This window comes from Felis catus, chromosome B2, assembly GCF_018350175.1.
Source record: "Felis catus isolate Fca126 chromosome B2, F.catus_Fca126_mat1.0, whole genome shotgun sequence".
Lineage (NCBI taxonomy): Eukaryota > Metazoa > Chordata > Mammalia > Carnivora > Felidae > Felis > Felis catus.
Window position 1 is genome coordinate 46,790,020 of NC_058372.1, and position 144,179 is coordinate 46,934,198.

General features: G+C 36.2%; 1 pseudogene; it reads left to right on the forward strand.

The window, feature by feature from the left end:
• Positions 1-67,084: 67,084 nt before the first annotated feature.
• LOC101092363 lies at positions 67,085-115,613 on the forward strand (annotated as a pseudogene).
• Positions 115,614-144,179: the final 28,566 nt, after the last annotated feature.

Consider the following 144,179-nt stretch of genomic DNA (forward strand, 5'->3'; position numbering starts at 1 on the left):
AAAATAACTTTAGAAAAGACCAAAAAATTCCTGAAAGAAAAACTATTCCCATATTATAACCAGAATAAGATAGTATTACTTTTAGCCTACTCTATCCTGATCAGACCTCACCTCAAACATTGTGTTAAGGGCGTGATGCACCGAGGAATATTCTAAAATTTGATTTTGTTTCTACTTAAATTTGAAAGACCTCCTATGTCTAGAATGTTCTGTGGGTTTCTTAATCCAATTTGAGATTTCTCCCATTTACTAGAAGTCCAGATTCAACTGTATCTTCTGGGATTATAGGATTAGTAAGCAGAACCAGGAATGAAATACCACGGGTTTAAATGCACGATGGGAAGATGTTTACTCATGTGTTAGATCAATATTAAATACCTGTTAGGCAGAAGTCTGCAGAACAATGTTGAGAAGGGACACGCTGTGGTAATGAAATGTGAAGTAAAACTTTTTTACGTAAGACCCTCCATAAACAGATGGATATCATGATGTGGATATTGGAAAAACAATGAAGCTAGAGTAAAAAGTATGTCTCCTGGTCAATACAGTATCATATTGCACAAGCCATCGATACTGTTTTTCCCTATGTAAAATAGGTAATAACTTGCCCCCTTGAGTTGTTGAGACTAAGATAAGAATATGCATGTGAATCATTTTAGTGATTTAATAAGTAGTAAAGTCACAAAAGATAGGGAAGGTAAAAATATTTTTTATGAATGTCACTGCTCCCTTTGAAAGAAAGTAACTCCTCTGATTAACAATGGCAAGCTTAGAAACTAAAACTTGTTTGAAAATTTAACAAAGCAGCAGGTACTGAGAAGTTTCCACACTATATTATTTTAACCATTGACTATTTTATACCCAGGAACAATTTTCTATATTATATATATATACACATATATATATGTATATATGTGTATATATATATTATATTATTATATTATTTTTTATTTAAGAGAAGATCTCACCATAGAAAAAAATCTCTATTATTTTCCCCCTTTGGGAATTTTCATTAATCCACAATTTATCCATGGTTACATTTTTTCTATTTTAAAAAATAAAAAGTACATAAATTCCATCAACTTAAGAAACTAAATTCAGAATTCAGATATTGTCTTTCCTTAATTCTTTTACTCAAACCATTGATTTTAGAGTGCTTTTGTTTTTAACTGTTGAGCAATTTTTGCAAACATGTTACCAGATCAGTCAATGCATAGCTCAGAGCACAGAGAAGCCTTGTTACAGTAAATGTCAGACCATTCCCTGGCATCCACAGAGGAACCTGAACAGTCCTCATCAGTCACAGGGGACAATTTCTAAGAAGAGGATGAGTCTCAAAGCAATACCATAAGCAAATGCCAATTGCCTAGCCTCAACAAGGCAGGGTCTTGTCACATTTTGAAAATTGCCTAGAGACGTGGCTTTTACAACAGGCCCAAAAGACAAATCACTTACATCTTCATATTTATTCCCTAAACCTCCATTATATGACCCAGGTAAGGTATTTGGGGCATGGCATTCAAAAGCTAAATGAAAAAAAAAAAAAAAAAAAAAAAGAAAAAGAAAAAAACATAAGAAAATATTCTAACAAATGTCCAGAATAAGAGCTGTCTTCATAGTAAGGTTGTCTATGAACTCAGCCACAAAAACCAAAGGCTTAACAAGAATTTGCAAAGTAGTAAGTTGATTACAGAATATCCTGTCAGCTTATATAGGAAAAAAATAATATCCAGAGAGATTTTAATAATTTATTCAAAAATCAAAATCTCAAGAGATCTCAATCATTAATCAGTCTTTCCATTTTTTTTATGTAAAGATAATTATAAATTATCCAGTAAATTTGTAGTTTAATTTTAACATTCTGAATTCCTTAGGTGAAAATTCTTTTAAACTCTATTTCTAGGATAATGTTTACATGATTTGGACTCACCTGAATATGCCATGCTAAAAAGATCAAACTTGGACCATTGAGACAGAAACTCTAATATTCTACCCCAAAGTCCTTGACACTTAGTTTCAGTTTCCTCGTCCATAAAAATAACATAAAAATCCCTACTTTCAGACATAATTTTGAGGCCTGCAATAATATATGTAAAGACATTTTGATCAGTGCTGGATACACTGCAAGTAATGAACAGGTGGTATTTTCCCATTTTTTTTTACTCTGATGATATAATCAGAGATTTCTGTCAATAATTCTATTATAAAGTGTAACACTACTGCAGAGTATTAGAAAAATATAAATGGCCAACAGAAGTCCTGTAAACTAAGAAGAAAATTTAGCAAATGAAATTCAACGTAGAAAATGTTTTTTTTCTGGAACTGAGATATGAGTAGCAGGGAAATAAAATTTGGCTTTCCCATGTAAGAACTCATACAACATCTCTAAAAGCTTCTTTATCAGTAAAATGGCAATTCTTTTTTTTAAATGGCAATTCTTTATTGGTAATTCATTGTTGGTAAAATGCTAATAATAATATTTAATTCTGAGGGCTGTCATCAATCTGAAATGAGAAATATGAAAGTCTTTGTTAGTTGGATATTACTATTGGGTATGATTATGTTAATTATACCCCCAATGTTTTAAATTGCATAGTAATTGGAATTTAGGTAAAGTAGAATGAACTTCCACATTTTATATATCTGGGCTTCATAGAAATTTTCTTTAATTCACTCCATTTTTGGGAGGTTTTGTAGAACTAGAATATAAGGGGAATATTAATATGTTTTAGAAGACCATACTTTATTGTATATTCCTGTAGTTCTTTACGAAAAAATATAATTCGAAATGAAGAAAAAAGTAAGTGCACTTGTGTATCTCTGCAATCTATTTCACACTCTTAAGATGTGTAGCAGATGGTCTTTTCCAAAAAAACCCACAACATTTCCATCTCATATGTTTCTTTACAATGTGACTTTGACCCAGCCCTATCAAAATGGGGAAGTAGGGCCCTATCTTCTTGAATCGGAGCAGTCTTGTAGCTACCTTGAGTAAGGTGGAAATGATAATGTGATTTATGAAACTAGGTCCTAAAAGGAAAGTGGCCTCTTCTTTGTCCACTTTATCTTGGAATCATAACCCCTATGGGCTCTCCAGAGGCTACCATACTGTGAGGAAGCCACATACACTGTATGAGTGTCCTGGTCAGCATTCTATCCTTTGAGTCATCCTATCCTTGCCAGACATGTGAGTGAGCCTTCAGATCATCTTATCATCTAGCTGCTGAATAAGCCCCACCTTCAGGTCTCCCAAATGGAGATCCTCATCACTGTAGAGCAGGAATGGGCAAACTTTGGTTTGCTCTGTTTGATTCTTCTTGCCTCAGAATCTGTGAGCCTGACAAAAAAAGCTGTCTCAAACTGCTAATTTTTGGTTACTTTGTTATGCAGCAAGAGTAACTGGAACAGGATATTTAAACATCCTAATATTCTCCTAATGAATGTAATACAAATGTACTCCTAAATTTATTAATAGAACACAAATGACTTTTACATCAGTAAGAGCTAGGTTAGGAATATATGATAACTTACTGACTAGGTTATGAGTTGTTAAAACAAATTAGAAAAAGGAATTCTGAAGAAACCTAGCAAGACAAATTTGAATAACCAAATTTAAGTGCCGTCTCTGGATACATTCAAGGAATATTTTATTAGTAAAAGAATAAATTCAGTTAGCTCTAATATCCTCTCCCAAGTCTGTATTCCTCTGAGTGTTAGAGGAAGTATGTCACTGATGTGTGATATGCACCAGGAATGGGGTATAACACCAAGTTTCACTGAGTGGATTAAGACCAGAAGTGTAAGATTTCCAAAACTTCCATTTATGCTGTGTCCTCAGGTATCTCAGCATGTGCCTGCTGGATAATGTATAGAAGGGATTTCTTTAGGTAAGTATTTTATCCTATAGACAGGAATTGAGCTATGATTCAGATATTGCAATAAGGGAGGATCACAGATAAAAACATCCCAGAAACTTCACATGGGAATTGCTAGCTCAATTTTATTTTGAAACTAATGAAATTTGTGTTTCTGATCCACAGCAGAAGAAAATTGCTTTAGTTGATGTGCATTTATTCTTTTATTCAATACTTATCCTTATTGCTACTTTCTTCCAAAATATAAGTGAAATAGTTTCTTTTATTAAGCCTTTACATTGTTTCTATTTTCACATTATAAGGCATGTTGCAAAAAATAATATTTTAATTATTTATTAGTGTAATTATTGGGAGGGCAATACTGGGTGTAAGCTTAATTTTTTTAATTCTACCAATTTAAATATTAATTCTCAATGCTGCAAATAAATTCTGATTTATTTTTAGGGTCAAAAGCTAGTTAGAAATAGATCCCTCTGCTCTGTATGCCAATGTCTACCACTTATGCTAGGTCTTGAGAGATTCAGGATTCATAAGTATTTATAGAATATAAACCCAAAGTTCCTACAGTCCAACCCAAAATACTGTGACCCTTCTCCCTTCTCTAATGAATGATTATATAGTGCAAACAAATATGGAATACTCATTTCTATATATTAAATCAAGGCCACAGGAATTCTTTAAGACTCTTCAATTCTATCTAACTGGGTGCTTGAAGCTTTAACTGAAACTTTAATAACTGTTAAATTACATGAGAAAGAATAATTTATATATATTATATATTATACATACTATATATTAGCAAATAAAGCTAAAAATTCAGTGTAAAGATAGATACTTTTATTAACCAAAATTCTCTATATTCAAAATAAAATAGTACATATTTAAGAAGAAAAAGAAGAAAAGGAGGAAAGTGGGGAGAAGGAGAGAGGAAGAAGAAAAAGGAGGAGGAGAAGGAAGGGGCAGGGAGGGGAATGCTAACAACAGCAATAGCAGCAACTTCTTTTCTTACCATCTGCTAGGAACTTTTCTAATCACCTACTGTTTCTTCTACACAACAGCCCTGTGAGTTAAGTGTTGTGACTACCTGTGTTTCTCAGAAGAGGAAACTGAGGGGCAGATAAGTTAATTTGTAAAGGTCACCCAGTTAGTAAGTAATGTGGCCTGATTTGATATTCAATAGTCAAATTTGAGACATTACATATCATGTGACACTGCCTCATGGAGGGAAAAAAAATGTAAACTAACGAACCTGGAAAGTTAGTTTAAAAAATGAGTTTGGTATGCAGAAATAGGTTGCATTTTATACACTAATAGTGAAGCAACAGAAAGATAAGTCAAGAAAACAATCCCACTGACAATTGAACCAAAAAGAATAAAATATCTGGGAATAAAGCTAACAAGAAGGTAAAAGATCTGTACTTTGAAAACTATAAAACAATGATGAAAAAAATTGAAGAAAACATGAATAAATGGAAATATATTCCATGCTTATGGATTGGAACAACAAATATTTTTTAAACAGCATACTACCCAAAGCAATCTACCAATTAATGCAGTTTTTTAAAAATTTTTTTAACTTTATTTTTGAGAGAAAGAGACAGAGCGTGAGTGGGGGAGGGGCAGAGAGAGGGAGACACAGAACGGGAAGCAGGCTCCAGGCTCTGAGCACAGAGCCCAATGAGGGGCTCGAACTCACTAGCCATGAGATCATGACCTGAGGTGAGGCCGGACGCTTAAACGACTGAACCACCCAGGCGCCTCCCCCAATTAATGCACTCTTTAACAGAATACCAACAACATTTTTCACAGAACAGGAACAAATAATATGAAAACTTTGTATGGAACCACAAAATATCCTGGCTAGCCAAAACAATCCTGAGAAGGAAGAACAAATTGAGGTATGATAATACCAGATTTTAAGATGTACTACAAAGCTATAGTAATAAAAACAGTATGGTGCTGGCACAAATATATATCAATGGAACAGAATATAAAGTCCAGAAATAAATGTGCATTTATACAGCCAATTAACTTACAACAAAGGAGACAACAATATACAATGGGCCACAGTCTCTTTGATAAATGGTGCTGGGAAAAGCAGACTGTTAAATGCAAAAGAATAAAACTGGACTACCTTATTAAACCATAAAATAAGTTAAAAATGAATTTAAGACCTCAATGTGGACTTAAAACCATAAAACTCCTAGAAGAAAACATAAGCAACAATTTCACTGACATCAACCATAGAATTATTTGTCTAGATATGTCTCCTCAGGCAAGGGAAACAAAAGTAAAATAAACTATTAGGACTATACCAAAATAAAAAGTTTTTGCACAGTAAAGGAAACCATTAATACAAAAAAAAAGGTAACCTACTGAGTGGAAAAAATATATTTGCAAATGATCTACCCAATAAGGGGTTAATAACTAATATACATATATTTTTAAAAAGTATACAACTTAATACTACTACTACTACTCATCCAATTTAAAAATGGGCAGAAGACCTGAAAAGATATTTTTTCCAAAGAATACATATAAGAGACCAAACAGATGCTCTTCACTAATCATCAGGGAAATGTAAATCAAAACCATAATGAAATGTCACCTTATATCTGTCAAAATGGCTGGAATCAAAAAGGTAAGGTAAGAAATAAAAAGTGTTGGTGAGAATGCAGAGAAAAACAAACTCTCATGCACTGTTGGTGGGAAGGCAGTCTAGTATAGTCACTGTGAAAAACAGTATGGTGGTTCCTCAAAAAATTAAAAATAGAATTACCACATGGTTCAGTAATTCCACTACTGAGTATTTACCCAAAGAAAACAACAACACTAATTCAAAGGGATACATGCACTGCATTGTTTATAGTAGCATTATTTACAATAGCCAAGATAGGGAAGCAATCCAAGTGTCCATTGACAGATGAATGGATAAAGAAGGTGTGGTACATATGTCTACTTATATATGTGTATATGTGTGTGTGTATGTATATACATATATACACAATATTATATTCATTTCAGGTGTACAATACAATGCTTCAACATTTCTATATGATACTCAGTGCTCATTACAATAAGTGTATTTTAATCCTCTTTATCCATTTCACCCATCCCCCTAGCTACCTCCCATTTGGCAACCACCAATTTGTTTTCTGTATTTAAGAGTCTGGTTGTGTGTACACACACACACACACAGGAATATTACTAAGCCATAAATAAGAATGAAATATTGACATTTGCAACCACATATATGGACCTACAATGTATTATGCTAAGTAAAATAAGTCAGAGAAATACAAATACTATATGATTTCCCTCATACACAGAGTTTAACACATAGAAAAAAAAGAAACAAACAAACAAACAAAAAACAGACTCTTAAATACAGAGAACAAATTGGTAGTTGCCAAAGGGGAGGTGGGTGGGGAGATGGGTGAAATGGATAAAAAGGATTAAGAGTACACTTATTGTAATGAGCATGGAGTAATGTACAGAAATGTTGAAGGATTGTATTATAACCTGAAATGAATATAACATTGTATGTTAATTATACTTCAATAAAAATGTAAATAACAAAATAGAGGGAAAATCAGTTTAGTTATTCAGTTGGAATTGATATTTATTGAGCAAATTAAATCTTAAAGCCCCAAGGCATTCAATGATGTGATGAATTTAGTTCTATCCATTTAGAATATACTAATTATTTGTCATCTTTTTAACAAACCAAAGACATAGTCACTCAAATCCCCTTTTGTGTTCTGTGCCTCAAAGAATCCTCATTGCAAAAGATTGCAGGATCTTTTGAATCAGTTTCCTGATTTCTCTCTGTGTCTCTCAAAATTAACAAACATTTAAAAAATAAAAATAAAAACAAAATTAAAAAAACAGAAATTTTAGGAAGTTCAAGGAAGTGTGCAAACTCTTAACTAAATTGATCAAAGGAAAACGGAAGATTCAAATTATTAAAATCAAGAATATAACTCTTGATAATTCAGCAGTCCCACTACATACCCTACAGCCCTATAGTGTGTCTCAGGGTGCTCAAAGGCCCATTCCCATTGGACACATCTAACCCACAAACAATTCAAGCTCTATATTTGTAAAATTTAACTGTTGCCTCCTGATTGTACCATTTTCAAGCACTAATGTAAGTTTTAATACAGCTTAGAAGGGGCACATGTTATACAAATAGCAAGTCAATTTAAAAATTTTCAGTGGAATAGTTAAAAAATGGTGTCAGAGTAGAAGGACCCTAGGCTCATGTTGTCCCACAAATATAACTAGATAACTATCAAATCAACCTAAATACCCAGAAAATGACCTAAAACTGGCAGAACAAATTGCACAACTAAAGGTAGAAAAGAGGCACATCAAAGAAGGTAGGAAGTATAGAGACATGTCTTGGGAGAGAAATTGATTATGGCCATTGCAGTGGGAAGAAAGGAGTGTTGGTTGGGAGAAGGGTAAGAGACAGATTAACACACGGGGGAGTGCATGCGGAAAATGAATTCCCATAGTAATTGGCTTATAAGTGAGAGGTGCCAGATTTGATGAATTCTGGCAACTAGCAGGGCTTAAAGCATGTCGTTTTCAAGGTCACTAGGCTTGGCTGAGACAGAGTCCTGAGGGCATCATGCTGCTCTTGGAGAGAAGGCAGAAAAAGATCTCGTGGACACACAACACAGAAAAAGTGATCTGAAGAACACCTGGGGCACACAGTGGGAAGATAATTTGCTCATCTCAGAGTGCATTACAGAGAGGTAACATTCACAGACAGACTCTTCCACGAACAGACTGGCATCATTTCTCTCTCCCACTCCTCAGAAAAAGCATTGTGGCAACTAGTGTAGCACTGACTAACTTGCTTACACTAAACCCTGCCCCCTCAGCCTCTGGGGGAACTGTCCCTCTGAGTCACAAGTGCCTCAGTACCAGCATGAGAGGCTCCCTCCCCCAGAAAACTGACCCAAATTCCTGTTCACACTGCATCTGCTGACACAGGATTTTTGCAGACTCTTGGTTCCAGCAGCAGTGGTGACGGTCTCATTTCACAAACAGACCAGAGCACACCTAATTAAAACAAGCCACTTTTAGGTCAGGGACCAAACACTGCCCACAATAGGCAATGAGAGCCTCTTCATATTAATGGCCTGAAAGATAAATGGCCAAGACAAAACAGCAGAGCACAAGCAGCACATTGGAGAAACGGATGGAAGCGCCAGCACCTGGGAAATAGGGGGATACCATATGGCAGGGCACTACAGGACCTCTTCTTCATAAGACCATTACCTTCAGGAATAGGAGAAGCAGCTGACTTGTCACACACACACACACACACACACACACACACACACACACAGGAACAGAGACACAGACAAAATTGGAAGACACAGAAATTTATCCCTAATGAAAGAACAGGAAAAGGCCATGGACAGAGACCTAAATGAAACAAATATAAACAACATGCCTGATAGGGAATTTAAAATGGAGATCATAGAGATACTCACTAGACTTGAGAAAAGAATGGAAGACATGAATGAGACCCTTAACACAGAGATAAGGAATAAGAGCAGAGATAAACAGTATAATATACAAAATGGGAAACATGCTTAATAGAATGAACAGCAGGCTAGAAGAAGCAGTGGAATGAATTAGTGACCTAAAAGACAGAAATGCAATTAGCTGAACAAGAGAAAAGAATTATGCAAAAAGAGAATAACCTTAGGGAACTCAGTTACTCCATTCAACATAATAACATTCATATTGTAGGAGTCTCGGAAGAAGAAAGAGAAAAAGAGGCAAAAAATATATATTTAAAGAAATAATAGCTGAAAACTTCCCTAAATTGGGAAAGGAAACAGAGATACCCATATCAAGGAAGGCACAGAGAACTCCCATCAAAATCAACAAAAGCAGATACACAGCAAGAAACATTGTAATTAAAATGGCATAACATAGTATTAAAAAATTAAAGCAGGAAGACAAAAGAAGACAGCTACTTACAAGGGAAAACCCATAAGGCTAGGAGGGATTTTTTCAGCAAAAACGTTGCAAGCTAGAGGGGAGTGGCATGATACATTCAAAGTGCTGAATGACAAAAATCTGCAGCCAAGAATATTCTATCCAGCAAAGTTATCATTGACAATAGAAGGAGAGATAGTTTACCGGGTAAGCAAAACTAAAGGAGTTCATGACCACTAAACCAGCCCTGCAAGACATAGTAAAAGGGACTCTTTAAATGGAAAGAAAAGACTAAAAGTGACAGTATGAAGGCAGTAAAAGCAAAAGAAAAATTAATATTTCTATTAAAAAAATCAGTCAAGGAACTGAGAAAATAAATGTAAAATAAAACATTTACCTAAAACATGAGAAGGATAAAAGTAAGAATGAGTTCAAACTTAAATGATCATCAACTTCTATTATATGCAGAAGAGGTTATATGCAAATCTAATGGTGACCATATATAAAAAGACACTAATAAATATGCAAGAATAAAGAGAAGGAAATCCAAACATATCACTAAAGAAAACCAGCAAACCATGAAAGAAAGGAAGGATCAGGAAAAATATTCAGAAACAGTCACAAAACAAATAATAAAATGACAATAAATACATATCTATCAATAATTACTTTGAAGTAAATGGACTAAATGATCCAATCAAAAGACACAAGGTGATAAGAATAGATTAAAAAAACAAGATCCGTCTATATGCTGCCTACAAGAGACTCATTTTAGACCTAAAGACACCTGCAGATTGAAAGTGAGGGGACAACAAAACATCTACCATGCAAATGGATGTCAAAAAAAACTTGGAGTAACAATACTTACATTGGACAAAACAGACTTGAAAACAGTGTAACGAGACAAAAAAGACATTATATAATAATAAAGGAGACAATCCAACAAGAAGATATAATGATTGTAAATATTTATGCACCCAACATGAGAGCACTCAAATACATAAAGCAACTAGTAATAAACATAATGTAACTAATTGATAGTAATATATTAATAGTAGGTGACTTTAATGCTGTACCTGTATCAATAGACAGATCATCTAAATAGATTTTACAAGTAAGCAATAGCTTTGAATTATACATTAGAACAGAGGATTTAACAGATATATTCAGAACATTCCCTTTTAAAACAGCAGAATATACATCCTTTTCAAGTCCACATGGGATATTCTTCGGAATAGATCACACATTAGGCAAAAAAAACCAGCCTCAACAAATTTAAGAAGATCAAAATCATAACATGCATCTTTTCTGACCACAATTCTATGAAACTAGAAGTCAACCACAAGAAAAAATCTGGAGAGACCACAAACACATGGAATTAATTAATATGCTACTAAACATTGAATGGGTTGACCAGGAAATAAAAAAAGATAAAAAGCACACAGAAGCAAATGAAAATGAAAACACAATGGTTCAAAACTCTTGGGATGCAGACAAGGGAGTTCTAAAAGGGAAGTTCATAGCAATGTAGGCCTGCTTCAAGAAGGAAGAAAATTTTCAAATAATCTAAACTTACACTTAAGGATCTAGAAAAAGAACAACAAATGAATACTAAAGCCAGTAGAGAGAGAGAGAGAGAGAGACAGAGACAGAGACAGAGACAGAGAAATACTAAATACTAGAGCAGAAATAAGTGATATAGAAACCAAAAACACAATTTAACATATCAATTAAAACATTAACTGGTTCTTTGAAAAAATTAATAAAATTGATAAATCTAGCCAGACATATAAAATAAAAACCAAAAACGAGAAAGAACTCAAATAAAATTACAAATGAGAGAGGAGAAAAAACACCACCACAGAAATAAAATTATAAGGGAATATTAAGAAAAACTATGTCCACAAATTGGACAACTTAGAACAGATGGATAAATTCCTAGAAACATAAACTACCAAAACTAAAATGAGAATAGTAAATTTGAACAGATCAATTATCAGCAAGGAAATTGAATCAGTAAACAAATCAAATAACTCCCAACAAACAAAAGTCAAGTACAATATGGCTTCACTGGTAAATTCTACTAAACATTTAAAGATGAATTGATACCTATTCTCCTCAAACTATTCCTAAAAATAGAAAAAGAAAAACTCCCAAGCTCATTCTACAAAACCAGCATTACCCTGCTACAAAAGCCAGATAAAGACACCACTAAAAAAGACAACTATAGGCCAATATGCCTTATGAACACAGATGCAAAAATCTTCAAGAAAATGTTAGCAAACAAAATCCAACAATACGTTAAAAAATGATTCACATAATCAAGTGAGATTTATTCCTGGGTTGAAAGCGTGGTTCACTATTCACAAATTAATCAACATGACACATAACATCAATAAAACAAAGGATAAGAACCATACTATTATTTCAATAGATGCAGAAAAAACATTTGAGAAAGTACAACATCCATTGATGACAAAATCATTAACAAATAGGGTTAGAGAGTATATAATTCCACATAATAAAGCCCACATATAAAAAACTCACAGATAACATCATCCATAATGGGGAAAAAACAGAGTTTTTCCCCTAATGTCAGGAATAAGGTAAGAATGTTCACTCTCACTACTTTTATTCAACATAATACTGGAAATCTAGAAATGAGATAACAACAAAAAAAGTCTCCAAATTGGTAAGGAGGAACTAAAACTTTCACTATTTTCAGACGACATGATACTATATATAGAAAACCTAAAAGACTCCACCAAAAAAATTGACATAACTGATCAAATTCAGTAAAGTTGCAGGATACAAAACCAATGTACAGAAATCTGTTGCATATCTATACACCAATAATAAAGCAGCATAAAGAGAGCTTAAGAAAATAATCCCCCTTATAATGTCACCCAAAACAATAAGATACCTAGGAATAAATGTAGTCAAAGGTGAAAGACCTGTTCTCTGAAAACTATAAAACACTGATTAAAAAAAAAATTGAAGACAACACAAAGAAATGGAAAGACATTTCATGGTCATGAATTGGAACAAATATTGTTAAAATGTCTATACTACCCAAATAAACCTACAGTTTTAATGCAATCTAATAGCATTAAATACCAAGAGCATTTTTCAAAGAAATAGAACAAGCAACTCTATTATTTGTATGGAATCACAAAAGACTCTGGATAGCCAAAGCAACCTTGGAAAGGAAAGGAAAAGAAAAGAAAAGCTGGATGCATCACAATTCTGGACTTTTTATTACAAAGCTATAATAATCAAAACTGTATGGTATTGGCATAAAAAACAGACACATAGGTCAATAGAACAAATAGAAAACCCAGAGAGAAACCCACAATCATATGGTCAATTAATCTTTGACAAAGCAGGAAAGAATATGCAATGGGAAAAAGACAGTGTCTTCAACAAATGGTGTTGGGAAAACTGGACAGCTAAATGCAAAAGAATTAAATTGGACCAGTTTCTTATACCATATGAAAAAATAAATTCAAAATGGATTAAAGACCTAAATGTGAGACCTGAAACAATAAAAATTTTAGAAGAGAATTTAGGCAGCAATTTCTTTGACATTAGCCAAAGCAACATTTTTCTAGTTATTTCTCATGAGGCAAGGGAAATAAAAGCAAAAATAAACTATTGGGACTACAAAAAAATAAAGCTTCTGCACAGCAAGAGAAGCAATAACACTAAAAGGCAACCTAGAGGAGAGGAGAGATATTTGAAAATGACATAGCCAATAAAAGGTTGGTCTGCAAGATATATAAAGAAGTTATGAAACTCAAGATCCAAAAACAAATAATCCAATTGAAAAATAGGCAGAAGACATGAACAGACATTTCTCCACAGAAGACATACCAATGGCCAACAGACACACAAGATGTTCATAGTCACCTACAGAGAAATGGAAATCAAAACTACCATGAGGTATTACCTCACATCTGTCAAAATGGCTAAAATCAAAAACATAAAATTCTTGTCAAACTCAACACCCAAAAAAATAAATAAATAGTCCAGTGAAGAAATGGGCAAAAGACATGAACAGACACTTTTCCAGCGAAGATATCCAGATTGCCAACAGAAACATGAAAAGATGCTCAATATCACTCATCTTCAGGGAAATTCAAATCAAAACCATTGTGAGATACCACCCCACACCTGTCAGATAGGGTAAAATTAACAACTCAGGAAACAACAGATGTTGGCAAGGATGCAAAGTAAGGGCAACACTTTTACACTGTTAGTAGGAATGCAAACTGGTGTAGCCATCTGGAAAACAGTATGGATGTTCCTTAAAAAATTTTAAATAAAGCTACCCTACAATTGTGTTTATCCAAAAGGTACAAAAATGCTGATTCAAAGGGGCACTTGTGTCCGAATGTTTATAACAGCACTATCAACAATAGCCAAATTATGGAAAGAGGCCAAATGTCCATTGACTGACAAATGGATAAAGAAGATGTAGTGTGTGTGTATACATATATACATATGTATATATATATATATATATGTATTGTGTGTGTATATACATATATACATATATATATACATATGTATATATGTATACACACACACACAATGGAATATTACTTGACAATCAAAAATGAAATCTTGCCAGTTGCAGGTAAGATCATTTGACATACATATGCAAAAGAATGAATTTAGATCCCTATCTCATAAAATTAACTCAAAATTTATCTTGTACCTAAATGTATGAGTTAAAGCCATAAAACCCTAAGAAGAAAATGTAAAGTCTCTTATGGTTTACCTCTCTCTCAGTTTTTATATTATTTTTCCTTCCCTTACCATATGTTCATCCATTGTGTTTCTCAAATTCCACATATAAGTAAAGTCATATGATATCTGTCTTTCTCTGACTTAACCATAAGAGATTCTTAAATACAGAGAACTGAGAGTTACTAGAGGAGAGTCGGGTGGTGGGTCGAGGGATGGGCTAAATGGGTGATGGACATTAAAGAGGGCATTTTTTGGGATTGAGCACTGGGTGTCAAATGTAAGAGATGAATCAATGGGTTCTACTCCTAAAGCCAAGACTACACTGTATGTTAAGTAATTTAAATTTAAATTAAAAAGAAGAACACGACTACAATGGAGACGAAGGAGGAGACGAAGGAGGAGACGAAGGAGGAGACGAAGGAGGAGACGAAGGAGGAGACGAAGGAGGAGACGAAGGAGGAGACGAAGGAGGAGACGAAGGAGGAGACGAAGGAGGAGACGAAGGAGGAGACGAAGGAGGAGACGAAGGAGGAGACGAAGGAGGAGACGAAGGAGGAGACGAAGGAGGAGACGAAGGAGGAGACGAAGAAGTAAATCTCCATGACCTTGGATTAAGCAAGGTGTTATTAGCTGTAACACTAGAAACACAAGTGTCAAATATATACATACACACACACACACACACACACACACACACACACACACACACACACACATATATTGGACTTTATCAAAACTAAAACCTTTTATGCTCTAAGCACCGATCGAGAAAGTGAAAAGACAACTCATAGAATTGAAGTACTTGCAAATTATATGTCTGATAAGGCTCTATTATCCAGAATATAAAAAATTCCCACAACTCAGTAATCAAAATACAACTCAAGGAAATAATGGGTGAATGACTCAAATAGGCATCTCTCCAAAAACGATAGAGAAGTGGTCAAAAAGCACATGAGAAGATATTTAAAAATAGCATTATCCTTTAGGGAAATGCAAATCAAAACCACAGTGTGATACTACTTTACACCCACTAGAATGGCAAAAATCATAAAAAGAGATAATAAAACATCTTGGGGAGAATGTGTAGAAGTTGGAACACTTATAAATTGGTGGTAGATATGTAAAACAGGGCAACTACACTGGAAAACATTTCAGTAATTTTTCAAAATATTAAATATAAAGCTAACATTTTACCTGCTGATTCCACCCCTTGGTATATATAGTCAAGAGAAATAAAAATATGTCTATACTTAAACTTGCATAATAATGTTCATTGCCACATTATTTACAATTACCAAAAAGTGGAAATAACTTAAATGTCCATCAACTGAAAAATAAATGAAATGTGGCATATCCATACATGGAATATCGTTTGGCAAGAATGAAATACTAATATACATGCCATATCATGGATGAACCTTGAAAGCATTATGCTAAGTGAAGAAAGCTAGTCACAAACAACTGTATATGATTCCATTTACATGAAATGCTCAGAATAGACAAATTCATAGAGAAAGGAAACTGATAAATGGTTGCCAGTGATGAAGGAGAAGGGAAATGAAGAGTAACTGCTAACCACTATAGGTTTCTTTAGGAGATGATGAAAATGTTTTAAAAAATCAATACTTGTGATGGTTTTTAAACCCTATGAATTACTAAAGAAAGCCATGAATTATGCACTTCAAAAAGTAATATTTATGTATGCAATTTATATCTCAAATGTCATTAAAAAAAGAAAAAGAAAAGTCATGCTAAAATCACTTCAAGAAGGGGGTTCTGCTTCAAGCTGGCAACTTGCTGTATTGAACAGACCAAACCTACACCCAATAGAACAATCCCTCCTGAAGAAGAACTAAAGGCTGACTGAACAGCTACTAAACAAGAAAGGATAGAGAAAACAGCAAGAAATACATAGACAGGGTAATAAAGAGAACCCCCACCACCAATGCTGTGAATGGCAGTGGGAAGAATGGTACTGTGGACCTGGGAACAGATCCCTCTGTCCTTGAGCACAAGAAAAAAAGCTATGGCTTAAAAGACCAACTAGCATATAAAAGAGACAACACTAAAATGCTCCCAAGTGGACGAAGAGCTGCAAAAAAGCTCTCTAGGTCAGAGGGACTTGGAGAACAATACCTTAAAAGCCTAGAATAGAATGGGGCCCAGACACCATAATGGTGGATCCCACCTTTTCAGTGAGCTTGTGACTTCAGAGAGCTCAGGTCCATAAGCCCACACCAGCCCCAGCTGCATTGGGGCACAGAAAAATAAGCCAAAGTTTAAAAGAGCATAGCAGCCAAAGTTTAAAATGTCCTAGAGAACATGGGGATATTCTCTCTCCCTCCACCTTAAAAGCCCAAGACCTGAGCTGGATTGGGCTCACAAGGAACTTATGAACTCACAGCACAGGGTCCATAAGCCCATCCAGCCATCCTGTGGTGCTGGTAACAGAAAATAAGCTGTGGTTTTGTGTTGTTATTGTTGTTGTTGTTGTTATTTAATTATTTTTTTATTTTTAAATTTTGTCTTGCCTTTTTCTTTTTGGTTTTTTTTTTCATTTTTTTTCTTTTTTACTTTTCCTTTTTTCTTTTATTATTTTCTTTCTTCCTTTTTTAATTTATTATTCTTTATATTAAAAGCCATGGTTTAAAAGAGTAACTAGTATACACAGCCACATCTGCAGCTAGCCACCAAAAGTCACAAAGCATACACAGCCTGCATAGGGGATACCAAACACAAGATTACTCCTTTAACTTTAGAAGAAGCCATTTTGCTTAACCCACAAAAACAAAAAGAAAAAGTCAAGCAAAATGAGAAAACAAAGAAATATGCTCCAAAAGAAAGGACAAGAAAAAAAGCCTCACACACACACACAAAAATGAAACAAATAAGCAATATGGCTGATAAAGAATTTAAACTAATGTTCATAAAGATATTCACTGGACTGGAGAAAAGACTGGGAAAATTCAGTGAGACCCTCAATAAAAAGTTAGAAAATATTAAAAAGAACTTGTCAGAATGGAAGAATGCAACAACTGAAATAAACATACTAGAGGGAATCAACAAATTAGAAGATAAAGAACATATCAGTGACCTGGAAGTCATGGTGATGGAAAGTACACAAGCTGAACAGCAAACAGAGAAAATTTTCAAGATGATGATAGATTAAGAGATCTCTTGAAGAGTATCAAGGAAACAAACATTTGCATTATAGAGGTCCCAGAAGAAGAGAGAGATAAACATATAGAAAACTTATTTGAAGAAATAATACCTGAAAACTTCATAACCTGGGAAGGGAAAGAGACATCCAAGTCCAAGAAGCAAAGAGGTCCAAACCAGATGAACTCAAGGAGGCTCACAGCGTGGCACATTAGACTTACACTGTTATAATGTTAAAATACAGAATCTTAAAAGCAATAAGAGCAAAACAAAAAGGTACCTACATAAGAAAGTTTACAAGGCTGTCAGCTGATTTTTCAGCAGAAAATTTGCAAATAAGAAGGGAATAGCATGATATATTCAAAGTGCTGAAAGGAAAAAAACCTACAATCAAGAATACCCTACCTGGCAAGGCTATTCAAATTTGAAGGAGTGAACCCAAAGCTATCTACACACTCAATGCAATCCCAATCAAAATTGCACCAGCATTCTCCTCAAAACTAGAACAAGCAATCCTAAAATTCATATGGAACCACAAAAGGCCCGGAATAGCCAAAGTAATTTTGAAGAAGAGACCAAAGCAGGAGGCATCACAATCCCAGACTCTAGCCTCTACTACAAAGCTGTCATCATCAAAACAGCATGGTATTGGCACAAAAACAGACACATAGACCAATGGAATAGAATAGAAACCCCAGAACTATACCCACAAAAGTATGGCCAACTCATCTTTGACAAAGCAGGAAAGAACATCCAATGGAAAAAAGACAGCCTCTTTAACAAATGGTGCTGGGAGAACTGGACAACAACATGCAGAAGGTTGAAACTAGACCACGTTCTCACACCATTCACAAAAATAAACTCAAAATGGATAAAGGACCTGAATGTGAGACAGGAAACCATCCAAACCTTAGAGGAGAAAGCAGGAAAAGACCTCTCTGACCTCACCCGTAGCAATCTCTTACTCAACACATCCCCAAAGGCAAGGGAATTAAAAGCAAAAATGAACTACTGGGACCTAATGAAGATAAAAAGCTTCTGCACAGCAAAGGAAACAACCAACAAAACTAAAAGGCAACCAACGGAATGGGAAAAGATATTTGCAAATGACATATCGGACAAAGGGCTAGTATCCAAAATCTATAAAGAGCTCACCAAACTCCACACCCGAAAAACAAACAACCCAGTGAAGAAATGGGCAGAAACCATGAATAGACACTTCTCTAAAGAAGACATCCGGATGGCCAACAGGCACATGAAAAGATGCTCAACGTCGCTCCTCATCAGGGAAATACAAATCAAAACCACACTCAGATATCACCTCACGCCAGTCAGAGTGGCCAAAATGAACAAATCAGGAGACTATAGATGCTGGCGAGGATGTGGAGAACTGGGAACACTCTTGCACTGTTGGTGGGAATGCAAATTGGTGCAGCCGCTCTGGAAAGCAGTGTGGAGGTTCCTCAGAAAATTAAAAATAGACCTACCCTATGATCCAGCAATAGCACTGCTAGGAATTTACCCAAGAGATACAGGAATACTGATGCATAGGGGCACTTGTACCCCAATGTTTATAGCAGCACTCTCAACAATAGCCAAATTATGGAAAGAGCCTAAATGTCCATCAACTGATGAATGGATAAAAAAATTGTGGTTCATACACACAATGGAGTACTACGTGGCAATGAGAAATAATGAAATATGGCCCTTCATAGCAACGTGGATGGAACTGGAGAGTGTGATGCTAAGTGAAATAAGCCATACAGAGAAAGACAGATACCATATGGTTTCACTCTTATGTGGATCCTGAGAAACTTAACAGAAACCCATGGGGGAGGGGAAGGAAAAAAAAAAAAAGAGGAAGAGAGCCAAAGCATAAGAGACTCTTAAAAACTGAGAACAAACTGAGGGTTGTTGGGGGGTGGGAGGGAGGAGAGGGTGGGTGATGGGTATTGAGGAGGGCACCTTTTGGGATGAGCACTGGGTGTTGTATGGAAACCAATTTGACAATAAACTTCATATATTGAAAAAAAATTTTTGAAGGAGTGATAAAGAGTTTTCCCAACAAACAAAAGATTAAAAAAATTATATCACCACAAAACCTTACAAGAAATTTAAAGGGGCTTCTTTAAGTAGAAAAGAAATGGCCATAATTAGACATAAGAAAAATATGAATAAGAAGATGTAAAACATGACAACGTATACATAAAATGTGGAGAAGGGAGTTGTAAGGGAAGTAGAGGATAAAAAAGAAAGATTTTTTTTGTGGTTTTAATTATTTTTATTCTTTTGTTTTGTTTTGTTTCAGAATGTGTTTGAACTTAAATGACCATCGCATTAACATGTACTGCTATTTACTTAGGATGTTATATATGAAATTCAATGTAACCACAAACACAAAATCTATGATAGCTATAGAAAAAATAAACAGAAAGAAAGCCAACCATACAACAGTATAAATACACATTGATCACAAAGAAAGAAAGCAAGGGAAGAAAGGAACAAAAAATAACTACAAAACAAGAAACAAATTTTAAAAATGGCAATACTATCAATAATTACTTTAAATGTAAATACCCTAAATGCTCCAATCAAAAGACACAGAGTAGAAGAATGAATAAAAAAACAAGACCCAACTATATGTTGCCAACAACATAGAGATGGAAAGTGAAGAGATGGAAAAACATTCACCATGCAAATGGAAGCTAAAAACAACAATAACAACAACTTGGGTAGCTATAATTATGTGAGACAAAATAGACTTTAAAACAAAGACTGTAAGAAGAGACAAACAAGGACAATACATAATGGTAAAAGGATCAATCCAACAGAGTATATTACAATTGAAATATCTCTATACCCAGCAATGGAACACCTACATATATAAAGAAAACATTAACAGACATAAAGAGAGAAAGTGTCAGTAATACAATAATAGTAGGTGACTTAACACTCCACTTACATCAACAGATAGATCATCCAGACAGAAAATCAATAAGGAAACAATATCTTTGAATGACACATTGAGCCAGATAGGCATAACAGATATATAGAGAACATTACATCGAAAAATAATAGAATACACCTTCTTTTCAAGTGTACATAAAACATTCCCAGAACAGATCACATATTATTAGGGCATAAAACAATCCTCAATACATTTAAGAATATCAAAATAATACATCTTTCCTGACCACAATGGTATGAAACAAGAAATAAATCAAAAGAAAAAACAAAAACAGAAAAAAAAAAGTGGAGAATAAACATGATACTAAACAACCTATAGCTCAATGAAGCAAAGAAAAAAATACATGAGACAAATGAAAATGGAAACACAATGGTCCAAAATGTGTGGGACACCAAAAAGTAATCAAAGAAGGAAGTATATAGCAATACAGGTTTACCTCAAGAAATAAGAAAAAAACTCAAACAATCTAACTTTACACCTAGAGGAATTAGGAAAAGAAGAATAAACAAAGCCCAAGGTGAGTGGAAGAAAGTAAAAAGATAAAGGTCAGAGAAGAGAAAAAAAAGATGTAGAAACAGAGAAACTAAAGAAAATCAATTAAACCATGAAACCAAGAGCTGGTTCTTTGATAAAATAAACCAAATTAACATACCCTCAGTTAGACCCATCAAAAAAAAAAAAAAAAAAAGAAGAGAGAGAGAGAGAAAGACCCAAATAAGTAAAATCAGAAACAAGAGAGAAGTAACAACTGATACCACAGGAATACCAACAGTTATAGAATACTATGAAAAGTGATATGCCAAAGCAAAAAACAAAAACAAAAAACAAACAAAAAAAATGGACCATCTAGAAGAAATGCATAAATTCCTAGAAACATACAGCCTTCCAAAGCTGAACCAAAAAGAAATAGAAAATACAAAACAGACCAATTACAAGTAACAAAATTGAATCCGTAATCTAAAAGCTACCAAAAAACAAAAGATCTGGACCAGATGGATTCACAAGTGAATTTTACCAGACATTTAAAGAAGAGTTAATACCTATTCTCCCTAAACCATTTCAAAAACATAGAAGAGGAAGGAAATCTTCCAAATACATTTTATAAGGCCAATGTTATTCTGATACCAAAACCAGACAAAGATACAATGAAAAAAAAAAAACTACAGGACAATATCCCTGATGATATACATGCAAATTCCTCAACAAAATATTAGCAAACCACATACGAAGATACATTAAAAAGATCACACCATGATCAGGTGAGATTTATTCCCAGGATGCAAGAATGGTTCAATATTTGCAAATCAATCAACATCATACACCACATCAACCAATGAAGGATTAAAACCATACTATTATCTCAACAGAGGTAGAAAAAAAGCATTTGACAAAATTCAACATCCATTCATGACAAAAACTGTCAACAAAATGGGGATATAGCTCAACATAATTAGAGGAAATATACCTCAACATAATAAAGCTCATATATGAAAATCTCACTACTATCATCATCCTCAATGGTGCAAAATTGAGAGCTTTCCCTGTAAGGTCGGGAATAAGACAAGGATGTCCACTCTCACCACTAGGTGAGAGGAAGTCCTAGCCACAGCAATCAGAAAACAAAGTAAGAGGCATCCATATTGGTAAAGAACAAGTGAAATTGTCATCATTTACAGATGACATGATACTATACATAGAAAAAAACTACTAGAAGTAATAAATTCATTAAAGAGGTAGGATACAAAATTAATACTTAGAAATTGATAGCATTTTTATACACTAACAATGAGGTCACACATAGAGAAATTTAAAAAACACAATTCACAGTTCACAATTGCATCAAAAAAGAATACAATACCTAGGAATAAACTCAACCAAAGAAATAAAAGACCTTTCCTCTGAAAACTATAACACTGATAAAAGAGATTGAAGATGACTATATGGAATATGGGGAAAGATATTTCATTCTCAGGGATTTGAAGAACTAGTATTTCAAAATGTCCATATTACCCAAAGGATTCTACAGATTCAATGCAATCCCCATCAAAATACCAACAGTATTTTTCACAAGACTAGAACAAATAATACTAAAATTTTTATGGAATCAGCAAAAACCGCAAATATCCAAAGCACTGCTGAGAAAGAGGAACAAAGCTGGAAGTATCACAATCCTAGACTTCAAGATATACTATAAGTTTGCAGTAATCCAAACAGTATAGCACTAGCACAAAAATAGACAGATCAGTGAAACAGAATAGATGCTCCAGAAACAAACTCACATTTACATGGTTATTTAATCTATGATAAAAGAGGTAAGAATATACAACGGGGAAAAGATGGTCTTTTCAATAAATGGTGTTGGGAAAACTAGGTAGCTACATGTGAAAGATCACTTTCTAACACTACTAACAAAAATAAATTCAAAATGGATTAAAATGGATTAAAAGTGTGAGAATGCTGAAACCATAAAAATCCTAGATGAGAATACAGTCTTTGTCTGACATCTGCCATAGCAAAATTATTCTAGATATATCTCCAAAGGCAAGACAAACAAAGAAAAAAAAAACAGAAAACAAACAAACAAACCACCACCACCACCACCACCACCAACAACAACAACAACAACAACAACACTATTGGGACTACATTAAAATAAAAAGCTTCTACACAGCAAAGGAAAAAAATAGCAAAACTAAAAGACAACCTCCTGAATGGGAGAAGGTATTTACAAACAATATATCCAATAAGGGGCTGATATACAAAATATATAAAGAACTTTTACAACTCAGCACAAAACAAACAAGCAAGCAATCCATTAAAAAGAACTTTTACAACTCAGCACAAAACAAACAAGCAAGCAATCCATTAAAAATAATGGGCAGAAGACTTGAATAGACATTTTTCCAAAGAAAACATATAGATGGGCAACAGACACATGAAAAGATACTCAACCTCACTAATCATTAGGGAAATGCAAGTCAAAACCACAATGAGATATCACCTCACACCTGTCAGAATGGCTAAAATCAAAACAAGAAACAATAAATGTGGAGAAAAAGGAAACTTCATATACTGTTGGTGAGAATGTAAATTGATACAGCCATAGTGGAAAAAAATCATGGAGGCTCCTCAAAAATTGAAAATAGAAATACCGTATAATCCAATAATTCCACTGTTAAGTATTTACCCAGGGAAACTGAAAACACTAACTCAAAAAGACACATGCACCCCTAAGTTTATTGCAGCATTATTTATAATAGCCAAGACATGGAAGCAACCTAAGTGTCCTTCAACACATGAATGGACAAGTTGTGACATATATTTATCACATATATATATATTTATCACACATATATATGGTATATGATATAAGATCACCTATATGTATAGATAAATCACATATGTATATGATATATAGATAGGTAGATACATAGATAACATATATATATATATATATATATATATATATATATATATATATATATATATATTGCAGCATTATTTACAATAGCCAAAATATGGAAGCAACCTAAGTGTCCTTCAATAGATGAATGGACAAGAAGGTTGTCCATTATATATATATATGTTGTCCAATATATATATAATATATATATATATATATATAATAGAATACTACACAGCCAGAAAAAGGGATGAGATTATGCATTTAAGACAAGATGGATGGACCTAGAGGGTATTACGCTAAGTGAGATAAGTCAGACTGAGAAAGACAAATGCCATATGATTCTATTCATATGTGGAATCAAAAAAAAAAAATGAGTAAACAAACAATAAGCTGAATCATAACTAAGAATACAGAGAACAAACTGATGGTTGCCAGAGGCTGGGGCAGTAGAAGGTTGGGCAAAATGGGTAAAAGGAAGAGGGAAATACAGCCCTCCAGTTATGGAATAAGTAAGTCACGGGAATAAAAAGCAGAGCATAAGAAATACAGTCAGTGACACTATAATAGTGATTTAATGGAACACATGGTATCTACACTTGTGGTGAACATAGCATAAGGTATAAACTTGTCAAATCACTAAGTTGTATACTTGAAACTAATGTAGCATTGTGTGTTAACTATACCCAAAAAAATTGAGAATAAAACATTAGATAAAATCACAAGTTAAAGTAAATGACAATCTGTGAAATTCAATCTTACCACAGAAAATAATGATTGTCCTTAATATATAAATAACTTCTAAATTTATAGAAAAGTTAACAACTCAATAGGACATTCCAATGAAAAAGGCAAAATTCCAATTGAGTTATGAATAGATTAAGTTTACAGTAGTTCTCTCCCTTTTAGTATTGCTTAATTAGCTTTCAACTTTCTAAAGCAATAATTTCTTCCTTCTCTTTGAAATATATTATTTTTACGTTTCTTTTTTTTTTCTTTTTAAAGTTTATTTACCTATTTTTTTTTGAGACAGAGACAGAGCATGAGCGGGGGAGGATCAGAGAGAGAGGGAATCTGAAACAGGCTCCAAGCTCTGAGCTGTCAGTCCACAGTCCAACGCAGGGCTCAAACTCACTGAGCTCTGAGATCATACCTGAGCCAAAGTCGGACACTCAACCGACTGAGCCACCCAGGCACCTCTATTTTTACGTTTCTAATTTCTCTTATATAGTTTTGATGGAATTAGCAGCAGTTGGCCCGACTATGCTCTATTTTTGCACATCATTCACTGATGTATCTAAAACCTCATTTTAGAATGGGGACATAAGGTCCTCAACTTTGGAACTTTGGGGATTTAGCTCAAATTTCCAAATAGAAAATGCCCCAGAGTGCATCAAATTATATACACTTATATCAGAGGATAAACAGTGGATTCTGACACCAACCTCCTATTTTTCCCCTAAAAATCTCCTGAAAATCTTTAGTCAGTATGATTAAGAAAACAGAATTTCTGTTGCTTTACTTTTTCCCCTTGAATTCCTAACAATAACTAAGGACATTACTATTTAATTACTTCAGGTCAAATATTATTTGGCTTATATTTATTGACTACAGAGTACAGAAAAACAAATTTTTAAACATCAAACAAAATATCAACAGTACACCTCTGCTCTAACTATGCCTAAGTATAAACAAGGCTGAAGTATCACAAGACAATAGGCGTATCAACAAGTGCCATACTTTTGCTTCTAGGCTCCAATGCAAATTTACTCTCCAATCTTGACTGGTCAGTTCACTGTGCCCTCCCTTTCTCTTCTGTGATGGAGTCCCCTCCACCCTTTAGGACCGAGGTGGGGAGTTCTGGACATCTCTTTCATTACTTTGTGGTTGTACCACAGCTCTTTTCAGAGTTATAGTCAAGAGCAAGATGAAGAAAAAAAATGTGAAGGCAATTTTAAAAGGGAATGCAGCACTGTATAATTGTAAAACATCATCAGTGTTCTTTTAGTCGGAAGGACAAATAAGAAATCGGTTAGGTCACAGGGACGTGACATGGACCTTTCTTCCTGTCACTTAGCGTTTCAGGGCAAAAAGAACCCAAAAGTGCTTTCTGATTTTGTTAATTTTACAATATAAACATGATGAATAAAACACTTTTAAAGACCTTAGAGGATGCTTTCTAATAACCTCATAAGAAGGTTTATGATAAGGTCATATTTACAGATGTCTTCTCATCTATATGATCAGTAAATGCTCATTTCACTAGCTCAGGATTGGGTTACACTGACAAAAAACAAATCCATTAATAACTTAGGTTCCAATACTTTATTTTTCCTGAAACTCCTATGAACATGCAGAACATAGATCCAATAAAAATAAGCTTGTTTTTTTATAGTCTTGCTTTTGTACTCTCACTCCTCGTGAAAAACGCAGTGGTCAAAGGTCTAAATGAATGGATAGGAGTTGGGAAGGGATTCTGGCTGCACAATGAAAACATTTCCAGGTGGAAAATTATTGTGGCAGATGACTTTTATGCATCTTTCAGTTTCAGTATGACTCTAAATATTGAGGTATTTTGGGGGAAGGGGAACAGAAATATTTGCATGAAAACTAAAATGACCTAGTCACGAGTAAATTTCCACAAGAGTAATAATATTTTCATTTTGACATCATTGCACAATGCAAATATTTTTTAACATTAAAATCAGGAAAAGATAAATTTTCACTAGACATACGTTTATAGAGGAACAGTTTAGGAAAATAATTAGGAATTACTTTTGCTCTTACAACTCAAACACAATGGATTTTCCTAGATAACAAAGATTGAGAACCTGAAAATAAGCACAGTATCCTATATTTTTGATCTTTAAGACAATACAGCTGATCAAAAAACAATTCTTTCTGGGGCCATGGTATAGACAAAATGGGTTAAGAAAATCAAAAGGTACAAACTTCTAGTTGCATAGCATGGTGACTACAGTTAATAATACTATATTACATATTTGAAAGTTGCTAAGAGAGTAGACCTTAAAAGAAAAACACATCACAGGAAAAAAGATTTTGTAACTATGTGTAGTGATGAATGTTAACTACACTTATTGTTGTGATTGCTTTGCATATATCAAATATTGAATAATTATATTGTACACCTGTAACTAATATGTTATATGTCAATTATACTCCAATAAAAACTAAGCAATTCAAAAATGAATATAATAATTTCTGTTCCTCATGAAGTGTGTTCAAATTTGTACATAAATGGGAGAAACATTTTTAGAAGGCCTGAGACAATTCTCAACATTGAGATTGGAAGGCTCTTTTTCCAGTGTCTATATTTGCCTGGCAACAGTTCCAGTAGGACTTAAACATTTCTGGCAGAGGATGTTGGACAGAGGAAGGGAAAGGAATTCAGTATCTGTATAATAACCTCTGAAATGGGAAAATGTTATGGATTTATTATATAACTTAAAAATACAAAAAAAAATAAGATATAAGAGAAATCTCAGAATGATTAAAGAGTGAGTCATGTGACAAAAGGATACTTTTTCTACCCTGATTTAGAGGGGTAGGAAGATGACAAGTATTTCTTAAACAAGGAAATATGACTAGAATTGAAAGAGGATCGCTCCTGATTGAAAAGATGTCCACATGAATTTTAATCATCAAGATGCTCAGGCCATTCATTTCTCAAAAAATTTAAGAGCACACATTAAACTGCAGTTACTTCTAGGATGCTAATATGTCCATACTATACTCTTATTTAAAACCGGTAGTCATAGAAATAATGTTCATGCTGTTATTTCTACCTGAAGATTTTAGTATACCTGAGTTTATCCTAGAGAAATCCTATTAACATTCTGACCCGCCTTGATTTTGATTAGTTTAAGATATTTCAAGATCATTATCTATGAAGGGTTATCTGGTTAGGAAATAAGGAAGACAGACATTTGTCAAATTACCCCAAACGGATTTTCTCTCTAGATCATCAGTTTCTTTACTGCTGGGAGTTGTTAGTGCACATACAGCAGCTATAAAATACAGTGTGCCCCACCCTCCCAAATTTTGGCCAGTCTCTGAAAAATAACTTTGAAACTATCACAATAAGCTTTGAGATTCACAAGGTCAAGTATTTATCTAATGTTAAGGGTTGAATTGTGTTTTCCCCAAATATGTTGAATTCCTACCCCCCACTCCCAGTATTTGTGAATGTGGACTTACTTTGAAACAGGATCTTTGCAGATGACCAAGTTAACATGAGTTCATTAAGGTAGATCCTAATCCAATATGACTGTGTCTTCATAAAAAGAGGAACTCTGGACACAGAAAGAGACCCACAGAGCGAGCATGCCATGTGAAGAATGGAGCAGAGACCAGGGTGATATACCTACAAACCAAGGAACCCAAAGGTTGCAAGCAAACTGCCATTGCCAAATTGTGGGAAATATAGTAAACAGAGTAAGGAGGAGCAGAGTGGGCCATCTCCAAGTGTGCCTCAGTGGCATAAGGATTATTTTAGGCTGATTATTTTCAAGAAACAGTAGACGAAGAAACAGCACTGAAAACCGAGAGGTTGCCCTTTCCTAAGTGACATTTACATTTATAAGGGAATCTCCTTTCGTAAAGGTGTCTCTTTTCCTGTACCAAGAAGGGGATGACTCAATCCCTAGAAATTTATCTGTGAAGAAGGCAACAACCAAATCTTTATAACAACCAAATCCTCCTTTACTATGCTTTACCTGAAAACTCCCATAACTGGCTCCCCCCTCCCCAACATCTTCTTTTGCCTTTAACTGGAGATGTTATTTAAGGTGGTGGTTTGGCCATTTTGGAAGAGTTAGTTGGTTTTCCTGGGTCTTTCCCGTGTATACAGTAGGTATATATGTCATTAAATTTATGTTTGTTTTTCTCCTGTTAATCTGTATTTTTATTACAAGAGTATCTCATCCAAGAACCTTAGAAGGGTACAGATAAAATTATTATTTCCCTTCCACAAAAGAAACATGGTAAATGACACAATGAGTTATAATAAAAAATATATAGGCTATTGGAAACTCCACAGGTCCAAAAGCCCTGTTTTCAACAGATAAATTATAAGACAAAGAAAAGAGATGGATGGGAAACCTACACATTAATGAGACTTAAAAGACATATCAAATACAAAAATGGGAAAAATCATAGTATCCAGGAAGAGACATTTGTGTGATAAAACTTTAAAGAAACAAATGAAATTGACTGGCATACAGGTCAGCATAGTATAGGCTTTATGCCATTCAGCTTGGGAAAGTTTCCATAGGAACACTTTACTTTCAGACAGTGGGGGAAACCTGCAATTATTTTAGGAGGATAAAAAGAATGGTGGGGCGCCTGGGTGGTTCAGTCGGTTGGGCCTCCGACTTCGGCCAAGGGCATGATCTCAAGGTTTGTGAGTTGAGCCCCACATTGGGCTCTGTGCTGACAGCTCAGAGCCTGGAGCCTGCTTCAGATTCTGTCTCCCTCTCTCTGCCTCTTCCCCACTCACACTCTGTCTCTCTCTGTCTGAAAAATAAATAAACGTTAAAAAATTTTAAGCAAAAAAGAATGGTATGATTAAGATGGGGCATGAAGAGGAATCGGGGAGGCTGGTAAAAGTAAATTTCTTGACTTGGGTGGTGGTTATGAGAGATCTTATTTTAAAATAATTAAGCTATAAATTAGTTCTGAGTCATTTTATCTATATTTTATTGTACAATAAAATTTTTAAAAATAAAATTCAGGGGCGCCTGGGTGGCGCAGTCGGTTAAGCATCCGACTTCAGCTCAGGTCACGATCTCGCGGTCCGTGAGTTCGAGCCCCGCGTCAGGCTCTGGGCTGATGGCTCAGAGCCTGGAGCCTGTTTCCGGTTCTGTGTCTCCCTCTCTCTCTGCCCCTCCCCCGTTCATGCTCTGTCTCTCTCTGTCCCAGAAATAAATAAACGTTGAAAAAAAATTTTAAAAAAAAATAAAATAAAATAAAATTCATATTTCTCCCTGTCATGTCCACAGAGAAAAAAAATTATAGGAATGCTGGACTATTTCTCTGTCCAAACCAACTTCAAATTTTAGAGTTGTAAAGCAACCAATGAGATCCACAGGGTTAAAAGGTATGTGCAGTGTCACATAGATGGATAAGAGCAGATATAAATTTCCTTTCTTCTCATTTCAGTGCTTTCCTGCCTCCCTTCGAGGTCTTCTCATCACTGCCTCACCTGGATGAGCAAGGAAAGGCTTTCTGCGGGCTAAGTGAGATTTGTGAAAATGCCTCCAAGTTCAGGGAATCCTGCTGGGCAGCCAAATGCTGAGGCCAGTCACCCACCACTGATCACACTGGCATACTGAGAAACCAGAGGGATATTCTAATAGTTCCAGGGCTCAGCTTCACTTCACAGAGTAATAGAAGATGAGCAGCTGTTTTAATCTATGGAATCTCCGAAGCAAGACCATATTATTTGTGTAAAATGGCAACTTCGCTGAGAAAGCTATTTCCACAGGTCAGTGGGGGAAAGGAAGCATTTAAGTAGTTGTCAGGGAAAACGTGGGAGGGAAATAATGCTAGTAAACACTAGATAGTTTCAGTTTAGGAACATTTAAACTTTTATTTTTACCTTTTTATTGAGGTTTTGGTAAATTACTTATACCAACACCCCAAGATAATTATTTGAATTACCTTCTCGAATTCAAAGTTTTCAAAATCTTGAGTATTTTCCAAATTCATATGCAGATGATCAATTTGCATCTACCTTTTCTAAACACCCGCCCTGTGTATTGTTAGCAACTTTCCTATCCCTTCTGTTTCAATATCAAGATTAGTACATGATATCTACACTGCTAACCCCTAAATGTCCATTCTGAGACTGAGAATGATGAGGCTTCCCTATCAATGCATAAACATTTAGGATGACAGAACTTTGTGTTGTATTGTCCATTATAATATATTCTTAGAAATTAAAAGGTACTCTATAAATTGTACTGATTTTAGTACATAGGTCAAAGTAGAGAAAAACTCAGGAAAAACTAATATTTGAACAATAGCCCTTTTTTTTGAGTCAGTTCCTGGGGTTCTGGTAAGTTTCTGAGGCTATATTTAAAATACGAACTTAATGGCATAATTGTTGCCACCAGAAGGTACAAGGGCCCTGCTCCTCCCTGCCATCAATTATCCCCTCTAGTTAGAATGACTTACCCAATAGACATCAATAACTTTGGCCAGGATCCTAATTCTCATCTCCAACTAGTGCCTTTATTTCTAAATAAAACTTGCCTTTCCTACTCCAAAAGGCTTCATTTCTGTCCAGTGAATAAACATGTTCATTTCTTTGGTATTATCTTTAATCTCTTTTATCTCTTTCCTTCCAAACCTTGCTTAATTAAATGTTTTCTGTGGTTGAGGTGCCCGGGGTGGCCCAGTCGGTTGAGTGTCTGACTTCAGCTCAGGTCATGATCTCATAGTCCGTGGGTCTAAGCCCCATGTTGGCCTCTGTGATGACAGCTCAGAGCCTGGAGCCTGCCTCACATTCTGTGTCTCTCTGTCTGCCCCTCTCCCCCTTACGCATACATGCTCTCTTTCTCTCAAAAATAAATAAACATTTTAAAAAATGTTTTATGTGGTCTATTTAATGCCTCATATTCATTTAACATTCCTGTTACTGCTAAGTCCAAACTTTCAGTAACTTCCACTTAGACTTTTGCAAGAGTTTTCTCATAGATTCCTGCCTCGTTCTGGCATGAACACCCCAGGTGTTTCCAAACCATTCTTTACAGACACCCCAGATGGTCTTAAAATGTTACAATGTTGGAATTCGTAGAAGAGACCATAGCAGTAAGCACCCAGAATCTGCTTTCCCACATAGACAACAATTGCACTGGCAGAATATGTCTGATGTAACCATTTCACAACTTTCAGGGGAAGGCTTGGACAGTAAATTGCTAATTACTTTTGGTCAATTTCAGCTTCTCCCATAGTAGCAGCTACTATCGGCCCACTCTAGTCCGTAGCAGGCAGCTGTGCACTTGATCATGGAGCAAACTCTATGAAGTTTGTGGGAGCCAAGGTGGGCAAAATGACCCTATCCTCCAAATATCCAGGATCTGTGCTCTGGTGTTTATTGCTACTTCTGATAGCAAAGTTGTTGCACCTGACCCACTTATTACAAATCCCTTACTATCTGGCTGAGAGACATACAAGTGATTTAAAGGGCCAGCACCCCCTTTTTTTACTCCTTTTATTTTTCCCTTTTGGGAACCAGACTTCAAAGACGAGGAGATTAAAAAACAAAGAACAACAACAACAACAACAACAAAAACCTGCATATACTGGGGAAGTAAGAGTGACAACAGATACCCAGGGGAAGGCTTAGAAAAGACTGTAAGTTTATACCTTAGGCAGATTGTAGGGACAAAGATAGCCTACAACAATCAATCAAAAACAATAAACATAAACAGTAAAAAAAAAAAAAAAAAAAACTAGCAAGCCCTGGGAAAAGAGTAGAATTTGATATCTAGCCCTTCCCTAGTTATGGTTACCAGTGGGGGATGTGCGTGAGACCCAAGAATCTCTTCCTATCAGGCTTATCTTATCCTGGGAAGCCAGTAAAGTAATCTTATCAACCCCACAAGCCCCAGAGGTTCCCAGAAGCTGGCCCTGGCTGGAGAGGTTAGATGCCCTAAACACAAGCAGTCATGTATTTGTAGACCATATATTTAAGAGAACCACAAGAGATGTAAAAAGAAACTTTTTCCTTCTTAGAGTAACTCTTTCGAAGAAACTAAAACATGGGGCACCTGGATGGCTCAGTTGGTTAAGTGTCTGACTTCAGCTCAGGTCATGGTCATGATCTCAAGGCTGGTGAGTTCAAGCCTCCCATCAGGCTCTGTGCTGACAGCTCAGAGCCTGGAGCCTGCTTTCGATTCTTTGTCTCCCTCTCTCTCTCTCTCTCTGCCCCTCCCCTGCTTGCTTGCTCGCTCGTGCGCTCTCTCTCTCTCTCTCTCTCTCTCTCTCTCACAAAAATAAACAAACATTAGAGAAACTAACACTTAATAAAACAGGCCCAGAAGCACCTAACTCAGTAACTACAATTAATGGGTAGTTTTCTTACCCAAAACATTAGTAGATTGAACTGGAATACTTCTTTAGTTTGTGGTGATCAAGTATATCTTTAAGCATCTACGGAAAAGTAGGAGTCCTTTTACCCAGGAAATGATATGTTTCACATATTCATTTAATTTCACACCATTTAATTTCAGGGGGTTTACCTGAACTGGCTTAAGGTTGTCTTTCTTCTCTGACATAAAAAAAAAAAAAGAAAATTCTATCCCATTATTAGTGGTGATATTCCAAGGTTTTCCATGATGGCAGGAGTTCTACCCCTGACAATGTAAATTAATTAGGATTTAGAGTTGCTCAGATTGTAAGATTTATCTATAAAAAGCAATGAGGCTCTAGAAAATTGACCAATATGATTCACTCCTCTCCTCAGTGATTCACCAAACTTTTCAATGGTAAGTAGAAATAGCAGTTCAAAGTACATGAGGAACTGTGAAGACAATGCCAAAAGAGAAAAACAGAATATAATCTGACTACAAGCTAAGGACATTAAGGCCATGTTTTCCCAGCAAAATAAATGAGATTTAATGTACACTTATTTAGACAATACACCACCACCAAACAGACACAAACCCACCAGGCAGTATGAAAGCAAACGTCACTAATGAAGGTCAGGAAAAAAAAAAAAAAAGGATGAAATTACTCAAATTATTCATTTTTTTTAAAGTAAATAACAGCTGTTCTTGATGTTATGGAAGATAAAATAAATATACAGGAAGATAGATCCATCACTAATTCTGACAATAAAAGAATGTAAAAAGGACATAAAAATGCAAATGCAATCTACCAACGGAAGATAGCTTATCATAGAGACAAAATCCTAATGCCGGTGGGTTAGATTTTATAGACAATGCCTGCAAACTCAATTAAGGATTCTTGTTACAAAGTAGCTTTAAAGGAAGATTGGGCAAAAAAAGATATGCTGTTGTTTAAAACAAAATGGTAAATGAGTCAGGATATAAGAAGCTCTGAAGAAAGGCAGTGATTGAAAATGATGCTAAGCCCTTGACCACACGTTATAAAAGTGTTCTTGGTAATGAGTAAAGATCAGGAAGTCTATTTAAAAAGAGCCAAACAGGGGTGCCTGGGTGGCTCAGTCGGTGAAGCATCCAACTTTGGCTCAAGTCATGATCTCACGGTCCATGAGTTGGAGGCACGTATCGGGCTCTGTGCTGACAGCTTGGAGCCTGGAACCTGCTTTGGATTCTGTGACTCCCTCTCTCTCTGCCCTTTCCCTACTTGTGCTCTCTCACTCTCTTTAGCTCAAAAATAAGTAAACACTAAAACACAAAAAAATCCAAAACAACCAATGCAGAACTACGTTTAAATATGACTTCGAAAGGTAAAGGTAAGATATAAGGGAAATTTTCAACTTTACAAAAATGTTTATTTTAAGAGAGAGAGCATGCATGGGGAGAGGGAGGGAGGGAAGGAGGGAGGGAGAGAGAGAGAGAGAGAGAGAGAGAGAATCCAAAGCTGTCAGCACAGAGCCCAATGTGGGGCTCAAACTCACAAACTGTGAATATCATGACCTGAACCGAAATCAAGCATCCGAAATCAAGAGTCAGACACTTAACCAACTGAGCTATCCTGATGACCCAGAAATTTTCAACTTTTATAGGCCATGCTCCTGGCTCCTAGAGAAGCTATGCTTAAACTTTTACCAAGGTCAGAATGACTTCACCAAACTTCAAAGCATGGCCTCTATTTCTGCCCCGAGCACACATGGTACATCTGCTTCATTAGCAAATAACTTAAAAAAAATATTTCAAAGTAAAGTTGAGGAGTAAAAACCTCCTTAAGTTCCATTCCCATACCTCCAAAGCCTGCAACCTTGCACACACTAAAAGCATAAGATAAAGCTTATAATTTTCTGGAATACCCTTCCTCATGATGATTTGTAACTCTTGATGTAACTGAAAATATATAACCCTATATTAAGCCTTCCCTCTCCAGGACACTCCTTCTTTGTGAAGATTGTGTATCTGGGGCAGCTGTCCTCACCTGGGCTCAAATAAAACTCTTCCTTTTTTTTTTTTAAAGACATTCCTAAAAGATTTGTTCATTTTGCATCAACAGATACACAGTTACTGCTAATGAAACATAATCCATCAATAAATGAATGTTGTAGAATGAATGTAGAATGAAGAAACATCATCAATAAATAAATGAATGTTTGTAGAATGAAGGAACATAAAGAAAGAATTGTTTAATAAAAAGTGGGAAAATTTTCCTGGTTGTCAACACCGTACTACACAGAGGTATCACGTTAACCTTCTCAGCACAATATCTATGCTTAGTGTACTATTGGGCTTTAATGTGTCCTCGATAATTCAGTGAGTTAATGGTTGACTGAAAGAGCCACACAAGTGGCTATGGCCTGTGCTCTCACAGAGCTCACCTTCTTGGCATTGGAGCATTTAATCCAACACGTTGATGGATTCATTTGCACAAAGTCATTCCCATTGCTTATCTCTTCCAATACTGTGCTTATTTGGGAATCACAACTCTGAGCAGTTCAGTGGGGCTTTTTGCTTTTAAGCTGACAGTGTTTCTATCCAAGTATCTCAGAATACTTAGAGCCATACATATTGTATAAGCCTTAGTGAAGAAACATCCATTGTTAAACAGTCTTGCTTCATGGGTAAAATGTGGTCTTAGATGCGGTCTACCCTTGCATCTGGGGATGTGCCTACATGCCAGGCAGAATCAGCACCAATATCAGAGAAACAGTTATCTGAAATATTTTAATTATTAGTTTCCTGAAAACTTTTTTGGTGTGTGATCAACCAATTTACTTGAACAGGGATGCCCTGTTTGTCCATTGTCTTTTGTCCAGAAATAGGACCATCTGTATGATTCTGACACCCATCTTCCCACACTGAAAATCACTGACTTACATAATGGCTAGAATCCCCTTCCATGAAATTTGGGTTAAGAAGGCAGCTATCCTGAAAATCAATTTAACATTGCTTTTCTTAATAACAAAGTTATAAAGGTTCATGAAGGGAATATTAATAAAATTTCAGGGAGGAAAAAGTAATGTTTATATCTAAATGTATTCAAATAATATCTAAATGTTTACATCTAAAACACCTCCGAGAGCATTTAAAAAATATTCTTTTCCAGGGGCGCCTGGGTGGCGCAGTCGGTTAAGCGTCCGACTTCAGCCAGGTCACGATCTTGCGGTCCGTGAGTTTGAGCCCCGCGTCGGGCTCTGGGCTGATGGCTCAGAGCCTGGAGCCTGTTTCCGATTCTGTGTCTCCCTCTCTCTCTGCCCCTCCCCCGTTCATGCTCTGTCTCTCTCTGTCCCAAAAATAAATAAACGTTGAAAAAAAAAATTAAAAAAAAAATATTCTTTTCCAGAAAAAAAAAAAAAGCCCGGTCTTATTCATGGCTGATCATGAATAGCTTTAGAGCCAATAAGATGATGCCAACATTTTTAAAGGTATTGCTAAGATCATCAGATCAGTGAGAACAAAAATAGGAATCAAAGCTCTATCTCCTTATAATGATGTGTAGCACATGAAACTATGTTGTCACCTCTCATTTTCAATGCTTCTCTGGCTTTTGACTTTATTATTATTGTTGTCATCATAATTGTTTCCTCTTGCTGATGCAAGTCTCCAATTGTAAAGGGGCATAAGAAGTAGTGGTAGCGTTAGAGTCAACAAAAATTTTACTTGTGCTCTTGAGTGATACCATTTTTATAGGTTCTAAATCCTTTTCTTTCAGGTAAAAGAAAAAGAAATACATAAGTAATTCATGGTTTTCATCTGGAACCAGTTTGCTGATACGGAATTGTCATAGTAACAACGATAAAATGAAATTCTGCTGTTTCAGGAGCCAGCTTTAAGAACTTTTACAGAGCTGGCATTCCTCTGGAATGTTCAGGAAGCCTCCACAGGCTGTCTCCAGGTGATCACCAGCCTCCTGGTTGGCCCATGGCATCTACCATTTTACTTGTTCTGATCCAGATGTTAGCTTTGTGGAGACCTGACCAACAAGTTGGCACACCTACATTATTCTCACAATCCTTTTCTCTCTGTGGTTCAAAACAAGTCCTGCCAGCCCTCCCTTCTGCATCTTAATTTATTTACTTTTTTGAGGAAGAGCAAATATCATCAACGTCTATTCATAAAAGTAGCTGAGAGAGCCATGTTGGATAGATGACTCCAATCTTATAAAAGTACTAATAATGTGGCTCTTTTAGTCATTTCTGAAGAATCCTCTCCTGAGGACTCCAAATGATTCAGAGAGAGCTTGGTTGGCCAAGTAATCTCATTCACACACAGTACTCAATATTCAATATTGGTCCTTCTCTAGGCCAAACCTTGGCCTAAACCATAAGGCAGATAGCATCAACAGAGCTTACAGTTCCCATGCTGGCTCGGAAAAATTTCTTTCCAGAATTCCCTCAAAAAATAAATGATTAGGGGAACAACACTGAAAGCTTGACTGTGGGTATCCCTACACTTACAGTGAGTATGGACTGATCCTTTACTCCAGTGTACTTCGATATATTTGTTTCAACCCATTTACCCCTTTTGTCTGCAGTCAAAATGGAAATAACACTTAAATGAGTACATCATCTAGCACTCCTCTAGGTCTTTAGATTATATTCACAGTATAATTCTAGCTACATCAAACCAAATGAACGTATAAAAGAGGAAAAACAGAATCCTGGTCCCTTTCTAAATACTGATCTTCCAAACATAAAAGAATTATAAACAACAAGCCCAATTTCTGAGAAAAATATACCTTTTCATTTCCGACAAACATTAATATGAATAGAATTCAGACGCCCGCAAACCTTTGGATAACTAATCCACAAATTTGCTAAATAATCCCTGACTTGTGTAAAATGGAGTGAGGACAAATACTCCTCTGGAAAGGCCAGGAAACATCCTTTACTTCCAGACAACTTAAGTATCAGAAAACACTGATATCATTTAGCAGTGTGTGATAGGCAGCCTCTAACTGTTTCATCTCTGTAGTGGACTTGACACTTGAGATGTCACATCTATCATTGGACATCTCCAAATAAAACACACAGTTCTTTAAGTAACAACCTGACAAGAAAAAAAGACAAAACACAATTTTAAGCTTATGACCCAATTCTTCTCTGCCCTTAAGTGTCCATTATTGTACGAGAACTTCCCTTCACCTGTCATATAAACAGGATCATGTTTCTCGAGACCAAACGTTTTAGAAAAGCTGTAGGAGAGCCCTCCTTCCTTCCTATTCTTAACTTTACCCTCCCTCCAGTCCTCTTCCCTTTCCTCCTTTCCATTTTGTCTGTCTTGTATCAGAATGAACACATAAACAAATTATGCCAGGGGCACCTGGGTGGCTCAGTTGGTTAAGCGCCTGACTCTTGGTTTCTGCTCAGGTCAAGCTCCCATGATTCCGGAGTTCAAGCCCCATGCTGGGCTCTTAGCTGACAGCACAGAGCCTCCTTGGGATCTTCTCTTTCCCTCTCTCTGCCCCTCCCCTGCTCATGTGCACTCTCTTTCTCTCTCAAAATAAATAAGCAAACCTTAAAAAATTATTTTAAAAATTATGCCAAAGATGACCAGATTGCATAACTGAAATTGCCCAGAAAGAGAAAGAAGGAAAAAATAGATCGGGGCCTGGTTCTGAGTGAGGAGTAAACACACGTTGCTCCTGCCTCTCCAGCTGAATGCGGCTCTGAAACCTGGAGAGAAAGTCGGGAACAGCTATGTGAAGACTGAACAGTGTAAATTCTGGCAGGTGGGTCGGTGAAGAAGAGCAGATTTCTAAGTACAGAACCCCGGGACCAGTGGCATGCTTGCCATTTTTATTTATCTTTCCTCCAGAATCCTGAGGCTTCCACTCCACACAGGCTAAAACCTAACGTGGGCATCAGGATCGAAGGAGAGCCTCAAGAGCAGCACTGCAGTTCTGGCTTAAGGAGCAGGAAAGGGATCCCCTGACCCTCAGAGAGCGAGGAGGACTCTCTCATTTGTTCTTCTTTCCCCCACACTTTGGTGCCCCGGCGCCCAAGCAGCTTTGGCAGCAGAGGCATCAGTGACAGCGGCAGCAACCAGGGCCCCGCAGAAAGAGGAGAGCTCCTGGCTCATGGCAACTGCAGTCCCAGCAGGGTGGGGTAAGACCACATAACTTTCTCTTTTCTGATAAACGCTTACCCCCTCTCCCCCATCATGCATTTTTCCTACCTCTGGAGGAAAAGGCATTTCACACGAGTGAGTTCTGAGTCCAAACACAGCACTGCGAACGGGGTCTTCCAGGGACCCAATGGGGAGGTCAAATAATGATAACTCTGAGAATGAGGCATTGAGCAAGCTGCCTTGCTTTGGTTCTGCTCCTTCCAGTGGCTTCCAGGCTGCTAGTTGTCACCACAGATGTTGGCTATTTGTTTTTGAGGCTACTGAAAACACTGGAACTAAGGATGGAACTAAGCTACTGAAACCACCACCGTGCTCCCTCTTTCTATCCTGATTCAATCATTATTCTTCAATAAATGCTCCCTGGACTGCAGTAAGCCTTTGGCAGACTTCTGAAATCCCGATAAAGTCGAATCTATGATCATTTTTGCAAGATGTTTTTGTGCTTCTATGGAGAGGAGAATTTCTAGATGTCCGTATTCAACCGTGTTTACTAACATCACATAAAGATTTAGCTCTTCTATGTAACTTAATTTTATTTACTATCATTTAGTCTTTTTCTCCCCTTCCTCCTTCTGCGCTTTCCTAACTTCCATTTCATGGATTCAAATCCGTTCTAATAGCTTAACAGTTACACGTGATTTTTTTTTCTTCTAGAGGTTACCCCTAACTTAAGAATCCACCACGAGCTGTTTTTTCTGCCCATTTTCTGAAAGTTTCAAATGTTTCTCACAAAAATGCTACTAACACAAATATATTCAGCTATTCTTGACATCTTGCCAGCTGACTGTAGAGTATAAACTTCCCAAGTTGCTCCCTCATACAACAGTTTCCCCCACCCCCAAATTTATCTGTGCGGGATACCTTCCTAGACCCCCCCAGTGGGTGCTTAAAAACATGGAGACTACTGAACACTATATATATTATGTTTTTTCCTATACTTACATACTTAGGATAAAATTTAATTCATACATTAGGCACAGTAAGAGATTAACAACAACAAAATAGAATAAGTATAACGATAGGCCGTACTAGAAGTTATGTGAATGGGGTCTTTCTCTCTCTCTCTCTCTCTCTCTCCTCCTGTCAAAATCTTATTGGACTATACTCACCTTTCTTGTGATGCTGTGGGAAGATAAAATGCCCACGTGATGAGGTGAATGAGGTGGGCGCTGTAATGGAGTGTAGGGCTGCTATTGGCCCTCTGACCATGCAACAGAAGGAGGATCCTGTACTTCTAGAGAGCTGTTGACCCTGGGAAACCACGGAAAGAGAAACGGAAGCTGGGGATAAAGGGAGATTACGGTAATAGTGCTCACCTGGTGAGGCTCTAACACTGACCTTTAATCAGGACTGGGTCTGTGTCTACACCTGGGTCTCAGAAGGTTCTGGCCTCTGCAGCCCACCTCTTTATCATTATTTCGCACCACTTTCTTGTTTCACTCATGGCACTGAACCACATTAGTCTTCCAATTTGATGGCCAAGAACACTTAGTTTTTTACTCCCACATGGCCTATGCACTTTTGGTTCCCCTGCTTCAATACCTTCTCCAGTCCCACTGTTACCTCTTTAAAAAGTTGTTACCTGATTCAGTACTGAGCTCTGACAGTACTCTGCAGATGGAAGGAATTTCCCTACTCATTACACTTAGAAAATAGCACCATTTAAACCATAGATGTTCCTGCAGATGACACTGCTCTCTAGTTTACTCAACTATATCCTGTATGAAATAGCCTATTTCATGGTTACTTGGCTTTGGGGATTATTGTTATCAACTTCAGATTTTCAATAAGATTTTGTTTAAAATTAAAATAATCTCTTTCATTTGTTCTGAGTTACCAAGTTGAATGTCCAGTCATAGACTACACCTGATATTAGCTTCCTGTAATTGAAATGAACATTTTCTCCCTTAGAATTTTGACAAATTAAGGCATGTATCCTATTAGGATACTACTTGCTTTAGAGGTTCAAAGATTATAGCTTCTTTTCTTCTATTCATTTTCTAAATTTGTTTCTGAAGTTAGGGAGGGCGAAAAACACAGCTCCCTGGTATATTTTTTCTCTTGGTCAATGCACACAAACAATAATTAACCTGGAGAGGAGATATATAGCCCCATCCAGAGAATATAACTCTTTCTATATATCAGGGGAAATATAAATCCTTCATTATTTAGCGTTGTCTGTTTTCCTAACAGCCTGAAAACATTAATTTTAAATGCTAATGGGAATTACTAGAATGCTCCTAGATACAGAATACATTCCAAATTCAATCTTAACAGCTGTAGGCAATCATCACACTGAATTACCTGAAGGGATATGGAAAGAGGGCAGATGCTGGTCAATTTTCATAACCTAATTGCAGCAGGGCGCTTGGTATAGATAGGATAGCAAAGTTTTTATTAGGCTGGAAAAGAACTAACATTTAGGGGACTTCAAGCAGTTCTTGCCTACCAAGGGAGAAAACTAAAATTTGCCTTTGGGAAAGACACTTCTGTTCTGAGAGGGCCCTTTTAGTAACACAAGTACTTCCTCATTATTTTGGGGAAACCTTCATATACGGTGGAGAAACCCAAATATAGATGCTCCAAAATGAACTTAATACTATGAAGAGCTTTGACAGAATCAATGTATTACAGATTTGTTTTGATAATTTCCAATTGCCTACAATTTTTTCTTGTTCTTGATAGGTTCTATGAATCTTATCCAAAATAATTACTCACTGGAGATGGGGACTACAGATACTGAAAGAAGTATGTAAAAAGGCATTTCCTTGGCTTGACTCTGAAGATTCTGATTGCAATGCTGTCATCTAAGGCTGAGGAGCCTAGATTTGTAAACGGCATCACAGTGATTATTCTGTCTGGGTCATTGGGAACTCACAGGGATGGATGACCAGCTTTGGATTTCTCAGAGAAAGTAAAAGTGTTTTTGCTGTCAGTCATTCTCAGAAAAGTTTAATTATGAGGCAGAAAATAAGGTAAACATTGGACTAAGGAAGAAAATAATTCCCTTTTCCCATTGCTGGTTCTCTTAGGTATAGAGACGTGAGAGGCACTCTTGATTGTTAGAATGTGCTTCAGCTGAAGGCAAATCAAGAACAGAAAGGGAGGTGAACTCTTAAAGAACTCCAAGGTCAGGTTTGACCAAGAGGGACTTAACATTCTTCTTAACCTGATTAAACTTCAGACTTCTCCCAGATTCTAGGTCTCTCTCTCTCTTTTTTTAGAACATTTACTTTAGAAAACTCATAATTTTATATTCTTTCTCTGCCCCCTTGAGATGTTTCAAAAGCCTCTTAGTTATTTTATGTCCCAGGACTGTCTTTCTCAAGGACCTGAGAACCATCCCTTTGAAATATTGCCAATCAAGAAAAATAGCCCCCTTTTACTCCAGTGTGGTGTGTGGGCGGGTAAGGACCTAACCTCTTTGGATGCCTTGCTCCAAGTTTTAAAACTACTGTCTGTCAGAGGCACCTGGCGGTCTCAATTGGTGAAGCATGCAACTCTTGATCTTGGGGTTGTGAGTTTGAGCCCCATGTTGGGTGTAGAGATTACTTAAAAAAAAATAAAATCTTTAAAAAAAAAAACCTACCTCTGTCATGAAGATAAGAGAAAGTTTACTTTCCCTTTCAGTAAGGCCAATCAGCAAATGCAGATGTCCTGTGGCGCCCCCTCCTCCAGCTCTGAAACTCTCCAATCTTGCTATTTGTTTCTGTAGCGTTGAGCTCAAATTGAGTAAATTCTTCCTTAACTGCTGAACTATGTCCAGGGCAATTTTGTTTTGACACGTTTGATCCTTTGGAATGCAAGGATGATACTACCTCATAGTGTGTATAATTTACTGTAACGTTTAGTATTTGCTTTTACAGGGACTGGATCTTATTTTATTTTTTTTTTTAATTTTTTTTTCAACGTTTATTTATTTTTGGAACAGAGAGAGACAGAGCATGAACGGGGGAGGGGCAGAGAGAGAGGGAGACACAGAATGGGAAACAGGCTCCAGGCTCTGAGCCATCAGCCCAGAGCCCGACGCGGGGCTCGAACTCACCGACCGCGAGATCGTGACCTGGCTGAAGTCGGACGCTTAACCGACTGCGCCACCCAGGCGCCCCTGGATCTTATTTTAAACCAACAGAGTGGTGACATTGTTGACATTCATTTAGTCTATATGTGTCTCTAAAGTGCTGCTGACACTACAGACTCAGATCCACCTTGCACTCGGTTTTGCTAAAATATTTAGGAATTTTGTATAAAAAGTACCTTGGGCTCTGAAAAGCACTTTCGTGAAACCACTTCTTCAAATGTTTGCTTACCTAGCAAATATAAAATCATAATCTTCTCTCAAAAGTCTTGACCCCAGAACGGAAACTTTTAGGTTGATGGAAATGTTGGGTGTCTGGACAGTATGGTTTCATGGCTGTTTACATTCCTCAAACTCACTGAACTGGACAACTAAGACAGGTGAGTTTTATTGTATGTAAATTAAACTTTGAAGACGTAGAAAACATAATTTTAAAATAATAAAAAGCTATAAACACAACAACAAAACAATTGGGTCCTATTGTGTTTCTTCAGTTCTCTTTCCTAAGCTATTTTATAGACACAATCAGAACAAAACCAGTTGTCACTGCTCTCCAAAAATACTTTAGCCAGTTGATAAACAACTAATTTATAAGAATTTCCATTTTTTTATCTATCGCAATTCTGCCTGTGAAATATAAAATAGCCATCAGAGAAGATGATATTTAATTGGAAAATATACATTTCTCATTTTTATTTGGCCCTCTATGATAAGAAACCATGATGATATATAATAATGCTGTTTCATTGGTTTCTCTAGCAAAGCAGTGGTAAATCTGCATCACTTTTTCAGTGTCTTCCTGATTTCATATTTGGTAAATTACACGAATGTTTGAAAAGGCAGGGGATAAAAAAGGTGCTTACTCAGTGCCCAAACCACCTTCTATTCAAAATTAACAAAATGGATATTCCCATTTTTCAGTGTTGTTCTTTCTCTGTCTCAGTTTTAGCAAACACTTTTTCTGTCACTATTTTTACCTCCGTTTCTTTGTATCCTTTAATTTATAACTGAGGGAAGTATCTTATTAAAGTCCCTATTTAAGAGCCTTAGTAGAAAAAAGAGAGGGCGGCAAAAAAAATAGGGAAGTCCCTATTTAAGAGCCTTAGTGGAAAAAAGAGAGGGAGTTCTATAGACAACAAACTGAGGGTTGCTACAAGAGAGGTGGATGGGTTGGGCTAAATTGGTGATAGGTGTTAAAAAGGGTACTTGTTATGATGAGCACTGGGTATTTTATGTAAGTGATGAATCACTAAATTCTACACCTGAACCGATGTTACACTATATGGTGAGTAGAATTTAAATAATTTTTTTAAGAGCCTTAGTGGATTTTCTGCTTTTTGCTAATTTATATGGCACATGTCTAGGTAAATCATGCCTAAAATTTTCTTAGTTACGTCCTTTACTTTGACCACAATTGTCAATAAAAACCCCAAACCCCAAGCGAAGAAAAGACTCATCCTCCATTTTCTTTCTGCATCTCCCGGATGCTCCATCTGTACCTGCTTTCACTATATCTTCAGTAAACCCTGCTCTCACTTTCTGCTGTCTCATTTTGATTTCTACTCTGCATGAAGCCAAGGACCTTCTTGACTGGTCCTGCGGGACCCCATCTGGGTCATCGGACCTAGCCTTCTGGCATCAGTAATACCCATGTTTTCCGACACTCACTGGGGGATCTTGGAGTGTATCCTCTACAGATAAGGGGTAGAGAGCTAGTCAGTACCCATAGCTTAGCAATGTTTATATTTTTAAGTAGCATAAGTAGATATCAATTACTATATTAGCTGCTAATTGCACTTGGTGCCCCTAGAGATGACTATTGGTCATATAGAAGCCCAGTAGATTTCAATGTCAGGGTCACTCAAACAAATACTTAAAAATGCCCCAGGCTTCCTGCCTCTTCCTCACTCATCTTTCTCGACTCCACTTTCTTCCTTCCCTCCTGTCATTCCATTCTTCCTTTTTCTCTTTTACAATTTCTCTTTAAACAAACATTTTGTCCAGAGCATTTCATCTCCAGTTTATTTTCTTCTTCTTTTCCATTCATGGTATCTTTTTTACATTTCCTTATATAATTTTTTTATGCTGGATCTTATTTCCTTCCTGCCTTCTTTGAACACTTACTAATACTTTTCAGGTACTTATGGCTACAAAGAAAAATAAAACATGGCTTTTTCTCTTAACAAGGTCACAGTACACTTTCCTTTCTCTATGCTTTTATGGAAAGGAGAATTTATCAAGTTTAGAGTGGGGGAAAAAGGCAAGCCCATGGGCAGCAAGTGTGAGCTGACCTTTTAGTGCATAAAGCAGTAATTAGTCCCAGGAATACCTTATAATGATCACTCTTTTTCAAGAGGTTAAGCATTGTGTATTTCTTCAAAGAAATAAGTTCCATGTTGAAAATACAAGTAAATCAGTGTAGAGTATAACAGATAACTTACTGCCTGCTCTGTTCTTAACTTTTACAAGAGTAGAATAAGATCTCCTTAAGATGACCTGTTTTTCATTAAAATCACTAAGCAAATAAATTGAACTATTTCTACCCTGCACGGAAGAAATAATTAAGTTACTAGATGTAGCCTTGAGCAAAAGGACAAGTGTTAAATTGCCCTGGTTCTCTGGCTATTTTCAGCACAACAGAGGGTACCAGGGTAAATAAAAACCCAGTAGGTGGTTAAAGTTCATCAAGGAGAAATCCTCCTCACAGTAACTTGACTAATTTATCATTTTTCTAGTAATAAAACACTTTGTTAGCCTCTCACATTCAACACTCACTAAGCTCCAATGTATCTTCCTCTCCAATTTCTTATGTTTCTATTCCCTTTCCTTCATTCTTATTAATGTTCTCTCTAAATTCTTTATCTTCATGACCTCAACCCTCTGTACAATCTTTTGCATTACTGTCAAAGCTATAGTCCTAAATATGTTGAAATATTTCATTCTAAACACCAAAACTTAAATGACTAGTTGGTGTATGAAGGTCAAACTCCTTATAATATCTACATACTACTTCCTCAATTCCCCAAATGTTTATTGATTATTGTAATAACTATCACCCATTGTGCCAGGCCAAAGCAATACAATAGCAAGCAAAAATAAACACAATGGCACTTTCAGGCTAATGTAGGAAACACATATGAATCAAATAGTTGAAAAAATTAGGTTCATCTAAGATAAAGTGCTATGGGAGTTTTTAACAGGGAAATCAGGCCTAATCAGGAAGATTGTCCTAAAGCTGTGGTGCTTGATCTGAGAGCTTAGAGTATGAGTTACTCAAGGGCAGAAAGGAAGAAAGAAATTTCCTGGCTGGAAGAGCCATCAGACTGTAATGCACACTAGACAAAGTCCCCCTTCAGCCCAGCCAGAGCTCTGAAGCAAAGATAGCTTGTTAGAGAAGTCCTGCATTGAGAGTAATGGCCCTCTCACCACCTTCTTGCTCATCATTAGCCAGAGGCTGCCCCAAGAAGAGTGTAACCATGGCCTGGAAGCTAAAGCAGACCAGATGTTAACAGCTGAGGCTCTCATGTTCCTAATCGCTGGGCAGGGAGGTCTTCCCTGAAGAGGGATCTGAGCAATGCTTCCCCCTATCTACTACAATCCCCAATAACATACAATGCCAGAGAGCAGGAACAACATCTTAATAGCGTAATAGGTGCCTGTATAAACAGAAACAAAGGTTTAAACCACTTAAAAAAAATCCACTGTGTTGGTAACTGACAAGAATTCAAGTCTGAACCTGGATCTACATGATGCCAAAGTCCACCATCTTTTCACTGCTTAAATTTCCATATCATCTGAGCACCTACTTGGTGCCAAGCTCTGTCCTAGACGCCAGCCAGGGGGTGGGAGGTGGTGGATAGAGAATAAAACAGACAAAAATCCTGAGACGTGAAGCTAAACATCCAGTCCCTCAAGATACTAAAATAACTTGCAGATACCAACCAACCATTGGCAGACATTCAGAGTCTCCGAAGAATAACAAATAGTGTAAGTAGAAGTTTAAGGTATTAAATATTCCCGTTTTCATGGGGGGGGGAATAAATGTAGTTAGATAAGCGTGACTTCTTTTCATGAAATATTCTAGAATGCATTTTAAAACAGACAGCTAAAAATGCAAAAGATAATAATCATTAAGTAATAATAAGATTTCACCAAGAATAAATTAGTTCTAGCTTATCTGCTTCCTATTGGTATAGGAAAAAAATAGGCAGTAGGGTCTTCTCTTAAAAAAATGTTAGAAGAGGACAGTTTTCTTAACTTTTGAAGAGTAGAAGTTGAGTATCAGCTGAAAAATAATATAGTGAATTAGGTTTACAGCTGGTGGTACCACTGTTCCCCAAGATATATATATTTAAGAAAAAGTGTCTCTGCCTAGCAGAAGACTTCATGTAACAGGCTAAAAAATGTTGTTTCTGATCTTGTTCAATATCCTTATCCAAGTATAGTGAGTATGGAGGCGCCTGTGTAGCTCAGTCGGTTAAGTGTCCAAATCTTGATTTTGGCTCAGGTCATGATCTCATGGTTGTGAGATCGAGCCCCGAGTGAGGTTCCACACTGGGAATGGAGCCTGCTTAAGATTCTCTTTTTCCCTCTCCTTATCCCCCTCCGTTGCTCACATTCACTCTCTCTCTCTCTCAGACACACAAAAAAAATTACATATATGTGTGTGTGTGTGTGTGTGTGTATATACACACACACACACATATATATATAATGAGTATAAGTTATGCTCACTACATAAACACCGAGTGGCACAGAGGCGGGAGGAATGACCAACCCATTAGGGAATAAAATAAAACCTCAAAACACTCAATATATTGGAATAATAAGCCCAATTGCAGGGAGTTAATAAGTTTTCACATGGCTGCAAAAAGAAAATCAGGTTTCTTAATTCAGAATGGATAATGTCTGGTTTGGCAAAATTCTTGTGGAAAAAAAATTGCTTAAAAAATTTAGTTGACCACAAGTATAAGCTGAGGTGAGTCTATAATGTAAGTGCTAAGACACCGTGTCCAAAGCTATGTTATTAAAACTACCATTGGCTCTGGGTCAGTGAGACAGGAATATTGAGTGCAAAGGGAAGAGCAAGATGCCTGAAAAGTTAGAATCCTACCCTTTCACAGACAAGGGAGAGAGTGCTCTCCCTAGATGCCTATATTTTAAAGAGATGACACTCAGCTCCCTGAACAACACATTCCTGAGTTGTAAAACTTGCAACATTTTAAAAACAAAGATGTACAATGGGGCGCCTGGGTGGCTCAGTCGGGTAAGCATCCAACTTTGGCTCAGGTCATGATCTCATGGTTCATGGGTTCAAGCTCCACGTTGGGCTCAGTGCTGGCAGCTCAGAGCCTGGAACCTGCTTCAGATTCTGTGTCTCCCTCTTTCTCTGCTCCTACCCCATTTGCACTCTGTCTCTCTCTGTCTCAAAAATAAAGAAACACTAAAAATTTTTTTTTCAAAAAAAAAGATGTGCATATAACTCAAAGGGACAGAGAAAAATTTTACAATTACAAATTTACAAAAGAAAATATTCTAAGAAAAGAGAGAAGGAACATCTCTTCCTGTATTCTTAGCAGGAAGAATTAAGCCTCATTTTTTATCCTTATTTATCCTTAAAGTTGGTTGGGAATTTATATATACACTTTCATGTAATTTTTCCCCTTTCATATTGTTCTCCTCTTTTTTTTTTTTTAATTTCTGTAGGAAAAGTGGTTTATCACTAACTCACCTCTTAAATTCTTTCAAATTTTTTTTCCGATTTTTGTTTGTTTAATGAGGCTAGAGGAAGGCAAGGGCCTTTTCGCATAATATCCTGCTTTGAGGTAGGTAGGGGAACCTCACCTCTCACTCCGCTCACCCATTCCTCTGGGACCTAGAGCATTGCCTCCACAAGGAGTTGTTCTCCTTTGCCTGGGTGGCTACAGGCAGTGCGAAGGTGTGGTGTTCATAGGACTATTTGGTGATGGAGGTGGCAACAGTACACTGTTGCAGACCTGGCTCCACGGGTGACATGCTAGCTTGATGCCATTGTTTCCTTCCCCATGACATTAAGTGGGACAGAAGCAGCAACCCAGTGGTGGTGAGTGTGAAAATAGCCATTGCTGGGAGCACTGGACCCTCTCTTAGGTCTGGGGTAAGTTTTCTGAGAGCTGTGTAGGTTGGATTTCTTTGGGTGGAAAAAAAAAAAAAGCTTCAATGTTGACTCAACATTTACCCTTACTAAATTCAGAGCTTTCTCAGTAGATACAAAGAAACTGATTTTTATTTCCTCATCAAGGGAAATTTCAGGGATTTACTTTCCTGCAATGATTAAACAAACAGGGAAGTAACAGAGGTAGGTTGAATATTGGAAAAACAAAAACAAAAACAAAAAACTATGTATTGACATCAACATCTGAATTTTAACAAAAATCTCTTCAAATAACTTCTCTTTTTTTGGTTCAAGGAACAGCATAAAAAGACAATAAAAGTACCGCTTAGAGAATGCTTTCTCTTTATTAAGGATTGTATCTAGGTTTCTCTAAAATATATGATCTCATTAAACCCGTAGAATAACTCTGTGGAAGAAATGTTATTATTTCCCTTTTAAGGGTGAGGAAATTTAACTTTAAAGGACTTGAGCAATATGGCCAATACAAACAGTAATTGTGGAGGTCGGAGTCAAACTGAAAATTTTCTGTCTATATTACCTACTATGTTAATTACCGTCAGGAAATCTTGCTTTGGATAAAAAATAATCCACAATGGAGTGAGTGACAGGTATAAATCATTCAAATGCTTAAAAGGAATTCATACTCCTTTTCTACAATTAAAAAAAAAGTGTTCGAATCAACTTTTAATGGTTTATTCTGTTTTCGTGTAGGTCAATCACCTTTTGTGGGCAAAAGCAGCTCCTCTGGAAACCACCCACGGTTATGTGAAGACTCTGCTTCACTTGTCAGGAGAACAGGTTCCCGCTGTGCTGACATGGGCATGCACATTCTGATTACCTCAAATCTCCGTGACTGGCTCTTGGAAAAGTGACGAAAATAGGCAAGATCTCATTTTTCCGCCCTAGCTGAATCACCTGGAAAGCTTTTACAAAATACTATGCTGGGACCCACTCCAAATCAATAATATCAGAAAATGTGGGTATGGATTGTAGGCATCACTATTTTTAAAAATCTCTTCAGCTTTTGCTATTTAGCAGCCAACATTGAGAATTTTAGATAACATAAATAAATAGCTGCATGATGGATGAGGTCTTTTTTAGTACTCACAATGTGTAATTCCACGAACAGCTCAACTACCTCTTGTACTATTTCATTTGTCAGGATAAATTTACTGAGTGCTTATTATGAACCTGACAGTGTACCAAACAGGGAAGATGTAAAGATCAACTTGCCCTGGTCACCAGGATAACTCACATTCCAGAAGAAATGTATGGCTATCTATTAGTATCGTAGCAGAGGAAAAAATTTTACTCTACATTTCTGGATTCTTTGGCTATAGTTTAAATTGACCTTAAAAAAAGTCTGTAGTTTAAATTGACCTAAAACAAATTAAAAGAGAAAAACAGGGGCGCCTGGGCGGCTCAGTTGTTAAGCATCTGACTTTGGATCAGGTCACGATCTCACAGTTTATGAGTTCGTGCCCTGCATCGGGCTCTGTGCTGACAGCTTGGAGCCTGTAGCCTGCTTCAGATTCTGTGTCTCCCTCTCTCTCTGCCCCTCCCTGCTTGCACTCTCTCTCTCTCTCTTTCTTTCAAAAATAAACATTAAAAAAAATCTTTTTAAGAGAAAAACAAATTTAATTACAGACATATGAGGGCCCCATAACACTCTGGGTCCCATAGACAGTCAAGCAATTGAGGCTTATCTGCCATCATCCTGAGGTGGAGGTCTGAGACTTCAAAGAGGGGGAATAAAATTCATAGGATGATGGGAAAAGCAAATGTTTGGTAAACAAATGTTTACCATACCATGGAAAGACAGTGGGACATACAAAAGAATTAGATCTCTTGGCCTTGTGGAGCCCTGACTTACAACACCTAGCCTATAAACTTTGTAATTATCTCTAGTGATAGTTTCTTCCTGGACCAAGCCCTCTACTTAAATCTTTTTAGGCCCTGAAGGAGGGAGGTAAAAGTTCTTCCTGAGTCTTTTGGGCCTTGGTTGACTTCATCTCAAAGTAATCCACATGTCAAAGTGGCACATTTTAGGGCCATCTGCCCCGAACCTCATCAGTATGGTTGGCCCTTGAAAAACACGGGAGTTAGTGGTGCCATAACTTTTTGACTCCTCGGACTCAACTACAGGTAGCCTACTGTTGACCAGAAGTCTTACCAATAATATAAACAGTCAGTTAACACATATTTTGTATGTAATGGTGTATTCTTGTAAGAATACCTAATTGTTTTCTTAATTTTTTCACTATTTCTAGGCTATGCAGCTCCTCTGCAAGGTTTTTTTTTCAAGTTGTCACAAATCTCCCAAAAGTTTTCCAGTATATTTATTGGAAAAAAAGTCTGCATATAAGTGGACCCATGTTCAAATATGTGTTGTTCAAGGGTGAACTATATACTGGGTAAATCCTATGATTGCTCATTTTTCACTGGACTGTATCAGATAAGACCCTGGAGGTCCTCACATCTAGATATCCACTTTAAATAATTGTTCTGCTGTCTACAGACAGCATTCTTTCTTCATATCTTTTCACATTGATTTTTTTAAACTAAATTAAATTAAAAAAATTTTTTTTAATGTTTGTTTATTTTTGACAGAGTGAAAGCAGTGGAGGGGCAGAGAGAGAGGGAGACACAGAATCCAAAGCAGGCTCCAGGCTCTGAGCTGTCAACACAGAGCACAACATGGGGCTTGAACCCCAGAACCAGGAGATCATGACCTAAACCCAAGTTGGATGTTTAACCCACTGAGACACCCAGGTGCCCCTAAACTAAATTAATTTAGCAATTTACTTTTCTGCATTTGGATGAGTGATAAATTAACATTTTTTTAAAAAATAGCGATAATAATGTAAAAAATAACCACAAATTCTGCTTGAATTGGCAGGTATTTAGAGGTCATCTGATCCAGTTTTCCCACCAATGAACACATTAGTAAAGTGATTTGTCCAAGGTCATACTTATGGCTTGTTATTGTTATTGACAGAGCCTAGCTGTTCTGATGTCAGTTCAGTGATAATTCCATTCCATTCATCGTTCAGGACATTCAGGCAGGTAATAGATCTTTTGCTTAACTATCAGAAAATGTGGAATGGTGAGTTCTTTTTTTTTTATTTTTTTTAATGTTTTTTTTCAACGTTTTTTATTTATTTTTGGGACAGAGAGAGACAGAGCATGAATGGGGGAGGGGCAGAGAGAGAGGGAGACACAGAATCAGAAACAGGCTCCAGGCTCTGAGCCATCAGCCCAGAGCCTGACGCGGGGCTCGAGCTCACAGACAGCGAGATTGTGACCTGGCTGAAGTCGGACGCTTAACCGACTGCGCCACCCAGGCGCCCCTGGAATGGTGAGTTCTGTTTGCTTGATGGCAACCATCATACTCTTTGTCTTAATCATAATAAATATAAGACAATTCAGCATTGTTTGAAAAGCCACTTCTTTGCAGACATTCATTTGACCTTGAGTATTCAGTCCCTATAATTTTAAATACAGTAACACTTTAAATAAAGGAGGAAATATTACAGATGATTGTCTTTTCCGATGGGTTTTTTGTTATGCATTTTATCTCACTAAATTGGTAATGAAAATTCTCTTTTTATTCAAATATATATTGAAGAGTGATTTGTTATTATGAATAAATGTTATAAATATGAACACTATTCTTTTGCAAAAATGTCTTTTTTCCAACTTTATTGAGATACAATTGTCATATTACATTGTGTAAGTTTAAAGTGTACAATAGGTTGATTTGATATACTCAATATATTGAGAAATGATTAACATAATAGCATTAATTAACATCTCCATCACCTCATAGAATTACCATTTGTTTTTTGTGGTGGGAACACATAAGATGTACTCTCTTAGCCACTTTAAAGTGTGCACTACAGTATCGTTAACTATAGACACCATGTAGGACATTACATCCCCAAGATTTATTTATCTTCTAACTGGAAGCTTATACCTTTTGAGCATCTTCACCCATTAACATTTTTGATATGATAAAATTATAGAAATAGAGAACAGATTAGTTGTTGACAGGGTTAAAGAATGGGGTGGGAGCAAGAGGGAAGTAGATATGTTTATAAAAGGGCAACCTGAGAGATCCTTATGATGGAAATGTTCTGTATCTTAACTGTATCAATGTAATATCCTGGTTGTGACGTTCAAGTATAACTTTGCAAGATATTACCATTGCAGGAAGCTGGGTAAAGTGCCTATCATTTCTTACAATTCCATGTAAAATTATAATTATTAAATACACACACACACACACACATATATTTTTGTTTTAAGTGAGAAGTTCCTCTAAGAAAACAAAAATAAAAACTACTTGCACCTTCTCATGTTATCTACACAATTTCTCAAATCACTAATAAAATTCCAGTAAGACATATGCAGCCATAGAAAACTCATATGAAATACATTGGGACCAAGAGTAGTTAGATGGATAAGCAGGAATGAAGAAGGTGGCAATAGCTCCAAGTTACAAAGCATAGATCAAATAATCCCATCGACATAACCAGTGAACTGTTACGATGACTAGGAGGCCAATACAGCACTCAGTGACCCAGTCCGGATACTGCAACCTTGACTAATGCAAAGCAATGTTCTTTTTTCTTTTGAATCGATTTCTTTTGAAATCACAAATATAAATGATTCTGTTACTCGAAGTTGGCACAAAATAAATTTACACAGTATGAGGAATCAATTGAATTTAGTATTAGTGTTTTGTAAAATTAAGTATATGTAGGAAAACAAATTTTGTGACTATTGTCATGATTTTTGTTTGTTTTATCTGAGTTTATGTTGCTAAAGGCACTTAGGAGAAGTAGGCATGTGGGACTCAATGCTACTCAATTTAGACTAGTGAAGTTTGCAATTAATTTAGTTCTAACTAGTTAAGTTAGAAGAATTTGACTAGTTAAGTTTGCAATGTTTAAATTCTTAAGAGATTTATCTTTATAAGACATTATTTTTTTAACTATATAAGAGTATTAAATATTTAGAGGAATAACTTAATATATACTTTAAGTTAACTACATTAAATATCAAAGCAAACATAAAAATTCAAAAGCCCTTTGGATGGTTAAGATTTCAGAAATATGGCTAAGCCAAGGCCAGCACTCCTACTTGCTAAGGGATCAATTCTAAGATTCTGGGGAACTCCTTTAAGGACTAACGATCTCACACAAAATCAATAATTTGTAATTCTTCAAGTACTAGCAGTTCAGAACCAGCACAGCACCTGGCATGAAGCAACTGCTCAATAAATGTTGGTAGAGTGACTTATTTTTTCTGTATTATAGTCATATAATGTAGCTGAACTCCTTATTCTGAACGAGAATTTACAAATGCGATTTCTGGAAAAGGTATCATTGCCATGAATGGCCATGCTAGGACTATTATACATTTGCAATCCCCTAAGTGGTAGTGAGATCAATAGTTACCCTTGTGACAAAAATGTAAAAGAGAAAACAATCAGCTTCATTCTGATATTGCCCAGTTGAACTGCAGTCCTGCAGTATTGTTAATCTAATACGATAATTAACTTTGAGCAGGGCCTCCCATGCTGGTAATTGGGAGTGAGTAAGCTCATCGCACAGCTATGCATGAGTCTAGGCAACTCCTAGAAGCGTTCACTGCACAAATTGCAGAGACAAGAGAGACTGAACCCTCAGCGGGAGGTTGGAGGTAAGAAAAAGGATCCAGAAAAAAAAGTATGAAAATTTTAAAAAGGAGTTTAGACCTGAGCCAAATAAAGTAAGTAATGTGAGACTATAACTGTTTATGCCCTCACTCTCGTCTAAAACGTAGATGTGCATTGGAAAAGACTCAATGTCTGAAGGAAAGAGACAAAGATGAAATTATTGTGAATTTGTGCACATCTTCCTCTTAAATTGGAAGTGCTAACTTTTAACATGCTTGGAGTTGTTCTGGGGGCAGAATCCAAGAGTAAAGTCTTCTGAAGCCTTCAACCGCCTCACCCCCTAAATTTATATTTTCTGGCAAAGGACAGCAAAATTTACATGAAATAAATCTGGAGGAACTGGAAGAGAAGCTTTCTGTCTTCTGGCAGCTAGAAGATAAATTCTAGCTTATTTACCTTGCATTATGAGACAGTTACAGATGTATTACAGCTCTTCTCAATCACTTAGTTACGAGCTTATTAACTTTCCTAACAGCTGTAGTCATATCTCACTATTTGAGAGAGGCGATGTGTTAGTGATTAAATGACTTAATAAACAATCTGTCACTTTTCATGTTTCATAAACCTGAGCACATTTACGAAGGACAAGGAGGTAGATTCCTTAACGCGTTTGATATAAAGCTTGTGAGGGTTAGGAAAGGATAATTTCAGGGTATCTCAGATGCCTTTCCTGATTTACATTTAATCTCTGAGAAAGCAGAAAAAAATTAGACCCATCTAGAAAATAGGTCCCATATTTGCTATTGAGCAACAAGACAAACAAGAAGTCAGATACATTCATATTCATATCACATATACACACGCATGTGCACATATTATTTAAAGTTCTAGAAGTGCGAAAGTGATCATTTTTAGCCAAGAGGAAACTGGCTAGCCCCAACTGTTCAAATCCCAGCTTTGCCATGTTATTTGCTACCTGTGACCCTGGGCAGGTTACTGTGATTCTGTTTTCTTCTCCACATGATATGGGTGGTAATAGTACTTACCTCTTAGACTTGTTGGGAAGTCATTAAAATTATTTTAAAATACTTGGAAAAGAATACTTAGAACCGGAATTTAGAAAGCACACAACAAGTAGTAAAAAGTTGTTTTCTTTTTTTTTTTCTAATCAAAGGTGAGACCAAAATTAACTTTGTTAGGCAAACCAACCCATAAGTAAATTTACTATTAATTTGTGTCCATTGGGGAGATGATTTATTTGGAGTGTCCTTGGTGCCATTTTGCTATGTCTCTTCAGTGGACGAATTAGGGCAAGAAGGAGAACTGAATCTGCTCTAATAGCAGGGAATTAGTAGAGGAGTCTACTTCCCTGCCCCAGAATATCCCGGTGGTATAAAGTTAAGAGGAAAAATGATTTTCTGCTTTCATACTGTTTGTAAATTAAAGTTCCTTACAAATCTGTTAATTTTGCTGCAACATTTTTAACGGTAAAAGGGCGGGGTGGGGAGGGGGAATCTTTGTGAGCAGGAGTTCTCGCTTCCTTCCTTCCACAGCTGAACTTAGTTCATACAGAATAGCTGAAAGAGTAAGTCCTTGAATTATGAGAGCGACTTGCACTTAAAGGACATTTTCTTTCCTGCAGCATGATAGCAATTTTAAATCTGGCTTCAATGAATATATCATAGAATCTCAAGGGTGTAAATTAAGCTGATTGTTAGTTTGAATATGAAAAAATACAAAAGCATTAATCATATGGACTACTTCCCAAAAACTCTGCAACTGAGTTATGAAAGCTCTACTGGATCTCCTTGTGTTGTTGCCATTTTTCACCCAGTGTGTGGTCAGTACATCACTTGAAGCACAAAATTCTTCACCCTGTTCATTGCAGAGTCTGCGACATGAATGCCAATGTAGGAAAAAAAGAATCTAAATAACACCGCAAAGTGTCACGTTGCACAAAACCTTGAAGAGTGTAAAACTAAATCTTGAGAGTCTGATTATAAGAGAAGATGCCTGTTTTTTAAAGTCAGCTTAAGATCATCATGTTTTTTGCATTCACCTACATTTGACAGAATTCCTGATAAATCTTTCACTCATTTCTCTATTGCTTACTTGTATGTATGTATGTTTTAGAAAGAGCATGTGAGCAGAGAGAGGCAGAGGGAGGGAGGGAGAGAGAGAGAGAGAGAGAGAAAGAGAATCTCAAGCAGGCTCCATATCAGTCCCACAACCCTGGGATCATGACCTGAGCGAAAATCAAGTATCAGTCACTCAACCTATTGAGCCATCCAGCGGCCCCACTTAGTTGTTATTTTTCAAGATCCAAGCTATTTTACGAAACACAAATCTTACATACTTCCTCAGACCCCCTCGGTGATGGCAGCCTCCCTGACACTGGCTCACCACTGATGCTGCCATGTTGAATAGAGTATGTTGTGATCCTCTCAGTCCTCCTGGGGCCAACGAGTTCCAAATCTGATGCAACTCCCCATCACAAGAAAGGACTTGATAGTCTGAGTGTCTACAAAAATAGCCAAATGATGCATCACAGAATATACGGGAGTTCCCTGCCACTATGGTTAAACTTCGACTTACGGGAAGCAAAAAAGTTAGTGAGGCAACTAAGTTCTTTCTCCTTCCTCCGTCCAATAGACACCCAAAGTCATAGTCTTTGTCACTGATAAGATTTCTCCTGGTCATCCTCCAGAGAAGCCCCGTGTCCAGCAATGCTCTTGCTAAGAAGCTGCTATGTCTCTGTGCAGGGGGCCATGAAGTGGTAGCTGGTGTGGCCATGCATTCCTGTGGCTTCCCCTCTTTCATTGCCTCACTCATTTTTCCTCACCTATGCTGCACTGGGCTGGGTTTCGCCTTTGACCTTGCTGCATTATTACTTTTATCATTGCCTCAGGCTCTCTTATCTAGGCAATGACAGTTATATTTTTCTTGTATTTCAAGATAGGGAGACTGATCACTTTACTCTTTTTATCTTCCTGCAGAAAATTGTTACTTTTGGGGATTAAGAACCCTAGCATTCTAAATTAAAGTGTGCTGAAATATTGTTATGAGCAATAAGAGCAAATAACTTGATGGTGAAAAAAGGAAAACATAATTAATGTCTACTTTCACCCTATTGGGAGACCAAGATAATTCAGAGCAGAGCAATGCACCTACTTATAAATACTCTTAGCAGGAAAGAAAAATACAATTTCTTTAACAAGGCCCATGACTTTTACTTTTTCCAAGAAACATTAGAAGAGGCTGGCCCCTGGGAGTCAGAAGGATGGTTGTTAAGGCAAGCATAATTAGGCATAGTGCATAGAATCGACTCAGGAAAGGCTGAAATAAAACATGTGGCTCTAAAGGAGAGCAAAGACTTTTTACAAAAGATAATAAACCCTATTTCCTGGTTGAGCTCAGGCTCGTAAACCTTCACGAGTTTGTTAGTTTTTTTGTTTATGTGTTTGTTTTTGTTTATCTCTGGTTTGTTTCTTGGGAAAGGAATGTGATGGGATTTGCAACCCTCCATCCTAGACTCCACTCCTTGGAGCAAGGAGGAGATTCTCTACGTGCTCCTTCACCTCCTACCCCCTCATCTCAACAGAAAGGACTTATAACATGGCAGCCCAACAATTACCTTTTAAAGTATCTCAAATCTATTATTTAAAACTTTTTTACTATTTGTTTATTTTTGAGGGAGAGACAGAGAGAGTGAGAGGGGGAAAGGACAGAGAGGAGAGACACAGAATCTGAAGCACGCTCCAGGTTCTGGGCTGTCAGCACAGAGCCTGAACCGTGAGATCATGGCCTGGGCTGAAGTCAGATGCTTAACCGACGGAGCCACTGAGGCGCCTCTAAAATATATTCCTCTAAATAAAAAAACTAAGTATACCTTGACCGCCAACTCTCATTTTTAACTGCACACAAACTGTAATGAATCTCACAGAAGAGCATGAGGAAAACCCCTCTGATTTTCAGGTCCGCTGTTGTATTTGTATTTATCTAACAGGCAGTGATTCGACTTTAGATAAGAAATGGGCTTGAAGGATGGGAGAATATGCCACCCCAAAATATGCCACTTTGGAATAAGGATTATTTTGAGCTAAAGGCACTTAAAACTCAGCAGATACAAAAAGGCTGTTCTAATTTCCCTCTTCTTCCTAAAAGCAGGAGATTAAAAAGTCCCATGTGAAAGGCACCCTCTCCGTACCGAGAGGATAGGAACATTCTTTGATGGTGAGTCAAAGCTGAGAGAATTCTGTACAGATTTTGTTAAAACAATTCGTATCTGCCTTTGGCCTCCCCATTTATTTTAGTCACCTTTTCACAATTGTCTGTCTTTGTTAAACGTAGTATAACAAAGGTGTCCCTACTCCTTTGGGTCCTCATTTCCTTGTGAGGGCACCTGTGTCGGGTAAAATTTACATACATTTATAAGCTTTTCTCCTTGTTAATCTGTCTTATGTCTGTGAATTCCTGGGCCCAGCTGAAACACCCTAAGAAGGGCGGGGTAAAATTGTGCCTCCCCTACAGACTCCACATCCCTTTACCTTCTCCACAGCATGTTTTGACTCCTCCTCTGCTATTGCTTGGGGCAGAATCAGGGGCAACAGATGCTACTGTGAGCAATTGGAGTCCCGGCAGCTGATCTGCATAGAGGAGGAGGTAATCAGCTGACACATGATGCAGCAATCAACTAAATGTTCTTTTCCAATTCTGCGTGGGCTGTTTAAGACTAAGGATTATTTCATGGTTCCAGACTGACTAGAGAAACAACAGTGATGTAAAAGGAGATAGTTTATGTTTTCACGTAAAAACGAAAAGTGTTTATGACCCCCCTAAATGATAAATACACAGTCTTCATTCTACTGTTGCAGCTGATACTTTTCCTTTTGAAAATTTGTCTTACTGTAGCTTTAGAAAGACTCTTCTCCCCTGTGTGTTTCTCCTTTGTTTGCATTCATTTCACCCAGTAAATACTAATTTTCTCTAGGATTCTAAACTCAACCCTGTTTAAATAATGTAGATGAAGAGCCTGGCATAATGTCTATAGGCCATAAATAAGGTCTTTCCTTCCTTTCTCTTCAGACTCCCCCTCTCACCCTTTGTGGCCTTATTCACCACCAGCAATTCAATGCCCATCTCCAGCAGGAGCCTGCAAATCTGTCTCCAATCCTGAAACCTCTACAAAGGCCCAGGTCCATGTAGATAAATGTTTTCAGTCACTTCCTCAAATTTTTCAGTCATTTCAAAGTCAACTTCCACCGAACTGAAAATTTTTGTCACCACTCTCTAAAAATGTTTCCCTCTCCTATGCTTCCTATAGCTGTCTAAACTATCATAATTATTTGCTGCTAACACTGAAAATATTTTTATCCTCTTAGAGTTTCTCATTTCATCTTTCTTCTATTTTCCCTGCTCCTAGTCTATTCTACTCCCCATAATTTCTCACTAGGACAATGGCACCTAACACTTGTCCCTGCTTCCTGTGTCCTTCAACACCAGTATATCCAACCCTGTGCATCAGAATTATATTTTTATAATTCTTTCCATATCATTGTACACATCTTCTCTGAAGTCATCTACAGCTCTAGCTTATTGCCAGTTGCACCAGATCTCTATTTGCTGTTCTTGATATATCCATGTTGCAGCACCATTGTTGATACAATTTCTTCTGCCTGAAATTCTACCCTTCTGACTTGATAAAATCCATATCACCCTTTAAACCTTAACTCAAATTTCTTCTTTTCACTGAAACTCGCTTTGCTCAGGCATGTTTCACCCCTGCTTTCTCTCTATTCCTGTAGGAATTCATCAAACTTTTTAAAGATTTTAACAAATGTGTATGATTAATGGGTGTACTTCAGTCTTTCTTCAATTCATCAACAGCTTGAGGTTTGCAATTACAACCTTTACTATACCATATCATTGGCCTATTTATATATACAAATTTCCCTTTCCTGTATATGTCTGCTTCTTGAGAAAAGGGGTGAAATCCTTGACACCTTCTTATACTCTGTGTCTACCACCAGTATCTTGCTTATAGAAAGTCCTGAAAATATTGTTTCTCAATAAGCTTCATTGCACAAGAATTCAAATTAGTCAGTTTGAACTTTTGTGTGAGTATCTCACTTATTTTTTGATAACTCCTCTTTATTGCTTAATTGCATATCCGTCACTACTGACACTTGGGAAAAGGACCCAGCCTTTCCAGTTCACATGAGATACAACTGAAAATGATGAATATTGGGGGAAAAGAGGAGTTAAGATGGCAGAGCAGCATGGAGACCCTCAGCTTATCTCATCCCTGAAACGCAGCTAGATCAGCACCAAAACATTTTTCACACCTAGGAGATTGCTATGAGGATGAATACAACGATCTTCATAACTTGAGCCACAGAACTCAGCAGGGACACAGTGTGGAGGGGTGAACTGGGGGAGAGAGAAGCTGTGGAGGGTAGGAACCTGTTTTTGTGGAGAGGACAAAGAAAGGGGGAGAGTGCAGTGCATTGGGAGAGTGCAGGAGAAACATTCCCCCAAAAGTAGCTGGAAAGAAAGAGGGAGAAAGAATGAAAACACTCGCAGGGAAATGAACAAGAAATCTGTTTCTCAAAACCACTGCCAGGAAGAAAGGTATCCTTCAACACCAGCAGGATTAATACAAACAGTGGATTGCAGAGTCTGAAGTTTTGGAGCTCAAGTGCCTGGTGCTGGTGAGGAAGCAGAGTGAATCCCCAGAAGCAGGCAGCAGGGTCTGAGGGGTCCGTGTGCCACATGCAAGAAGCAGTTCCCTTGTTTGGCAGTGGTTCCCCTGCTTGGAGAACATTTGGTAGAGCCCATATGGCCTCCCAACAGGCAAAGTCCCAGCAGATCCCAGAGACCAGCCTCGGTTGCTGATATTGGGACCAAGATGCCACAATGTGGTGAAACCTGGCCTTGGCTGTGTGTTGTGATTCGCCATGATCTCTGAAGCTCTGCCACTGCATGGTCACATGAACGTTTTCCAGGGCAAGTTCAGCGAGACTCCCCTCCAGAGAGTCAGCATGGGTCTGAGCCATACGGGTCTCCGAAGCTTGAGGTTTTGAAACACAGCCCCATCTGAGGTAAAACTGGAGGGAGGTGCTGCCAGGCAGGCCGATGGCTTGGACACCGACAGGGTAGAGGCGGGGAGTGGATGGAGGCCTGAGACAAAGGAGGGGTGCTTGATCGCGAGTTGGTCAGAGCACAAAATACCTGTGGCAGAGATTAGGGAACTGAGTGAAGCCATTACCACCTCTTCCCCACACGCTCAGGTGTACCACACTGATCCACCCCTGTAACCTAAGCAGTGCCACAAGGTGGACAATGGAGCCATTACATCAAGCCCCACCCAACTGCACCCTCCAAGGACATCCCCTAGAAGACCAACACGAGTCCCTCCACCTGCTTAGTAGACAGACTATAGAGTGCTTCCTAGTTTGAGTTCTAGGTGAAAGTGGTTATAACGTCATCCAGCTTTCATTCTGTTTGCTGGTTCATCTATTCTTTTTGTCTTTCTTTTCTTTTTCTTACATAAAGAAAGAGAAAATTTTATTTTTATTTTCTTTTTTTAATATTTTATTTTTTCATTATTTTTTACTTTACTTTTAAAATGTTTTTATTCTACTTCATTTTCTTTATTCTATTCTATTCTATTTTATTATATATTTTTTTATTGTTTTAACCTTTTTCTTTATTTTCTTTCCCTTTTTTCTCCATTCCATCAAGCTTCTTTCAACAAGCAGACCAAAACACAACTAGGATCCAGCTTCCTTTATTTGATTTTTGCTTTTTTAAAAATTTTTTTAATTTTAATTTTTAATTTTATTATTTTTTTCCTTCTCCAAAATGACAAAACAAAGGAATTCACCCCAAAATAAAGAATAGGAAGAAATGACAGCCAGGGCTTAATCAACACAGATATAAGCAAGATGTCTGAACTAAACTTTAGAACCATGATAATAAGAATACTTGCCAGAATTGAAAAAAGCATAGACTCTCTTTGTGCAGAATAAGAAAAAAAAAAAAAAAAAAAAAAAAGAAGTAAAATCTTGTCAGGATGAGATTAAAAATGTTATAACTGAGATGCAATCTCGAATGGATGCCATGACAGCAAGGCAGTAAATCAGCAATGTAGAAGACAAAATTATGGGGAATAATGAAGCAGAAAAAAAGAGGGAAACTAATGCAAAAGAGCATGATACAAGACTTAGAGAACTCAGTGACTTATTAAAAAGGAATACCATCCGAATCATAAAAGTCCCAGGAGATGAAGAGAGACAAAAAGGGCAGAGGGTCTATATGAGCAAATTATAAGAGAAAACTTTCTGGGGAAGGACACTTTCTGGGGAAGGAACTTTCTGGGGAAGAATCATAGATAACTCCCATCAGATCCAACAAAAAATGGCCATCAGCAAGGCATATCATAGTCAATTCACAAAATACACAGGCAAGAATTATGAAAGTAGCAAAGGAAAAAAAGCCCTTAACCTATAAGGAACACAGAAGAGGTTCTCAGCAGATCTATCCATAGAAAATTGGCAGGCCAGAAAGCAGTGGCAGCATATATTCAACGTGCTGAATCAGAAAAATATACAGCCAAAAATTCTTTATCCAGCAAGGCTGTCATTGAAAATAGAAGGAGAGGTGAAGAGTTTCCTAGACAAAAACTAAAGGAGTTCATGACCACTAAACCAGCCCTACAAGAAATTCTAAGGGAGACCCTTTGAGTGGAGAAAAGACAAAACGAAACAAAAAAGACCAAAAGCAACAAAAACTAGAAAGGACCAGAGAACATCACCAGAAACACCAGCTCAACAGGCAACACAATGGTGCTAAATTCATATCTTTTAGTATTCACTCTAAATGTCAATGTACTAAACACTCCAATCAAAAGACACAGGGTATCAGAATGCAAAAGAAAACATACCCATCTATATGCTGCTTACCAGAGACCCATTTTAGACCTAAAGACACATGCAGATTGAAAGTAAAGGGATGGAGAATCATCGATAATGCTAATGGATGGCAAAAGAAAGCTGGAGTTACTATACTCATATTAGACAAACTAGATTTTAAAATAAAGACTGAAACAAGAGATGAAGAAGGGCATAATATCATAATTAAAAGATCTATCCACCAAGAAGATCTAACAATTGGAAATATTTATGTCCCCAACATGAAACACCCAAATATATGAATTAATCACAAACATAAAAAAACTCATTGATAGGGGCGCCTGGGTGGCGCAGTCGGTTAAGCGTCCGACTTCAGCCAGGTCACGATCTCGTGGTCCGTGAGTTCGAGCCCCGCGTCGGGCTCTGGGCTGATGGCTCAGAGCCTGGAGCCTGCTTCCAGTTCTGTGTCTCCCTCTCTCTCTGCCCCTCCCCCGTTCATGCTCTGTCTCTCTCTGTCCCAAAAATAAATAAACGTTGAAAAAAAAATTAAAAAAAAAAAACTCATTGATAATAACATAATAGTAGATGATTTCAACACCCCACTTACAACAATGAACAGATCATCTAAACAGAAGATCAACAAGGAAACAATGACTCTGAATGACACACTGGACTGGATGGACCTAACGGATATATTTAGAACATTTCATCCTAAAGTAGCAGAATACACATTCTTTCCAAGTGCACATGGAACATTCTCCAGAATAGATCATATACTGGGGCACAAATCAGCCTTCAACAAGTACAAAAAGCTCAAGATCATACCATACATATTTTCAGACCACAACACCATGAAACTCAAAATCAACCACAAGAAAAATATTTGGAAAGACAATGAATACTTGGAGAGAGTAAAGAACATGCTAGTAAAGAATGAATGGGAGGGCACCTGGGTGGCTCAGTCTGTTAAGCATCTGACTCCAGCTTAGCTCATGATCTCATGGATCATGGATTCAAGCTCCAGATGGGGCTCTGTGCTGACAGCTCAAAGCCTGGAGCCTGCTTCGGATTCTGTGTCTCCTTCTCTTTCTGCCCCTCCCCTGCTCGTGCTCTATCTCTATCTCTCAACATTAAATAATTGTTAATTTTTTTTTTAAAGAATTAATGGGTTAACCAAGAAATTAAAGAGGAATATTGATGGAAAATACTGGTAAAATTAATTAAATGATTATTTTCTCTTAATTAGAAGATAGGGTAAAATGCTTTCTTGAGATGATTTCCTCTTTTATTTTTTTATTTGATGAACTAGAGTAAAACCTCACAGTTAAAATGTTATCTATTTGCTTACTTACTTGATTTTATTAGTTTCTTTTAATATGCCAAATACAACACATAGTGTTTCTTATTGGCAGGTTATAGCATGCAAAGTCAAATAAGACATTGCCTCTACCCCCAAGATATTTATAGGCTAGTGCAGACTAGATGTGTAAATAATTAACAACAAAAGCCAAATTAATCAAGTGATAAATAGAGGTATAGGCAGTGCTGTGAAAGAACAAAATAGGAACAATTAGTTTATACTGAGACCAAGAGTGATGTCACCAAGATAGTGGCATAGGTTGTTTCTGACCTAACTCCCTCACAAGAACAACTAACAGCTACTCAAGAACAAACCACCCCAAGAGAATCCTAGAATACATGGAGGAGGCTGAAGTATCCCTGTACCACAGAGAGGAAAACACCATTAGAAGGGTAAGAGAAGTGGCTACAAATTGACCTCATTGCCCCTCTCCCCAGCCAGCAGAGTACCACGTGGAGAGGTCTCCCCCGAGCCTTTGGTTCCTCTAGTGGGAAAAGAAAACCCTGAGTGGACAACCAGAATCCCCACCACCACCAGCATTTTGTATTGCTTTGCAAGAACCCATACTCTGATCCCACACCTTTGAAATTTCAGGGGAATCTGTGGGGCTCAGCCACAGGGAATTTGACTGTGATGGAGAAGGGGAAAGGGCTTGAAGACTGACTTCATACCAGCAATACTCAGGTAGTAATACCAACCATCAGCTTTGCTCACCTGCAAAACAAAGTTAGGAGCACACATTGACCAAGGAACACAGGTGGGTACAGATCTGCCTGATGCAGATCCTCAAATAAGGAGTTTTTCTGGCAATAGAGCCTGGGTTTTCATGCCTGAGAAAGGAACTGAATCACAGCCCCACCTGTTCTGTAGAGTATCTTCTGGCCACATGTGACCAGAAGGGTTAGAGACAAATCTTGGAAGCTGTGAGGCCCAGGGGCACTTGAGCCAAGAGGTGGGCAAGAAAGACTGATCACCTGCAGAGCAAAGCCAGAATCAGGTACAGAGTGTTCCCATGCTATGCACAGGCCAGGGATGATTTATAGCCAAGGCTGAGGGTAGCTTCCAACTCCTCCTAACTGGAGAGACTGCTTGGGAATATGAGAGTAGCCAGAAGTGACTTTCCTCCCCCTGCACAGGCAAAAGAGCTAAGATAATAGCCTCAACCACTGTGGAGATTGTGTTCTGGCCCCATCTGACTAGAAGAGCTGGTAAAAACACCTGGAAGCTGAGCTGCTGATATGTGAGCTAAGAGGGGATAGAGCTAACCACTTCCAGAGCAAAGCCAGTGGCCCTGTTTGGTCAGGGAACTTGGAGGGCAAGTCAGCTTGAGTTAAGACAACAAAGAGCTTTACCAGCTCTAGAGCTGCTTCTGCCGAACCAAAGTAGGGAATTTAATTCATAGTCCCACTCATTGTTGAATACAGCCTTCAGCCTGCTCAACCAAGAAACCTAACCAGAGCATGTGAGAAGCTGCATAGCCCTTTCAACAACCCTAAGTAAAGTAGCACATGAACAGAGAGCACAGCCCATGGCTTCCTCCTTCTATGGAGCAAAACTAGTGGCCTCACCTGACCAGGTAATTTACCATTCTGATTTGGGTCCTCAAACAACAAACGGTATAGGTTCTGGGTCGCATCCAGCTGCCCTGCCAGGGCAGGGATACTAAGTCACAGCCCCATCTACTACTGAATATAGTACCTAATCCCAACCACCTAGCAAACCTGACCAGAGAATCCAGGCAACTGTGAAGCCCATCCTTCAGCCTCCTTGAGTAGGGAACCAAGCTAGCAGTCCCATCCAACTATTTCAGCCAGTGCCACACTCTCTCATCCCCTACCCTCAGAGCTTGAACAGTTGCCTCACCCAAAATCGGACCATAATGGCAGGCCCCACCTACCCAAGGACATTACCAGTAGACACACCCAGAAACTAATAGATGACTGGTGAAAAGCTATCTCTGCCAAAGGAAATCTGTAAAGTCTGGAACAGGAGCCCAATTATTCAAATATGCAGGTACAAATGTAAGGATTATGAAAATCAGGTAAATATGACACCAAAAGTATAATAATATGTTATTAGGTACACAATACTTTTTTAAGTTTTTTAATTTATTTATTTTAGAGAGAGAGAGAAAGTGTGTGCAAGCAGGGGAGGGGCAAAGACAGAGGGCAACAGAGGAGGATCTGAAGCGACTCTGTGAGGAGAGCAGAGAACCCAATGTGGGCCTCAAACTCATGAATCATGAGATCATGACCTGAGCCAAAGGCAGATGCTTAACTAAGTGAGCCACCCAGGTGCCCCCACAATCTTTTTTAAGTCATGTAAATTTTAATAGTAATAACATAGAATATGAGTGAGAAGAAATACAAGTGCAAATTTTATGAATTCTATTGAACTTAAGTTGTTATCAGTTTAAATAAGATATTATAAATTTAAGACATTTTGTGTAAGCCTCATGGTTAACACAAGGGGAAAATCCTGTAGTTATTACACAAAAGAAGATGATAAAGAAGTCAAAGCATGCTAATGCGAAAAAACATCAACACAAAAAAAGACAGCAGGGTAAGAAACAATGAACAATGGATCTACAAAACAGCCAGAAAACAATTAACAATATAGCAATAATAAGTCCTTAACCTATCAGTAAATACTTTAAAAATAAAAGTATTAAATTATTCAGTTGAAAGAGAATAGCTGAATGGATTAAAGAAAAAAAAAAAAAAAAAAAACGCCAAGATCCAATAATATGCTGCCTACAAGAGATTTAGTTAGTCCTTAAAGATACACATAGGCTGAGAGCTAAGGAATGAAAAAAGATATTTTAAGCAAATGGTAACCAAAAGAAGCAGGAGTAGCTATACTTACATCGGATAAAATAGACTTTAAATAAAAAATGGTAAAAGGATACAAAGGTCACCATATAATAATAACTGGGTCAATACATAAAGAAGATATAACAATTGTAAATATTTATGTCCTCAACATTGAGGCACCTAAATATATAAATCAAAAATTAATAGCGCTAAAAGGAGAAATAAACCGTAATAAAATAACAGTTGAGGTCTTTACTCATTCTCAATAACAGATAGATCATGCAGACAGAGAATCAATAATGAAACAGTGGTTTTGAACAACACTTTAGACCAAAGGGACCTAACAGACATATATAGAACATCCTATCCAACAACAGCAGAATACATATTCTTCTCAAGCATATATGGAACAATTTTTTTTAGGATAAACTATGCCTTAGGCCGCAAAACAAGCCTTAGCAAATTCAAGAAGATTTAAATCATATCAAATATCTTTTCTAACCACAATGACATGAAACTATTAAAACAAGAGGAAAGTTGGAAAATTCATGAAACGAAACACATGGAAATGAAACAACACTCTTCTAAACAATTAATGGATCAAAGAAGAAATTAAATTTGGGGGTAAATTTCTGGAAAGTTTTTAATGAAAATGGAAACACAACATACCAGCACTTGTAGGATGCAGCAAAATCAGTTCTTAAGATGGGAGTTCATAGTGACAAACACCTACATAAAAATCAAGATCTCAAATAAACAACCTAAGCCTACACCTTAAAGAACTAGGAGGAAAAAAAAAGACACAGAGAGAACAAACTGAGCCCAAAGTTAGCAGGAGAAAGTAAATACAGAAAAACAATAGAAAAGATGAACCAAACTATGATTTGATTCTTTGAAAAAATAAGTGACAAATCTTCATTAGAAAACTCAAGGAAACAAGAGAAAGAACCCAAATCAACAAAATTATAAATGAAAAAGTTGATATTAGAACTAGTAACACAAAAATTCAAAGGATTGTAAGAGACCTATGAACAATTTTATGCCAACAAACTGAACAACCTGGAAAAAAAAAATTCTTTTTAATCTTAAAAACAATTTACTAAAACTGAATCAGGAAGAAATAGAAAATATCAATAGACCACTTACTAGTAAAAAGATTGAATCAGTAATAAAAAATCTCCCAGGGGTGCCTGGATGACTCAGTCAGTTAGTCATCCGACTTCAGCTCAGGTCATGATCTTGCAGTCTGTTAGTTTGAACCCTGCGTCCAGCTCTGTGCTGACAGCTCAGAGCCTGGAGCCTGCTTTGGATTCTGTGTCTCCCTCTCTCTCTGCCCCTCCCCTACTCATGTTCTGTCTTTCTCTCTCAGAAATAAATAAAAACAATTTTTAAAAATCTCCCAAAGAAGGAAAGCTCAGGGCCAGATGGCTTTACAGGTGAATTTTACCAAAAATGTAAAGAAGAATTAACACCAATCTTTCTCAAAGTCTTACCAAAAAATTAAGAGGAAGGAGTACTACCAAACTCATTTTAGGAAGTCAATATTATCCTGATCCCAAAACTAGATGGACACTACCAAAAACAAAAATAAAAAAAACAAACAAACAAAAAATTATAGACCAATATCCTGATGAATATAGATATAAAAATTCTCAACAAAATACTGACAAATTCAATTCAACAGCACATTAAAAAATTATTCATCATGATCAGGTGGAATTTATCCCTGGGATGCAAGAATGGTTCAACATTTGCAAATCAATCAATGTAATATATTACATTAATAGAATGAGAGAAGAAAATCATTTAATAATCACAATAAATACAGAAAAAAAAACATTTGGCTAAATTCAACATCTGTTCACAGTTTAAAAAAAAAAATTTAAGAAATTAGGCATAGAATAAATATACCTCAACATAATAGATGCCATATACGGAAAACCCACAATTAACATCATACTCAATGGTGAAAGGTTGAAAGCTTTTCATATAAGATCAGGAACAAGATAGGGATCTCCATTCTCACTATGTGTGTTCAATATAGTACTAGAAGTCCAAGCCAAAGCAATCAGGCAAGAAAAATAAATAAAAGATATCAGAATTGTAAAGGAAGAAGTAAAATTGTCTCTATTTGAAAATGACATAATTTTATATATAGAAAATCCTGAAGACTCAACCAAAAAACTGTATATCTAATCAATAAAGTCAGCAAAGTTGCAGGATAAAAAATTAACATACAAAATCAGTAGCATTTCTATACACTAACAAGAAATTTTCTAAAAGAAATAATGAAATTGATCCCATTTACAAGAGTATAAAAAACAATAAAATACTTAGAAATAAATCTAAGGAGACATTGATGAAAGAAATCAAAGAAGACACAAGTAAATCAAAGAAGGTATCCTATGTTCCCAGATTAGAAGAATTGCTGTTTTTAAAATAATAATATAACAGCCATCTACAGATTTAATAAAATTCCTATAAGGATTCCAGTTATATTTTTTACAGATGTAAAACACTTCTAAAATTTATATGGATCCACAAAAGACCCTGAAAAATCAAACAAATCCTGAGAAAGAAGAACAAAGTATGAGGCATCACACTTCTTTATTCCAAGGTATACCATAAGGCCATAGTCAGAAAAACAGTATGGTACTGGCATAATAACAGATAAATATATCAATGAACAGGATTGAGAGCCCAGAAATAAATCCAAGAATATACAGTTAACCAATATCTGACAAGGGAGATACAAATATTTAATGGAGGAAGGTCACTTCAATAAATGGTGCTGGCATAATTGGATCACATGTAGAAGAATGAAACGGACCCATATCTTACTCCACTCAAAAAAATTAATTCCAAATGGATTAAAATGTACTCCAAATGGATTATAAAATTAACTCCAAATGGATTAAAATATAAGACAAGAAACCATAACTAGAAGAAAACATAAGAATAAAGCATGGTAATTGTTTTTTAGATATGACCCCTAAAGTACAAGCAACAAAATAAAAATCAATGAGACCAGGGGTGCCTGGGTGGCTCAGTCGGTTAAGCGTCTGATTTTGGCTCAGGTTATGATCTCACAGTTCGTGGGTTCAAACCCTGTGTCAGGCTCTGTGTTGACAGCTGAGAGCCTGGAGCCTACTGAGATCCTGTGTCTCTCTCTCTCTCTGCCCCTCCCCAGCTCGCACTCTCTCTCTCTCTCTCTCTGTCTCTGTCTCTCTCTCTCTCTCAAAAATAAACACTAAAAAAAAATTAAATAAATAAACAAATGCGACCATATTGAACTAAAAATCTTCACACAAAAGAAACAATCAACAAAGCATAAAGACAACCTATTGAATAGGAAAAAAATATTTGCAAACCATATATCTGGTAATGGATTAACATCAAAACAATATAAACAACTCACATGACTCAATAACAAAGAAACAAATAATCCAATTTAAAAAATGGGCAAAAGACCTGAAGATATTTCTCCAAAGAAGATACATGAAAGGCAAAGAAGTACATGAAAAGATGTTCAACATCATTTGTCATGAGGGAACTGCAAATTAAAACCACAGTGAGATGTAACCTCGCATCTGTAAAATGGCCATCATCAAAAAGACAGGAGATAACAAATAGTGTTATGTGTGAATGTAGAAAAAAGGAAACCTCATACATTGTTGGTAGAACTGTAAATTGGTACAGCCACCATGGGAAACAGTATAGAGGACCCTCAAAAAATTTAAAAAAGATCTACCATATGATCCAACAGTTCCGTTTCTGGGAATATATCCAAAGAAAACCACAACACCAATTCAGGAAGATATCTGTGGCCCCATATGCATAGCACAATTATTTACAATAGCCAAGACATGTAAACAACCCAAGTGTCCATAGATGGATGAATGAATAAAGAAGTGTGGTATATATATACAATGGAATACAATTCAGTCACAAAAAAATTAGGAAATATTACTGTTTGGGACAACATGGATCAACTTAAAGGCATTATGCTAAGTGAAATGAGTCAGACAAAGACAAACACTGTGTGATTTCATTTATATGTAGAATCCAAAAAGAAAAAAAGAAAAAGAAAAGAAGAAGAACCAAACAAACAAACTCATAGAAAAAGAGATCAGACTTGTGGTTACCAGAGGTGGAGAGTGTGGGGAGGGGCAATTGGAGGCAGGGGCTCAAAGATACAAACTCCCAGTCATGAGATCTACAAACACTTTAGATGTACTGTACCACATGATGACTACAGCTAACACTGCTGTATGATATACAGGAAAGTTCCTAAGAGAATAAACCTTGGGGCACCTGGATGGTTCAATCAGTTAAGCATCTGACTCTTGATTTCAGCTCAGGTCATGATCTCATGGTTTCTGGGTTTGAGCCCTGAGTTGGGCTCTGTGCTGACAGCACAGAGCCTGTTTGGATTCTGTCTCTGTCTCTCTCTCTCTCTTCCTCTCTCTCTCTCAAAATAAACTTAAAAAAAAAAAAGAGAGAGAGTGTGTAAATCCTAAGAGTTCTCATCAAAAGGAGAAAACGTTTTTCCATTTTTTTCTTTCTTTTCTTTTTATTGTATCTGTGTGAGAAAATAAGTGTTAACTGAACCTATTGTGGTAATCATTTCACAATATATGTAAATCAAACCATCGTGCTATATACCTTAAACTTATACAGTATTGTATGTCAATTATTTCTCAATAAAACTGGAAGAAAAAAAAAGAATATATTTCATGGAGGAGTTGGCCATTTAAAGGACATTTAGCAAATTCAGCCTTGATTCTTGGCCCATTTGTAACAATGATTAACTCACCTTGGATACCCTTATTGCAATTGCCTCAAACAGTAACTTGTTTATTTCTGTTCCATCTATTCTGTTTTGTCATAGAATAATAGGACCTTACACATTATGTTTACTTGTTATTTGTTGTTTAACCATTACAGAGTTAGGTACTATTAAATGCGACTTAACAGAATGTGTAGAACTTTCAAGTTAATTACCTGTAACAATGCTATTAATCTAGCATTTCTGAACTCAGGATTATTTGCAATAGCTGATTAGATAATTTCAAAAAGTACTGCGGACTTCACTGATTATTTTTTATGAAAAAAATGTCATTTTTCTTAATTAATCTCTTCGAGACTAAAAAGGATAGTTGTTTTAGGGTGCCTGGATGGCTCAGTCAGTTGAGCATCCGACTTCAGCTCAAGTCATGATCTCCCGGTTCGTGAGTTCAAGCCCCGCATCGGGCTCTGTGTTGACAACTCAGAGTCTGAAGCCTGCTTCAGAATCTGTGACTCCCTCTCTCTCTGTCCCTCTCCCGCTCATGCTGTGTCTCTGTCTCTCAAAAAATAAATAAATGTTAAAAAACAATTTTTAGAAAAGATAGTTGTTTTGAGGTACTTAAATTTACCTTAAGTAAATATTACATTTTATCAATCTATAAGTAAAAATTAGTTTGCATAAACAGCTATTCATTTATTGATTATAATTGGAATATTAATTAATCCACCTCTTTTGTAAACTACTTAAATTTGTTATCCTTAAAAAAAAGGCAGTGAAAAAAAGAACTTCTCTAATACTGACTTCTAAGGCAAAAAAAAAAAAAAAATAGCCAAATTACTTTATTTTGTATTTTATGTTATCAGTATAAGCATAATAGAAAGTTTTAAAATGTCTCAAATTATTTGCAACCTTTTTCTGCATTCCTGACCCTGTTCCAATTTCCACAATATAATTTACAATCCTTTTTCCTACAACAATGGACATAAGGAATCTCATTCCTAGAATAAATTTATTCTTAGGATAAATTAAAATCTAGGAATGTATCAATCCAAAGCAGACTCCTACAAACTGGAAAGAGTAATCATTTTTGTGGAATAGTGGGGAGAATAATAAAAATATGTGCTGCTCTTTAAGTGTGTTCAGTTATAAATTCCTTTCCTAAGCCTCTGAAATTTTAAAGACATTCTATGCATCATTAAGGTATTTATGTCAAGGAAAGGTAAATGATTAAAGAAACATCCTAGACAACATCCTCCACAAGGAATATCAAACAGACATAACGATTATTAAAGTATTAACTACTCATTAGTGGCAGTGCTGATTAATGGAATGGTTATTTGAATCTTAATAATTCTGTGTTGTTGAGCAAGATATGCTAAGTCTCTGCCTCATGCTTTATGTTTTCTTAAGCATAAGTCACGCACACAATGCCTCCAAGAAAGCTTCAAAGAACATAGCACTTTGTACAGGCTTTCTAGAAGAGAGCTGTGACTAATTAGTGATCATGCCATTGAATAATAACAATTTTTATAATTTTTTTTGCTTCTACATACACTATGTATTATTTAATCCACTTTATAAGCTTTCAACAGCCTGGGATAGAAAAGAAGAAAAGGCACAGCTTATGAATCATTTCCTATACCTTAGATTAGTCCTTTATACTGCTATTCACCCTACTGAGAGCTACTGTTAGCTGAAGGAGAAGACATTAGAACAAAAGTGCTCTCTGTTTTTCCTCTTACTTTTTTTCATGGACAAGCAAGAATCAGGGAATATAGGGAATTTTATACTGCTTTCAAAAGAAGGAAGGTAAAATCTGCAGTTTCACTGTTAATAAGAAAACTTCTTGGTAACTTCTATGGGACCTGTTTCTACGTCACTGAGACAAGTATGTCTGGGTCTGATGATGATGGCCAACATTTATTCAATGTTAACGCTATGTAGACATTGTGCTATATGCTTATACATGCACTCTTATTTGCCCCCTCATAAGTTCCACATAAAGTAGACACAATTATTACTCTCATTTTAACCTATTTCACTGAAGGCATAATATCCAAATTATAGCCAAGAAAGAAGGGTAAAAGGACATAGGGAAAAGAGGTTTCATGGGGGGTTTTTGTTTGATTTTTGACAGGCTTTGGATTTTACTCAGAAAGGATGCCTTCTCCAGGGACTTTTGCCAATAGTCCAGCCAAAGTCATATGGCCCCGAAACTGTAAAGGAGCCTGAGATATCAAATATTAGTTTCTATCCTTGATAACAGAGAAATGCCAGGAAACAGGATTTGTGGCAGTGTTAGAGAATAAGCCAACCCACAGAATCTGACACATTTAAAAAAGAAAGTAAGGGCACCCGGGTGGCTCAGTCAGTTGAGCATCCGACTTCATCTCAGGTCACCATCTCGCAGCCCATGGGTTTGAGCCCTGCATTCTGTGCTGACAGCTTGGAGCCTGGAGCCTGCTTTGGCTTCAGTGTCTCCTTCTCTCTCTGCCCCTCACCAGCTCACACTCTGTCTCTCTCTCTCAAAAATAAACATAAAAAAAAAAGAAAGTAAACTTCAGGTACATTAAATAACTGAATTTAAATAAGATAAAATTTGTAAAAAAAGTTAAGAAGAATATACATCTATCAGGACCAGGGGAGACATTCTTATACAAGACTGGAAAATTATACATAACAGAATAAAAAAACCTTATTTAATAATATAATTTTAGTTACCAAAAAAAAACCCCACAAACAGAGTTAATAAACAGAACATTCAGAAAATGACTGTGATATAGCTGGCAAACACAGACACATATACAAACACATGCACCCAACACACATACTCAACACAAATAGTCCTTACAAATACACAAGAGAGATATAAAGTGCAAATGAGTAAATGGGCAAAGATATTGTTGGCATAATTCATAGGAGTAAATTGAAAGAGAAAAATAACATAAAAGAATCTTCAACCTCTTCAGTCATAAGTAAAATGCAAATTAGATTAATAAGAAAATATCACTTCTTATTTATTAGAACTGCAAACATTTTCGAAAAAGAGAGAGATATATGTCCTATGATGAGAAGCCCAGCAAAAGGATATTCTTTTCCCAGTGGTGGAAATGTCAAGTTTTATATCCTTTTCAGAAACCAATCTGGCAGCATCTTTTAAAATCTGAAATACACACTTGACCTTAGAAATGGCATTCCTAGGAACCTAATAAAAATAAAAGCATTACTATGTAAGGATATAACTAAAGATTATTAATTGCAATATTATTTATAATGCCAAAAACTGGGGGAAAAGTTTAATATCAATCAATAGAAACAGGGTTGGCTAAATTATGTTATCTTTATGTTTTAGAATACTATGTAGCCCACTATAAAAAATTTAAATTTTACCAATTGACTTAAAGCATTTTCATAACTTTCTGAGTGAAAAAAAAAATGTGCAGAAAAAAAACATACATGATCATCCCATTTGGGACAATAATAACATATTTCTGCATAGATAGACTTTTGTATGTGTGCACATATATATGCTTATATACAATTACATAAACGTGAAGAAAATATGTAAGAAGAAATGCTGGTGTAAACATATGTTACAGGGTTGAAGAGTGATTTAGGTGAAGCATGGGAGAAGATAGAGAACTTAACCAAGTAAAAAAGAAAGAGAAAAATACCACTAATAATAACTATATAACAGCAGATATGATCTGCTGCTAAGTGTGCATTCATGTAAAATTATATTTATTTAAATATACATATATATGAATACATTTATGTCAAAAAATTAAAATAGTAACATGATATAGAATAAGGGTTGTGACCATGCCTATAATGTCATATGCGGTTCTAGGCAAATATAGAAGACATTAAGAAAAGAAAAGAGTTTTGTAAAAAATATTTAATGTAATTAAAATATACACAAACCTAAAATAGAAAAGTCAAAACAATGTGGAAGCAAGAATCTTCTACATACATTACCTCACTAGCAAGATAGTGTTTTTTTTTTAATTTACCATATTACAACAAATGGCCTGTTGCTATTGTATATTCTGTATATGGCATGGTTATGTCTACAAATATGAAACATCTGGAACAAATCCGAGAAATCCAAACATCAGAAGTGTTTTCAGGTGCTTATATAGACATCATCACGTTGATAAGACAGCCAGATGATGACCAAATTTTTCAAACTTTATCAAGGTATTTATTGTTTTATAGATACAACATTTGTTCTATTTATTAAAATTATAAGTCTATGTCAAAGTGTGTGTAAATTAATAATGGAAACCATTATTTTTTTCCTAAAAATCCTAAATCCTAAATCCTTTTCCTAAAAGAAAAGAAAGAAAAGAAAAAAAGATAAGAAAAAAGAAAAGAAGAGAATCATGAAACAAAAATGACAACTGAAATCATCAAGGAGTATTTGTTGTTTTATAGATACAACATTTGTTCTATTTATTAAAATTATAAGCCTATGTTAAAGTGTGTGTAAATTAATAATGGAAACCATGATTTTTTCCTACACCTCAAATTAATTAATTAATTAATTAATTAATTTAAAAAGATAAGAAAAAAGGAAAGAAAAGCAGAGAATCGTGGAACAAAAATGACAACTGAAATCATTAGGGAGTGCAGGACCTTCAATTCTTCTAGGATTTTAGGAAAATGAGGATTAAGATGGACTAGTTTCCTCCTTTTCTGCTCAACAAATTCTACCCTCCTTTTCCCTCATATTTAAAAGGTGGTTTTCCCACCCACTTCAGAGAGAAAATACTAATTTGTGGACTGAAACTCCTCAACTTCCTATTTCTGTGCCTATAAACTTAAACCCATTTCCATGCCTTCCTCCTTTCCTCCCTCTACAGCTAAGACTTTGCCCCAAACTCTGGAATTCCACGCACACCCCTCCTTCTCGGAAAATGCCTTCTATGCATCGTCCCTCCTTGTCCTTTGGCATCTTCAACTTACCCCTCTTTAGGCTGTTTGTTGTTTTTTTAATTAGGCCTTACCTATATATCATTTTTTTTAATGTTTATTTTTGAGAAAGCACCAGCGGGGTTGGAGGCGGGGTGGCGCAGAGGATGTGAAGAGTGTTCTGCGTTGTGCTGATAGCAGAGCCGGATGTGGAGCTCAAACCCATGAACCATGAGATCATGACCTGAGCGGAAGTAGGATGCTCAACAGACTGAGTGCCCTAAATCTTTTTTTTTTTTTAATCCAAATCTGGGTTAGAAAATGTACCAAATGAGCCTGTCACATTTTACATATCTGAAGACAAGAAAATTATCAAAAACTACTGAGGACTTGTCAAAATGACTCACCAATTTTAAGAGGTTTGCAGTGTCCAAACGTGGTATAGTTTAAGCATCAGTGAGAATAATAGCTACGGTGGGTGGAAACTTGTGAAGCCACTTAAAATTCTTGCATTCATAATAACCATTTTTGAAAAAAATTAAAAATGCCCAGGTATTCTTTGAAGGATGTCAGATAATTAACTCAGAATTTTGAAACTGGTCAATAAACGAAACTAATCACTGTCCATACAAATTATACCTCAGAGTAACCAAATAGTTAATGAGTAAAAGTCTCATTTACAGACTTATTCCAGCTAATGAATGACAAGGTAATATCACATTTTGCAACTCTTAATAAATTAATAGACCCAGGCAAGGGTTCTCAAAGGCTGCTGATTTCACAATAAAAAACACAACGGGACATTTTGTGCCTCCAGATGAAAGAACAAACTGCAACATGTGAAGCAGTCTTCAAAAAATAATTGAACTACAAGAGGATCAAGACTCCAGTTCTAAGTACCAATTTAAAGAAAATGTGGAGCATAGAAAACATATTACATAGCACAATTCAGCAACTAGCAACATCCAAACCATGAAACATTATGCAGGACAAATGGTCCATTTGCTCAAAAAAATCAATAAGAAGAAGGGGTGCGGGAGAAGAAGCCTACAGTTTAAAAGAGATATGGGAGGATTCCTCTCAGTGCTCCAAAGGAAGACACATCCTCTTTCCAATTGGAAGTCTCCTGCCCATTGGTGGTGGGTCTGCAGGGCTGGCCAAAGTATAGACCCTGGCCTCGTTCTGGTCCATGATGGCAATGGAAGAAGACCTCACCTCCTCCACAGACACACCAAATCCACACCTATTTATACAGCAATTCCTCCTGAAGAAGAACTGAGGGCTGACTTAATAGCTTCTGTATAACAAAAGATAAAGAGACCACGTAGAGGGGTGCCTGGGTGATTCAGTGGGTTAAGCGTCTGACTCTTGATTTCCCAGGGTTGTGGGATCAAGCCCCACATCGGGCTCTGCGCTGAGGGTGGAGCCTGCTTAGGAATCTCTCTCCCATTGCCCCTCTCCCCTGCTTGTGCTTGCTCTCTCTCTCTCCAAAATTTAAAAAAAAAAAAAAAACAATAAAAATTTTTTAAAAAGAGACCACGTAGAGAATGACGAGCAAGACAAAGACATGATAATGAAAAGAATCCTCACCTCTGATCCTGTGAACTGCAGTGGGGAGGGATAGTACTAAGGGACTATGAGCGGATTCATCTGTCCTAAGGGAGAGAAAAAACCCCTGTGATTTAAAAGGGCAACTAGTGGGGTGCCTAGGTGGCTCAGTTGGTTAAGCGTGAGACTTCGGCTCAGGTCATGATCTCTTGTTTTGTGAGTACGAGTCCTGCATCAGGCTCTGTGCTGACAGCTCAGAGCCTGGAGCCAGCTTTGGATTCTGTGTCTCCCTCTCTCTCTGCCCCTCCCCCACTCACACACTGTCTCCCCCTCAAAAAAAAAAAACATTAAAAAATTTTTAAAAAACAAAGAAAATCCTAAATACTCCACCCAAGAACTATTAGAACTGATAAATAAATTCAGTAAGGTTGCAGAATACAAAATTAGTACCCAGAAATCAGTTGCATTTCTATACACTAATAACAAAGTAACAGAAAGAGAAATTAAGAAACCAATTCCATTTATAAGTCACCAAAAAGAATAGAATAACTAGGAATAAAATTAACAAGGAGGTGAAAGACATGTACTCTGAAAACTCTAAAACATTGATAAAATTAATTGAAGACAACACAAACAAATGGAAAGGTATTCTATATTCATGGACTAGAGTCACTGATATTGTTAAAATGTTCATACTACCCAAAGCAATCTACAGATTCAATGCACTCTCTATCAAAATGCCACCAGCATTTTTCTCATAGCTGGAACAAATAATACTAGAATTTGTATGGAACCACAAAAGACCATGAATAGCCAAAGACATCCTTAGAAAGAAGAACAAAACTGGAGGTATCACAATCCCATATTCAAGATATACTATAAACCTATAGTAATCAAAACAGTATGGTACTGTCACACAAATTAACACAGAAATAAATGAAACAAAATAGAAAGCCCAGGTATAAACCCACATTTGTATGATCACTTAATCTACAACAAAAGAGGCAAGAATATACTATAGGAAAAGGCAGTCTCTTTTTTAAGATGTAGATATTTTTACTTTTTATTTTCTTAATTTTTTTATTTAAATTCCAGTTAGTTAACATAAAGGGTAATATTAATTCCAGGTGTTCAATAAGTGATTCAACACTTCCATATACCACCTGGTGCTCATCACAAGTGTACTCCTTCATCCCCATCACCTATTTCACCCCTCCCCTTGCTCACCTCCCTCCTGGTAAACATCAGTTTCTTCCCTTTAGTTAAGAGTCTGTTTCTTGGTTTGCCTGTCTCTCTTTCTTTTTTTTGTTTGCCATTTGCTCATTTGTTATTTTTTCTTAAATTCCCCCATATGAATGAAATAATATGGTATTTGTTTTTCTCTGACTGACTTGTTTTGCTTAGGATAATACTCTGTAGCTCCATCCATGTCATTGCAAATGGCAAGATCTTATTCCTTTTGATGGCTGAATAAAATTCTATAGTATATATAACCACATCTTTCTTATCTATTCATTAGTCAGCTATTTCCATAATTTGGATATTGTAGATAATACTGCTATAAACATTGGGGTGCATGTATCCTTTTAAATGAGTATTTTTGTATTCTTGGGTAAATACCTGGTAGTACGATTGCTGAATAGTGGGGTACTCTTATTTTTAACTTTTTGAGGAACTTCCATACTGTTTTCCAGAGTGGCTGCAACGGTCTTTTCAAAGTGTCCTCAGAAAACTGGACAGATACATGCAAAAAAGTGGAACTGGAAAACTTTCCTACACTGTACACACACACACACACACACACACACACACACACTAGAAGAAAAGATAGCCAGTGGTTTCTTTGACAATGGGCCTAAAGCACCATTTTCCTACATATGTCTTCTGCGTCAAGGGAAACAAAAACAAAACTAAACTACTGGGACTACACCAAAATAAAAAGCTTTTACAGCATGAAGGAAACCATCAACAAAACAAAAAGGCAACCTGCTGAATGGGAGAAGATATTTGAAAATGATATATCTGATAAATGATTAACATCAAAAGTATATAAAGAACTTATATAACTCAACACCAAAAAATAAAATAAAATAAAAATAAACTGATTAAAAAATGGGCAGAGGCACTGAATAGACATCTCTCTAAAGAAGACATTCAGATGGCCAACAGACACATGAAAAGATACTCAACATCACTAATCATCTGGGAAATGCAAATCAAAACCACAATGAGATATCACCTAACACCTGTCAGAATAGCTAGAACAAAAAGACAAATAAAAAGTGTTGGTGAGGGTGTGGAGAAAAAAAAACCCTGTTGGTGGGAATGCAAATTGGTGCAACCACCATGGAAAACAGTATGGAGCTTCCCCCCAAAATTAAAAATAGAAATACCATATGATCCAGTAATTCCTCTACTGGGTATTTATTCCAAGAAAACAAAAACATTAATTCAAAATGACATATACACCCCTATGTTTATTGCGGCATTATTTACAATAGCCAATATATGGAAGCAGTCTAAGTGCCCATGGATAGACTAAATGGCCAAAGAAGATGTGGCGCACACACACACACACACACACACACACACACACACACACAGTGGAATATTACTCAGCCATAAGAAGGATGAGATCTTGCAATCTGTGACAACATAGATAGACCTAGAGGGTATTATACCAAGTGAAATAGTCAGAAAGAGAAAGACAAATACCATACGATTTCACTTATATGTGAAACCAAAAAAAATAATAATAAACCTATAAACAGAACACGCTAATGGTTGCCAGAGGGAGGGCAGGTGGATGAATGGACAAAATCAGTGGAGGAGGGTGGGAGACACAGTCTTCTAGTTATGGAATAAATAAGTCATGGGGATAAAAGGTACAGCATAGGCAAACAGTCAATTGGACTATAATAACACTGCGTGGTAACTACACTTGCAGTGAGCATAGCATAATGACTTGTCAAGTCACTATGTGGTACACCTGAAACTAATGTAACATTGCTTGTCAATTATGCTTTAATAGTAAATAAATACATAAATACGTAAATAAATACGTCAGACAAAAGACATTATTAAAGGGTGATTCCGGGACTTAGCTCCACTGTGTGTATGGGAAGTTCCTTCACACCAACAATTCTCCACGACACCAGCTGGATGTCCTACAATTTATCTCAATCCTGACACTGTCTGGAGGTGATGTCAAACTCCACAGGTTAAGGGGTAGTCCCACAAGACTGCCTCCACGCCTCTCCCCACAGCCACCACTTGAGACACCAGTCGCAAGCCCAGGTTATCCTGTGCTTCTGACCAACTAGCTATACATTGGAGGTTTCAGGGGCTCCCTTCCTGGCTTTCATTAATTTGTGAGAGTGACTCATAGAACTCAGGGAAACACCTAAATTTACCAGTTTATTAGAGAATATGACAGAGGATACAGATGAAAACAGCCAAATGAAGAGATTCACAGGATAAGATATGTGGGAAGGGGCGGAGAGTTTCCATGGCTTCTCTCAGTTCCTTGTTGTCCTGTGTCCCATTATGAAACTACAAATCATCTGTGGTAGAAACCCCTCTGTCACCACATTCTTCAGGCTTTGGTTACTTTCATATATGCCGATTTAAACCTCAGATTTATAAAAGTTACCAGGTTACCACCCAGATGCACAGTATCAGCATTCATGATGTAAGAATAGCTCTACGATGTATCGTGATCAGAGATAATCATTCAGTTACTGAATTGTAAATAATTCTTGGGATGGCTTCTTGACTTTAAGTCCACTGAATAAAACTATAAAATTGTACTCTGTGTTACCAGGCACTAGGATAGGGTACTGAAAATTGTGCATGCAGACACGTGACACGAGCCCCTTTGCACACAATTCATAGTTACGCAGTCTCCGTAAACACTTATGTTCACATGCACTATGTGTATGGCAATAGATCGTCTGTGTTCAGACAAAAGTAAAAGAACAGTTTTCTCAAGTTGTTTTTTGGAGAAATTTATGAAAATCCGGCTGTATATATTTGACATAAAAAAAAATGGGGCGCCTGGGTGGCGCAGTCGGTTAAGCGTCCGACTTCAGCCAGGTCACGATCTCGAGCTCCGTGAGTTTGAGTCCCGCGTCAGGCTCTGGGCTGATGGCTCAGAGCCTGGAGCCTGTTTCCGATTCTGTGTCTCCCTCTCTCTCTGCCCCTCCCCCGTTCATGCTCTGTCTCTCTCTGTCCCAAAAATAAATAAACGTTGAAAAAAAAATTTAAAAAAAAAATTTCCATTTAGAGCCAAAATAATAAGAAAAATTAATCTGTATATTCCTCAGTTCCATTGAGTATACCTCTCCTTTATTTATACCTCTGCATTTCCTTCTGAGCTTCTCTGCTTGTTAAAATTCAGCTTCGTTGTAAAATAAAAGACCATTTTGTGATTCTAAACAACACTCAGTAAATACCACCAGTGTAGCATTGGGAATCTCCATACTTCTACTTGTTCACTAACTAGAAGCTTCCTGAATCCTCTATTACTGTCATTTTATGGAAGCTTCCTCACATAACCATGATCAAGTATTAACTTCATTTTGAGCCCCTTTCCCCTCTCTGGAGGATGGAAGGGTAGACTGAAAATTCCAAGCTTCTAATCATGGTTTGGTCTTTCTGGTGACAAACCCTCATCCAGGAGCCATTCAGGAGCTCACCCAGTCACCTCAACAGAACAAAAGGTGATCCTAGTATTTCCTTATCACTTAGGAAATTATACGGGCTTTAGGAGCCCTGTGCTAGGAAAGAGAGACAGGACAAACTTATAGTTTGTATTATCTCACAATAATCAATGACAATGTAAAGGCTCTATTTCAATCCAAAATTAAACAAATAAATGGTAAAATGAATTACAGAATAATTGAAGCAATTTGAACACTGAATGGATATTTAGCAATACTAAGTAATTACTATCAATTTTTAGGTAGTACAATCATATTGTGATTAATTTAAACAGCAGATAACTTTTGAGGGACATAGACTACATTACATGTTAATGAAATTACACAGTGTTTAGGATTTGCTTAAAAATACTGCAGATGAGGGGTGCCTTGGTGGTGCAGTCGGTTAAATGTCTGACTCCTGATCTAGGCTCAGGTCATGATCTCAAAGTGTGTGAGTTTGAGCCCCGCATCAGGATCTGCAATGATGGCGTAGAGCCTGCTTGGGACTCTGTCTCTTCTCTCTGCCCCTCCCCCACTTGTGCTTGCTCTCTCTCTCTCTCTCTCTCTCTCTCAAAATAAATAAATAAATAAACTTTTAAAAAAATTAAAAAGATAATTCAGACAAAGGGCACCTGGGTGGCTCAGTTAGTTCAACTCTTGATTTCAGCCTCTGTGCTGACAGTGTGGAGCCTGCCCCACCCCCATTCACACCCACTCTGTCTCTCAAAATAAATAAATAAACTTAAAAATAATAATGCAGATGAAGGAGCAATTGGTTTAAGTATAATTGAAGCAATATCAGAAAATGATATTGTTTAAGCTGAGTGATGATTACATGGGAGTTTGATATTTATGTACTTTTGTATATAATTGAAATTTTCCATATTATCTTTTTAAAAAATCTTACTTTGATTTTCCCTAACATCTCCCACGAATAGCTTCCCTCTCACATTTCTGTCACAACAAAATGACTAAGTTATCCAGACTAATACTACTATTCCCCTACCTTCATTCCGTCTCCTTTCAACTTTTCACCCCCTGGCTTTCACTCTTACTACCACACTTGATCTGTACTTTCTAATCTTAGAAAAGACCTGCATACACTTAATTTCATTGACTCCCTTTTAGTCCTTATTATGTTTAACTTTTTATCTCATCTACTCCTTTTATTCCTTCCCTTCCTTGCCGACATTTTCCAATCTTGGCTCTGTAACATTTTATTCTCTTGGCTTTTTGCCTATAGTTCAGGCTGTTTTTGCCACATCTATCCGTGGACTCCTGGCCTAGATGGGGCCATCTCTCTGTACTCTGTATGAACAATGGAGAGTTTTTAAACCATATACTTTTACCACTTCCGATCAGTCTTTGAAATCAGAATCTCACCCCCAGGCATTATAATACATCATCCTCTGTTATTAAAACGTTTTCCTAATCCTCCCCACTCATCCCTCTTTTCTTAAGGGCTCCAACATACTGTACAGGTCTTACTTATTTTTCAAGACTTTCTTTCTACAGGGACTCTCCCCTTCTCTAAACTAAATGAAGCCTTTATGCTCTCTGCATATAAGAGAATAGACTTCCTCTAATTATTATTAGACTCATCAGACACTGTTTGCTTGCTTATTAAATTATCTTTTTCTCCAAAAGATTAAGGTCTCTAAAAGCAGAGATCTTCCACCTCTTATTTGTTGTGGTATTCTGAGCTCCTAGCAGTACCTGGCTCAGCATAGAACCCCCAAATATGTGTTAAATAACATGTTTGATTCACTACTTGTTGGCCTGAAATGACTTTCACTGTGTGTGTATTTCACTCTTTGTTCCAGTACCCATGGAAAATTATTTGTACTTGCACCCAAAACTCCTGGATCAAACACAGTAAGAGCTTCAAAGAAAAATCACAAATTTATTTTAAAAATAAATTCGGTCAGTGTTTCAAATTGCAAGCATCCTTCTATACATTAGTGGATATTGAAGTCAATTTAGAATATTTTTAATGAAATAGAAAAGAAAATATCAAGGTGTGTTGCAGAGTAAGTATTTATTGTTATTTTATTTTTTATTTTAAAAAATTTAATGTTTACATTCTGAGAGAGAGAGAGAGAGAGAGAGAGAGAGAGAGAGACAGAGAGAGAGAGAGAACGATCCGGGGAGAGGCAGAAAGTGAGGGAGACACAGAATCTGAAGCAGCTTCAGGTTCTGAGCTGTCAGCACAGAGCTCGAACCCACAGATCATGAGATCATGACCTGAGACGAAGTTGGACCCTCAACCCACTGAGCCACCCAGGCACCCCTACTGTTATTTTTAAAAATTAAATATACACATATATGAATATGTGTGTGTTACCTGCATGTGTGTGTACACTGAGTTAAGATGTAAAGTGTATCTTTTGTTTTCTGCAAGTCTCAAAACAGTGTGAAAGCCATCCACTTAGGATACATGCAACAAGAACAATAACGTAAGAATGATTTCTTAGCTAGCAGGCTTACTCCCAATGATTACAAGTAACCTCTGCAGAAGCAGGCAATCCCTTCTGGATATGGAGTTTAATAAGAGCAATAGTGTCGAAAGTAACCTAATGGAAATGGGTGGCACCCGTGGTTAAGACTCACCAAGGAGGATTTAGCACCCAATTTCCTTAAAAGCACTTTGACGCTAAAGAGATGCATCTCTTACTTCAGGCCAAATTAACCATAGAGGAGACCCATTCACTAGACTCTGTCAAAATGCCAGAGAGGATTTCTATCTTGGACACATTTTTCAGAACTTTTCCAGGAAGGAATTTATGTACTGCTAAGATTTCCAAGTGTGTCAAATTTATCTTCCCCATTTATTACCACATCTTAGTCCCATCTTCCTGTAATTCAACCCTCATTTCTTCCCCTCCCAAGCTCTACTTCTATCTACAGACTTATTGATCCATTACCCTTTCTCTTTCCCAGTCCCATAATTCTTTGTTACTATGACTTTCAATTCTGACATCATTCTCTCACTGTTGTATATAATTATTTTAGAGTCCTCTTTCTGGGGTACCAGTCAAACATTAAGTGACACTGAAGGACAGGTGGAGAGAAGAAAGGACACAAAATTAAGTGCCTTGCCCATAGTAACTTTTTACTAAGGTTGTCTCTTAATTATTTTTAAGAATGCAAAATGGCGGGGGAGTGGATGAAATGGCTGAAGAGGATTAAGAGGTACAAACTTTCAGTTATAAAATAAATGTCACAGAGATGAGAAGTGCAGGATAGGGAATAAAGTTAATAATATCATAATAACTTTGTAGAATGACAAATGGTAACTACACTTATCATGGTGGCACCAAGTAACGAATATGAATGTCCAATCACTTTGTTGTACACCTGAAACTGATATAACATTGTATGTCAACTATGCTTCGGTGATAATTTTTTAAAAGAATACAAAAGAATTACAAATGGTACTTAATTGCAAAGTACTCGTATAGTTACAAAGGTGTGGCAGGGAGACTGGCTGAGTGGGGAGACAGGTGAGAGAATGTAGGTTCAAGTTTTTCTTTAGGTTGCATTTATTAAGCCTATGTGCCTTCCTTACCTGGTCCATTCAAACAAGCATTTTGTTGAAAAGAGAAAATGATGATTGATAAAGACATACTTTGATGGTAACTGTCCAAGGAAAAAAAAGATATGGGGCAAACGTGTAGCACATCTTGTAACTTGAGAAAGTAGCTGGCAATGACCTGTTTAGAATGCCTCCTTGTTACTTCCTTGAGGCTCCGTTTCAGACCTCTACTTGACATCATTTGAACACCTTCCAATGTCCAGGAGAGGCTGAGCTGAATTCTTTTTTTGAGGTTTTTTTCGGTAAGCTGAATATAGAAAATAATTTAACCTCAGCTTATTCACACATTTAATAATTTAGTACAGAAACCAAATTGTCAATGTTTGGAGAACTTCTAATTCAGAAATCAAAGTCAGAATACCACATTTTATAGCCAACAGTTATAAAACCCATGATATAGGTAAGAATTGCTTTTAGGTAAACTAATTAAAAAGAAATGAGAGTAGCCCTCATTCTATAGGTTTTCATAGTATGGATTTTCATGACATATACTTGAAATCTATCAGTGAAGTAAACATATTAGAAACACACTTATGATGAAATCACCATTTTGTTTTGCAAAAAGAAGTAATTTCCTTGCCATCACATGCTATTTATAAATAGTTTTTCTTTATGCACCCAGTCATTAAATGCTTTTGCTTTGCTGGCTTCTGACCCTGAAAATTTTTCTGGTATTAAAACAAATTGACGGTTTCATTTTGTTAGTGAAATGAGTTTTTACTAGAGTGCCTTTCTCTTTCAAGTTTCTGCTTGTCAAAGTCTCAATTTCCTTGGAGCTTAGCAGACATCCTTCTGATATTATATATTGATTCCTAGCCAAAGAAAGTACAAGAGAGTAAAATCACAAAGGATGGATGCCACAAAGAATTAGTTCAGCATTTCAAGAAACAGAAACACATATGACATACTGTGTAATCACTGCCAGTGAGGTTGCTAAATAATCTTTATTTTGTATCCTTAATGACATCCTTGATTTATACTTTTGATTTTGATTAATAATTAATTAATAATTTCTACTGCAGACATTATCATCTTTTAAAATTAATGATATAAAAGTTATCATTAGTATTTTCATTAATATCTAATAAAGAATGCATTCATGTATGTAACATGGTATAAGGCTTCCTTGTGGAACTTTTGGTCTCTAAAATTTCCAAGCATTCCAGACACATATATTACAATCAGAAACAAGGGTTATATGTCAATTTATGGGATGAAAAGTATCTTCTTTGCCCTTCATGACACACAGAAGCAATAGTGTTGACTCTTGTGGATGGATGCTCATTGCAAAAGTTCTAACGGAGTGTCTAGAATGAGGATCGTGAAAGCATCAGACTCTAATCAGCTTTGCCGCTAAATGGCTCTGGGCCTTCAGGCAAAACAATACCTGGATGTTGATTTACTCATCTGTGAATAGTGAGAATTGGGCTCCTTGACTTATAAGGTTTCTTCCAGCTCTGAAAGCTGTGATTCTGAGTCAAATTTTTTCCCCTCATTAGCAGTTTAAAAAAATGTGTGTTGCCTTTCTTTTTCACTATAGTCAATGGTAAAACAAAGGTATTTATTTTACAATTGACTGAAGAGGACATAGCATAGAGCCTTACCAAAATAACTGTAGAATTCTTATGAAAATTAGAGAAGAAAAAGACCATTTTTGACATTTTGTACATGATTATTTTTTCTATTCTTTTATCCACATGCAGAATTTACAATGTGGAATTTGACTTGGATATGTTTTGTTGTGCTTTGATGCCCCAGACTATCTACATGAAGCATATGACTTGAATATAAGGCTCAGACATTGTACTGGTTACTCTCTGCACTGAAACAAATAATATACTTCCTGAACAAACATACTCTACTGCCTTATATGTTAAAAGTTCCTAAAGGGGTTCCCAGGTGGCTAAGTTGGTTAAGCGTCCCACTTTGGCTCAGGTCATGATCTCACAGTTCACGGGTTTGAGCCCCCCATTGGGCTCTGTACTTACAGCTCAGAGCCTAGAGAGGAGCCTCCTTCAGATTCTGTGTCTCCTTCTCTCTCTGCCCCTTCCCCACTCATGCTCTCTCTCTCTCTCTCAAAATTAAACATTAAAACTTAAAAAAAAAGAGAAAAATAAAGTTTTTTCTTAGAGTCTTTATAGTAACAATGCAATCAAGAATGACTGTTTTTTTTCAACATATAGAATGATGAGCTCTTTTGATAAGATTGAACTTAAAATTTCCAATTTAAGTTTTATCTGACATGTTAATGAAAATCATGTCTGGATTTTTCTGTATTAATTGGAAAAATGATAGACGATATTTCAACAATATAAAATATTTTCAACTTAAGTAGGTACTTAATAGGTAGGTACTATTAATGTGTAAAGCATTGTCAAATAGTGAAAACTTTACATACTCCTGCTCTATTTCCACGTTTTTCAGGGTACACAACTTTCTGATTTAATAAGAAATCATAGAATGATTTTTTAAAAACATTTTAAATGTCAAACTCAATAACTCGTATACAAAATCCAATTTTTTCACTTCAGTGATGACAACACGAATACAAATTGACTAAATGTGTGCATGCACTGACTGATAACCTTGCTACAACAGCATTTGGCTGATGGTAACTGTTAGATGTATCCTGATTTTAGAAATGTTCGAATATCATCATCATATTATTTTTTTTTAATTTATTCATTTTTGAGAAACAGAGAAAGACAGCACAGAGCCTGACATGGGACTCAAACTCACGAACCATGAGATCATGACCTGAGCTGAAATTGGACGCTTAACCCACTGAGCCACCCAGGCTCCCCTCAAATATCACCATCTTAGAATCAATGAATTGTGGTCTGTATTTATAAAATATTCCTGCATAGAGGCATCACAATCCCAGACTTTAGCCTCTACTACAAAGCTGTCATCAACAAGACAGCATGGTATTGGCACAAAAACAGACACATAGACCAATGGTATGGAATAGAAACCCCAGAACTAGACCCACAAACATATGGCCAACTCATCTTTGACAAAGCAGGAAAGAACATCCAATGGAAAAAAGACAGTCTCTTTAACAAATGGTGCTGGGAGAACCGGACAGCAACATGCAGAAGGTTGAAACTAGACCACTTTCTCACACCATTCACAAAAATAAACTCAAAATGGATAAAGGACCTGAATGTGAGACAGGAAACCATCCAAACCTTAGAGGAGAAAGCAGGAAAAGACCTCTCTGACCTCAGCCGTAGCAATCTCTTACTCGACACATCCCTAAAGGCAAGGGAATTAAAAGCAAAAGTGAATTCCTGGGACCTTATGAAGATAAAAACCTTCTGCACAGCAAAGGAAACAACCAACAAAACGAAAAGGCAACCAACGGAATGGGAAAAGATATTTGCAAATGACATATCGGACAAAGGGCTAGTATCCAAAATCTATAAAGAGCTCACCAAACTCCACATCCGAAAAACAAATAACCCAGTGAAGAAATGGGCAGAAAACATGAATAGACACTTCTCTAAAGAAGACATCCGGATGGCCAACAGGCACATGAAAAGATGTTCAGCGTCGCTCCTTATCAGGGAAATACAAATCAAAACCACACTCAGGTATACCTCACGCCAGTCAGAGTGGCCAAAATGAACAAATCAGGAGACTATAGATGCTGGAGAGGATGTGGAGAAACGGGAACCCTCTTGCACTGTTGGTGGGAATGCATACTGGTGCAGCCGCTCTGGAAAACAGTGTGGAGGTTCCTCAGAAAATTAAAAATAGACCTACCCTATGACCCAGCAATAGCACTGCTAGGAATTTACCCAAGGGATACAGGAGTACTGATGCATAGGGGCACTTGTACCCCAATGTTCATAGCCCTCTCAACAATAGCCAAATTATGGAAAGAGCCTAAATGTCCATCAACTGATGAATGGATAAAGAAATTGTGGTTTATATACACAATGGAATACTACGTGGCAATGAGAAAAAATGAAATATGGCCTTTTGTAGCAACGTGGATGGAACTGGAGAGTGTGATGCTAAGTGAAATAAGCCATACAGAGAAAGACAGATACCATATGGTTTCACTCTTATGTGGATCCTGAGAAACTTAACAGGAACCCATGGGGGAGGGGGAGGAAAAAAGAAAAAAAAAAAAAAGAGGTTAGAGTGGGAGAGAGCCAAAGCATAAGAGACTGTTAAAAACTGAGAACAAACTGAGGGTTGATGGGGGGTGGGAGGGAGGAGAGGGTGAGTGATGGGTATTGAGGAGGGCACCTTTTGGGATGAGCACTGGGTGTTGTATGGAAACCAATCTGACAATAAATTTCATATATTAAAAATAAATAAATAAATAAAATAAAATATTCCTGCATAATACTAATTTGAATAAAAGAAAAGCCACTAATTCACTATCCATCAATTGTAGCATAGTATTAATATTGCATATGCACTTTCAAATTTTGTCAAAAGCAAAAATTCTATCCTGCACTCTAGATAAATTTTTTTATATATACAGTTGGATATACCTACTCAGAACTTATTCAAGCACCTCAAATTGAAAGTGGCCCATACTGAACTTCCTTCCTTTCACATCACCTCTCTTCATGTATCTTACAACTTGGTTAGTAATAGTACCATTTGCACAGGTGCTTCTGTTAGAAACTTTGGAAACAACTGTTTATAACCTTTCACCTTTATTCTCAACATTTGAAGACTTGAGTACCAAGATTTAAATATTCTATTACCAAATAAATCTTTGTGGCTCCACCTTTCAGCCTATCCTCAAAGTCATTGCATTAATTCATTTTATGTGAAGGCTTATGGGATTTGTTTTTTTTTAATGTTTATTTTATTTTTTAGAGAGAGCAAAAGCAGGGGAGGGGCAGAGAGAGAAGGGTACAGAGGATCTGAAGCAGGCTCCATGCTGACAGCTGAGGAGCCCAATGTGGGCCTCAAACTCCCAAACCCCAAGATCATGACCGGAGCCAACCAAAGTCGGGAGCTTAACCAACTGAGCCATCATGGCACCCTTGGGATTGCTGTATTACCCAGTTTTAAGACAGATTTTCCACACATTGATGCATTTAAAATGTGTGAAAATGTGTGCATGTAATGCGGTTTTCTCCCCTTCATCCAGGAAGCTGTAATTAAAATAGTAATGCATTTTACAATAAGTCTTAGAACCAAATAAACATGATTGTGATGGTTGATCTTATGTGTCAATTTGACTGGGCTAAGTGATGCTCAGAATACTGATAAAACATTATCCCTATAGTGTCTGTGAAGGTGTTTCCAGAGAGATAAGCATTTGCATCAGTGAATGGAATAAAGCAGGTGGCCCTCTCTGGGTTGTGTAGGCTTTGTCCAATCCACTGAGGGTAAGAATAGAAAAACAAGGCAAAGGAAGAGTGAATTTACTCCCTCTTTGTTTGAGCTGAGACATCCATCTTCTGCTTTCAGAAACATGATAAAAGGCAAAACTGAAGAAAATAAAGGTTTAACTTCAGTAAGTATGTATGTGCTAAATGAAATCACATCTAATGACCTAACATAAACACCCCAATTTTTTTTTCAGTTTTACCTCTTATCCTTGCACAATAATTTTTATCTCATTTAATATCCTTAAACTTAAATTCTATCATTTATGGTTATTTATACCATCATTCCTGCTTTTTTGTTCTTTATCTGGACTGGGTATCCTCTTATCCATCCTGTTAGTTTTAACATTTAAAACTAAAGGCACTTTGGGGCGCCTGGGTGGCGCAGTCGGTTAAGCGTCCGACTTCAGCCAGGTCACGATCTCGCGGTCCGTGAGTTCGAGCCCCACGTCAGGCTCTGGGCTGATGGCTCAGAGCCTGGAGCCTGTTTCTGATTCTGTGTCTCCCTCTCTCTCTGCCCCTCCCCTGTTCATGCTCTGTCTCTCTCTGTCCCAAAAAATAAATAAACGTTGAAAAAAAAATTTTTTTAAATAAAACTAAAGGCACTTTGTTTTCAGTGTGTGTGTGTGTGTGTGTGTGCGCTCGCACGCTTTGTTTGAACAGCTTAGATTAGTGCTTTTCTTTTTAACCCAATATAAAAACCCCTTTTTCACATTGGTTGTAATAATACCCATATGTGATGTATTCTTTCCATTTTTATTATTTGCTATTTCACTTATATAACTTTCTAATCAGAAACTGATGGCTTTAATATTTTATAAACAAGATACCTACTATTTTCCATATTTAGAATCACTGTTTTCTCCACAAAGGTACAGATTCTCCCCAGTCTTGTTTTTTTCCCAATAAGATTATATTTTTAGAATATTTTATTCCACTTTCTCTCTTCCTTTGCCCCAGTCCCGGCTAAGACTTCTGGAACACTTTTACTTCCCACCCACATCCCTCACATTCCCAAGTCTTTCTGAGACAATTTAGTACTTACTAGAAATTTTCTCATGTGTTTAAACAGCTCTTAATTGGCATTCATATTACAGACCCCAGGTAAGTTTATTATTATCTACAAATTACCTATGTCACCAGGCTCATTTCCCAAGATTATTTACTTTTTCTTTATCTCCCCCTACTTCGCTACCTCTATTTATTCATTTATTTATGTAGTCATTTCACAGGTGTTCTCTGCACATGGAAAATGCAAATAATACAGTCTCAGATTCCTTGAACATCTCTAATGTTTGTCTTTCTTCTAGAATGGGTGAATGATATTTTTGCCAAGTCAAGGACTTCTGTCCTTTTGTTTCAGCAATCTGCTGGTTTGTTCCAGTATTTTAGGTTCTGGCAGTGCAAATAAGGTGTGCAGTACCATCAGATATTTTTCTCTACACAAAAGTTTGTAATTTTTTTATCTTGAAATGTATGAATTTTCTCTTCATTATAGGAATTCATGCTCAGATATACAATTCATGTGTCAGGCTATGTTCAGATTCACATATTATTTTTTATCGTCCAGAATGGAAATTGGTAAAACTTTAATTTTACACTCAGATCTTTTTGCAATTAGGGAAGTTTCTTTCCCTCTAATTGTTTAATTATTGTCCCTCCTTTCAATCTGGATCACTTATTTTACTCATATTGAGTCTCCTAAAGTGATCTCTCAAGTACTTTATCTTTTTATTTATGATTTCTTTCCCTTTCTCTTTCAATGCTCTGTTAGGAGCTCTGTTGCACATGAACTTCTCACAAGTGGTTATCTCCTATGATTTACTGAATGTTATATTTTAAAAATCATGATTTTGGAACCCCAAACTCTCTTATTTTACATTACACTTGGTTCTTCTTGTGTGATTTTATTTTTCTTTTTACTTTCATTCCTCCTTCCCAGGACAGATTTTATTTGACTGTTCTTATATTCCAAGCATTTCTCTTTTTGAAAGACGAATCAGTTTTGATGGTGATTGTTTTCTCTGTGTGCCAGTTGGGTTTATATCTGATAGCTGGGATATCATTAATAAAAAGAATCCTGCAGTGGAGAAAGACAATACACTGCCTAATTTTGTGCACTATTACTCTACCTGCAGCCTGTCTGCTTTTAAGTGTCCCACACTCCTCAGACTTGTCAGGAAAGACTCATCCCACTTGCTCAGTTTCTCACTAGCTATTTGTGCCTCAGGGCAATGGACACTCATGTCTAGGTCATTATCAAACAACTTCCCTTCCCTTTCTCCCCCACTACATACATCCAAATCACAAGAACTTCCTATGATTAAACTTGCTGGTCTGTGCCTTTAGACTTTGTATCTGTCTCCAATCAATTTTTCAGCACACAGGAGCTGTTCAACAGAGAAAAGGAAACCCATCTAAAAAATAGAAGCCAGACGTTCCCTCTAGCTCCTGGGCTCACGAGAGGCAAGGTGCTTGGCATTGAAGGTAGAAGGAAAGAGTTCCTGTTCAGATTGCTATTCCAGTTATTAATCACTGGAAATTAAAAAACCCAAAGCCCAACGTAATAGGATTCTTTCGAAAACATTGTAGGCCTCTTATGTATCAAATTGTCATTCATACCATTAGGCAAAAATCACATCCCCATTTCTTTCTAAGACATGTTCTTCTATATCTAGGCTGTATGTGTGGCCATTGTGAGGAAATGCCCCTAACATTCTTCAGAAGCACAATAAGGCATGCCCTAAATACAATTAGTGGCTCTATTATTTACCTGGAGGTGCAAACTTACACATTTCTGAGGACCTAGCAAAAAATATTATAGGTATACTTCATATTTTGATCTCTGCCCTGAGGCCATTTCTTTTTGAGAACATTTGCTGTTTGAAAAAAACAAACTGTTCTGGGACTTCTCTATTTCCTCTAGGTTCTATTTGAAAACTAAATATTTCTTTTTTAATCCATCTGGCTCATCTCATATTCTCTCCTAGACAGTTGGCACTTTTAGCATCCTATCTGGAAAGCTCTTCAGCAAGAGCCTGAGATCATTAGATAATATTTTCTATTTCCCATGGTACTGCAGGCAAGACTTTCACTGTTTTGCCAGAATGCAAATTTTCTCCAGCCTAAAATAATAGTTTTCTCACTGTCCTTCAAATTTTCACCAACCTTCTCAACTCCCTTCTAGCTTTCTCTAATCATCACCTTGTGGCTTTTCCAGATTTTTCTGTCACTGGTCCCCAAACCAATGCCACGCATGTTAGTTTTGGGTTAGAGCAGCATTCCACTTTATGGCAGCATCCCAAATTCTGTTCCAGTTATCTATGCTTTATAACAAATTATTCCAAACTTAGCTGCTTAAATCAGAAGCAAATCTTTTTTTTAATCTCACAAATCTTTGATTTGGCGGAACTCAGTTGAGGAGGATTTGTCTACGCTGCCTGTAATATGGCCAGGCTGACTGCAAATGGCGGGGGGCTAGAGCAACTTGGTGCTTCCTGGGAATCTCTCTGATCATGTGGTCTCATGGCCTCTCCATGGGGTCTCTCTACATGCTCTTTCTATTCTGCCACTTAGAGTGGTTTAACTCCCTCCATGGCTGCTCAGAGCCCTAAGAACAGCTATTTCAAGGGACCAAGCAGAATGCTACAAGTCCTTTTAGGAAGTATGCTTTGTGACCCATGGCCAGCACTAATTCAACGAGAAAATGGGACTCCACAGGGGCATAAACACCGAGATACAGGATTATTGGGAGAGAGGGTCAACCTACAGGCTAACCACCACAATCAGCTTCCTGCTCTTACACCCCACCCACAAGTCTCTAATTTAACAGTTATTACATAGTATTGTAAACATCCACTACTTTATTTCTTCTTTTATGCCAATAAGCTTTAGAGAGACTGTGCCTTTTTTTTTAAGTACCTTTAGGTGATCATAGTCACAGTTTACATTTATTATTCAGGTATAACTATTTAGGGCCATTTTCAAGGGTCTCATTTTGGTGAGGAAATATTTGGTCACCCATCTTGTTGCTATTATATCTCTAGCATCTCAAACAGTATCTGGGACATACTTGGTAAAAAAAAAATAGATGTCTGTTGAAATACTTATATACTTATATCTGACATTTGAAATAATAAGTAGTATGTTATAATTGCAGCTTTAAAGCAAGAGGTATTATGCTTTTTTGTGAAAGAATTACTCTAATGTCCTATTTGAGGATACTAATTGCTCACTCTTAAAAGTCACATCAATCTGCATATCTGATGAGTAGGGTCACAATGTACTAAAATAGTTAGCTTTTCACTTATAGCATTCAAAAAGCGTTGACTTAAAGTTTCCTAAATGCACATGGATATTTTCTATTTTTCAACACACTTCCTCAAGTCACTTACTTTTTTTTTTTTTCTATTGACCTTTGTTAGCTCATCCTTGCATCTTCCCCTAATTTAGAGAATACAGGATCAAACACAAGAGTCAAGAATTTCTAATGACATATTCTCAATTGCCCTTTAATACACCCATAACAAATGATCTTTTTAGAAATAAGTGCTTCACAAATAGAACAGAAATGGTCTGATCTATTTTTGATGACATTTCCATTTTCTTATGCATTCCTTAAAGAAAAAGGGGAAGGAGGTAAACTTCAAAGAGCAAAAAGAGAAACAAGGTCACCTTTAAGATTCTGTCCCATATATGTCTCCAACGGCAGGAGTTCCTAGTTTGTATCTGGCTTCCAAGTACACACTGGTATACAAATTTTAATGTATTTCCTGGTTATCATCCCTGCCATGGTGTCTTGGATGTAGTCACCAGTCAATGAGTATTTATTAAATAATTGTCTAATCTCATCTGCCATCATTTTACCAAGACTCTAAAATAAATGTTGCTTGTAAAGTTCTCACATTCTCACTGTGCCCTAATTATTCATCCACACCAGCAATGGTATTTATTTGTAATAGTTTTGCCCTTCCTGACAGTGCTATGAAGCACAGACAAGAATCCAAACAGCTAGAGTTTATAAGGCAAACAATGAAACAAGGTCTACCTGCTTTATTAATGTTTAATGTGGCTAGACTTAAGGACAATTTAACAAATTAAAACCACTATCTTGCCTAATACAATGCCTCTACAGCAGTATTTTTTTCCAAATGTTTCCCCGTACGTTGTTCTGCCATGGTTCACTGTTTTGTTTTGTTTTTTTTTTAATTTTTTTAATGTTTATTTATTTTTGACAGAGAGACAGAGCATGAGCAGGGGAGGGGCAGAGAGAGAGGGAGACACAGAATCTGAAGAAGGCTCCAGGCTCTGAACTGACAGCACAGAGCCAGATGCGGGGCTCGAACTCACAGACCGTGAGATCATGACCTGAGCCAAAGTAGGACGCTCAGCCGACTGAGCCACCCAGGTGCCCCCCAAGGTTCACTGTTAATAAGACTTCACTGCTGATCATACCACTTCCCCAAGTACAGAAGTAATGCAACAAAAGCAGTGATTCAAACTTCAGATTAAAGAAATAAGTGTTTCAATTCCAGTTAGAATACAGAAAGTTGCCAAATAGCATTGCTCTTACCATAAAAACCAGAAACATCATGAAATCTTTTTAAAACGTGATTTTTATTAAAGTCATTGATGAGAATGGTAAGCAGAGAAGAGATGAACTTTTGTTTCTGGAGTTAATTCCTTGTCTGGATATTAGCATTTAAGAAGGTTAGAAGACTTTACTGGAACACAGAAAAATGAGCTGATTTTTTTTTAATGTGATAGAGCTAGAGACTAGTATGCTAAGTAAAATAAGCCAGTCAGAGAGAGACAAATACCATATGATTTCACTTATATGTGGAATTTAAGAAACAAATGATCACAGGGGGAAAAAAGAAAGAGAAAAGCAAACCAAAAATAGACTCTTAACTCTAGAGAACAAACTGATGGTTACCAGGGAGAAATAGGTGATGGGAATTAAAAAGGGCACTTGTGATGAGCACCGGGTGTCGTATGTAAGTGTTGAAATACTATATTTTGTACCTGAAACTAATATTACACTGTATTAAATAACTGGAATTTAAATAAAAACTTAAAAACAGTGTGGATTGACATAATAATTAAAGTTGAAGAAGCCCTAAACACAAGGCTTATTCTCCTCAATCAACAATCCCTGCCTCCCATAGGATTTTTTTTTTTTTGAGAGGTCAAGATCATGGGAAACAGAACTGGACTCAAAAACAGACAAATTTTTTTTCCCTACAATGCTAAGGATACAAAGCATTGCTGGGAGAAAGGTCCCAATCTCATCCTAAAGACTTTTAATGTTAGAGGTGAACCAAACTAAGTAAGGGTGTAACCCAAGTCCAACACAGTTCAATCCCAATTTGCTCAAAGAGATCACCCTTTATCCTGGGACATCTGACATTTAAAACAGTGAGTACTTTCTGGAAAAAAGCAATATGCATTTCTATCTCTAATGATACCTTATCTACAATATTTGGCATAAAATCTAAAAAAATACAAAATATATGAAGCAAAATATGTTCCCTATCTTCAGGACTAAAACCATCAAGGGAAGCAGACAAACAAATGACCCAAGTGTCCAAAACAGCAGATAAGGACTTTAAAATCTTTTGTATGTTAAAAGATTTAGAAAAAGACAAAATGCAGAAGGAGTGAGAGTATTTATAAAAATAAATATAAACTCTAACAAGGAACCAAATGGAAATTGTAGAACTGAGAAATATATAATATTTGAAATTAAGAATTTATTGGATAGACTTTATGGTAGAATGCCCATAGACGAATAAAGGATCACTGAATCAGACCCCTGTTTGAAATTATCAATATCTAGTAATCAGAATCCAGAGAGAAAGAAGAAATGGCCACAGGAGATAATGGCTGCAAGTTTTTACAAAATTCATGACAGTCATCAACCATGTGTTCAAGAATCAAGCAGGATGAATACAAAGATAATGAGAGCAAGGCATAATCATAGTTAAGCTGCTGAAAATAAAATAAAATTGGAAAACCTTAAACGTAACCAGGAAAACCAGGCATATTATATTTATGAGAAAAAAAATTAGATGTCTATTTCTCATCACACATAATTGACATAAGAAGCTAATTGATTGACAGCTCTGGAAAGTGGGGGAAAAACAAAACAAAACCCTGCAACCTATAATTCTATGTCCACTAAAACTGTCTTTCACAAATAACTGTGAAATAGTCACTTTCAAACAAACGAAAGCTCAGACCTGAACTACAAGAAATTAGCAGCAGACCTGCACTACAAGAAATATTAATATATATTGTAAGTAAATTATATTCCAATAGAATAAAGGTATTTGGGGCAATGATCGGAATTATAGGATTTTAAGATTCTTATGTAGTTAATGAAATGATATAATGGTAATTAAGTTAGTCTGTCATAAATTAAGTCTACATATTGTTATCTATAGTTTAACCACTACAAAAAAAAAACACAGAGGCATAGCTAAAAAACCAATAAAAAATAAAAAGAAACACTAATAAATATTTTACAAGTTTTTTAAAAGGCAAGAGAGACAAAACAAACAACATTTAAATAGAGAACAAGCAGCAAGAAGGTATACTTTTTTTAAACAAAAAAATTTAATGTTCATACATTTTGGGGGAGAGAGAGAAAGAAAGACAAAGCACAAGTTGGGGAGGAGCAGAGAGAGACACAGAATCTGAGCAGGCTCCAGGCTCTGAGCTGTCAGCACAGAGCCCTGTGTGGGGCTTGAACCCACAAACTGCAAAATCATGACCTGAGGCTAAGTCCAACCCTTAACCAACTGAGCCACCCAGATGCCCCCAAGAAGGTATATTTAATATTGAAACAAAATTAGATGTTGGCCCTTTGATAACTTGGTACTCAGCTAAATATTTCCATCAAACCCTTGCAAAACAGACAATGATACTTTAGAAATATGATTTCAACACAAGTGATTGGAACTGATTGTAGGCAGTGACTAAAGTAACACTGAACATATAGCTATCTGATTCAACTTCTTGTTCAGTACTTATATAATCTGCAGGATGAGAAAGAAACACAGATGCTTTCCACTCCTTAACCTAAGAATAATAAACAAATCACACAATAATATATAATACCTATACAACATATATACAACATGTAATCACTTTAAATACAAGATAGATGATAGATAGATAGATAGATAGATAGATAGATAGATAGATATGTTATATATGTACACACATATATGTACTTTGGTGGAATATATTTCAGTGTGTCTGATAAGGACTGATGCTATGTGCTGTAAAAATAATTCTTTTGATTTCTATAGGAGGTTATATTTCTTGGATTTTTTAAGTTTATAGAGCTATGTCTTTACTATGAATCTTGAATTTGTCCACATTAACAATGATAATTATTTTACTTCAGTAGGTAATCAATGATCCACTAACTCTGGAAGTTAAAGTAAAAGAAAAAGACTATGAAGAAATTGATATAGGGAAGTAGATATTTTCATTTCAAACCAGTTATAGCCTCTAAAATCGAAGTTTTAGTGCTTATTTGCCTCATGGATGAGGTTATTTATTCATAGAAAGTCATTATATCATTAATTCTAACCCAGCAGAAGCCCATTGACAGTTCACTACTGATAACTTCGTCTTCCTATTTAAAATCCACCTATTTTTTTAGCCCATGCCTATTAAGTTTCCTATTCCTTGAATTTAAATCAATCATTTTTCTTCTATATTTAATCATCTCATACCCACAAAAATGATTCTTCATAGAAGTGGTATACTAAAAGAGTTTTCCATTATAATAGAATTTATTTTTTCCTTTTCATAAACATGTTCCAGAGGGAGTCTTCTAAGCAGTCTGATCTCTTCTATGGAAATGAGAAATAAATTTGAATTATGAAGAGCAATCAATAAAAAAGATTTTTAAAAAGTATAACATGATATGCTAAAAAAGAGAAATGAAATTGTATAAAATGCTCAATTAAAGTCACAAGAGGAAGAAAAAGAGCAGAAGACAAAAACAGGCAAAAAGAACAAGAGCAACAACAAGAACAAAGGTAACAGAAAACAGTAACGAATATGGTAGATATTAATCCAACCATATCAATAATCTCTTTGAATGTCAATGGTCTAAATGCACTAATTAAAAGACAGATTGTCAGATTGCATCAGAAAACACCACCAGCCATATATGTCTATGAGAAAACCATTCTGAATATAAAGACACATATACATTAAAAGTAAATGGATGAAGAAAATATACCATGCTAACACTAATCAAAATAAAGCAGGAGTAGATATATGAATTTCAGACACAGATGACTTCAAAGTAAAGAAATTATCAGGGATAAGGGAGATATTTACATAATCAAGGAGCAAATTCTGGAAGAAGACATAACAATTCTTAATATGTATGTATCTAACAATACAGCATCAAATTACATAAAACAAAAACTAATAGAACTAAATTCCATTATGTCAGCAAGATAAAAAAAGAAAAAAATCACGATTGTATCAATAGATGCAGAAAATGCATTTGACAAAATCCAACACTTATTCACAAAGAAACTCTTAGTAAGCTAGGACTAACGGGTACTTTTCTCAACTTGATAAAGACTATGCAGAGAAAATTTACAGCTAACCTTATACTTAACGATGAGAAATTCAAAGCTTTCCTACTAAGATCAGGTAAAAGGTAAGGCTGTCCCTCTTACCTGCCTTTTTCAACATCAAACTGGAAGTCCTTTCTTAAGCAATAATTCAAGGAAGAAAATAATATATATACAGATTGAGGAAGAATATGTAAAACTGTCTTTGTTCACAGATGATGTAATTTTCTATATAGCAAATCTGAAAGAATTGACAAAAGAACTCCTGAAACTAAGAAGCATTACAGCAAAATTGCAGGATACAAGGTTATTGCACAAAAGTATATTGCTTTCCTTGGCACAAAAACAGACACTCAGATCAATGGAACTGAATAGAGGACCCAGAAACGGACCCAATTAATCTTTGACAAAGCAGGAAAAAATATCCAATGGAATAAAGACAGTCTCTTCAGCAAGTGGTGCTGGGAAAACTGGACAGCGACATGCAGAAAACTGAACCTGGACCACTTTCTTACACCACACACAAAAGTAAACTCAAAATGGATAAAAGACCTAAATGTAAGACAGGAAGCCATCAAAATCCTTGAGGAGAAAGCAGGTAAAAACCTCTTTGATCTTGGCTGCAGCAACTTCTTACTCAATATGTCTCCAGAGGCAAGGGAAACAAAAACAAAAATGAACTACTGGGACCTCATCAAAATAAAAAGCTTCTGCACAGCAAAGGAAACAGTCAGTAAAACTAAAAGTCAACTGACAGAATGGGAGAAGATATTTGAAAACAACACATCAGATAAAGGGTTAGTATCCAAAATCTATAAAGAACTTCTCAAACTCAACACACACAAAAAAAACTAATCCAGTGAAGAAATGGGCAAAAGACATATATAGACACTTCTCCAAAGAAGATATCCAGATGGCCAACCAACACATGAAAAAATGCTCGACATCACTCATAATCAGGGAAATACAAATCAAAACCACAATGAGATACCACCTCACACCTATCAGAATGGCAAACAGTAACAACTCAGGCAACAACAGATGTTGGCGAGGATGTGGAGAAAGAAGATATATCTTGCATTGCTGGTGGGAATGCAAGCTGGTGCAGCCGCTCTGGAAAACAGTATGGAGGTTTCTCAAAAAATTAAAAATAGAAGTACCCTATGACCCAGCAATTGCGCTACTAGGTATTTATCCAAGGGATATAGGTATGCTGTTTCAAAGGGACACATGCATCCCAATGTTTACAGCAGCACTATCAACAATAGCCAAAGTATGGAAAGAGCCCAAATGTCCATCGATGGATGAATGGATAAAGAAGATGTGGTATATATATATATATACAATGAGTATTATTCGGCAATCAAAAAGAATGAAATTTTGCCATTTGCAACTACATGGGTGGAACTGGAGGGTATTATGCTAAGCGAAGTTAGTCAGTCAGAGAAAGACAAATATCATATGACTTCACTCATATGAGGACTTTAAGATACAGAACAGATGAACACAAGGGAAGAGAAGCAAAAATAATATAAAAACAGCGGGGCAAAACATAAGAGACTCTTAAATATGGAGAAAAACAGAGGTTTTTGTGAGAGGGGGGATGGGCTAAATGGGTCAGGGGCATTAAGGAATCTACTCTGAAATCATTGTTGCACTATATGCTAACTAATTTGGATGTAAATTTAAAAATAAATAAATAAATAAATAATTTTTAAAAAAAAGAAATAAAAAAGGGCTTATCTGATCCCATGGACATTAAAGAATAAAAAAAAAAACTATATTGCTTTCCTATAGACCAATAAGAAACAAGTGGAACCTACAATTAAAAACACAATGTCATTTACATTAGCACCTCAAAAATGAAATACTTAGTTACAAATCTAACAAAATATGTATAAGTCCTATCAGAGGAAAAACTACAAAACTCAATGAATGAAATCAAAGAATAAAATAAATGGAGGTGTGCCTGGGTGGCTCAGTTTGTTGAGTGTCCAACTTCGGCTCAGGTCATGATCTCATGGCTCATCAGTTTGAGCTCCATGTTGAGTTCTGTGCTGACACCGCAGAGCCTGGAGCCTGCTTCAGATTCTGTGTCTCCGTCTCTCTCTCTGCCCCTCCCCTTCTCATGCTCTCTCTCTCTCTCCCAAAAATAAACATTAAATTTTTTTTAAATAAATGGAGAAATATTCTACATGCATGGATAAGGAAGACTCAATATTGTCAAGATGTCAGTTTTTCCTAACTTGATCTATAAATTCTGTGAAATCCCAGGTCCCAGCAATTAGCTGATGGATATAGACAAACTGACTCTAAAGATTATATTGGATAAGCAAAAGACTCAGATGGCCAACGCAATACTAAAAGAGAAGGACAGAGGACTGCCACTACCTGTATTCACGACTTAATATAAAGCTACATTAATCAAGAGAATGTGGTATTAGTGAAAGAATAGACAAATAGATCAATGGTAAAGAATATAAAGCCCAGAAATAGACCACCATAAATATAACCAACTGATCTTGACAAAGGAGCAAAGGCAATGCACTGCAGCAAAGATCATCTTTTCAAAAGATGATACTGGAACAACTGGACATCCACATGCAAAACAATGAATCTAGGCACAGACCTTATACTCTTCATATAAAGAAACTCAGAATGGACTGGAGAGCTAAAGTTAAAATGCAAAACTATAAAAATCCTAGCAGATAACATACGAGAAAACCTAGATGACCTTGGAGTTTTTAAGTAAAACACCTAAAAATATGATCCACGAAAGAAATAATTGATAAGCTAGACTTTATTAAAATTAAAAACTTCTCTGTGAAAGACAATACCAGGAGAACTATAAGACAAGCCATAGAGTAGGAGAAAATGTTCCAAAAGACATACCTGATAAAGTCTTGTCATCCAAAATATACAAAGAACTCTCAAACTCAACAATAAGAAAACATGCAACCCAATTACAAAATGGGTGAAAGATCTTAACAGACATATCACCCAAGAAGATATACAGATGGAAAAAAAAACATTTAAAAAGATACACAACATCATATATCATCAATGAAAGTCAAATTAAAACAATAATAAAATACCACTACACACCTATTAGAATAGCCAAAATCCAGAACACTGGCAACACCAAATGCAGGTGAGGATGTGAAGGAACAGGAACTGTCATTCTTTGCTAGTGGGAATAAAAAATGTCGCAGACACTTTGGAAGACAGTTTGGCAGTTTCTTACAAAACTAAACATAATCTTATCATATTATCCTTCAATTGTGCTTCTTGTTATTTACTCAAAACATTTGAAAACCCATCTACACAAAAACCCATACATGGTTATACACAGCAGCTTTATTGTAATTGCCAAAACTTGGAGAAAAAAAAGATGTCCTTATAAGTAGGCAAATAGATAAACTATGGTGTATCCAGATAATGGAATATTATTCAGTGCTAAGAAATGAGCTATCAAGCCCTGAAAAGACATGGACGAAACTTAACTGCATATTACTAGGTGAAAGAAGTCAATCTGAAAAGACTACATCTTGTATGGTCCAAATTATATAAAATTCTTGAAAGAGAAAAACTGAAAACAGTAAAAAAGATCAGTGATTTCCAGGGGTGTGGTAGGAAGGGGGGCAGGGATAAATAGGCAGGGCACAGAGGATTGTTAAGGCAGTGAAAATACTCTGTATAGTATTATAATGATGGGTATAAATCATTATACTGTTGTCCAAAGGCAGCGAATGTACAACACCAAGAATGAACCCTAAGGTAAACCTATGGGCTTTGGGCAATTATGTTTCAATATGTTCATTTTTAGTTTAGAGAAAGAAACAAATAACCACCATTTTGATGAGTGATTTTGATAATAGGGGAGATGATGCATGCATAGGGCCGTGGATATATATGGGAAATCTCTGTGCCTGCCTCTCAATTTTGTTGCAAATCCAAAACTGCCCTAAAAATAGTCTATTAAAAATTAAATTATGAAAAATTAATAACAAGCAATTTTAATCATATCTTTGAAATATTTTGTTTTAAAAGTCTTTCAAGATTTCAGATCTAAATTAATGTTTAGTTGACAATTTCAAGCAGTGGTGAATGTTCTAAAAAAGAGAGAGTTAGAAAAAGGGCAGAGAGGCTAAATACCATAGCACAGTCTCTGTGAACACACAATATGTCTTAATTTTCATCATTTGTTTCTGCTCATTCTTTGTCCTGCTGTAGATAATATGTTTTTGCATTTTAACAGGTTATTCTCATGATGTTGTCATATAAATGCAAATTTCTTCATTTTTGCTAAAAATGATGTCATCCTTGGGGCAATGTTAACTTAAACCTTTATTTTTGACTGTGGATTGATTGCTCCAGCTGGTATCCAGCTGAAATAGGCAAACTGATAGCCCTGGAGACTCCAGAAAGAAATAGACAAGTACAAAGAAGATTGTAGAAGGAAAAAAGATAAGAAAACAGATAAAAGGTATAAAGATAAGTCAGAAATTAATATAATTAGCTAACTTACAGAATATAGGTGGTAATATGGTAGAAAAATCAGTGCAACTAAAATGGGGTAGAAAGAATGGCTCTGAGGTTTCCTCTGGGTATAATTCTGACTTTTAGTAACACAGTAAAGTTTGACATATACATGATATACACACATTTTGTAAATAATTAAAATTATCCAGAATGTGGGAAAGCACAAAATGAGGTACAAGCAGTAATAAAGCAAACTTACTGTATTACAAATGCCTAACAAAGCCACACAAAACTGTGTGGGGAAGAAAAGAACTAATCTGTTAACTCAGTAAAACATTATTTGCATTATTTGACTGTAAGCTAACAGGCTAAGACAAAATGAACTACATACAAATATTCTACTCTATACTCACAAGAGTATAATTAGTAATTAGAAAATTAGGATTTTTGTCATTATGAAATTAGGATTATTCACCTTCAAATGAATGTGAATAATGAGACGCAGTTTTCTTATTGTAAGAGAAAGGAATTATAAATATGAATTGAGGAAGGCTAGAAGGAACCCTTGGGTGCTGGACTTAACCAGATGAATCAGTATGTACTAACAATTCTTAACAAACACATAGAAAAATACATAGAAATCAGTATAGATATTGGTATAGATGTCCATGTGTACCCACTAAGAAGACCTAGAACAGTAACACTACAGTAGCAATGAGCATAACTAGTGCCCATATTTTGTTTTCTGAACACCATTCTTCAATAAAAATGAAAGGACTCTGAGAAAATGGCTGATTTCAGGAAAAGTACTAGATTAGAATGGAATACTTCATGTTGCCTGAAAGTATGCGAATGCTTAAAACAAATTATTGGAGAGGGGCGCCTGGGTGGCGTAGTCGGTTAAGCGTCCGACTTCAGCCAGGTCACGATCTCGCGGTCCGTGAGTTCGAGCCCCGCGTCAGGCTCTGGGCTGATGGCTCGGAGCCTGGAGCCTGTTTCCGATTCTGTGTCTCCCTCCCTCTCTGCCCCTCCCCCGTTCATGCTCTGTCTCTCTCTGTCCCAAAAATAAATTAAAAAAAAAAAGTTAAAAAAAAACAAATTATTGGAGATATAGAAAGGAATAAATTTGAAGGGATTCCCATGACCAAATCTGGGATAATTTGAGCAAAAATAAATAATAATAATGAACTATGAATCATAGAATAAAATATCCAGGAGTCAATGCCAATATAAATATACCATTGAAGAAATAAAGGGAAAAATGGGCTGTTCTTCCTTCTAGTAAAATTCCAATTAATAAATGCAGAAGGGATGATGAAATAAAAGTCACTATTTGGCAGCATCACAGTAAAAATTGCCACAGCAAGATTCATCCATGAATGCTAAAATTAGTAGGCAAAAGCTTAATAAGAAACAGGATATTAGCATAATTTAACAGTATCTTCCCACAAGATAATTATTATTTACAAAGAGAGAAAATAATAGCATTACAATGGAGAAACTTTTTAGGTACCACCTGAACCAGGTTGTCTAGCATTTCCCTTAATAAAATCTATAAACATTACGTGCCTCCTACTATGATATACTGAGAAAGACATGATATTACTTTTCTGGCACTCTTACAAAGAATGCATAATCTGAATTTAATCACCAAGAAACATCGGACAAATCCAAATTGGGAGACATTCTACAAAACAATTGGCCATTTCTCCTCAAACATAGGATCATGAAACACACAAAAAAGACTGACATGATAATTAAATGCAATATGGGATCCTGGATTGGACAATTTGGACAACTGAAAATTAAACAGGGTCTATAGATTAGTTAATAGTATTGCATCCGTGTTAATTTTTATTTTGATCCTTGTACTTGAGTTAAAGAAACTTAATTTTTGTGCAAGAATTTTCAGTTCTTTTGGGGCGCCTGGGTGGCGCAGTCGGGTAAGCGTCCGACTTCAGCCAGGTCACGATCTCGCGGTCTGTGAGTTCGAGCCCCACGTCGGGCTCTGGGCTGATGGCTCGGAGCCTGGAGCCTGTTTCCAATTCTGTGTCTCCCTCTCTCTCTGCCCCTCCCCCGTTCATGCTCTGTCTCTCTCTGTCCCAAAAATAAATAAACGTTGAAAAAAAAAATTAAAAAAAAAAAAAAAGAATTTTCAGTTCTTTTTCTGCAACTTTTCAGTTCTCTTTAGGTTCTCTCTTTGTGTATGTCCAAAATTATCTCAAAATAAAAGGTTAAAAATATACAAAAAGCTAATCATTTTTACAATCAAGTAAAGCTCTTTTTAGTTAAAATGCAATTACAAAAGAGTGAGACATCTTTTAATCATAAGCATGCCATAAATTACATATCAAATGATGCTTTGTATTTCAGAAAAGTATCTTCTTTGGGAACTATTTCAGTAATAATTCTTTAAAAAATGCCTCACAAATACTTTTTCTGGACATAATTTTGCCACAAAAGTAGATCATGTGCCACTGAGAATATTAGTTATTTTATTTTAAAAGTTGGGATTTTTTCACTATTACCCAGATAGGATAGATAGGTGATGGATAAATAGAAGATAGATAGATAGATAGATGGATAGATAGATAGATAGATAGATAGATAGATGATAGATAGATGGATAATAGATAAATGATAGAGGGATATATAGACAAATATATAGAAACATATACATATATATTCATATATTCATTCTTCTGTCTTGCCTCCAAAACAATTACATCTATTTTTAGATATTATGATCCTCCACATAGAATAGATTTTCTGCCCTTGAGAATATGTAAAATAGTCCATTGCAATAATTCTTAAAGTCACAAAATAATCTTGAACAATGATAGATGTGTTGGAATTGATGCACAAACTTCTAAAGTGACAGCTTAAAATGTAGTAGCACCCCTAATTTCTGCTATGTTTATAAAAATGGTTTCATTCAAGGTTTGATGAGAGACACTTTAAAGACTCAAGGGTACATTTGAAAGCTGTAATTCAACAGCATCAGGCTAAAAGGGCTTGACTGACTTCTCAAATAGGACTTGCCCTGCTATAATTGCTGTGATTATGTCATAAATCAGCACAACTGAAAACAATGTACATTTGTTGGCTACATTTTTAAAAGACAGAAGAGTTATGGATAACAGCAGTAACTCTGAATGTTCCTATAAAAATCTACATTATGGCTTCCCCTACCCAATAAAATGGGAATGACTAGCTTTTGCATTTTAATTATTGCACAAAAGCATTCTTAGGGTATTAACAACCAGCTGGTAATGGCCTTTTCCATTTCATGGCATAACATTGTTTAACTGTAAAATAATAGTCATGTTTTATGTCATTTTTGCCATTAGTTTTTCCATCTTGCCCTCATCAATCTTGGTAATTTTTATGTGAAAATCAACTTGTAAGTTCTTTAATGGCTAGTTTTATGAAACATCAATTTAGTATTATTTACATGCTGGAGAACACAAATATAATTATGAATTAATTGGATTAATTTTATCAATCCAACATAGCTGCATATTAGGAAAATGTCATTCTTTCTTTCTTGTATTGATTTTGTTCTATATAAAATCTGCAATAATTATATTATTCCAAACACCACAATTAGCTTGAGATGTCATTCATTATCGTTCAAAATAAATTTACTCAGCATTCTTTATACTATACTTTTGAATATTCTCTTAAAGAGATGTGTTTTTAAACACAAAAAGAAATGAGAAAACTCTATATTTGTTTGAAATAACACTAAGTTAAAAATTCATTATGTCTTCCTTCATTTAATATTTGGCTTCACATCTCAAGATTATTGTAGAATTTAGGGCCTAGAAACACAGCCCACAATTTTTAGCTTTACATGTAATTGAAAATATCTGAGTCAGATAGCTAATGAAGATCACAGCTCATACTTTAAAAGTGCTTTATGGCTTAGAAAGAACGTATTATTGTGTCCTTAAAAGATAAGGAAGCTAAGTCTCAGAAAGGTCCAGGCTATGCAAGTATAAAGTGAAAGAACAAAGGCTATAAATTCAACTCTACTGATTTCATTGTTTTCCCAAACATAACACAGCTGCCTTTATAATAAGGCAATCTGATAATTCTTCCAGCTTCTCCTGGCTGAGGAAAAAAAGCAGTCAAAGAGCAATTTGGCTAAAGGAAGTACTTTCCTAAACAAAAAGCATTCTATAGCTAACATAGTCAAGTTATAGGTGTTATACTCCAGGTATACATATATGTAAGGATCCTCACTCCCACATTTCATTTATAATATTTCTATGAAATAATTTAACAACTCCATTCACATTAATTTTTTTTGAGGCCTTAGTGTAGTTTTGGACAGTAGTGATCTACTTCATTGCTATCTAATTTTACCATGATTAATCATTTTCTCTCCCCCAGTGGATTGTAAACCTTATGAGCCTAATGTCCAATACTGGCAGTACTGTGTTGAATACATGATAGTTCATACCATGATTATACATACATAATGGCAGTAAAATAAATATTGTTGATTTATTGATTAACTTATTCAGGGCAATGGGTGCTACATATTTATATTATTTGCAGATTAGTCATACAGTATGTGACACATGTATATTTTATTACTGGATGCAGTTATTTTATATTTCAGTCAATAGAAGGGATTACCTTCATGGCACGTAATATGGTATGGGCTACGAATATACATTGAGTGTAGATAAAATGACTGAAAAAAGCATGAGAATTATGATTTTCTAAGCATAAGACAATGTAAAAGGATAAGGATATGGGCTAGTTTGGGAACCAGGAAACATAATCTAATATATGGCCAGTCCCAAAAGACAGCCAGAGCATAGTGACAAGAACTACAGCAACGGAAGACGTGAGGAAGGTGAAAACAACCAGCTGAAGCACAAATATCAATTTTGTAAAGGGAAGATGGCAACTCTGGCAAGCCATCAATCAAGGCACAGACAGAGGAGTGTGTTGCCACCTCCTAACCAAGAAAAGTTGAGAGTTGTAGGAAGGGTTTGCAGAATCTAGACATTGTAGTTGGCTGTTTTTTTTTTAAAATAAAAACTCATATTGAATAATACAGAAATAAAAGAAGACGTAAATAAATCCTGAAGCTTTGTCATTGGGCACAAATCTTTCTGGTTACAGTGTCTTCCTATTGAATTAACTCCTATATCATTTATGAAGTGTCCCTTGTTATTTCTGATAATGCATGCAATTTTGAAATCTATTTCATCTGATATTATCTGAGAGCAAACCTTCATATTTTTACTTTGCATTGTATATATTTTTGTCTATTTACTTTCAACCTATCATTATATTTAAAGAACATTTCTTTTAGATAGCAAATAGTTGGATTTTGTTTCAATTTTTATCCATTCTAACAATTTCTGAACTAAATTAGCATGATTAGTCCATTAACATCTAATACAATTATCAACTGTGTCCCTGAAAGCTCATGGGTAGGATTCTTGATGGAGTCTGTTGTGTTACTAGTAGAATCTGCATCCCTTTAAAGCCCTCTGAGAGTCTCATTGGCTGTTCTGCTGCCTCTTTCCACCCACCCCCCCCAAGTCATGCAACTCATGATGCAGTATTCTGAATGAAGCAAGAAACAAATGGGCTCTTTGGCAGCACAATGCACAGATAAGGAAACAGGCACCCATTCATATGCTCTTACTTTCCCCCATAGGAGAAATCAGGAGCCAAGAACTCTTTGCACTAGGCTGTGCCACATGGTGGAAGAGGTGATGCAAGTAAAGTCAAATGTTCCTCTTACCCTCTCTAATGCATCCAAACTCACATTTTTTTCTTCCAACAATGTGCAAGAGTTTCTCCACTAGATGGATGGATGACAAATTGTTATAGTTGAGTGTGGGATATGAGTGATGAATCAGCCATATGCTGATGTCATTCTAGAAATTCTCAACTCGGGTTTTAAAAATTAACTCAGCCATATATATTTATGAAATACACCTCAAACACATATATACTGAAAGCTGGAAAATAAAGAAAAAATATTTTAATTAATGAAAACTAGAATCTTATGTTTGTATCAGAAAAAATAGACTATATAAACATATTAGGTAATATTCAATGTCAGTCTATATTGAAAAATGATTCCTCATATTTGCTAAATATCTTTAATGTTTACATTACATATTTCATATATATAGTTCATATAAATTTCATATATATTACAAATACATATATTTCATATACATATATTTCAATTATATTACTTCATATACATATATGTAATACATATATTTTTCATACATATATTTCATACATAAATTTCATATATATTTCATATATGTATTTCATATATAGTTAACATATATAGTTCATTATATATTTCATATATATGTCTGTATATAGTGTATACAAAATATATACATATGAACTATATATATGAACTATATATACATGAAATACATATATATGCAATACATATATGCCATATATATATAAATAAGCAATGCATATATGGCATATATATATCGCATATATACATGCAATATATACATATGCAATATATATGAAATATATGTGTATTTCATATATAAATAAGTAATGTATATAGATATGCATATATATTGCTTATATATATATTGCATATTATGTCTATGTGAAATATAGATAAATAAGCAATATATATATGCAATATATATTATTTATATACATATTTCATATTTATATGCTATATGCATACAAAATATATATATATGAAAAATATGTCATATGAAAAATATCTATATGAAATATGTATATAAATAAGCAATATATATGCTATATATATGTTGTGTATATATATTGGATATATATGCTATTTATATGAAATATACATATGCAATATATATTTATAAATAAGTAACATATATATTGCGTATGTATATATATATATATACAATATATATACAAAAATATGTATATGAAACATACAATGATATATATGTTATATCATTGTAACATATTATGATATATATAATATATAATATATTATGATACATAATATTATGAAATATATATAATACATATATACCAAATATATATATGAAATATATAAAAATAAGCAATATATATGCAATGTATATATTACAAAGTATATACACGTTATATATATGAAATATATGTATAAATAAACCATACAGATGCATATACATTACTTATATATATATACTATATATATAATACATATATAAGAAATATATATATGAAATGTATACATGAAATATATATATGCAATGTATATATGCAATATATATACAATATATAACTTACATATATTTCATATATGCATTGCATATATATATATTTAGGAATATTTATACATGTATATATGAATACATATATACATTTATATATATTTATTGCCTATATATATTCCATATATATTCCACATATATACATATATATATATATATATATATATATATATATATATATATATATATTTCAGCCTGACTGGAGACAAGACACTGGTCCCCCCACTTTCCTGGCCAGGCCTTGTTTCCTTGTGCCTGCAAATGTCTCTGACTATTGTGTGGAACCTTCAAAGAAATCGGAGCTTAATTCCATTCTCACCCAGATGAATGCCAGCCTGAGCCTGAGCCTTTGCAAGGCTAACACCAGGGAGGTGGGCGTGCAGGTGAGCCTGCGGATGGACAAGTCTGTATCGCTGGGTTCTCACACTGTTCTCCCTCTGGGGCAGCACAAGCCACAAGGTACCCCTGCTGGCCTGGGGAGTCTATTCACCAGGGATAGGTTATAGGAGCTTTATCCAGCTGCAGAAGGAGGGGGAAGACCAGGAGAGGAAGGTACTTTGGGGTCCTGCAGAGGACAGCCAGCAGCACCAGAAACCAACTCCAAGTTCTGAAGAGTGCAAAAGGGAGTAGCTTTGCCAGTATGAGCTAGGGGGAGGAAGATGCCTCAAGCCCGCAGGAACGGAAGAGCAAGCAGACGGGAAGTCAGCAGAACAGATTTGCTCAGAAAACCCAACTTCCAGTTTTTGGAACCAAAATATGGCTATTTTCACTGCAAAGATTGTAAGACCAGGTGGGAGAGTGCTTATGTGTGGTGCGTTTCTGGAACTAATAAGGTTAATTTCAAACAGCTGTGTTGCAAATGCCAAAAGAGTTTTAAGGCTTATCAAGTAGAAGCATTCCAATGTCAGACCTGTTCAAAGTCTCGTTGTTCCTGTCCTCAAAAGAAAAGACACATTGATCTAAGGAGCCTACATAGATAGGAACAGTATAACTTGTACAGGACACCCAAACTTTCCTTCTAACTTATGGTACTGTTCCTTTTTTGCAACTTAGCTCTCACCTGGTATTGGAAAATGGACTAGGCTTTTGTACTTTTTGTAGGTTGTTTAACAATTGTACAATGTGAGTAGAATAACATAAATGCATGTAAAATAATATATCTATGAAATGCATACATATGAAATATATGATGTAAACGTTAAAGTTATATATATATATATATTTCATATATAAATATTTCTATTTTTCTATTTTATCTATCTGTTGCCAAGATAATTGAGTTAGGAAATCTCTACTATTGTTAAGTGATTTATGAATAATAAACAGTAAATAGTGATTTATATAGTTCTAACAATGATTGTCCATTTGGTCTGATTGTAACATAGTAGTGATTATTATGGTAATGTTTTAGTATAAAATTTTCCATCTTTTTATTGTAGCATATTGTTTCCTTAAATTTATGTGTGTCTCTTTCCAGAACGTATACTTGAATATTGATTTTCTATTCAGCCTACTAATTCCTACCTTATACTTAAAGTTTTATTCCAATTATATTTAATGTAATTACCTATATGGTTGGATTTAGTAATTCCATTTTGCTTTCTATTTCCCTTTGTCTAACTTTTCATCTGTGTTCCTCCATTCTTCCCTTCTTTCAGAATAATCAAATGGTCCCTTGTATTCTGTTTTGATTCATCTGTGGTTTTTAGCAATTCATCTTATTTTATTAGTGCTTGTTCTGGGAATTAAAATATGCATTTCTAAACTATTATAATTCAGTTAATGTTAACATTGTACTGTTATATGTAAATATTGAAAATCTGAAATAATGTAGCTTACTTATTATTTTCTGTCCTTTATGTTTTCCTTTTATATGCAAGTATACATATTACAGACCCTATAATGCAATATTAAAGCCTTTTGCTTCAAACATTCATATGCCTTTTGGTGGGAGTTAAGATGGCAGAGGAGTAGGGAGACCTTAGGGCTGCTTTGTCCCTCAAACACAGCTAGATAAATATCAAATCATCCTGAACACACAAGAAATAGATCTGAGGACTGAAAGAGCAAAAATGCACAAATAGAGGTGAGGGGCACCTGGGTGGCTCAGGCTGTTAAGTATCCAACTTTACCTCAGGTAATGATGTTGCTATTCATGAGTTTGAGCCCTGCATCAGTCTCTGCTGACAACTCGGAGCCTGGAGCCTGCTTCAGATTCTGTGTTTCCCTCTCTCTCTCTGCTCCTCCCTCATTTATGCTCACTCTCTCTCAAAAAATAAATAAATAAACTTAAGGAAAAAACAAATAGAGATGAAAAAAACACTGTGGTAGGGTCCCCTCCCTAAGGAAAGAAAAAAGGCAACTTTGCTATTCAAGTACTTGACAACATCCCTTGTGACCTTGTAACGTGAGACCACTTAATCAGACTGCATGTTTGTGTGTTACCATATATGGGAGACAAAGAAGTAAAAAATATAAAAAAAAAACTATGTCACGTGGCATTCGGGGCTCAGTTCTTTGGGTACGAACCCAACTGAATGGTGCCAACAGGAATACAGTTGTTTCCTGGAAAGACAAACCTCGGTGTCATGACTCTCTATGCAAGAATCCTGCTACACCACCACATCATGGAAGGTAGGAGCAGTGGAGAGTTGATGTGAGGGGAAGAAGAGTTGATGGTGCTGCGATGGGGAGGGAGCCCTGATAATGGAGAGAGGAGAAGAGAGAAAAAAAGAGAAAGAGTAAAAGTGCGTGTGTGGGGAATTTCAGAAGAAAAACTCTTCCCCAAAAACATTGACTGGGAAAAAGAGAGGGGCTGAATATGGCAAGTTTTGATAGCCAGCAAAGCACCAAATCTGAAGTTTCAAAGGTCCATGCCATCATCAGGGTCACACCTGGTGGGCCTACCAGTCCTCCAGTGGGGGTGGAGGATGGGAACAGGAGTGGGAAGTGTAGACTACAGATCCCTTGGTTTCCACAGGAGCAGAGTTCCCCTGCTTGGAGTGCATATGGGAGAAGGGACACAGCCTGTCCAGGAGCAAAAGACCTGGCAGGCACCACTGAGCTGCTCTGTTCACTAACATAGGAACAGGGATACTAACTGAGGGCAATAAGCCCTGGTGATAGCTTTCTGCTGCACTCTACTATAAATTCTGAACCACTGCACAATTGTGCATTCAATTTCTGGGACAAGCCTGCACTGGCCAGAGTGCAGCAAGACCTTCTCCTACAGGATCAGCTTAGGTCCATGCCACATGATCTCTAAAACTGGGAGTTTTGAAACCCAGCCAAGTGCTTGAGATAAAACACAATGGTGCTATATTCCAGGCAGGCTGACAGCTCAGACATAGGAGGGTGAAGGCAGGGATCTGGTGGAAGCAGGGGACATAAGACAGGTGGTTGTTTTCTCTTCTGTGGAGGCTTCTTGAAGAGGGGCAAGCAGAGCTCTCTGCTCTGGGGATGACAGAGCAGAATGATGCATTTTCACCCCACCCATCAGCACAACGGACTTCAGTGAGCAAAACAGTGCCACCAAGTGGAGGCCAGAGCAGCTTACACAAAACCCCACTCTTCTGTGCCCTGCAGGTACATCTCCGGTAGGGCAAGTCCACCTGACAATCAGCACAGCAGGCCTCACTCCCAGAAGACTAGCACAAAACACTCACATGCACCAAGTCTACTGACCATAGAGTGCTGCAATGCTTTATTTGTAGGGGAAGTAGGATATAGCTTCCTTTGTTTGTTTTGTGGGTTTTTTTACCTTGACAATATGACAAGATGGAGGGATTCACCCCGAAAGAAAGAACAGGAAGAAAGGAAAGCCAGGAATTTAATCAATACAGATATAAATAAGATGTCTGAACTATAATTTAAAACAACACTTATAAGGATACCAGCTGCATTAGAAAAAAAAAAGCATAAACAACACTAGAGAATCCCTTACTGCAGAGATAAAAGAGCTAAAAACGAGTCAGGCCAAAATTTAAAATGCTATAACTGACATGCAAATCCAAATGGATGTCAGGACAACGAGGATGAATGAAACAGAAGAAGGATTTCAGTGATATAGAATAACAAATTATGGAAAACAATTATGCAAAAAGAAGAGGGAAACAAAGGTATTGGACCATGAATATAGATTTAGGGAACTCAACAATTCCTTAGAATGTAATAACATTCATACCATAGTAGTCCCAGAAGATGAAGAAAGACAAAAAGAGGTAGAAGGTTTATTTGAGCTAATTATAGCAGAAAGTTTCACTAGCCTGGGGAAGGAAACAGACATCAAAATCCAAGAAGCACAGAGAACTCCAAATTCAAAAAACACCAGACATCACCAAGATACTTCATAGTCAAATAACAAGATATACATACAAGGAAAGAATCCTGAAAGCAGCAAAGAAAAAAAGTCCATAAGCTACAAGGGAAGACAGATCAGGTTCACAGCAGATCTATTCACAGAAATTTGGCAGGCCAGAGGGAGTGGCATGATATATTCAGCATGCCAAACAGGAAAAAGATGCAGCCAAGAATACTTTATCCAACAAGGCTGCCACTCAGAATAGAAGGAGAGATAAAGAGTTGCCCAGATGAACAAAAAATAAAAGAGTTTGTGACCACTAAACAAGCCCAGCAAGAAATATTAAAGGGGACTGGGGGGGGGGTGAGAAAAAACACTAGAAAAAGCAAAAAAAAAAAAAAAAAGACTAGGAAGGAACAGAGAACATCACCAGGAATACTAACTTTACAGGTAACACAAAGGCACTAAATTCATATCTATCAGTAATCACTCTAAATATAAATGGGCTAAATGCTCTAATCAAAAGACATAAAGTATCAGAATGAATTAAAAAAAAAAAGACCTATCTATATGCTGCCTACAAGACACTCATTTTAGACCTAAAGGTACCTGCAGATTGAAAGTGAAGGGATGGAGAACTATCTATCATGCTAATGGACGTCAAAAGAGCTACAGTAGCTGTACTTCTATCAGACAACCTATATTTTAAAACAAAGACTGTAACAAGAGATGAAAAAGGGCATATTAACATAATTAAGGGGTCTATCCATCACGAAGATCTACCAATTATAAATATTTATGTCCCCATATTGTCAGCACCCAAATATATAAATGAATTACTAACATGTGTAAAGAAACTCATTGATAAGAAAACAAAAAATAGTAGAGGATTTAATACTCCACTTACAATGGACAGCTCATCTAAGCAGAAAATCAACAAGGAAACCATGGCTTTGGATGAAACACTAGACCAAATGGACTTAACAGATATATTCTGAACATTTCACCCTAAGGCAGAAGAATACACATTCTTTTCAAGTGCACATGAAATATTCTCCAGAATAGATCACATACTGGGTCACAAATCAGTTCTCAAAAAGTAAAAAAAGACTGAGATCATACCATGCATAACTTCAGACCACAACACTATGATACTTGAGGGAAATCAGAAGAAAAAATTTGGAAAGACCACAAATACATGAAGGTTAAAGAAAATCCTACTAAGGAATGAATGGATTAATCAATAAATTAAAGAAGAAATTAAAAATACATGGAGGCAAATAAAAATGAAAACATGACAGTCCAAAACTGCACTAAAGGCAGTCTTAAGAGGAAAGTATATTGCAATACAGGTCTACATCAAGAAGCAAAAAGAGTCTAAAATACAAAACCTACCCTTACACCCAAAGGAGCTAGAAAGGAAACAACAAATAAAACCTAAAGCTAGCTGAAGAAGGGAAAGTATAAAGACAAGTAGAAATAAATAATATACAAACAATAACAACAACAACAAGAAAAAAAACCAACAGTAGAACATCTTGAACAAAACTAAGACCCAAAACTGATAAACCCCTACCCAGACTTATCAAAAAGAAATGAGAAAGGACCCAAATAAATAAAATCATGAATGAAAGAGGAGAAATCACAACCAACACCATAGTAATACAATTATGAGAGAATATTATGAAAAATTAGATGACAACAAACTGGACAATCTGTATGAAATGGAAAAATTCCTAGAAACATACAAACTACCAAAACTGAAACAGAAAGAAATAGAAAAGTTAACCAGACCCATAATCAACAAAGAAATTGAATCAATAATCAAAAATCTCCCAAAAACAAAAGTCCAGGACCAGATGGCTCCCCATGGGAGTTCTACCAGACATTTAAAGAAGAATTAATACTTATTCCCAAACTGTTTCAAAAAATAGAAATGGAAGGAAAACTTTCAAACTCATTCTATGAGGCCAGAATTACCTCAATTTTAAAAACAGACCAAAAAAAAAAAAAAAAAAAAAAAAACAACCATTGAAAAGGAGAATTACAGGCCAACATCCCTGATAAACATGGATGCAAAAATTCTCAACAAAATACTAGCAAATTGAACAACAGTACATTAAAAGAATTATTCACCATGATCAAGTAGGAATTATTGCTGGGTTGCAGGCCTAGTTCAATATTCGCAAATCAATCAATGTGATACCCCACATTAATAAAAGAAAGGATAAGAACCACATGATCCTCTCAATAAATGCAGAAAGCATTTGGCAAAACACATCATCCTCTTGATGAAAACCCTCAAGAAAGTAGAGATAGAAGGGACATACCTCAACATCGTAAGGCCATATATGAAAGACCCACTAAAAACATCAGTGGGGGAAAACTGAGAGCTTTCTCCCTACGGTCAGGAAAACAACAAAGATGTCCACTCTTAACCACTATTTTCAACATACTACTGAAAGTCCTAGCCTCAGCAATCACACAACAAAAAGAAATAAAAGGGACCAAAATCGGCAAGGAAGAAATCAAACTTTCACTTTTTGCATATGACATGATACTCTATGTGGAAAACCCAAAAGATTCCACCAAAAAAATTGCTACAATTAATACATGAACACAGCAAAATTGCAGAATATAAAATCAATGACAGAAATTGGTTGCTTTTCTATCCACCAGTAATTAAGGAGCAGTAAAAGAAATCAAGGAATCTATCCCATCTGCAACCACACCAAAAACAATAAGAAACCTAGTAATAACCCTAATCAAAGAAGGAAAATATCTGTATACTGTAAAGTATAGAACACTTATGAAAGAAATTGAAGAGGACAAAAATAAATAGAAAAACATTCCATGCTCATGGATTAGAAGAATAAATATGGTTAAAATGTCTATACTACCCAAAGCAACCTATGCATTTAATGCAATCCCTATCAAAATACCACGAGCATTTTTCACAGAGCTATAACAAACAATCCTAAAATTTGTATGGAGCCACAAAAAAAACCCTGAATATCCAAAGTAATCCTGAAAAAGAAAAGCAAAGCTGGAGGCATCACAATTCCAGACTTCAAACTACATTAAAAAGCTGTAGTGGTCAAAAGAGTATGATACTGGCACAAAAATAGACACATAGATCAATGGAACAAAATAGATTACCCAGAAATGAACCCACAACTATATGATCAACTAATCTTCAACAAAGCTGGAAAGAATATCCAATGGAAGAAAAACAGTCTCTTCGACAAATGGTGTTGGGAAAACTGGACAGCAACATGTAGAAGAATGAAACTGGACCCTTTCTTAAATGAAGTAAGTAAGACAAATATCACATGATTTCACTCATATGTGGAATTTAAGAAACAAAACAAATGAGCATAGAGAGAAAAAGAGGCAAACAAAGAAACAGATTCTTAACTATAAAGAACAAACTGATGGTTACCAGAGAGGAAGTGGGTAGGGGATGGGTGAAAGGTAAGGGGATTAAGGAGTATAATTGTCATGATGAGCACTAGGTAACATATGGAATTATTGAATCACTATACTGTACACCTGAAATGAATATTATACTGTATGTTAACTAACTGGAATTCAAATATAAACGTTTAAAAATATCTATTTTAGATTGCTTGTTAATGTCTTACAGGTTTTTTGTCTCTGTTCATTTTTTTCAGGTTTTACTAATATTTCAGGTGTTGGATCCAAGTTCACTGACTCTCTCTTCTGCTAGCTCCAGCTGATTATTAAACCCATTCAGTGAATTTTTCATTAAATCTATTGTACTTTGTAGTTCTAGAATTTTCATTTGGGTCACTACTATAATTTTTACTTATTTGCTGACTTCTACCCATCTGTTCATTCATTAAGGAAGTTTTCCTATAAACCTTGAACTTATTTATATGCCCGATTTAAATAACTGTAACACCTTAGTTATCTCAGGGTTGGCCTTTATTGACTGCTTCATTCTTAGATATGGTTCATATTTTTTTCTCTTTTTTCGTATGTCTATAAATTTTGGATGAATAAAGACTACTCTATAGTCTCTGAATAGTGATTTTGATTCTGGTACATTTAACCCAGATAAACTAAAACTCTAAAGCTTTTCTTCTTTATAGTGGGCAACAGTTGACATTTCTGCTTAGTTTTTTGTTTGTTTGTTTGTTTGTTTAGCTTCTTGATGCTACTTTTTCATGGGCCCCTTGGTGTCTATGTATAATAATATAATTTTTTTTTCATTTTGAATTGTGTGTAATTTAAGAGTTAGCTAATTTTTTGGGCATATTTGGGGACTCAGCTTCCCTCTGATCCTCTCTCTTTCAGAATATTTTATTTAAACTTCTTAGTTCTCTAGCCCTTAACTCTATCTTTTGACACCTCAAGCTTATACACTTGTGATTTTCTGAATTTCAAGTTTATTTGTGAATCAGGGTGTTCTCTCAGGCAGAGGTTCACAAAGTCACAAAACTTTCACATTCCAATTACTCTTTCAAGGATAAATTATACAGTTTCTGTTAGCTTCTTATTTCTCTCCAGTGCCCAGAAATAGTTGGGTTTTATAATTGTTATCTCTAGGAAAAGTAGAAAGTACCAAGCTACTCTGCCATTATAAGCAGCTGAAACTCCAATATGTTTTTTTTCTTTTTTTTTTCCAATTTTTACTTGCATGTGTATTTTTTCCTTAAGTTTGTATATGAATTCCAGTTGGTTAACAGACAGTGTAATATTAGTTTCAGGTGTACAATATAGTGATTCAACACTTCCATACATAACCAGATGCTCATGGTCACAAGTGCCCTCCTTAGTCCCCATCACCTACTTCACCCATCTTCCCACCCACCTCCCCTCTGGTAACCATCAGTTTGTTCTCTATGGTTAAGGGTCTGTTTCTTGGTTTGCCTCTCTCTATCTCTTTTTATTCCCTTTGCTCATTTCTTTTCTCTCAAATTCCAAGTATGTGAAATTCCAAGGTTTAAATCTAGAGAAAGTTTCATATAAAAAAAAATCAAGATCACAAAATAACCCTTATCTTTTCCTTTCAAAAATTTTGTTAGCCAAGATGCTGTACTTAAATCTTAAATCTATCTTAAATCTCTCAAGTTGTTCTTCTAGTTCTCACAGCTATTTCATAGTCCACCAGTTTCAGTCTTTTTAACATATAGAATGTTCAAAGCATAAAATCATATTTGCTAGCATATAGGAAAATCACATTTATTAATGTCTAATCTGTGACAAGCACTGTACTAAGTATTTTGCACACTATTTCTTTTAACATATGTCTTATGCCAAAGCCCATGCTTGACTTGAAATACTTAACACTCCAATTTACTTCCTATTGGATGTGAATGATAATAATAATGGTGACAACAATTACTCATGGATCTGATATCTGCCAAATTGCTGAGACTCCTATCCTTGACACGACAATCACAGTATGGTTCATAAATTCTCATTTGTATTTTTTAATATTTTCCCCTGACACAACTAGTCTCTTACACCATTTCACCCCCTAATGACTTTAGACACTACTCTCCTGGTATTTTTTTTTTTAATTATATGAACTAACCTTGGAGTGACTTTGGTTTTGGCTACATCGACATCATGCCTTCTGTTTTTATATTTTACAAACACAAAAGCTACTTGCTCTTTGAGAGCATTGTTTCTCCCCAGCGGTGCTGAAGTTATTTTAAATTTCAAACACAATGACTTGCACCATTGATGTTGGTCACTATATACTAACATAATTTAGGTTGCCTCCGAATGGTTCTGAAGCCAGTCCAACAAGAACGGATTCCAAGGCATCTGCCTCTTCACGCTCATTTCTTTTCTTTTTTTCTACTTTTTTAATATTTATTTATTTTGGAGAGAGAGAGAGAGAGAGAGAGAGAGAGAGAGAGAGAGAGCACAAGTGGGGGAGGGGCAGAAAGAGAGGTAGACACAGAATCTGAAACAGGCTCCAGGCTCTAAGCTGTCAGAACAGAAACCAATGCAGGGCTTGAATTGACAAACCATGAGATCATGACCTGAGCTGAAGTCAGATGCCTAACCCACTAAGCCACCAGGTGCCCCTTCACACTTATTCTGAAGCTAAGTCTCACACGACTATGTTTAACGGCTATCCGCTAGGCTGTACACATTTATGCCCTAGCTGCTAAGGAAGCAGGGAATGTGTTTCTGACTCCCATCACAAGTGACTTATGAAATTCCCCAGATTCTTAAAGGTACTATTCAGCCAAAAGCCTAGCACATTTTTCCTAGATGGTCGTCAGCATATGGGTGAAAATTGGGCCATGGATTTAGGTGCTATGAACCAGGAAAGGTAGATGATATAGCTATTCACCTTACTTATTTCTTTCGTTATCCCTAAAAAAGAATTTGTGTACTGTCCTATTTTTAGGGCAAAACAGAGTCCATAGAAATATGTGGAGAAGACTTAGATATAAAGATAGATTATCCATAGAGTTGCAGCCCCTGCAGAAAGCAGGGCAAACGTGTATTTTACAAAAAAGTTTGCTGGCCTCTATATTCCTAAGATCATCCTTATAAAATGAAACAATTTAGGAGTGCCTGGGTGGTTCAGTCGGTTAAGTGTCCAACTTCCGCTCAAGTTTATGAGTTCTCAGGGTTTGTGAGTTTGAGCCCTGCATTGGGCTCTGTGCTGACAGCTCAGAACCTGGAGTCTGCTTCAGATTCTGGGTCCCCCTATCTCTCTGCCTCGCCCTGCTTGTGCTGTCTCTCTTTCAAAACTGAATAAACATTAAAAAAAATTTTGTTAATGAAACAACTGAGAAGACACAGAGAGGGACCTCATTTCTGGAAACACCAGGAGCTAGAGGAGAAATTTTAATGGAGATTTATACTTATATAATTATCGGATATATTTTACATATTATAATATTATCTAATTATTGGATATATTTTACATATTATAATATATATTAAATAATTACATATTATTTAATATACATTATATTATAAATATATTTACATATTATATAATATATTGTTATATATGGTTATGTTATATTATATTATATATTAATGTAGTGTTTAGTGGTAATGCCTCTTTCCTGAATTGTTATTCTCTTCCTCAGACAAGTTTCATGTTTTTACAGAGATTGAGTTTTTCACAAGCAATATAGAAAGTCTAAACACAAATAGTAACAAGTCACAGAGTGAGAAAAAAACAGCAACAATAAAATTAGCTTATTTTGTGACGAGTTGAAGCAGTGATGTCTCAGATATGCTTGATTAGAGTTGGAGGAATAGGATACTTTTTGCAGAGTTTTTTAATTTTATAAATCTTGAAGACAAAGCTGCAGTGAGAATTTGGCACATTTACTTCTGTTATGGACAATAGGAAAAATCCAAGATCTCCAAATAAAGGAATTCCCAACTTTCCCAAGACCCTCCCCTAGAGATTCCTTTAAACAGATTTGTTCTCTAAGGGAAAAAAAAGCATTTATATATAATAGGAGACAAAATCAAAAGCTCCTAGAACTTTTTTATGATTCTCTTTTAAATCTTTCATAGGGAATTCTGTAAAATAATTAAGAGTCAAAATCTGACATGTAGAGTTTATTTGTTTAATGTTGGTGACTTTTTAAAAAATTATTTTGCTTTGTTTGTGGTGTTTAGATTATTGCAATGAACTCCGAGTTTTGTTATCTCACAGATTTCTTCTTTCAATAGATAGCTGAAATAGTATCTCATGATGGGCCTGGTATATTTCTTCCAGGGGTCTTTGTATCTATCTAACCATATCATCAGATATATCCTTGATCTTTATTCACATCCCATAATGTAACAGATTTCTTACAATAAATCCTAAATGTAGAAAATGTATGGTAGATTCAGATCCAAAAATAGGCAAACACTGAAGTGGAAACACAGATTCAGTTAAAATGCAGAGCAGAAGGGCAAGTGAGGAAAGAAGTATAGCCATAGATATTTACTTGGATCTATTCATCTCTCTTAGGAAACATAGAGTAGGGTCCCTGATTCCATGATGTCATCACCACCTACGAAATGTTCTTCCACTCAGCAATGTCCACGGATCACTAAAGATCACAACATTGCCTAGCAACCCTGCACATTTTCCTGGTATGCTTGATTGTCCACTGTCCAAAAAGACCATTTCAAACTCTTCTGTTGACAAGTCGGCCACACATTTCCCCCTCCCCTGCCCCAGCGGATGGCATTGTCTCTCTTTTCATTAGAAAAAGAGAAGCACCACAGCTAGTAATCACACACCTAGGAGCCCCATCTGTCTGTCTTTTCATCTGTAACAGTTCTGCTTCCACACCAAAGAGATCAGTGCAGTGCCTGCTCCCCGCCCACCCCCGCCCCGAAAGGCTCACACATCTTCTCTGATTAGAATTCTATTCCTCTGGCAGGGAGCTTCTATCAATTTCCTTCTTATATTCTACCATACCAATTTCTATGTCGCTAGTGCATCCTTCTCCATCACTGCATGATACTTACTACCTTAAAGAAAAACAAACAAAAAAATACAAAAAAAAAGTCATTCTTTTCATATCACATTCAGCTTCCCTCTCAATTCTTCAAAACAGCTAGCGAATGAACAGGACTGAAAAATACTCTTTTGATGGCAGATTTAAGACCATCTCTGCTGGTTTTCATGCTACCTATTTTAACTCCTTTTCTACCTTTCCCTTCCCTCTGCTTGACATATTAATATTAGGATGTGTCCAAAGCTGTCCCGGGTCTCTTTCTCTTCTCTCTATATATTACCCATCCAAGGAAGCTTATCTATTTCTCTGATTTTAAGTTCTAACTACACATCATTGAACCCTAAATTATTCTCTCTAGCATAAATGTTTCACTATGTTATAATCTTTATGAAACTTCCTATTTCAGCTTAGAAAGAGAACAATCCTCCATCACCAACAACTAATCTATCCTTCTCAATAAATACTATTGCCTTACATGCAATATTTTAAGCCAGATATGCAGAAATTATTCTTGTTTTGTTTTTTGTTTTGTTTTGTTTTTCATGCAACTTAATTGTCCTGTAGGGACCTGGCTAATTGGACTAGACTGTATAAGGGTTCATAGACAGTTTTTGACCAAACTAGCAGCAGGCATTAGCTTAGATAAAAAATCAGGCTAATTTATTGGCTCTCTTTTCCAGGCCAGTCCTCCAATATAAACCTTCTCAATACTGCTACCATGACATGATTAAGATTCAGTAAATGAGGATTTCAAGGAATATCACATGAAGTGGAGAAAGAAAGTCCATTTGTCCCATCATAGGCTTATTCACTGTAATATCTATTGTTGATACTTCAATATGTTAGTGATGCTTCAAATAAAGCTTTATCTAAGAATATGCAGGCCAGATGGCCATGGCCACCCTGCTTATTCTGGAACGTAGAATGAAGGAGAGGGTCTGAGTTCACACCAGAGAATACTGCATGCCACTCATTTTAAAACTCTCCAAATATATCAACACATATATCTCTTTATTTTATTCTATTCACTATTTAATGGGTATTCACTTTGTTTCCAGGTTGTTTGGGGCGTTGTCAGGTGATAGGAGGGGTGGTGGTGTTGCTGCAACAGTGATACATTAAATACAAAATTATAATTTGTTGGTTTGGGTTTTTCTAAGTTCTAAAGTGTGCTTACTTTATGGATGCTTTTCATTCTTTTCTTCAAGTTCAAAATTATAGAGCTGTCAACTCTGATTTATAAGATACAATGTGCATACAAAGTCTGTACCTACCTCAGAGTAAGGGGGTGGAAAACACAATGGAAGTCACAAAGTTTATTTCTGCCCTTGTGTAGCAACAGCTGCTGGATCAAATGTAATTGTGTTTCTGTGTCTCAGTTTTATCACCTCTGTCAAACTTTCACAGGGATAATGTGAACATAAAAAGAATACATAAGTAAAATGTGCCCCCATAAATATTTGCATTAAGATTGCCATGGGAAAGGGCAACATTTGCTTCCCCATCTGCCCTGACTCTAGAAAGCCTAGACCTGGCCTAATTATTCATAACAGGGTTTCTACTTATATTTTAATAATGATACTGAATAAAATTATACATGTGCACACACGCATCGTTGACATAAGCCATTCTAAAACATTTTCTTTAATGAGTGGAAGTTCTAAGAAAGTGACACAATATTATATTTATGGCCAAGGTGTTTTTGATGAACAGAAAATGCATTGTGTGACTATTGTGTTTAGAGACTGCAACTCTCTATTTGTTCTCCATTCATTTCCCTACACAGGGCTCTCAACGTAGGCACTGTTGACATTTTGGGCAGGATATATCTCTGTTATTGGAGATTGCCCTGTGCCATATAGAAGATTTAGCACCTTTCTGTCCTCTGCCCACCAGATACCAATAGCACACCTACACCCCCAATTTTCACAACCAAAAATCTCTTCAGATACTGCCAAATGTCTTCTGAGGGAGAAGTGTGTGCAAAATCACCCTTGATTGAGAACCACTGTTGTAACAGAATTAGAAATTGCCTTCCTTGGAGATGACTTTCCTGGGAATTAAGAAATAAATTATGTTTTATTACTATTTTTTTTAATTTTTTTAAATGTTTTTATTTTATTTTTGAGACAGAGAGAGCATGAGCAGGGGAGGGGCAGAGAGAGAGGGAGACACAGAATCCGAAGCAGGCTCCAGGCTCTGAGCTGTCAGCACAGAGCCCAACGCAGGGCTTGAACTCACAGACTGTGATATCATGACCTGAGCGGAAGTCGGATGCTTAACCGACCGAGCCACCCAGGCGACCCTGTTTTATTACTATTTACATGCGCACGATGAGGTTAATTTGGGGGACCTATTTCCAAAGCAGAATGGAGAAGAGAGGAAAAGCAGACAATGTAAGTATCAGTCCATATATATGTGTCCTATTCACCATCATATTGAAAAATATATCAAAAACTTTCTGTTGGATATTGATTATGAACTTAGAAAATGCTTAAGATCGGCGCCTGGGGCAAGAAGGAAAGAACTACATGTATTGATTGAAAATCTGTGGTCCAGTATGAATCTGTGGTATTCATATATTGTTTTTCCATTAAATCCAGTGGGTAAAACAAGGATTCTGCAGAAGACAAGCCCGAATTTGTTCCATTTTAGTCAATTTGTGGTTGTGCAATGTTGTACATGTTATTTAACCTCTCTTGAGCTACAACTTCCTCCTTGGTACATACCGTTAATAACAGTTTCTACCTTGCAGGATTATTGTGAGATTTAAATGTGGCAGTGCATGAGCAAAGTCACCAAGTCTCAAGATGTAAATAGGCTCAGATGTGAAATAAAGTAAAATAAAGTAGAGCAATTTACAGGTCCTTTAAACGTCATGCCCTTGAAATAAAATTTCAATGATTTCTTCTCCTTATCTATTTTTTTTTTTGCATACATTGCAGTTCTTCAAGTTTTTTTTTTAACTGCAAGAGATTAATGCTGTATTGCAAATTCTGTCAGATTAAAAGTAATAATATCTTTTGGCTTATTTGCACAGTAACAACTACTGAGCTATTTTGAGACCCAGTGTCATCTGTAAAAACAAAAGCCTGAATATTCAACAGTGAATGTATTTTTAATGCACTCTATGCATGATAATAATGGAGTATAAACTGACAATATGTCAAAGAAGGGAGAGTAGAAATCTCACCATTCCCTTCCTGATATTATCTTTGATATCATCATTTTTATATAATTATTAAAAAGCAGAATTTGAAACACTATGTTTCATTTTATGAGTATAATAGTCACTTGAAATGCTCAGTTTTTGTCAATTTTGATATCATAGTGACACAGAAATGAGTGCTGACCTAGTAATTGTACAGATAACTACTTGATTCTTATTTTCTCTGTCTCTAAGAAAGCTAAATTAAATTAGAAAGTAAGTATAATATCATTAAGTTATCTCTTCATATAGATGATTCTTGGATTACTAATTTTGGTAGGAATTCTAACAGATGAATTTTGAAGGGATCTAAATCATAGACTATTGAGGGGCAACTGAACAAATTATATGATTCCACATAGTACTTGTTGTATTTCAATGAGAAAATCCCAATGATAAAATTCCTACTCTAGGGGCGCCTGGGTGGCTCAGTCCGTTAAGCACCAGACTTCGGCTCAGGCTCAGGTCATGATCTCATGGTTCATGAGTACCAGCCCTGTGTTGGGCTCTGTGCTAACAGCTCAGACCCTGGAGCCTGCTTTGAATTCTGTGTCTCCCCCTCTCTCTGCCCCTCCCCTGCCCACTCTCTGTCTCTCTCTCAAAAGCAAATAAACATTTAAAACAAATTTTAAAATTCTTACTCTAAACTTAAATGTCATTTAGGCTTATACATTTTAATATCAAATGTTAAAGATTTATAAACATTATACATATTAAATATCAATTTATGACCAGATCTACAGAACTACTAACTTTCATTTACATTAAGATAGTATACAATTCCTACAGAATCCTTACAGGAAAAAAAAATGTGCCTTTATTAAAAAAAAAAAAGTGCTTGAAAAAGTGCATCACTACATCAGGAAAGTATAGATAATTTTCAAACATTGCATCAACTGCAACCATAGTAGTTAACTATCTCCCACATATAAAGAAATTATATCATAATGGGAAATGATTGCTAGACATGTTACGGGGTGTTAACTAAAAGGCTGAGCTTAGACTCCTGTATAATTTCTCCTATCAGTCTGTGAGACCCTTTCAGAAATATCTTCCATTCTATTGCTGGTGCCCTCTCACTGCAAATAAACAAAAGAGTTGGCTTATTCTCCAAGTGAACATTTATAGTGCCTACTTCAGCCCCGGATTCTTGGTGGCTCATTTCTGCACAGACACTGCATCAGGACCTCATTGCCCCCCAAGGCAGCCCTCCTGTACAAAGCTTCTTTAAAATGGCTCCAGGGCTGCCTTAATGCTCAGATCTCTTTAACCACACTGTTTTGTATTCTCCCAAAGAAACTTCCAACCTTGGTCTTAAGCCACTTCCTTGGTAAATAAGTTTAAGTAGTTTTGCACCTTGCTTTGAATGTGAGAATTTTCGACATCTGTTGTGTGGTTCTTGGTATGTGGGGTCTTGGCTGAAATTACACAGTCCCAAATAAGCCTCCTTTTTCAAGGACAATAAAGATTGCATTCATACGTACATCCATCCAACTTAATTTATTGAAGGTCTGCTACTGTTTGGGATCCAGAGCAGAGAAAGGGGATTTAGCCATGGTTAAGAAGAGGGATTCTTCCTCCCACCTAATAATAAGAAAAGATGATTACAGATGGAGGTAGTTTGTAAGTTTGGTGACAGTTTAGGCTTACTTTTCACTTCTATCCAAATGTTTTCTCTTCCAACTGCATATGAAATAGGAGATTAAAATATTGTGTACACATGATGAAATCTTGGCAGAAAAGTTTCAGGAAATAGAAACAAAGCTATCATAACAATGTTGATGAGAGATTAAGTGTTCTTCCTTTAACATTGGATGGAATCAAATATATTATAAACTTATAAGCACAATCATTAACCAAGCTTTTTTATTTCTGCGGTACAAAAATAAATTAAATTGGAAAAAATTAAAGGCTACCATTTCCTGTGTTTGCTGAAAAGCCGGCATACCAGGTGCTATTAATTTATTATCCTCAACAAAGAGCTTTCAGAGAGCAAACTGATTGTTTTAAGATAGCCTCCAATTTTTATTAAAACCCTCTGAGGAACAATTAAGATAAAACATGTGTAATATACAATTGATGTCTTTGTTGTGTATTGCAGAATTAGAACAGGGAGAGCCATTAATTAGCCATCACCATCTAGAATGTATAACTCTCTATGCCTTGATATCCTTTATTTTTGTTTGGCTAAAAATGTGAAGAATAAACTTTACTGCATTTCATATGCTGCAGAAAGGAATATTTAATACTGTCAGAGAATCCTGTGGTTATGCAGATGCATGAGATATTCTAGGAAGAAAAAAAAACCATTATGTCTCTGGCATGTGAATGACAAAGGGAAAATTGCTTCCTACTTCAAAGGGAAAGATCATAGAACTACAGAATTTAAAACCTTAAGATATCATTATAACCATTTTCTTGTCAGAAAGTGTCTAAGACATCAGATTTTAGGAAAACAATCATTTAGAATTATTCATCTCATAGTGAGGCCTCAAACCCCAACTTCAACAGACAGGTATGACTAAATATTCCAAGGTCTGTTGTGACTCATTCCTTTTTGATAAATCATAGTACCCATTTTTCCTATCTTTCAGAGGCAGAAATGCAGTGGAAAACACAGACATGGGAACAGAATCCCTGGGATTACATTCTGGCTCTAGAAACTCTCATCTATAAAATCGTGAATTTAACCTTTCTCTTCCTGAGTTCCTTTATAATGTTAAATAAATATAATAATTAATTTATCTCAGAGGGTCCTGAGGATTAAATTGGAATAGTGACTAATGCATAGCAACTGCTTTTTATAAAATTTAACTATTAGTATTAACCACAGTTGATTTCTCTGTGCCAATTTTTGCATTTTCCTATACTTACAATTTTTATATGAAATAATTCCCCTCATTCTGAAGTCAGATATTGTTTTTTAACCCCATCAAGCTCAATGCATATAGTGAGTGCTCAGCAAAGCTTTTTCTAATAAATGTAGCTGTATTTAAAAGTCTGTCTGTCTTGGTCAAAAGTGGGAGAGAAAACATTTTGTACAAGGAGATGGGTTCACCATGAAATAGACTGTAAAGCATTACAATGATGTGGTTTAAACCAGTAAGAGGATAAATAGCACTTCAAATGGCAAGAGCTAAAGGAAGCAGATCACAGAACAGAGAAACCTGTGGGTGAGAATTTTGCTGGACTTACAATGTGAAAATGTACCAGTACCAGGATATTTTCTTTTAACTTTCTACTTAGTCCCAGGTTCAGGAAAAGGGAACTTGAAGCAGAAAGCAGACCCTTTACCTTAACAAATTTCTTTTTTTTTTAATGTTTATTTATTTTTGAAAGAGAGAGAGGGTGTATGCGCAAGCAGGGGAGGGGCAGAAAGGGAGACACAGAATCTGAACAGGCTCCAGGCCTCCAGGCTGTCAGCACAGAGCCCAACATGGGGTTGGAACTCACGAACCAGGAGATCATGACCTGAGCCGAAGCTGGATGCTTAACCAACTGAGTCAGCCAGGGGCCCCTTCAAAGAACTTTTGAAGAAAATTTCCCTGTATCTCTGAAAATTATTATGGTTGTGAACAAATATGAATATATTTGCTCTTCAAGTTAAAAGATTTAGAGTCACTTTTGGAGCATCTGGCTGGCTTACTCAGAGGAGTGTGCCAAATCTTGATCTTGGAGTTGTGAGTTTAAGCCCCACCTGGGGAGTAGAGATTACTTAAAAATAAAATCTTAAAAAAAAAAAAAAAGGGTTAGAGCCAGTTTAGTAGGAGGGTCATAGGATTACCTGCAGCTTTGTTGTATAACAAACATGTTCTTTTTCTCTTACATATAATCTTGGAGTCACCCCTGAATCTTCTCTTTTTCACACCTAGTGAATCTAATACACAGAAAATCTTGTTGGCTCTATTTTAAAAATATATCCTGTTTGCAACATTTCTTCCAGCCAACCATTCCTACTCTGGCCCATGCCTCTAACACCTCTGCCTGGATAAGTGCAGTAGTCTCCTAACTGATTTTACTGTTCTTTCTGCCTTTGTTTCTTTAGATTTTTTTCCATGAGGAAAAAAGAGAGAGAGCAGGAAAAAGAAATGTTTTGTAAAGAATGTTCATTAATATTCTTATTGAAAATTTCTCTTTTCTGTGCCATCAGACTGACAATTTACAAAAATGGAAGTCTGCTTTAAAACATTTTTCTCATTTTAGAAAGTAGGTCTGTGACTTTAGAAAGTACTCCTTTTACAAAATGCCTGTTAAAAAATTGAGAGAACTAGGGGCACCTGGGTGGCTCAGTCGGTTGAGCATCCAACTTCAGCTCAGGTCATGATCTCGCAGTCCGTGGGTCTGAGAATCGCGTTGGGCTCTGTGCTGACCGCTCAGCCTGGAGCCTGCTTCAGACTCAGTCTCTCTCTCAGCCCCTCCCCTACTCATGCTCTCTCTCTCTCTGTGTCTCTCTGTCTCTCTCTCTCTCAAAAATAAATAAATATTTAAAAAATTACAAGTCGGATAAAATTTTAAAATCCGATCTATAATTCTATATCCAGCAAAAGTATTCTTTAAGAATTAGGATGAAGTAAAACTTTGTGGAGAGAACAAAAGGCTTTGGCAAGCTAAAAAGGCAATGACATTCTGTAGACTGGAGGAAAGTGATACAATCTGCACTCTCAAATTCCAGAATGAATGTTGAGCAAAAAACCTGAAGCTTCTCATTTCTCATTTGATATGTATAAAGATCGGAAGTGGCCACTCTTGCCTCACAACAAGCAAAAATATGAACAGACTGAAAGTCAACCATTCTTAGATCCATCAGAGAATCAAGGTCACAGGGCAAACTGCTACCTGAAGAGCACAGGCAGAAAGAGAATCCCAGTTTATCAGGAAAAGGGAACAGAAACTTCTACTGGAGCCAGCAATCGGTAGGAACACTTTAAGGATCACTGACTAATTGCTGGAGGGAGAGTGTGGATGAACTTCAAAGATAAAAGCTCCTGAGCTCCCAACCTTTGGGGCCCCACACTTTTCCGAGTTTTACCTCTAGTGGCCCCACCACATTCTCAGGGTAACGATCAAAGAACAATCTGTCTTCATGCCTTAACAAAGGCCTGCTCTCAAAGGGAGACTATTTTACCAGAGCCTAGCTGAACTAGAATTTCATTAGAGCCTAACTAACCAACCAGGAGGAAGAGAAATGCCCAACCCCATGCTGATCTAGTCCTCTGGTCTCAACTGAGAGGGAAAAAAAATAATCTAAAAAGCTCTTGTGAAAGTCACAGTCCAGAAGCCCAGGCCCACCACAAAACTGAGACCTAATCATGGGATTATATAACACTTCCTTTCTCCACACACCTTCTCATCATTGTATCATTCAAGCTCATATATATATATATATATATATATATATATATATATAACAGAGAATTACAGCAAAAAGAAGTACAAGGCTCAGACCCATTTTTTTTAAACCTGTAGAGAAACCCAAAGAAAATGGGAGATATAAAAATAAAGACACTAGAGGAAATTTTAGCCTCTGATATCTACAGTTAGAGCAAACAGTAAGCACAGCCTCACTGCTAGCCAGATGAACATAAAACCTTACACTAAAGGCCTATTTACCTCAATTCCCTATACTTGATATACCATATACAGTTTTCAACAAAAAACCTTAAGGCATGATAAAAGGCAAAAATACAGTATGAACAGACAAATCAAGCATCAGAGCCTGACTCAGATATGGCAGAGACTCTGAACTATCAAACCCGAATATAAAATAACTATGATTAATGTGCTAAGGACTCCAATAGACACGTGGACAGCATGCAAGAATAGACAGGTAATGTAGAGATAATGAAAAGCAGAGAAATGAAAATTTTAGGAAGAAATCAAAGTGAAATGCTACAAATAAAAATAACATTGTAAGTAAAATGAAGAACAACTTTGATGGGCTCATCAGTAGACACTGATAAATAAAATTAAAGCAATGTTAGTATCTATATTCATTTTATATGACTGTGTAACAAAGTACTACAAACATGGTCTTCAAACAAACATACATTTATTATCACACAGTTTCTATGAGTCATAAAGTAGTCACAGAAGTGACATCTCATTATCTTTGTCATATTCTATTGACTAAAAGAGGGACACTGGTCCCACCCACACTCAAGGGGAGGGGATTATACAAAGGCATAGATACCAAATCAGGGACCATTCCAGGGTCTGTCTGCTACAGTGTCCAGCTCATGATGTTAAAGATGCAGAATTGAAAGATAAGAGTGGTATATTCATTGGCACTGGGGTAATTGTAATTAAATTTTCCTATACTTTTATTGTTGGGGATGAAGGTAAATACACTGATTAATGTTTATAGTTTGTAAAGTTGAGTGTGCATGTTAAATTCATAGAAACTATTAAAAGAATGGAAACAGAGAAGGAAAAAAATAGAACAGATGAAGGAAGAAAGGAAGGAAGGAAGGAAGGAAAGAAGGAAGGAAGGAAGGAAGGAAGGAAGGAAGGAAGGAAGGAAAGAAGGAAGGAAGGAAGGAAGGAAGGAAGGAAGGAAGGAAGGAAGGAAGGAAGGAAGGAAGGAAGGAAGGGAAGGGAAGGAGAAAGGGAGGGAAAAGGGAGAAAGGGAGGAGGGCAGATGGGTGGGTCAAATAGAAGTACAATAGTTGTAAGAAATCCAAATACATCAGTAACCTGATGAAAATAAATGGGCTAAAACTCTATAGTTAATAGAAAAAGATAACCAGAGCAAGTTTCTAAAAACCCCAATAATATATAGATTATAAGAAACATACCTAAAATATAAAGAAAGAAAAAATTTGACACTGAAAATATAGAAAATGAGATCAGGAAACATACCTAAAACATACCTAAAATATAAAGAAAGAAAAAATTTGACACTGAAAATATAGAAAATGATATCAGACAAATCTGACTGAAAGAAAATATATTAGGACCAAACAAAGGGAACTTTAAAATAAAAGAAAAAAAAAGGTAAACATTATGAAGTTTCCACAATGAAAAAAAGGTTTAATTCAACATGATGATATAATAATCTAAAGGTCTATGCCCCTGTAACATAACTTCTAAACATATAAAGGAAAAATAGGAAAAAAACCTCATAAGAATAAATTAGCAATTTACAATCCATTGGAGGATTTTTAAAATGCGTATCAGCAATTGATACAGCCATCATTTAAAAAAACAGAAATAATATCAAAGAATTGAACTGCAAAAAATTAGAAAACCTTGAAGCAATTGATATGAATATGTTACTATTAAACATATAAGCATCACGCCCAAATATAATAGAATATACATTTATATCAAGCAAACATAAAATGACCACATAATAACATATAATAATGCAAATGTAAGCCATAGAAGTGAATAAACTCATCCAATTTATAGAGAGATAGAAAGAAAAAAAGAAAGAAAGAAAGTTTTAGACAGAATCCTGAGTATGAGACTAAATGTAAGGGCAAATATTTGATTACTTTTTTTTTTTTTTTTTTTTTTGACAGAGAGAGACAGAGTGCAAGCAGGGGAGGGGCAGAGAGAGAGGGAGACTCAGAATCCAAGCTGTCAACACAGAGCCCAACCTGAGGCTAGAACTCACGAACCATGAGATCATGACCTGAGCCAAAGTTGGATACTTAATCGACTGAGCCACCCAAGCGCCCCAGTATCTGATTACTTCTAAATCTATTTCCCTAGGTTTAACTATTTTTTCTTCAGCTCCAACTAAAAACATCCATCTGGATTTCTGTAGGTGCATCAAGGAAATTATTTCCCAAACTTAATTTTCTTATGTACCAAATGAATCACCTTCCTACATGCTCTATTCCAGAGGCTTAAACCTCTACAGACTACATTACAATGGCTTTCTTGCCTCTGACTTCCTGTTGGGTTTAATGTCTGGGAGTCTCTGAAAGATCAAAGTGGGAAAAGGAAGAAGTGGGGTTGGAATATTTACTGACCCCAATCCCATCACACCTCCAGCTTAATTCTGGCACTGGGGTTGTAGCTCTAACTGCTTCCTGCCTTAGAATTCTAACAGACTCTGCTCCTGGTAGTGTCTGGCTGCCTTATGAACCATTATAGGTTCCCATCACTCGGAATACACCTTTGTACAAAGCTTTGTATTAAATTATTTTTAGGTAATTGAGTGTACCATCTGTTTTCTGTTGGAGGCCTGAATGATCCATCACCTGTAAATTCCAAACTTAATTCTTAGACAAATGCAAATGCAATCATGTACCCCCCTAATAAACTGAGGCTGGCAGCCAATCTTCAAAAATACAAAGATAATGTGTGTTGAAAGGCAGGGGTTTTACTAACAGAGAAGCATAAATAATTCAGAAATTATCATCCATTCCTGAATACGCAAGTACTCAGCTGCATACCGTGATTGATATTCTTTTGACTTTTCATACAAGCTTCAATAGCATAGTGTTTCTTAACCTCTTTTATTTGAAGTCTGTTTAACTGAAAGATAAAATAGTAAAATAGTCTCCTGATGTTTACAGTACTCTCATTTTATCTCTGAAAGATGAGTATGTTTGCATAGCAACTGTGGACACCAAAGCTATTTTCTGTGGGGTTTTATTTCTTCTAGGCAACTCCCTCAATTTTTTATTCTTTAGGTTGTTCATTTCTCTTTCTCAGGAAATCTTTAGTGTCATTTCTTTTTTAGAGATAATTTATCTCTAGTCTGCTGTCAGGACCCTTATCATCTGTGGATTGAAATCCATCCCTCCCATAAATCAACCTGATTTAAACTTCCCCTCTGTCTCCCTCTGCTTCTTCCCTCATTCTTTCTCTAATCTTACTCTCCCCATTGTCTTATCTCCTTTTGACTATTAATGGGACAGGTATTTAGTCTGTCCATAAAGTTATGTGTTAGGGACAATTTTTCTGGGCTAATTTATCTTAGCCATCCAGTGTTCTAACAAGGCAGAACCTCAAAGCCTTGTTCACTAGGTAGATAGTAGCCCTATTAATAGAATCCTAATAAAACAATTGCATACAATCCTTACTACCGTGGAATGATTCCTGGAATGATTAGTTTCTGTTCCTTTGGGAGGTGAGGATAATCAGAGCTGTTTTTGGAGACACAGGCAGGTTGACTCTGATCATAACCCGTCAGTAGGAAAATGTTGAAAGACCAGAATTAGGTTAGTCCAATGCACTGACCTCTGCTCCCAGAAAAACAGGAGAAACTTGGAGAAAGACTGGGAGCATTTAGAGACATCATCCTTTCCTCTAAGGAGAAAGACCTTTTTATATATTACTGGGCACTATCCGTAATGTGTGTGCACGAGAGTCACACATCTGAGAATGTAACATCAAACAAATGAGCATTCTACCAAAACTCAAAATTCTGTCAATTTAATATTCCAGGAAGACAGAATGGGTTTGCTTTTACTGCCTGGGCATTTTACAGTAATGCAGTATATGATCAAAACAAATTCTAGTGCTTTAGAGTTCAAGTCTTTGCTGAAATGATTACTCTGTTAAAACCATGGAAGATAAATATATTCCAGAGGATATCATCTTACATACCAGACTATTTGTAACAAAAGGCTTTGCTATACCCTCAACCTTAATCATCGACTCTGTTTTAAAAAAAAAATTGATTTTTACTTCTAAGTGATTTTTATCCTGAGATTTCAAAGGAAACTTTTTTTAAATAATAAATGAAATAGAGACTCAACTAAAGAAAGTCATATTCATAGCATTTAACTAATGCTTTCATGCTGCTTCCTATTTTCTGAGTATAATTTATAATCCTCTCATCTAACCCAACTCGACTGTTTTATGTCTTTCTAATTTCTCCTGCAACCTTGGAGAATACAACCCAAACTGTATGTATGGATCTTATTAAAATTACTTTGAGATTTTGGACACCCACTAGACAAATTAATAGAAGGAAGGTTTTCTTCATTTCATGCTGCTGCAAAAGCCCCCCTACTCCTGGCAGCATATCAAGCTGATTAATCTAATCTGGTTGAACACTAAAATCTTTCACTTTGCGACACAGAGTGACATCCTCTACCTACATCCCTGTACCCTGAGCCCTGTTTCTCTGTGATGGTTCTAGTATGGTGGAACTGGCATTGACACACTTTTGGTCTATGTAGTAACTTACCCAAGGTATTCATGTTATCTCTTCAATGTCTTTACCTTGCCATATGCCATTCTTCCCCTTGCCATGTACTTTATTCTAGCTGAGCTGTCTTGATAATATAATGGATTTATCTGAAAGTTCACAAAATGGTCTCTGAGTTCTTGAAGTGATACAGGTACCATTTTTTTTTTACTCACTCTTCTAGTTTCCAAAAAGAAACTCCAGTTCCCAGACCTACAAGAGTTGGGGCAAAGAATAAATCACAATATCTCTCTCAAAGGCATCATTTTCGACTTATAATCAGCAAGTCATTCTGGGCAGAACTCTTCTCTATTACATAGCCTTGTGATGATTAACTAGGGAAAAAAATAAAGCACTTGGAACCTAACACATAGTAAATGTATAATAAATATTATTGATGTTATTATATTTTATTACACTCGTTGTGAACAGTCAGCCTATCATAAGGACAAGAACATTGGATTTCAATCAAGATTTTAACTCTACTCCCTGTGAAATGATAATACAGGTCACTGAACCTCAGTTTGGTCACCCTGACTCTAGTCAAACTTCACCTGCATGAGCACTTTAATAGCATTCCCCTTCCAGCACAATGAAGTTCAAATTCCTACACAAGGTGTATAAGGCCCTTAACAGCATAAACCTTGACTTTCTACTTTCTTATCACTGTGACATACCACCAACAACCCATTTCACACTCTAAACTGTAAAATATTTGCTGTTTCATATTTGTTACCCTTCACATGCCGTCCACATGCCCTTTTCAAAATAAATTTTTACTTTTAAAGACTCAGTTAAAATACTCTGTGAATCTCTCTCAGAATTCCCTAATTAGTTACTACTTCTAATATGTTGATATAGAGTCCACTTATATTTTATAAGTACATGATTCCAGAATTGCTTATTTATTGTTTATATCCCTACCACAGTTAAAGTTTTCACTCAAGGGCAGGTCTTTTACTTCTAATCTCAGCAACTGGTGCTGCTTTCAGCAGATAATCAGTCCCAATCATTAGTAGAAAAATAAGTGAATGAACAAAATGCATTACTGTAGATCTCAAAACTTGCATTTATAAAATTAGAAAATTATGGATAACGATCATTTAGAAAACTCTATGACATCACTATCCATAAATAAATTTTATTTAAAGAGATAAATGTTTCAATTTGATCAAAATCTATGTTTTATTCAACCTAAAGAAATTTATTACACTATATATTAATTTTATTCCACATCCACAGTGTTATTGCTGCAGAATAGATAATATTGAGAACAATTTTTTATAAGGGTGTCAGTTTAAATAATATGATTTGGAAAGGCACCTGGGTGGCTCAGCTGGTTTAGCACACAATTCTTGATTTTGGCTCAGGTCATGGTCTCAAGGTTCGAGAGTTTGAGCCTTACATGGGGCTCTGCACTGACAGTATGAAGCCTGCTTTGGATTCTCTCTCTCTCTCTCCCTCTCTCTCTGCCCCTCCTGCACTCTCTCCCCCCCCAAAAAAAATAATTAAATAGACTTAAAAAATAATAATAGTATGATTTGGAGAATTTCCATTTCAAAGTGAGATCGAGTAGTTTGTAGCAAACCAGCACTCCTGCCAAGGACAACTAAAAATTCCAGATAGAACTTAAAGAAGTCATCAGTTTCAAGGCACCATGGATCTGCAAAAGTGATGAGGAACAGAGGAACTAACATTACAAAAAATAAGAACCTCAGAGCAACTATCAAATGGACAACCACCTTTTCCCTGTGAGCAATTTCCAGTTCTGAAAATGGGCTAGCATCTGAAAACTCAGACTTCCCTTGGGAACTGGACTGCCTCTAAGGGACATACAAACCAATAAAATGTTGATGATCTTGTGAAGTCAGAATGACATAACTGTAGAATTGAGAGATCTTAACATGTGGCAGCCTTCTCAAGAAAGTTGCTGAATTACTCAGCTATGCAAAACAAGGGTTTAAAGAAATGAGTTCAAACAGGAAAAACTCTGAAAAGCAGAATGGAATTTTCCACAATCTCATGGTACTAAGATAAAACCTCCTAGGGAAATGGGCACTTACAGATTATCAGTTGGAGCTCCTGGGGGGCTATGCCCTGGCAGCAGGGAATGGAAGAGAGGTGTTGGAAGCATACCGAAAGGCAAGAAAAAGCACAGTCTGAAAAACAAGCAAACAAACAAACAAAAAACAAACATCAGAATCAAACTCAAATATGAGATATGTTAGGGAATTATCGGATAGGGACTTTATAATCACTATGACTCATATGTTAGGTCTCTCATGGAAAAAGTAAACAACACCCAAGAACAGCTGAATAATAGAGCAGAGAGATAGAAACTTTATGAAAGGACAGAAGGGAATGCTAGAAATCAAAGACACTAACAGAAATGAAGAATGCCTTGATTCACTCATCAGTAGATTGGACCACAGCAAAGGAAAGAATCAGAGAGCTGAAAGTTAGTAGGAACTTCCCAGACTGCTTATGACAGAGATTGCATATCCATAACCAGCTACACCAGTCCATAGGCCCAAAGTACTGGAGGCAAGTTAAGTGATGGGAAGAAAAGAAGGAAGAATGAAATTGGTAATAGAGTGAATAATGTTAAAACTTAAAACAAAATTAAATCAGATAGGTGGAAATGGTACATTTTTTAAATGTCTATTTGCTTTTTGAGAGAGAGAGCGGGGGAGGGGCAGAGAGAGAGAGAGAGACACGGAATCCGAAGCAGAATCCAGGCTCTAAGCTGTCAGCACAGAGCATGACGTGGGGCTCAAACCCATGAACTGTGAGATTATGACCTGAGCTGAATTCAGATGCGTAACCAACTGAGCCACCCAGGTGCCCCTGTACATGTTTAATTTATAATAAAAATCAAATTCACCAGTTTATTATACAACATATTACTTCTCTCCCTCCTTGGAGAAATGAGCCTAAACTAATCTTTCTTAGATAATAAAGACAATTTCACTTTAGCCCATTGAATTACTATGAAACATTTTAAAATTTAATTCTGTGACATCTCTGTCTCTCTGTATATCTGTCTTTCTCTCTCCATCTTCCTACCACCAGAGGGATCAAGGATTCTTCTTCACAGATCATATCCTTTCCTCCTCCAGAAAGGTCCTTTTCTCCTCCTATATTTAACATTTGTTGACATTTCAAATACTCAAAAGCCCTATTCCTAGTTCTTCATAGCAACCAATAAAATCTCCATTATGCAAATGAAGATATTAAGGAGCAAAGGGGTAAAAATGACCTCTCCTAAGTTCATACAACCAGTAAATTAAAAAGCTAGGACTTGATGCTAGTAACCTTAATCCAAAATCTGTGTGATTTTCATCTTACTACATTGCATTTCATACCTCTTGTGGGGTTCCTACTCTTACTATGTCATTCTCAGCACCATATACTAAA